The following is a 144,179-nucleotide window of genomic DNA, read 5'->3' on the forward strand; positions in this document are numbered from 1 at the left end:
CCAATAGGTCTCGCCTTTGCTACCTTATAAGTGTTCAGCCAGAGCTATTGGCTTTGCCGATGTTTTTAAGTCATGTTGTAGAGTAGTGTGTTACGTGAGAAGTATGTTGAAAAGTTATAATATAAAAGTGTTATAAGCATTTTTGTTACCTTAAATATAACCAAGAAGACATTATGTACAAATGAAAGATCCTATTAAAGAAATAATATAAAAATGTCTTCTTGTTTTTTGTCCTTGCAGTGTTGGCAACCTCTTCTTGCCTGTTCCAATACTCGTTATAGTTTTTTGTTTTTTTAAAGGGGTGGGTTGGAGGTTGGGAAATAGTACCTGAATTACAACACAAGCAGCAGATGGACACTAGGGGAGAATCAACAGATGCAAGATTCCAATGGCAGACTGAGGTGGTGCTGAGGTGGTTGTGTGCTGGTGTGGAGGTGATGCACTGGAGTAGAGTGGAGTAGTGTTATAGAACAGAGTGGAGTAAAGTCGCATAGAGGGAGTTGCATAGAGCGTTGTAGAGTGGAGTAATGTCCTAGAGTGGCAGAGTGTTGTGGAGTGGCATAGAGTAGAGTGGCAAAGAGTAATGGAGGACAGCATTATAAAGTGAAGTATTGTAGAGTGTTAGAGTGGACTAGAGTGAAATCGAGTAAAGTACACTGGTGTAGAGTAGATTGGCGAAGAGTGCAGTGGTTTTGAGTGAAGTGGTGTAGTCATTGGCACAGAGTGCAGTAAAGTTGAGTAGAGTGGTGCAGAGTAGATTGCAGTGCAGTAAAGTGCAATGGCATAGAGTGGAGTGTTTCAAAGTGGAGTAGAGTGTAGTAGAGTGAAGTGGCATAGAGTACATTGCTTCAGAGTAGAGTGAACTTGCGAAGAGTGGAGTGGGGCACAGTAGAGTTGATTGGTGCAGGGTAGAGTGGCGTAGAGTTGTTGAACGCAGTGGTGAGGAGTGCAGTGGTGCAGAATAGATTAGAGTGGCGTGATGCAGAGTAGAGTGCATTGGTGTAGAGTTGAGTGGTGCAAAGTAGAGTGCAGTGGTATAGAGTGCAGTGGCATAGAGTAGAGTGGCGTTGAGGAGGGCAGCATGTGTGAGCAAGCAGTCCAGAGAGGAGACAGGGAGTGTGAGGGAGGGATGGGGGCAGTGGGAATGTGAGGACGAGATGAGGGGGCAGTGTGGGTGCGATGAGAGGGCTGGAAGTGCAAGATAGATTGATAAATAGACTTTCTTGGTTGAACTGAGAGAGCATCACAAAAAGACAATTAAGCGTACTTAAAATGATATCAACTAGGAAAAAGTCTCAATGAATTAAATGCCCACTGCTAAGTCCTCTGCTATGGTCCGCTACGCCACATTGCAAGAGCAAAATGAACCCAACTTTCATCCTTTGCGGGTCACAGAAAGTACCGTTAAATTGGGTAACAGTCAGCTGTTTATTAAAAGATTTTTGGACTAGCAAATGTCCGGTATAGGTGCTTTATAAAAAAAAAAGTCACAGTAATTAGGCACTTGGATAGGTCAGATACCATTGGGTACCTTTTTGAATCATCCATCAGGCCCCCTGGATGAAGTCCTTAGTAACTAGTTAATTAGAACACTTGTAGGTACCTCCATTACTTAAAAGTAAAATAAACATGGGTGAAACCCCTAGCTCGCCATATCAATAAATAAAATATGGACGCAGGTAGGTAATCTTACCTAAGATATGTGCTTATATCGTTTGCCCCGACTGTTCCACAGCGTTTGCATGAATCAAGTGGTGTTCAGGGCTCGCTGCGGCACAGAGGCTCTCTGAGACCTTGTCCTTGCAAACAAAACAAAGTGGGCTGCTGCAACATCTACAAAAGGACATGCCGTTTTTTTAATGGAACAGAAGTAGCAATGCACAGCCCTGGGTCTCGGCAGTGCACAAATGGAATGGAGCCCACGCTTCTACGTGTACAAAACTTTTGTGTAAGGGCTGGTCAGCGCGTGCTTCCCTTGAGCCTGTTGTCCTGCTCGCTGCTGGCTGCCATTGTTGGTGGTTGGGTGCAGTATCGCAGGGATGCTTAAAAATGTTGGGGCAAATAAAAAATTAGAGTTGGGCGTGCCGTGCGACCGCCATTGTGCTGCTACACATTGACAAAGGTAATAGCTCCCAAGGCGTAGGCGAGACCTATTAGCTTTGTTAATGCTTGTCAGAAAATGCCAGGATCTCGAGTGTACAGAACTGTATTCTTGGTAGATGCTGAGTCACCTGAACAAGGGAATTTGTTGGCGACCCCCATGGTAAAATGCAAGAGTTGAACAGAAGCTGCCATAGTCCTATTTTTTTTTTGTTGCAGTTTTATGGGCACCGGGAGATTAAGTGATTTGTCCAGAATCACAGGATCTTGAACCCAGAACCGAATCCGATTCCTCCGTTCCAAGGCCTTCATGCCATGTCCTCTCCCCCTTCCTCCCCATGTCATCCACCATGCACATGTGCATACCCGATGCAAGCCACGCGCATGATAGGGTGCGTGATGTCACTTCTAATGCCCATGTGACACTTGTTTGGGGCACACGTGTACAGTGGAAGCTTGCACTGCTGGCGCTTGACATATGTTGTGGTCAAAACTACTGTGCAAACACAACTGACAAAGCAAAATTCCTTCTGTCATCACTTGTGTATCACCTTACATTCTGTGCTCTCGCTATGCCCTGTGCACAAGCACACTGTATATTTGTGCCTCTGGGCGAGCATGCTTCCCTGTTCGTTATGTGTCTGTTGTGCAGTCAGAAACTCAACCAGGCCGCCATTGGCCGTAATGCAAGCAATCAATATGCCCCAATGTTCCCATGTCTGGTAAATAAACCCTATAATTGTAGTGCAGTTGCTGTGGTGAGGGTGAGGGGGGTGTGCTGTTCGGTGTAAACTATGTGGCTTTATTGAGGAGCTGTGCACATGAGGCGTCGGTGTTCTGCCTAAAGCACTCTGTTTGTGAAAGTCCAGTTATAGGCGCTACTGTAACGGCACAGGGTGGACATTGGCGGGTCTCAGGTGCTGCTTATTGGCCCAGGATAGCCGGTTCTGGCACATCGGCTGTGTCTTTGGTGCTTGAAGTAAGATATTGATCCATGTGGGGGTATGTCAAGGGGGCTGTCGGTTATGTCCTGGGTTTCTGATCACCTGCCCGCCTCCTGCAGCTCTGACGGCAGGTGTGATTCAGAGGGCATCATGAACAGAGGGGGCTGCCATTGGGACCCCTGGTCCCTGAGCACTATCGCGCCTGTGGGGCAGCCCAGCCTCGGAATCAGACATGCAGGTGAGAAGTCCTTCCCCTGGCTCTGAGCCTCCAGTCGGCCTCTGCTCTCCAGTCCGGTGATGGGCGGTGGGGCCCCGGCCCTGCTCTCTTCTCTCGCTACAGGGTTGAAGCATAGCCCCTCGGCTGGGCCCGGTGACCGGCCCCTCCCTTCAGCTTCAGAGCTCGTTGTTATTTTTTGCTGAGTTCATTTCTGTCTCTTTGTCCGAGGGAGGCATTAATGAAACTGTTGACTGCTGAGCCGAAAAAGTGCTTGTCTGTATATTTTTTTTTATCTCTCGCAGACTGTTCTGGCGCTGGAGGGGGGCTCGGAGTTGACCCGAGTCCCTTTATGGGACTGCGGTGCTAGGCGCCGCAATGCCTCATTTGGCGCACATCTTCGGAAAGCGCCTCGCTTGATCCCGAGAACGGTCTGCAGTGCCTTGAGGGGAACGTTTGCTTTAGAGTCGGGCCCCTCGAGTGAAACAAGGTCACAAAAAACACTAATCCATGTGTGGACGTGAAGGCCGGTCAACTAACACGAGCTGACTAACGAGCTGCTCCTCAGCTCCCTCAAGTGGCTTTAGCAGAGTGAGCGGCGCGCCAATAATTAACAAGCGCTGAAAGACAAGCACGGCCCCTCGTGCATTTACGGCGTTTACCTTACGGGAGCGAGCAGCGGCGGGCACAATAATTGCAAACAGATGGCCCCGCTGCTCGCTCCCACAAGGTAAATGGCGTACATCCACGAGGACTCATAGGAAACAGTGCAGTACATGCACGATTTCTAAAAAAGTACTGAGTGATTCCAAAAGGTCACTCCAAAGCAACGCTTGCGCACTGCGTAGGCGAGACCTAAAAATTGATGGGAGAGTGTGCTGTCCATAAGATGTATTCGGTAACATTTTTACTTATTATAACCTTGAATATTGCTTCAGCAATTGGGCTATACATGTTTGGATTCGGCCTCCACAGTGCTTTCTTTTTTCATAATGTAGGTTCAATGGATTAGTGGTTTACAGGAGTCAGATAGCCAAACTCCCAATTTTGGGAAATTTTACCATCAATTTATTGTTTTGGTTGTATTTATTAAGGGGCTCATTACGATCGCGGGCGGATTTGATCCGCCCGCCACAGTAGCGGTGAAATTGTCCGACTGCCATGCGTGCGGTGGTCCCTCCTATCCAATTATGATGGGACTGCCACCACTGCGGTCAGATCCTGCACCTTTAACATTGCGGCGGTGGCTGCTGACAGCAGCACCGCATCGATGTTGAAAGGAGCATGTTGTGCATTTCACTGAACTACGTGGCAGGCACTACACTGTGCCTGCCACTTGGTGCAGTGAAATGTAGGGGGGTACCATGGGTACCCCCCCAGTGTACCCACACCTCCACCCAACACAAGGGGAGCCCGCAACGGGCCCCAGAAGACATTCTCCGCCAGCCTTTTTAATGGCGGTTCAACCGCCACAAAAAGGCTGGCTACCGCCGGCATCATAATTGTGACGCCAGATCTTGCTAGGCTCCGCCGCCATTGTGAGCATGCTGATGCTCCGCCGGGCAATCGTGACGATTACTACTGGTGGAAAAGCGGCGGCTGCACTTTCCCTCCGCCACGGTACCCACCGCCATCTTAATGTGGCGGGGTAAATCTCATAACGATGGCGGAACGATCGATCCACCCGCCATCCTAATCAACCCCTAAGGTCTTCACTGCTCACTGCAAGCCCACTTCTGTTTGATTTAGTATGACTACATTGTCAGATGTAATTTACATTTTGGGGGCCAATCCTTTGGTGAAAAGTCCTGACTCTAGTCAGAGCCTCAACAATGTTAAAGGTATGCAACTTTGTCTAAGACCTCTATATGAGTCTATTTAATTATAATTTTATTATGCATAATTAAAATGGTACAAAACAATTTACATTGTTAAATCACTGCATACAGTACCAATTCAACACAAAATAGTATAGGAATTAAACACATCAAGCATACAATAGAATAAGCTTATGCCTTCTGGCTGTGTATGGGAGCTGTTACTGGCACACACTGCCTAAAGACATGCGTTCCAATACTTTTTTGCTTTTTTCGACCTTCATCCTGACCTGCATCTTAGTGTAAAGGGTAAAAGCACATTCCCCATTTAATTAGTTTAGTCCATAAGATCCGGGGGTCAAACCCATCAAATGATGCTAAATCATCTATATAACAAGCTAACACCGGGCATCCCTAAAGAAGTGTGGAACTGTATGTCCTATTGTTAAAAAATGATTAATCGTGGAGCAATTTTGTCCAAAACCTATCTGATAAAAAGGAATTATTATTTTTTCCTCAGCCATTCTTCCAGTTCCCTTAGATTCTTGTGTATGCGTTTGCCCTATGTCCAAAAGTACCATAAGTCAGTAATGGGCAGGGTACGATATTATAAATGGGGTGCAATAGGGACTCTCACCATGTATGGGGGACATGTTTGAATGAGGCACTGTATAAAGGAAGCATCCAGCAGATCAAATACAGGAGCATAACGGAGGCCCCTGCGGTGCTGGGGCCCCCCATACCATCAAAAGGAGCCCCCTTGGGCTGGACAGCTGCAATCAAATAAACCACTCAAAAGCAGCAAGCACTTAGAGAATGGGTAATGGGGACCCCCTCACCTTAACTTGCAAGGGGGCCCCCAGAGGTGTTGTTACGCCACTGATCTAATAATCAGTATTGTTTCAAAACAAAGAGCCAGGGATACAATTTAGGTCTGGAGCACCATTGCTCCTTTTTAGATTTAACATCCTTTTAGGGTGAGTCAGTGTAATCGGTTTGTATGGGCTCTTTAAGATCACAGACTTATCGTCAATCTGACATGCCATTGCTTGCGGGACTGGATCCATCATTTTATGAAGTGTTATATATTTTACCCATTTCAAATGGGGTACCCCATGTTCGCTATTACCCCTTGTGAGGGATCAGGACTGACAGAGCAAGTAGAGGGTGACTTACCAGACATTCCCATGTGGGCAACGCCCTCATAGCACCTAAACAAGCAGGTCTAGCCTATACAAGAGCTATAGGCTAGTGGGTCTAGACTAGAAACTATACAAGAGCTATTGGCTAGTGGGTCTAGAGACTATACAAGAGCTATTGGCTATTGGGTCTAGAGACTATACAAGAGCTATTGGCTATTGGGTCTAGAGACTATACAAGAGCTATTGGCTAGTGGGTCTAGAGACTATACAAGAGCTATTGGCTAGTGGGTCTAGAGACTATACAAGAGCTATTGGCTATTGGGTCTAGAGACTATACAAGAGCTATTGGCCTGGGCAATGTGGTTTGCTGTGTTCTACACCAGTGTGGTTGCTGTTCAGCATGGCTAAAAGTTAGGGGCGTGGAGTGTCCTAGAGTGGAGTGAAGTGTCGCAGACTGGACTTGTCGGAATTCCGTAAAGAAAGTGGTTTACCTCGGGATACCCCTAGAACCCTATTCTTTAAAATGAAGAATGCCGCCGAGTGTTGGCTTAAACACCAGAAAGCAACCAAGGAGAAGATAATGTCTAAAATTGGCCTGGAACAATACCTGGAAGCCTGCAGATAACATAACATTGAAATGGGTACCACCTTTTCTCAGGCTCAGTCACACAAGAGCTTACCAGAATACGTACAGCACTTCTGTTGATCTGTGAGTGGGTGTGTAAGTGGCTATGCAGGTCTGTGAGTGGGTGTTTGAGTGGGTGTGTGGGAGCGTAGTGGGTGGGTGAGTGAGTGTGTGAATGGATGGGTCAGACAGGCATGGTGGTCCGATGGGGTCAGCAGGCTACCATGTCTGACTGCTTTTTCATAAAGCAATCTTTTATTTTTTCAGCCAGTTTTCCTAAATTTAAAAAAGAAAAATGAAATGTTTTAGAAACATGTTTTATTAGTAAGAAGTGATCCAGTGAACCACTGCCTACTCCTACAAAATATATCTTTTTTTAAACATTTACAAAGCGGAAGGGTCCCTTTGGACACTTTCCCATTTGTGGATGGGTTACTCCCTTCTTCAAATTGGTAATGGCATACTAATGTTTTGCTATATGATTTCGGTATTTGGAAGGGACACCCTTCACATTCTTCTTCCAAATACAGGTTTGCGATGGTTTCCCAAACTCATATAACAAATTGGAAATATTTTTTAAAATCGTTAAATTAGCTTTGGACATTTTATAAAGGGTTTTAGCACTCACCACCTCTTTGAGTTACCGAACCAGAGGGCTTGCAAATGCTACAACCGCCAGTACATGAGGCCCGTGGGGCTGATATAATGCATTGATAATAGGGGCGCAATTTGAGCAACAAATTTTAACCAAATGCATATAATGTATTAATAGGTCGGTTCAAAAAAATTCAACATCATTGTGGGCTGCAATTCGACCTACCTCATAGCTATTAATGATTGGTTACAGTCACAGGAAAGGTGGCATGCTCAGTTCAGCAGACTACCAAATCTGTGATTGCTTTTGAATAAAGCAATTGTTTTTTTTCTAAATGCAGTCTATTTTCCTTTTAGGAAAACAGGATGCATTTAAAAAAAAACTGAAAATGTTTACAAACTTATTTTTAAGATTAGATGATGGTCCATGGGACCAATGCCTATTTAAAAAAAATGTTGTCACCAATCACAAAGGGGAAAGGGTTCCCTTATAGACACCCTTCTCATTTGTGAATGGGTTACCAGCTCATTTGAATTGGTATTAAATTGTTAATGTTTTGCAACCAGATTTCGGTTTCCAAACACATTTATACATACCTTAAGAAATTGGTATTTGGATGGAGCCCCTTTAAATCACCCCTTTCTAATAGCAATTCCTTAATGTTTCCTAAACCCATTCAATGATTTGGAAAACCTTTTCCGAATGGTTAAATGAGTTCTGGGCCGGCTTTAGTGCTGGTGGCGGCCAGTGCGACAATCGCGTTTGACGCCCCCCACGCCCCATGACTGACTCCTTAGACTCTCTCACTACCACCGGGCAAAAGTGCACCTTATCTCTATAATCATAAGATATTGCAAAACATAGGCCCCCTGAGGTCAGCGCCCCCCTCCACAGGTCTGCGCCCAGTGCGGCCGCACCGGTCGCACTTCCCTAAAGCCGGCCCGAATGAGTTCAGTAAATTATTTTTAAAGTGTTTTAGCGGTTGCATACCCTCAGATAGAACAAATCTGAGGGTTTGCAACATTAAAACACTTTATACATCAGGCTCTTAGTCCTTATTTTTGATGAGCAGATTGAATTCTCCTCGAAGGTGCGAATTCCGCTTTCTTTTTCACCTCCAGAGGGGCTGCGACAAGAGTATGGTCTGTCGATTCACTTGGTTTGTGTCAACTAAATGTGGCACTGGCGCAGGTGTTAAGACCTAAACTAAAGTATCCCAGAAAAGGGAGAGGGCATTTAGAGCCCAAAAGCTATTTTTTAATATCTGGAAATTTACATAAGATCGTCTGATATCAAGAATTTAAATACAGTGACTTTGATATGAAAGAATCTGTCCATTCAGTTACATTCAGAAGATTCAGTGACCAAATTACTGGGCGTTGGAGACTGAAAAGAACAGTCTTTCCAAAGATTGCCTGACGGAAGTCACCCTAACACAAAGGTTGAATTTCTAGGGCTATCAATTTTCGGTTCTGATTCGACTCAAAAAAAGACAAGATGCCACTACAAAATGCTTCAGACGTCAATGGTCCTTTTCAGGTTAATTTAAAGATGGTTTCATGACACTCTTTGGTGAGGCAGGTTCTCTGCACACTATTCCAAAAATAAAGTGATGTCTGCTGGATTCTTTCTGTGTGCCTCAGGCTCATCCGCGGTCCCTCCATCTCTAGTTTCCAATATCCTGGAGGACTCAGGGTGGCTCTCAGGATGGCTAACCACAGTCAGGGGGTACTGCACTGATTGTGTCATAGTCAAAGGAGAGGTGTCATCAATCCTGTCTCTCCTGGCCTTTGCTGCATTGATGGATGGGCAGGCCGACCTTCCTGTGCAGTGCCGTTCACTGCCCTAACTTTCATATATGAGAGGAAGGTTTCACTCATCTAGCGGTTGACTAAAGGTAAGATTTGCGTCTCCATCAGGGAAGTAGATGCTGGGCCTTTCTATATATATATATTAGAGGCCTATTTTTGCTGATTGCCAACAGAGGCAGGAACCTCTTCCACATGAATGGACGATTTTAGATGCTCAGATGTCAAGCCTTTTCGATACTACGTGATTTGCAGGCTGAATTGGAAATGTGAATGTCATTTGTTGATTTCAGATTTATTCGATTACTTGCCCCCCTTCACCTGTTGTAATCCGCACTTGGCAACTCTGTAACACCAATTGTTTAATTTCCTTTGCCTAGATCTGGGACCATGATCCCCCCTGCTTTGTTACAGACATGGTGGACTAAATGTACTTAACTTAAACATGAATAAAAAGATTAAAATGAATTAAAATAAACAGGCTGAATTGGAAAAGCCACTAATTTCTGCTATAGCATTTGTGGACTCGCTAAAGATGAGTGTTAGAGCACAGGAGTTTATACTTTTAAATTTAGCAGCATCCTGGGAAAGTGGTTCTGTTAGCAGTAAGAAGGTTGGGAAGGAGTGCGCCTCCCTAGCTCAGTGTACTCCTGTAAGGATTACACTTCCTAGCGTGATCTGGGCCTTCTGCACATGCTCTATCGGAGACCCTTGTCTTTGAGAAGCGGACTGTGCTTTACAGTCATTTCCTTTGCCCTGACAACAGCTTCACAAGTCCCTGCTGTTTTCAGTGTATCATGGCTGTTCCATTCATTGGGTGAGGGATGCTTGAACTGAGCCAGCATGGAAGGACACTCCCTGTCACCATGGTCCAATCCTGGCTTTAATTTAACAACCCACTGCATTCTGAGTTGTAGTTATGGTTCGCTCAATTTAACCAACTGGACTGACATTGCAGTTTTCAGTAGGTTGTAGAAGGAATACCTGGACTAGAATGTGGTGTCCCCAATGGCATGAAGCTATTTGGGAACCTCAGCATTGAAGTAGGGGTTAGGAAAGCTGAGCGTGTTCCTACCAGGATTTTGATTTAGCCTTATTTGACTATGCAGGCTCTCTGATATAGGACCATCGTGGACCGAGGAACATGTAAGCGATAATGTGTTCTCTGCGTGGCATGTCTAGAGGTGTGGTTATAGGTCTTTCCACCACTGTAAGATAATTTTGCATGGCCACTGGGCATATATGTTATTTATTGGAGATATGTCTGTTTTTTGTGTTTGTGTTTTTTTGTTGGTGCTTGGGCTGTGTCCTCCTGTTACTTGTGTTTTCCTACCACCTCTATGGAGAGGCATGTTGTTCTGGTTTCAATCTTATTTATGTGGTGACTTTTTCTGACCGGTTTCCACACGCGGGATTAGTGGTATAGAGACCTGTCCTGTGTTTTAGTTTTGCATTATGATCTCCTATAGAGTGTTTGCTTATTTATTTATCAATATATATATATTTTTGACCTAGCTATTATTCCTTGTAGGACCAGTCCGTAGTTTCTCTTCTCCTCCCCCACTGAAGTGGAGAATATTAGACTTTAGCGCCCTGAAGAAGGTGTTACCGATATTGGGGTGGTCAGCGAAACGCGCGTCTGCGCCAATTACAGCAGGAACACTTGGAGACTGTGATTAGATTAATGGAAGTATTGCAATGATAGATAATGTTGGAAAGCAAGATATACTGACAGTTATCTATTAACCTTGTATTATCTATTGAATTGATTGTTATGTTATTTCTCTTTTTTTTTATGTATGTATGTGAAGAATCTGTCTTCTTGATCATAGAACATATGCATTCTTGCATACAATTTTCAGATGTTTGAATTTTAGGTGATCATTTTCTCTGTTCCTGCAGGGTAGTTTGTTTATACTTTATTTTGACTGCTTTCTGTTATAGCATTTGTGGACTCGCTAAAGATGAGTGTTAATGCACAGGGCTTTATAATTTGACATTCAGCAGCCTGGGAAAGTGGTTCTGTTAGCAGTAAGAAGGTTGGAAAGGAGTGCGCCTCCCTAGCTCAGTGTACTCCTGTAAGGATTACACTTCCTAGCATGATTTGGGCCTTCTGCACATGCTCTATCGGAGACCCATGTCTTTGAGAAACGGACTGTGCTTTACAGTCATTTCAGTTGCCCTGACAACAGCTTCACAAGTCTCTGCTGTTTTCAGGGTATCATGGCTGTTCCATTGATTGGCTGAGTGCTGTGTACACTAGGAGGGACAAGGGATGCTTGAACTGAGCCAGCATGGGAGGACACTCCCTGTCACCAGGGTCACCATGGTCCAATCCTGGCTTTAATTTAACAACCCACTGCATTCTGAGTTGTAGTTATGGTTCGCTCAATTTAACCAACTGGACTGACATTGCAGTTTTCAGTAGGTTGTAGAAGGAATACCTGGACTAGCATTTGGTGTCCCCAATGGCATGGAGCTATATGGGAACCCTAGCGTTGAAGTAGGGGTTGGGAAAGCATGAAGACTACTCGACAGACCTTCCAAAGGCCATCAGGACTGTGCCAAAATGAGTCACATACAAGCTGGATGTTGGAGGCCTGTCTGCAATTCGATCAGTTTCCCTACAGGCTGGTCTACTTCTGGGTTCTTTAAACTATCTGGATCTGGTAGAATATGTTATGATTTTAAAGTGGTCATGCAGGAAATAATGTTGCTTTAGCTCTCAAAACTCAATCAGACATCACCTAACAAAGAGACTTCCTTTTTTAAAAAATAAATCTTTTTATTAACATACATCAGCTTATTGATTGCAATACAGAGGAAGTAATAAATCGGGCATCATGGAGACAATAGGTAAAATCAGTTAATGCAATATATCACTTGGAAGATCTAGGGGGAAGGGGGGGGTCATCACAACGGACAGTGAGGGGCGGTTGACGATAGGAATTCCACAAACTCCATATGCGGGTCCACTTCTTAGGGCAACCCCGAGCCACATACAATGTCTTCTCTCTAAACATGGACCAATCCAGGTCTTTCTTCCAGTTTCCCACTGTAGGAGGATGTGACGCTTCCCATAACTGTGCAAGGTTTCTCTTAGTGAGCATAAGCCCCAGAGTGACCCACTGTGTCAGGTAAACATTCAAAGCTTCAGGGCCGAGTTGGGTGGAGAGAACTGTGTTGATGGTGTTCTGTATCTTACGCCAGTAGGGCAAAGAGACATCCTTGTCATTGGGCGCGCTTAGGTTTGGGCACTATACTTATACTTTGATCACCATTTTAAGCTGTACTGCTTTTTTGGACATCTTTGAGTCTGTTCTTACGGGCATTTTCAGAGCCGACAGATATTTTAAAATTGTATGTTTTGCTTTTGCACTTTCAATTTTAACTTCAAGTGTGTTCCGTTTTTTAACTCACCTGCTGTATTTTGCTCCCGTGCCTTCTTCCGCATCTCTCCTCGGTCCACCATGGGTTTTCCCGATTGAGTGGAAGGAGATTGCGTGAAGAAGGAAGTCGCTCTCTGCACTTTCGGGGGAACGGCGCGGAGGTCAGCGTTCTAGCATCTGACCTCCCCTATTTCAGTGGCATGCCAGGCACGATGCGCAGCGGGTGCGCCGATAGCACGTAAGAGGCAAGCCCGTCCGCGCCCTGTCATCGCCAGGAGCCAGCACCCCAGCATGTTTCAGGTCAAAATCTGACACTTATTCTAACAGTATTTGCATATACACTACCTAGAAACTACTAGAGATTAGACAAGCTTATTTATACGAAGGCCTTCACCTGGCCAAGGCCGCCCCCTGTACCCCAATGATATTGGAAGGGCCCTTGGCATGCAGCTCCGGTAGATTCAAGAGCATGCACTCTACACAGCCCCCCGATAATACCGCATCTGATATTAACAAAAAACAGCCCTATCCTCAAGCATTGACAGGCTCTTTTTCTCAGCATTTTGTGGGGAGGCAAGACTGTAACTGCTTGCTTGGGAATATAAGATCACTGCCTAAACACGCTGTAGAAATATGGGACCTCCTATCCTCCAAACTTCCCGACATCGGCTTCCTAACCGAAACGTGGCTAAAACCAAGCTCCACCCCTGCAATAGCACTACCAGAGGGATATCGCATCCTAAGGCTGACTAGACCTACTAAAGGGGGTATAGCTATAGTATATAAGGACTCCATTAAAATTACTATATTGGAGCAACTAAGTAAGGAGAGCATGGAAGTGCTAGTTTTTAGAATTAACTTACATCCGCAATACTCTTGGAAAGATGCCCTGGTGTACCGCTCTCCCGGGCCCCTCCGAAGTTTTGCTCTCCAACTACTGGAACTCATTTTCACGCATGCCAACTCTACAAAAAACGTCATTTTATTGGGTGATTTTAATGTGCACAGTGAAGACATCCTGAATCAGGAAGCCTCATCACTTTTAACAGATCTACTTTCACTAGATTTAAACAAGATCAACATGGGCCTCACACACCAAGCGTGACATACGCTAAGTCATCAAATGCGCGATGTGGAGCTACTAGCCCCCTCACATGGACAGACCACTCACTGATCGAGTTCAAACTCGGGGGTCCTATGGCACTTAGCGCACAGTCCTCAACTTATAGGAGCTGGCACAGGCAGTGGCACAAAATCATTCTTGATAACTTTCAGGATCTAACTCCTAAGTCATGGAAGCTCGACACACAGAACATAGAGATTGGCCTAGCCCAATATAAGTCTATAATAACAACGGCCATTGATCACTTAGCCCCTCTAAGGCAGTGCACAAGTTCAGGCAGGCGCACTCAGTCAGCCTGGTTCTCCTCCAGTCTCAAAACAGAACAGAGTCTCTGCAGGAAATTGGAGCAGCGCTGGCGTCTCTCCCATAATGCACTAGATAAAGCTGATTTATAGTGTGCTTTATCTAAATATCATAAACATATAAGAAATGCCCGCAAAGCTCATATTATATTACAGTTGGAGCAGGCTGGGAATGCCCCAAAACCCTCTATACGATACTCAAAACCTTAACTCACTCAGAGGCATGTAATAATGAGCAGGCACCCTCGCAAGCCTTATGCGACAAAATAGCTACGCACTTCACAAAGAAAAAAGATCTGATTTACGACACTATTAGCCGAGATGGAAGGTTCCAACTCGACTTATCTGCCGATCTCTCACCCACTCGAGCTACCATGTAGAAGTTGGAATACTTCCCCTTGATCACGCCCGATGCAGTAGAATACTTACTCGCTACTGTTAAATCAGGCTCACCCCTTGATATAATCCCAGCAAGGACCACCTCACTACTATCCAAACAGCTCACCATCCCCATCTGCTCCATTCTTAACCTTTCACTAAATAAAGGTCAACTCCCTACTGAGTGGAAGGCAGCACAAATATTCCCTATACAGAAGAACCTTAAGACCCCTATGGATGACTTGACCAATTATCGTCCTACCTCACTGTTACCTCTCCTGAGCAAGTTGTTAGGAAAACATATTAACAAACAACTTTCGGACTTGGTCGAGGAATCCGGCTGTCTTGATCCATCTCAATCTGGTTTTAGACCCAGACATAGTACAGAGTCAGCCTTGATTGCCGTCATGGATAACATCAGACGGGCTATGGACAATGGACAGGCAGTTCTACTTGTGCTGCTTGACTTGTCGGCGGCTTTCGACACTGTCTCACACCAAATCCTGCTCAGGAGACTCAGTGAGATTGGGATACAAGGAATAGCCTTACAAAGGATGTTGAGTTTCCTCTCGCACAGAACTCAGACCATCAACCTAGGCCCCTTCCGTTCTGAGACCACGGAACTGACCAAAGGAGTACCCCAGGGATCCTGTCTCAGCCCCACTTTATTTAACATCTATGTTGCTCCTTTGGCAGGTTTACTTAGGCAGTTAGGTTTTATACCCATCTCCTGTGCTGATGATACTCAGCTCCCGCTATCCTTTGATAAACATGACCCCAATGCTCAGTCCATCTTCTCAGAAGGTATGAAAGCCATTGCCAGCTGGATGAGGCAAACTTTTCTCCAGCTCAATGCGGGAAAAATGGAAAATATGCTGTTTGGTGATGCTCCTTTGAGATGGTCTCTGAGCTGGTGGCTAACGGAATTGGGACCCGCACCGGAGCCCAGGACTGTGGTAAAAAATGTAGGTGTCCGCCTGGAGCAGAAATTAATTATGACGGATCAGGCTCCTACCACCATTGGCGCCTGTTTCCATGCTCTAGGTCTCTTGCGAAGAGTATTTCCCTTTCTCCCCTTGTCCACTCGGAAAACCCTGATCCAGGCACTAGTACTAGACTACTGCAATGTGTTGCTGATCTCAGCCAGTGAAGCATCTCTGAACAAATTGCAGGTGGTCCAAAACACCGCTGCCCAACTGGTCTCCAATGCTCCTTCCATTACTCCCTCCCTACCCTCTTGCAGGGACTGCATTGGCTGCCAGTGCGGAAGCGGATCCGCTTTAAGATCGGCTGCATTGTGCATAAAGCTCTAAATGCCAAAGGCCCAAGTTATTTGGCATAGAAATTTAAAAAATACCAGCCTCCCAGGACACTACGCTCAGGGATCAACTCTCTACTTGTGGTCCCACGCTGCAAAAAAACCCGGCTAGGTGGGAAAGCTTTCTTCCACTTAGCCCCTACCTTCTGGAACCAATTACCAATCCATTTGCGGGAGTGCTCTGATCACCTGCAGTTCCGTAGGCTTCTGAAGACTACATGGTTTTAATCTATTCCTCTTTCTCTGACCGACTAAGCAGTTCGCCAGCGTGGTGACACCCCTTGAGGGGTGATTCAGGCACTTTATAAATCCTAAATAAAAAAAACAAAAAAATTAAAAAACAGGTAACGATAACCTATTAGTTGAAAAGAGCCTGTCCACTTCATTTCACTTCTTTGCCCCTTTAAGGATGCACCAATATTACGGCTGAAATTGCAGGCAGCCCCCTCTGTAGAGGTCATGGAAGGCTTATTTAGGTAGATTCATGTAGCAAGATACTGAATAGTGTGTGATTTAGAAAAAGATGATTAATATCCCCCATAATGCCTTAATTGTCTGTGCCCACTGCTCAATGGTGGCATGAAGCTGGTACAACCCTGGCACTTTTGAAACACTGGTGTACAAGGACTTACACCTCTGAGGATGCCTGCCAAGGATTCTCAAATCTACTGCCATTTGCAGAACTTCTTAAAAGGTTACAGCCTAGTTAAAATATCTTACATTTCCTGGTGACATTTATTCTGTAAGTATTTTTCCCGTCCTTAACCCGTCCAAAAGCTTTTGACCATGGCCACTGGGATTATTTGTGGATTATAACTTGAAATTACCTTTCTCATTCATCCCACCAATCCAGGAGCTGTACCAAGAAACAAGGGGTAGGATTATGGAATAAAGAGAGTTACTATATGTAGGGATGTCTTGCTACTGGTAGTTGTTCCTCTGCTAACTAACTACAACTGTGATGGATACTTTTAAGTTTGGAACGCTTCTCAGGGAACAACCTAAATATAACTAAAGCAGAAATTATGTAGTGGCATGTAGCTATAGACATTATTAGAAGTTTAATACTAGCTGCTAAAATTACTGATCAGTTTAGATAGTTGAGGCCCCATTAGAAGGTCGCCAGATGTGGAGTGTTACTAGTTAGTGCACACCCAATGGAATGATACCAGTGTCCCATTAACACTGGTGGTGCAGAATTAACAGGGGTTCCAGTTTTAAACTTGTGAATCCCATGCGTACAGCGGTATTGTTTTGGAAATCTGTAATTTCAAGTCTGATTTCTCAGCAATTCCTCACACTTCCTAGCATTTTCCCTGGAGGCTTCAGCTGCTGTGGCCAGCTAAAATGTTCAGGGGTAACATGAGAGTTCAATGGTAATTCTGCAGCCTTCAGAATTCACAAACAAGCCAATAGCTGGGTTACTGGCCCCATCATAATTGACAGGTCTTTTGTAATCTGTGTCATAGTTGCAAGCAAATCAAGGTTACATACTAACCAAATTATATTAATTAATGGGCAGAATTCAGGAAAATGCTAGTTCATAATTTAAGAAATTACACATTTCCCTCATTGGAAGAATTAATGTTGTTAAAATGGTGATCCTGCCTAAATTGGGCTTTTTCATTTCAACATCTGGCTGGATTTATCCACTCTCACTTTTTCACAAGTTGGAATCACCCTTGGAAATTTTCAGCTGGCACATGAAGTTAACAGGAAAAAAATGAACTCATAAACTTAAGGGGGGGGGGCAGCTTTAACTCGTTTCCAGATTAATATATTATTGGGGAGAACAGCTCCAAGCATTACGATTTTTATTAGCACTTCGGCTATATCATACAAGTCAGTGTGATTCTCTCACAGCACGAATACACCCAGTCTCTTTGCATTGCATTGGGATTTACAGGTTGTCTTGGGTCACAGCAATGAATTTAACACCTGTAAAGAAATAAGGTCAGAATCACTATAACTGACATAAAACAGTAAATAGGTAACCGATAAACCACGAAAAGAGGTTCACTTACCAGCTTTGCACAGGAAGGATGCCCCCATGACCCTCAATGGAGCTTGCAGCAAAGAAGACGCTGGAGCACTACAGGGAAACAGTAATGTGCCCTGATCCTTCATTCTGCAACACAGGACTGAAAACAAGGCTCCTATTAGACACAGTTGTGTATCTCTTGAATTCCACCACAAGAGAACGCCACAGTCTTCAAATACTGCCACGAATTAAAATAACTATTTTTCAAATAAATGAGTAAGACAAATATATATGTCACTTTAGCACATACAAATGCTATCTTAGTTAATGAATGAAGCTGAAAAACTGTCAATAACGGAGGCCCACAAAGGTCAAGCAAAATTAAGCTAACAGATGCCACTGATGTCTCCTGGATGTACCCAATATGTCAAAAATGTCAAGATTTTGTTTTGTAGTTTTATGTGGCGCAAAGTCGACCTGAAGGTATTGGAGCGCTATACATGAACACCAGCTACATGACACAAGGACACGTTCATGTTTTTTCAGACTTTTGTGGCAATATGGATAGCTTTTTTTTTTTTTTACAGTATCTTTTTATTTAGCTGAGACAGTAAAATGAAAGCATTCCACCACAAAGCAGGATATTGGAACAGTACAGTAAAATTTCCCATCATTGCACCAATCCATGTCTCTTTTCCAGTCCCGCAGGGTTGGTGTATTCTCCGCCCCCCAGCACCGTGCTATGTGGCGCTTTGCCAGCATCAGGCCTAGAGTGACCCAGCTCTGATCCACTCGTCCCAGATCCGTGGCTTCCCAGACATTAAGAAGGCACCAAGAACAATATATTTCCATCATATATCTCTGTCATACTTGATATCACAGCTTCCCAATAAACCTATATTTTTGGACATGCCCATATAATGTGGTAAAAAAAGACCCCTCCTCGCCCCATCATCTGAGACAAAGCGCATTCGCTATCCTTCCCATTTTAACAGGAGTGTTACAGGAGATGTAGCCTCTCTGTAGTATTTTAAGCTGTATTTGTCTAAAGCGCGCCTTGATGGCTATTTCCCTAGGGGAGGCCAGGGCTTCTGGACAGTCCTCTTCGTGGAGGCCAGGAATGTCCCTTTCCCAGCACTCTCAAAGGCGTGCAAAGTGTATCGGGGTAGTTGTTAATGCGCTTTTGATATGTCAATGAGACCGCCTTGCCCGGCAAATGTTCCTCAAGTAGTCTGGATTCTAGTGGTGACACCCCAGGCAAGGTTCCCCTCGAGGCACCGCCGCCTGTAGGGCATGCCGGATCTCTAAGTACCTAAAGGCCTCAGTGGGGGCCAAGGCATGGGATACCTGGAACTCTGAGAATGCTAATATCCTCGTCCCAGAGTACACATCCCCAACTCTGGATAGTCCAATTAGGTCCCATTTATCAAATTCCTTTCTTGTGCCCATAGCACCTAATTGTTCTGCTTCCCACAGGAGCGTAGCTTGCATGATTTTACCTTTCCACCCTAGTTTTGCAAGAGTCTTGTGCCATTGTTTTGAACGTTACGGTTGTAGGGCCCTCCAGGGAAAGACATCAAGGGTTGGCATATAGGGCCCCAAGGTACACCTTTGGTTGGAGGACTAGCCTGTCCATTCGTTCAGCCGGTTCGGTCTGTGGTTGATGAACCCCTTGGTTAATTATTGCTATCTGCGCTGCTCTATAATATGATTTGATGTCTGGCAGGGCTATTTCCCTGTTGTACCACCCACGTGTTAGTTTACTCATCGCAATTCACAGAGGGCCTCAAACCCATGGGAGGGACCTTACCTCTACTTCTAAATTTTAAAAAAATGGCTCTGGTATCGGAAAAGGAGTATTTTGCATGACATAGAGGATCCTTGGTAGTGCCATCATCTTGAATAGTGCCACTCTTCCTAGCAATGATAGGAAGAGCGAGCGCCAATGTCGGACATTACTCTTGAGTCGAGTCAGGGGGCCCTGTAGGTTGTGTATATGGAAGAGCGTTGGGTCAGTGGTGACATAGATTCGTAAATAGCAGAAGCCCTCCTTTACTATTCGTGCCTCATGCTCTATGGGCAAGCGAGGTTCTTGGCCATGAAGAACGAATACCTTTAATTTAGACCAATTAATCTTATAGCCTGAGTATTTGCTATATGTTGCAAAAATATTCAATATTCTGGGGATTGAGGTTCTGGGCGCTGCTACATAGAGTAGTATGTCATCTGCATATAGTGATCTTTTGTCTTCTCAGTCCTCCATCCAGCGAAGGCCTCTGATCAACTGGTCCCCTCTAATCCATGTCGCCAGCGGTTCATGCATCAGGGCAAATATGAGGGGTGATAAGGGACAGCCCTGCCTCGTCTCTCGCTGTAGGGTAAAAACTCAGGATATAACTCCATTAACCACTACCTGCGCTAAAGGGTAAGCATATAGGAGATGTATTCAGGACAAGAAATGAGGGCCGCAGCCTATTCTTCTCAGCACCGCGAAGAGATATGGCAATTCAATAGTATTAAAGTCCATGCGTGCATCATGTGAGAGAACCGGTGCTTCCTCCTAGATTCAGTGTGTGCGCCCTAAAACTCCTTGGAGATGTCTCAGATTAAGGGTGGTACTGCGCCCTGGCATGAAACCAGATTGGTCTGGATGAACCAACCCGGAAAGGAGGGGGAGAAGCCGAAGAGCCAAAAGTTTGGGGCCGATTACAATGTTGGTCAAAAAGGCTCCGAAAGGCATTCAGTTTGTCCAAATCCGATTTGGAACCAGAGTTTCCAACCAACTGGGAAACATTTCCGACTGACCAATTACGATGTTAGGTAACCGTTCGGTCCTTCTGACTCGATTCCAACCCTGTATTGGGAGAAACCGAGTTGGTCGGAGACAACTTGTTCGGCTCTATGGACCGTGTTTCGGACCAACGTATTACAATCTCAGATTCAGGCAGCCATTCCGAATCGGTTTGTCTGACACTGATCGGCTGTCGGAATCTGACTTTAGGGGCCTGTAGCAGCCCCCCTTCACTCAGAGGCCTACGGTTGGGGTTTGTGGGGGTACCCATGGGTCCCCTCTTTCCAACCATGCACAGTGTGGCAGGGATGGTGGGGTGCCTGCGACAGGTTGAAAGGTTTTCTGCAACCACCCCTTTCTTCAATGGGAGCCTGTGTTGTCAGTTGGAACACAGGCTCCCATTGAAGTCAATGCGAGTCCGACCGAACGGTGTTCAGAAACATCGTAATCGGTCAGTCGGACTCCCCAAAACCGATTCGGTCGGACATTCTGAACAACATCGTAATTAGGCCCTTGGTAATGAAATGGGGTGGTAGAAAGCACAGTGTTCAGCAGGCTTTCCTTCTTTATGGATGACTACTATGGTTGCTAGTCTCCGATCTCTGGGAAGTTTGCCCGGTGCCTACTCTCTTCGAACATCTTGAGTAAATGCCTTGCCATCGAGGAGACCGCGAGTTTATATAATTCTATGGGAATACCGTTTGGTCCCACCGCCCTCCCTGAATTAATGGCCCTTATTGCCTGTGTCACTTCCTCTTTGGTGGGGTCCTCTTCTAATAGTTGGGTCTCTGAATCAAGAGATGGGAGTGGAATATCTGCCAGACACGCCGCAGCGTCTTGCTCCTTCATTTTGGAGCTTGCGGTGTAGATTTGGGAATAATAGCCCACAAATGGATTGGCGATCGCTTGGGGTTCTTGGATTGTCTACCCTTCCAATATTTCAATGGCCGCTAGCCAACGTCTTGCTCTCTCATGTTCATCAAGCCAGCCCAGCAGTTTTCCAATCTTATCACTGAGCTCATACAACCTATGTTGTGTCTCCCTTATTTTATCCTGGGTCTCTTCCGTTACCCAGTCTCTATATTCTTGTGGTTTAAGATTTAGCACGTGTCGTATGTCCACATTTTCTTTTCCCACTAACTGGGCTTTAAGGTCTAGTATGTCCTGTTCAATTTATGTCACTCTTGCTCTTCTGTGCCGTTTGTGTCCTGCTATCAATGACCGGGCTTGCCCCCTTCCCACCGCCTTGAAGGCCTTCCATAGTATTACTGACGACTTGACCGAGTGTTCATTTTCTCGGAAATAGTGTTTGTGGTCTCCACCAGACCCTTCCTGATCTGAGGCATTGTAATATACCAGGGGTTAATAGCAATAGGTCCAGTGGAATACCCACGCCCCACCATATATCTCGCCCATATTGGGGAGTGATCGGAAATATCTCTCACTAGGTGTCTGACATCTCCAAAGTGTGGTATCTGTGTCGCTAAGGCTATTAGGAAATCAATTCTTAAGGGGCTTCCGTGTGCTCCTGAGTGGAAGGTGTATTCTTTTGTGTTGGGATTAAGGGATATCCAGATATCTACATGCCTCAAAGTGGAGAGAAATTCCATCAAGAGAATATGGCAGGGGTGTGTCTTCCTTGGGGGCTGTCGGTCAAAACACTTGCATCCTGCCATGTTAAAATCACCCCCCAGTAGGAGTTGTCCAGTCGGGAGTTCGAGCAGAAGGATCCCCAAGTCCGACAGAGTCGAGTCCCTCAAAGTCAGGGGGGGGGGGGCATATACTAACAGTATAATGAGCATTTTCCCCTCCCTTTTCCCCGATAGTGCCACAAACCTGCTCAGTTTATTGGACCAAGTCCTGTCAATTATGAAGGGAAACCGTTTTTTGAAGATACCCGTATCTCTGGACCCAGATGTGTAGCCAGCATGCACTTCCATTTCGTATTCCCCCCAGTCTAGGGCTTTGCAGTTGTTGCTCATAAGATACGTTTCCTGTAATAGGAGAATGTCGGGGGAATGTTTTTTAACAAATTGGAGTACTATTCCACGTTTAATCTTATCTCCTAGACCGTTGACATTCCAGGACATCAATTGGAATTCTTTGCTGGCTTGTCCCACCATAGGTTGTGTAGCCATTGATCTAATACGTCATCGGGCATCAGACCCTTGGGGAGATCAAACAGGGTGACCCCAGTAAAGCGTGGTGCACTGTTCATGAAAAGTGGTGTGTAATGATGCCAGTCTTGTGAAGTACATGAAGTTAAGGAAAACAAAACAAAACAAAAACTTTAACACCCCCTAAACCTTTACCCCTCTCTTCCCCTTTAGAATTACCCCCCCTCCCCGCATCCCTGCCCGATGGACTTACAACTACCCGCCCCCTGAACTCAGCAGAGCGCCTTTCAACCTCTCCCAACATTTCTAACATAGGGTAACATGAACTTTCCTCACAACTCCACCCCGACCCCTTCATTATCATCATCCAAACCCGTTTATCTAACATGTCTGTAACCCATCAAAGCTAGTTGAGACCTTTTTTAATCTCCAACCTCTGTGCAGTCTGAGTGGGTTGGCGGCTGAGCCCACTTCCCCTCGAAGACTTGGGTTCCCCTCCCAGATAGATCTGGCCACAGAGCAGCCAGGACATTTTAAGTCGTATCAACAAGGGAAATTCCCCCCCAACTCACCTCCCCAGAACCCAAGCAGTACGTTTCATGTGTCTTTATTAAAATTCAGATTCTCTTGGCATTTTATTTGGAGAATCGCTATTCTGGGCCCAAATACACAGGGAAAGATGTAGTCGCCAGGAAGGTGTCCCCAAAGGAATATCGCTCTGGGCGACTTGTAACAGTGCCCAATGTATTTGTAATGTTATTTTTTCCTTTAATTGCCTGTAAAGGTGGTATTGCCATTCTAGGTCATAATTAGGGCTTCCAGTTTTCCGTTGTTACTGATTTTTACAGATAAACACAGACGAAAACTATTTATTTTCCTGTCTGTATTTATTTTAAAATACAGAAAAATATGGAAAATAGGCCTTCTTTCAATGATTTTTTTCTACTGTCAGTCACGAGTGCCAGGTCAGTAGGTGTTCAGATTGAGAGGTAGAGAGATGAAAAAAGACAATAGATTTCCTAATTAAGTTTAATTAAGTTCTACAGTTATTTATGATATTCTGCAATGCAAGTGTTTTCAGATAATACTATTGCACCGTATACTGCTAAAACCTTTTGGACAATCAAATGTGAGTATACATTTATCAGTTAAATAAATTGTGGAAAAATACACATTGCAGCTTCATGTATAAATAAAAAACAAAATAAAAATGGATAAATACAGAAAGACTGAGCAAAAAATATAAATATGGAAATACGGAAATGTTGAAAAAATAAATACCATGAAACCGGGAGCCCTAGTCATAATTCAGCAAAAGCTATAGTCCTGTCTCAGGTGGGTGATGTTGAAGGTTGATGGATATTTCTAGATTGATAATACTCGCCTCATGAGTAACTCTCCTTTTGGAAGAACATTAAATTAAAAATTCACACTTTGATGAATGATATTCCTATTATTGTCGGTGATTTAGTCAGGTCTCATTGACCTGTTTTTTGAGAGAGGCAGTTTAAGTATGAAAATACTGCAGATAAAACCCAAAAAGCTGTGGTGAGGTTGTTTATACTTTATATAATTACTTCTATTGCATTACATCTTGCTATTGTTTCTATACGAACGTTCTAACTGATGCCCTGCACCTCTCCCTTGCCCTCCATGATTATATTTCTCCATGTTATTGCTGCTTCAGTCTGGCGACAAGTGTCCTCTACAGGTCCAGGTGGAGTCTTGTTCCTCGCACAACAGCGAGGAAGGACTTCGTCTGGGTAATGGACGCTACTCTTCTCTTCCCATCAGTACCCCTTCCTTACATAATGGTCACCTTTGGTGCCAGAAAATATGCCTGTTCCTTACCCACTACCAAACTAGGAAATTCCCTTCAGGCGCTTCATCCTTCCTATCTGCCCTGTCGCACAGTGCACTCAATGCGTTCCTAATCAAACAGCGCCATCTAGCAGCCACTTCATGCAACAAAGTACACTTCATGGATTTATTCTGCTTTGGAAAGCGAGTTGCTAACCACTTGGGCTTGACCACAGTGCTATGCTGTCTTGAAGAAGCCAGAAGAAGGTGCTGTTAAACAAGTATAACTTTTGAGCAAAAAGCTCGCCGTGTACATACATTACCTACCGCTTTCACAAAGGTTTTTTTGTTAAATTGCCACTTCAAGCTAAATATCTGTTGAATATATACAACTTTCAACGGCAAATTTCAACATAATTCCCACCGTTTATACAAAGTCTTGCTGTCACGGTGCCATTAGTCTAAGCTTGTTTTTTGACGAACTTGTTTTTAAATCCGGTTGGACATAATATCCTTTACCTTTCCTTCTACTACACCACCTTCCTTTTATAATTTATGCCATGTACCAATGTGGAAATCTATTACCACATTTACAAAATCCAGGGTAGCAAGAAATAAGATAGAACAAGTTTTTTGTTGTTGTTTATAAATGATATGACTATAATTGATGGGAATTCTTCCACACCTGCAAGAAAAAAAGGTCTAATATATTTATTTAGGACTGAACCTCAAGAACTTTTTTTTTATTATTGACCCACAATTAATCCACAACAAGGTTCACAGACTGCTAATTTTGATGAGTACAACAGGCTTTACCAAGACTTAAAGTACATTTCATTAAGGAGCCTCATAGCGTTATAGAGAGATTTTTTTTTTTCTGATGTCAACCTGCAGGCGAGCCCACTGAAAGCCATGTTGCTGTTTACATGTTTCAGTGCTTAGCTGCAAATACGGTAAAACACAACACCAATACATTTGTGATCAAATCATTATGCTCTGCTTTAATTTAAAGATACTGGAACAGCTTCCAAGCCATAAGAACTCAATTCTGGCTGAAGCTACTGATCTGACAAAAGGAACTGAATAGTCAACTGGTTATTTAATGTCTTACAAAGAGGTGCCAAATAAAACAGCCTTTTTAAAAACATGGAACAGAAGAAAAGTACCACAGTGTTTATTTCAATAACCTACTGCTGTTTTTAGGTCTCGCCTGAGCCAGCGCATGCGCTGCTCTGGCGAGACATTTAGTGGGCTTTAAAAAGTCCGACCACATGCTTTTGCTTGTGGCCTAGAGCTTGTGGTTACGCGCACGGTTACGCGCACAGCCGCCATCTGGCTTTCCTTTCGCCCAGGCGCCATCTGGCTTTCCTCTCTTGTGCGCGCCTCTCTCCTCGCCGGCAAGTAGCGCGAGCAGCAGCGTGGCCGGGTGTCAGCTGCATACCTTGCATTCCTTTCGCGGCCACGCTTGTTCTTTATTTGGGCTTTTGCTGCCAAAGTTCTTGTCTGTGCCTTGCTGCGGACTTCCGACAAAAGAGGCTTTATCGGAGAAAGGGCTCCGAATGAAAGTTGGAGGAAAACTGCCTTCAGGCGCATCTGAGGCGCTGCTATGAGGCTCACTCTGCTCCTCCGCGCCACCGTCAGCCTTCAAGGGCAGTCAATGGGCAGAGCTGCTGCCTGAGGACCCGGGGAACCCGCTTCCAGTCTCGGCGTCGGCTCAACATCCTGTGATCCTGGGCAAATCACTTAATATCTCGGTGCCTAAAAAAAACGAATGAATTTGTCCTTCTGTAATGTAACATCCTTGCGGCGTTACACTCTTTTCTTTATTACTTGGTGTAGGCATTTTTTTCATTTAAGTGAAGCTGCTTTCACGTTGCTGTGCATTTTTGTGTTGTGTTCATTCCTGGCCAAGGAAGCGCACACTGATCACCTATTGCTCGGAGAATAAGCCATGGACAGATTAGTACCTTTGGAGCAATACGCTGCGTGTCCACTGGAATTGGGCAAGCCATAAGATAAAGAGGGAGCTACAAGCGCACAGGGAGACGGAGCAAAACAAGCATTGGCATAGCCAATAGGTCTCGCCTTTGGGACCTTATAAGTGTTTAGCCATGCAACAGTTAATGTTGTTGCAGTAAGGATATTGTGCTGCATAACTAAATACTTATAAGGTCCCAAAGGCGAGACCTATTGGCTATGCCAATGCTTGTTTCTATGGGAGGGTGTTGCAGCACCAGTGGTTGGCCTTATGTGGGGCTAGCCTTACTCCAGGCTCTGAACTGGAGTAATGTATTTCTGTTTTCGGTCCCTTTTTGTCTGTAGTAACTTTAGAAGTGCCGCCTGTGAATAGCAATGGACGTAAACAAAATTTCAATGGGTGCATATCCCTCCCTAAACCCCTCCTACTACTTCCAAACCCCTCCCATTTAGTAGTAAATATTTCCATTTTTTAGCCACTCCCACGTTCCCTCTCACATTTACTACTAATTAGTGAACTTGCATATGTGAGGAGATCCCCACAGAAATGATAGGAGAGGTGGGGATTTACACTAGTAGGGGTACAAATAGCATTTTGTAGTACTTTAGTAGTACTGTTGTAGTAACACTAAAGTTCTACAAAATGCAGATTCTGAATAGGGCCCCAGTTTATTAATAGTAATTAGCAATCAGGTGTTGCCCTCGTGGTTAATAATTTCAACCCAGAGGGTGGATATATGAGTTGAAAATATTGTGACTTAACGGGGAGCACTGAGGAACACCCTGCCGCAAAGCCTTACACATAGAACAAAATGGAAGGAGATGAGCAGCCTGCCCGCTGATCTCCAAACAGGACTAAATGTACTAAAGAGCTGAGTCCAGAAAGCCTGCCACAGCCAACCTTAAAAGCAGTCTTTCATGCAACATGTATCAAAAGTGGCAGACAGATCAAGCAACCCCTAGGCCACTCCAACTGCCCATTGTCTGCTTAAACCGAAGGTCGTCTAGGATAGACACCAACGCAGTTTTAGTCCCATGCGCAGGTCAAAAGCCTGATTTTATGAGTCTAACATGTTATGCTGTTCCACAAACTGCGAAATATGCCTATTTATTAACTTCTCCAAACTTTTTACAGGAAAAGACAGTAGCAACATAGGGCATAGATTGTTGACAGTGGCAGTGTCAGCGTTGTCCTTTTTCAACTGCGGCATTACCACGGCCTTTTTCCACTCGTCCATCATTGTTGCATTCGAGCAGGGACATCTCCTCCATTTGAGCGGAGGAGCGTAGCGCCACAAGCCCCAGAGCTGAAAAATAAAACGGTAATAAAGTTAATTTATTACCGTTCTATTTTTCAGCAACCGGTCCTAAACTAAGTGTTAGGACGAGGAGAGGATAGCGCTGCCGGGTGGCAGCAGCAGAGAGCTATGCACTTTAAAATACGCATATATCTTTGGCCGGCCAGCCAGACATGCGTATTTTAAAGTTCTCTAACACAGTGGTCTTAGACAGCTGGGTTAGAGAACGTGCAGGAAACAGTGCTCTTAGAAGCGCTGGGAGAGCCCGCTCTATCCAATCCTGGCACTGCTTTCATGCTGTGAAAGCAGCAGCAGGATTGGGTAGTGCAGTTTCCTGCGTTGGAGCTTACTGTGAAGACGCCCAAAGAAGGAGGATGTCGCACTGTAACTCACCAAGGTACGTCTATATTACGTTTTTTTTTGTGCCTCCCCCCCACCCCCACCCTCGGTACAAGCTGGCTGCCACTGCATTCAAGATTGATTCTTAACAGATGTACAAGAGAGGAATTACCAAACAGGGAGGTACCACTCTCTAAACCGCTGACAGAATCTAGCCCAGAGGTGATCCGGATATGACTGAATTAACTAAATACACAAATACCTGATGGGTTAACTGTTCAAACCCGGAACGTATAGGCCTCTCTGCTTCATCAGATGGACACTACATCAGAGTCAGTCGTACTGACTGCACTAAAGGAGCTAATAGGCAGGGCCACCAGACTCTCAGAGATCTTACAAATTCTAGGCTTAGGGACCCAACACTCAAATCCTCCTGCCTGCTCAATGACTACTAATATGGGGAACTTCCAGCAGAAGTAGGTTACTGGATTGAAGGTTCCTTATGGGAGAATCAGGTCTGTAAGAAATGTGGGACCTGTCTTATAGTACGTCATACACACCAGACAAGCTACTTTAAGACCAACCCTCTTGCCTGCTTTAAATTATCCTAGCCTCTCTCTGGCTGCTGACGTGTGGTCGTATTTTTTAAAATTATGCCAGATTTCTGAGCACCATATTTTGAAGTTGCTGAATTCTGCTAAGGCACTGTTGGACAAAATATATAGATGGCATTCCGTAATCAGTATGAGAATGGACACATGCAGCAACGTTGTGGCAACATTTTCTTCACTTTTAAACACTTGAATAACCTTTTGGGTTTGGGAAAGGAAGGTCAGGCTTCGCTCACTCGTGACTCTCAAGTTCTTTACCTTCATAACCGTTAGGGGTAAATATCATAAGGGATATGGCGAGCAGACCCATGGGTGCAAAGCCGGGATGGCTAGATAAAGCCTGTAGGTTGGCTGGCAATCATTTGCAAGAGGCTCTCAACACTAAACCCCGTAATCAGGACATTATTAAGGATGCCAGTAGGGTGTTCAAAGCAGCCTTAGGGAAGCGAAAGGTTAAACTCAAGGAAGCATCTTGGGATCGGCTGGTGTCCACCTGCTCCTCTAGAGACTCTAAGGGCTTTTGGGTGGTCGTTAATGGAAGGCAGCCCAATGTGGCTGTGCAAGATGATATAGGTTCTTCTATATCTCCAGCCCTTTGGGATGCCCATTACGCTCTGGGCAAAGAACTCCCCATTCTTCAGGATGATGCTGATAAATTGTACCCACTAGAGATCTGGTTTGAGTATGAGGAGGTCTATGAGGCCATCATGGGTAGCCCGTCTAACAAAGCCCCTGGTCCAGATGGGATACCGATGGATCTATATAAGGCTGAACCACATCTCTGGGCCACAGTTCTGACCAATGTTCTTAATGGCGTGACCCAGCTAGGCCTACAGCTGACTTGGAAATCTGCTACCATAGTCCCAGTGTTCAAGAAGGGGAATAGGCAGGACCCTGCCTGCTATAGACCAATGTCCCAGTTAAGTTCAGTGGTAAAGGTGGCTGGGCGTATTGTCTTTCAGCGAGTGGAAGCTTGGGCCCAGGCAAACACTATTATCTGCCCTGTCCAATATGGATTCAGGGAAGGGATGGGCACACTGGAACAGTGACTAAACCTACATCTTATCATAGGGAAGTATGTTGTGGCGAAGCATGGGTCTATTTTTCTTGCCTTTATGGACCTAAGTAGTGCCTTTGACCGATTAGATCCAAGCTCTGAGATATCCTTGGGGGAATGGGACTGTCAGCCCAGGTGATCGCTTTTCTTAGAGCTTTACACGCGGACGTAAATGCCTGCATTAGATACGCCACAGAGGGGGAGACAACTGAATATTTTAGTCTCCCACATGGGGGGGGGGGGGGGGGGGGGGTTTAGGCAGGGATGTGTGTTGGCTCCAATATTGTTTTTATTATATTTTAATAGCCTGAATAACTACTTGAGTGAAAATGGGGTTGACATGCCTAGGGTAAAGTCTGTCAGGGTGCCTACCCTGCTATACACCGACAATGCTGTACTGATGGCCCGAATGGCAGACGGGTTAAAACTTCTGATTGATAAGTTTGTGAAGTTCATGGATGATATGGACCTAGATATAAACATCTCAAAGACCCATTATATGGTCTGTGGGAGGAAGAATGCTAGAACACGACCTACTGATATCAAAGGGCAAACAATTTCTAGGGTTTCCACCTTTCCCTACCTGGGGGTATCATTTGACCATCAGAACAACTGGCTTTCTTGCATTTCCAGTCGCTGCTCCAAGTTCACACAAGCCTGCTGTGCCTTGTTTAGAATTTTACTGTCGGTGGGTCATAAACCCATCTTGCCCTGTTGTAAATATACAGAATGAAATGTCTCCCAGTCCTGACATAGGGTGCAGCCATTTGGGGGTACCGTAGGGGTAGGACGATCTATCTTGAAGAGGACCGATTCTGTAGAAAACTTCAGGGGCTGGCCTCAAACAGCTCCTCGTTTGCAGACCATGAGAAACTGGGTTTGAATTATGTGGAGGATCAGGTTTAATTGGTCCCACTGTTACTCTGGATATCTGTTTGGGTAGATGAGAGACTGGGGTTCAAAAGGAGCGCGAGTGAGGATTGCATGGAATGCACGTATGGCCATAAGATACCATGGATTCATTATATAAAATCCGCTGCCTGTTCTCTAGACTGAATGGACATTTTTGACCAGCCATGTCTACTTAAAAAGGGTGACTGTGGTCTCTTTAAGGAACACATTTTAAATAAGCTTAAAGATGACTGGGAAGCCTGGGCGCTGGAGAAAAACTCCAATAGATCCTATTTACTGCTGGAATCCGTTTTTGGTGTTGAACCCTATCTCACAGCAGTTAAACATCCCAGGGACAGAGCCCTGCTTACTAAATTTCATCTGGGTTCTATACGTACAATGATCTGTTTCCCGCCAGGCCAGTTCGATCCCCATGCTGTTTTAACCTGCCCTTTTGATGACAGTTCACCCCAGACCTTGATGCATCTGGTTTTATTCTGTAAATATTATGAATTTTTACATAGAAGGTATTTATTACCACTTTTAAAAGTGAAGGGTTTTACTAAGTTTTGCCCTGCCTTTTTATATTTACAGCTATTATCGGATCAGGAGGTGTTGTTGGCGGTCCCTAGTTATTTAAAAGGTGCCTTACACTGGAACAAAATAATGTGTGGTAGTTGACTAGGTCAGGCTGGGTTGCAAAATTTTATAACATTTTTATAACGTTCTTAAATGCTTACACATTGTTTTTTGGAATGAATTGCACTGTATCATGTTCAATAAGGTTTCTTAAGGTTTTAATGAGGTTTTTATGTATATGTTTTTATCTTTTATGATTATGATATATATAATCGAATAAAGATGAATTGAATTGAATTGTAAGGGGTAATCACCTAATTGGTCAGGCCAGAAATCCGCGATCCAATGATTTTCATCTCCACCTACAATCAACACCTCTGTATTCTCTACATTTAATTTAAAAAAGTTCATACTCATCCAAATTTGAATTCCTTGGAGACATTCTTTTACCCCACCAATAGAATTAGAGAACCTCAGATCGAATTTTAACTGAAGTTAAATGTCAACAGCATATGAGTAGCATCTTAAGCTACAACATCTTATGACGCTACAAAGGGGTTGTACATATACATGTTAAATAGAATTAGCCACAGTACAGAGCCCTGAGGAACCATACAGAAGACCAAACATTATTGCAAGCGATAGGTAAACAGAAACAGACTGTGGTCTATCTTTGGTTCATCTGTGATCTATCTGCCAAAAAAGGAAGAGAATCATGACAGTCCTTCCCTTTGAATCTAGCTGAATGCAATCTACTCTTTAGCAGGTGATGGTTAAGCTTGTCGAAGGTAACCGCCTTAAACATCCATGGGAGTAATGTAATAGGCCTATAGGTTTTGTAACTCTTTCATAGTAAGACGCTGCTTCTTTGTGATGGCCCTTACCACCCCATGTTTGAACTGTTCTCCTACAGCTGCAAATCTTGATGATTTGTTAATCGCCTCCAAAAGGTGATCTTGCATCACAGGAAATAGTTTTTTAAAGACTCTTACCAGTTAAGGGTCAGCTGGAGATCCAGAATTGAGAAACAAAAAAAACAAACAAAAAAAAATAAAATTATATATCAACATCCACAACAAAAGGTAGCCCTTAAGTAAGGAAGCCACAGGCAGGTGAGTATTTTCAAAACTTTATGGAGTCAACTTGCCAACAGGATACAGCGTGGACTGAAACATCAAGGTTCAAAGACGCCAGACGCATTTCGGGAACCGCGGTTCCCTTCTTCAATGGTTTGCAATCTGTAAAATGTCAGACGGCGTTCCCCGCACATTATAGCTTCCAGGGCCCGGCCCATGAGGGAGTGGGCTGCAAGGCCTTTTGGTTCCTGTAGTATGGGGGAAAAATATTCTCAAGTGAGTCCATCTGACAAAACAGAAAAATTTTCAAGTAAAACCTATGTGGGTCGATGTGAGCCCAGCCGCATTTGGAAGCCCGTCGCAGCGGACCTGCACTGGTGCCACGCTGGTGCTGATGCACACGGGAGTCAGTTTCAAATGGACACAACTACAAAAGCAAGGCAGAGTGCATAACGGGACTTGTCACATCGACCCACATGGGAGTTACTTTAAAAAAATTCTGTTTTGTCAAACATGAAATCAAAACCCCCCCTGTAAATGACCAGATTCACAAGGACTGCCCTGCTGACTGAGGAAGGAAGGATAGACCTGCTTACCTTGAACCCAGGATCCAAAACGGGACTCCAAGGGTCAGTTGGCTAACTTCCTGTTTGAGCTGCAGGGACACAAAAAGCGTCCAGAGGTTGGTCCTGCTTTCTAGCTGACCAATACCAACTGGAACTGACCTAGTCCCCTCTGCTGGGCTCAGTTGGCGTCCTGACCCCCGAGTGCTGTCCTCAAGGTCCTGGACCCTTGGCTTGAGTCAGAGTGCACTTCTCTCTGCCTAACTGAAGGTTCCAGCAGACCTGATGCAAAGCGAAGCAGGACCCCTGAAAGCAGCACAACTCTGAACCGAAGGCTTCTCCATAACTGACGCAGATCTCCACAAAGAAGCACAACTCCTATCCGAAGGCTTTGTGTGATCCAACACTGAGCGACGTGAAGCCCCAAAACCCCTTGCTGCACAGCTGAAAGCATCACTCGATCAGACGCTGAGCTCTGCAAAGCCACAAGGACAGAAGGTACAACTCTCCCAGCAGGCCAATCTCAGTCTTGTATCCAGCCCGCTTTCCATCGCGGTTGGCCTGAACCTATGACTTTGTCCCGGTCCAGCATGACCTCTAATTGCTATTTCTACCTTAAAAATTAAAAGCTCACAATGCTGGTTCTACTGAATCGATTTTTGTTGTTTTGGTGTCATGAAATTTACTCTATTTTTCTAATTTGGTTAGGGGTTGTTCTTGTGTTGGGTTGTCAAGTTTAAGTTTCAAGTTACAGTTTTATTTATTTATGATCTTGGAACTCCGAAGAGATCCACATACACTAAAAGGCCAACAACATATAAGTAAGACATTTTGTATAGCAAGGTTTCTACAATCATTAGCGAAACATCAGATAAAACCAAAGTTGATAATTATATCCTTCATTTAAATGTCTTTTAGTACATATTTAAAAAACACTTTAAATAGTTAAAAATCCTATGACAAAACATTTCATTTGGTGGTTCATAAATAGAATCTGTTAGTGTAGAGGCCGAAAGGATAGATAATTGTAGACAAATTGGTCTAATCCATTTACGCTGATACAATAATAGAGCGGGGCAAATAAATAGCACATGATTAAAGTCCTGGATAGAATTATTACACAGATTACAAATCGGAGAAGAACCATACCATTTAGATAGTATTTTGTTTAAAGGGAGCATACCATGCCTCAATAATAGTAGCCAAAAGCGGCGCACTCCATGGGGCTGGTTCCAAGAGATATAAGCCTGTACTATATTTATCACACAGGAGTCTATAGCCGGGTGGGTACCTCTCTTTAAAATACGAGCTTCCCTATCCCTGGTGAAACTTAATTTCCAAGTGGCCTGCTTCAAAGTGGCCCTTAATTGATATGGCAATAGGGTGAAAAGTAGAGATTCATCCAGTTGTAGCAAGTTAACCGCAATTCTAAAATTTTTAACAATTAATGACTGCTCCTTTAAACTTTCTAATATTTCTTTCTGGATTAAAAATCTTAGTGTTCCAGGACCACCCTTTACCAGGCTTGTAACCCATCGCACTATCCCTGCAAGACCCTGTACCAAACTACTTCTTAAACCAAATTCAAACCTTAGTGCAGCCACGGGGCAAGCAGAGTTGACTCAAGCTAGGCTCCTTAAGATTTTGCCTTCTGTTGTATTTACAAAAAAAACATTTTTCTATATCAAGTAATTCAATACCATACAACAGGGAAGCAGGAATTTTTGCACAAAATACCACTAATAAAAGTGCAAAGTGTCTTTTTCCAGTAGATCTATAGAGGGAGCCCAAGCTTTTCCCCTGTGTAGTAGCTTTATCGATGTTATTTTCTATATGGGTTTTGTCACTTAGGTTGCCACACACTGTTTTTCCCAAGAAAACGTAAGATTTTACAAGTGCCAGTTTTTGGCCACCTACAGACCTAACAAAATTCCCATACTGCAGTTTTTTTCTTCCGTGCGTGCACATTATTTTACTTTTAGATACATTAATCTTTAAATAGTGGGCCTCTGCAAATTTATGTAGTGCCTGCAGACGACTATTTAATCCCTTAGATCCAATATTAATATGTCGTCAGCATAAAGTAAACAAACAATCGGTTTCTCCCCCAGTAATGGGGCGATGCCAAAGCATGAGGAAGGTCAGATATATATAGGGAGAAAAGTAGAGGAGCCAATAAACATCCTTGTTTTAGGACATTTGCAGTAGGGATGGTTTGGGAGAGACCTCTTTCCCCTCCCATTAAAACTGTACACCAAGTGTCTGTATGAAGAGCATGAACTAACTTCAAGAGGATGGCCGGCATACCCAGGTTCAACAGTTTTCTCCACAGCACGAGACGATCTACTTTATCGAATGCTGTGGAGAAGTCTGTAAAGGCTGTGTACACTCTTCCAACCCGAACTGTAACATATTTTTCGTTTATTACCTGTAGTGCAGTTAGATTATAAATAGTTCCTTGCTTTGTCCTAAACCTGGTTTGTTCAAATAGTAACATTTTACCCGCATCCACCCAATCATTAATTTGGATAAAGAGGCATTTAGCAAAAACTTTACCCACTGCGTCAAGAAGTGCAATTTGACGGTAGTTGTTTGGGGCATCTCGATCTCCTTTCTTAAACAGGGGAACTAATATACTCTCCTTCCAAGAGGGGTGAACCATTTTATTTGCATAGCAATAATTAAACACCATATAAAGAATTTTACTCCAAAGTGTACTATTTTGTTATAAAACTGTGATTGGTAATTCATCGGGGTCAATTGCTCCGGAGGATCGCATCCCCTTGATCGCCATTTCAATTTCTTTTTCAGATGGCAATCCATAAAATGAGGGGTCTTCCTTTAGTGCGATATAATTAATTGCCATTGCATTATCTGCATACAAGTCCTGAATAAAGCGAACCCATTTATGTTCCTCAATGGCAACGGGGAGTGGTCGAGATCTAGCTCCACATCCCTCTCCAATAAGAGACCAAAACGTTCTTACTTGGCCTTTAAACGCTGCTTCTCTCAGTTTAATCCAGATGTTATCTTCCCTCTCTTTTCTTAACTTAACCTTTACCCTAGTCCTCCTCCTTTTTAATAGATATATATGCTATGATATCTTTCTGAGGAGTAATTGTTCCCTAATTAGTTTACTTATTTCAAGATTAAAAGGCAGGAGGGGTCTGGGGACTACTTTAGTACTTTTTCTTTGATTCGACTTCTTCGCAATTTCTATCGCTTTAATCATAAATGCATTAAAACTGGCACTTTCTGTTCCATTCCAACTAGACAGGTTCTCTACAGTGGCCTCTAAAACACTGTCCAGGCCCAAGATGGCTTTGTCATCCCAATGACATCTCCCTGTTTTCTTAGCAAAACTAACAGATTCACCGTTTAGTGCCCATGGATCGTTCCAAAATAAATTTAAATATACGATAAGAGTTAGTACTTTGTGGTCACTGTAGGGAGAATTAGAGACCTTTAGATCTTTCAATAAGAAGGAGGAGGTACTTCCCACTACCACATAGTCTAAAATAGATTCTCCACTATAAGTTTTACAAGTAAAGGTAGCCGGTGTATCTGAAGGCAATCTTCCATTTACTATAATGCCATCAACCTTCATTAATTCATCAATAAGCATTTTCCCTCTCTTATTTGTTCTAATATTTTGTGGAAAGAGCGCTTGTGGGATCCGCAGAGATTCTTCTTTTTCTTTATTTCGGAATATGTCCAAAGTAGAGTTAGAGATTTTACAATTCAGATCCCCTACCAGAACTATGGGCCATATGTAGGTAAGACGTGTTTTGCGATTCTCAAATTGCGATTTTTAGGGAATCGCAATTAGAGAATCGCAAAACGCAATGTAGGTAGGATTAGCAAAATATTTTGCGATTCCCACCTATTCCTTATTTGCGAATCGCAAATTGAGATTCGCAAATAAGGAATACCTTGCCATTCATTCCAATGGGCTAGAAGGCCCATAGGAATGAATAGGAAGACATTCTCAATTTGCGATTCTCAATTAGAGAATCGCAAATTGAGAATGCAATTTCAAGGTTGCAAGGGTGTCAATAGGACACCCTTTTGCACCCCTGAAATAAACATGTGTGCACATGTGGTGCACATGCATGCGCTAAGGGCATGTATGTGTGCCACATGGCACTTTGAAAAATGCAAAAAAATGCATTTTTCAAAGAAATCGCAAATTACCACCAACCTGAAGTTGGTGGTAATTTGCGATTCCTTAAGCCAAAATCGCACAACTTGGGTGCTTCCTACATTGCATTTAAGGAATCGCAATTTGGGATTCCTTAAATGCATTTCCAAAATAAGGAATCGCAAATTTTGCGATTCCTTATTTTGCGTGTGGGTTTTTGTGTGCTACATAGCACACTGCCCAAATTGCGATCGCAAACGCTGAAATTCTGTGAATTTCAGCAGTTGCGATTGCAATTTGGCTTCCTACATATGGCCCCATATGAGGGAAGTTCTACATCATTAACTTTTTTAATGTAGGAAAAAAACGTCTTTAAGAGTACATCGTGAGAGGCAGCTGGTGGAATATAAGCATTTATCAACATCAGTGGTGGGCGTTTTACATTATTATCAGGATTATACAATGTTATTAATAAAAAAAGATTACTAGGATCTTTATAGTAATCATAATTACATTTTATCTTATTTGACAGTAAGCAAGCCACCCCTCCCTTTGCATGTCCTCACCTGGACGGGGTTGCTTTGAAATCTACAGTAAAATAATCTTACATAGCAGTTCCTCTGTACACCAGGTCTCCTGAAGAAAAATCACGTTTGCATCTAATGCGCATAAGTATTGTAACTTCTCCCTACTTTACCTTCTTTATTCCTGCAGCATTCCAAGATATTATTTTTAATTCATTGCTAGAAGGATGGCTGTTGTGGATGTTTATTATTGGATCTGCTCGATAGAACACCAGGTAACCAGTTCCATTTTGGACTCTCTTCTTTGGAGTTCCATTTAAAGGAAAAGGGGGTGCAATCTTTGAGTTTCACTTGTCTGCCATTTTTTGTAATACAGATTCCTAATTCCTCTGTTTCATACGAGCAATCTCTACTGTCTGAAAGTAAGTGCGTTGACAAAGACCTATTGTCGACGGCTCTATTTCACGGTTTCTCAGAGAATGGAATGACATCAATCCCCCTACTTTGTAGGCCTTCTGACCATTGTAATATAAGATTTGCAATAATTTTGGAATTGAATCTTACCCTCGACGTATAACCTACTTGTGTTTTTAAGATGGAGACTAAACTTATAGCACTACTTTGTATAAGTTTCAAACTTTCAATCTCCAGGAGACATTTAAGAAGCAAAGTCCTATTTAATATTAAATCCGTCTCAAAGAGAGGAATGAAATCTAACTGGAGTGTGTCCATACTTTCCCAGATGCATTCAACATCAGTTATCTCTGGTTTACCTCTCATTTTTACAAAGTCCGAGAAGGTGACAGCCAAGGGATTAAGTACTGATGGGAGAGGGTTAACAGGCCTCGACTGCTCCACTGTTCTAAGTAATGGAGACCCCTCTGTTACAATATTATCAGAATCTCTTTTGGGGTATGCAATATTCGAGGGGGAGGCATCTTAGGCCATCATTGACTCTGCTGTTAGATCTTTATTCTCTGGGTTCACAAGATCAACTTCATCTTTCTGCTTCATATCTTGTGATGTATTTTGCGGAGTCTGGGAGGAAGTTTCCTTACTAACTGAGGCCTCGATGTTTTCTTTAAAGCGAATTCTCCTTTGCTTCTTTTTTGAGAATCTTCGTATTGATTTCATCTTTGTCCCCTCTATTCTTTTTCTTTTTCCCGTTTCTCCCATTTTTTTTCCATGTCTAAGGATCCTAAGACATTTTCTTTCTCATCACTTAACTGGGTTTTGATAATAGGGAATACTTCCTTGTCTATCCTTTTCGCTGATCCCACCAAGCCTTTTACTTCTTGAGCTGAATCATAGATAACCTGTATGGGTTCAGTTAAAGGATCAGGGGTCTTCTCTAACATCGCTGCTTTATTCATTTGCTTATCAATTTGGGGATTGCCATCATGAGTAGTATAGGTTGGGTGACTACTAGCATTCTCATGTATATTCTCCAGAACCTCTTCTATCTTTACTTCTTCTTCTACTTGTTTAGTATCTATTCTTGAACTAACCTCCCTCTCCTGATTACTTTTTACCAATACCTTTAATATTTGAGTTACAGTTTCCAACAAACAGTCTGAACCTCCTACAAATTGTTCGTGTAGCGTTAGGATAGAGGATAATAGATGTTCTAAGGATACTAGTGAATCCGAGACTATTATATCCTTCCTTATAATTTGACTGGGTTGGGTATCACTGATATTTAGATCAGGGGTCAGAAAGGTGAGTGAATGCAAGAGAATAATTTGATTTATTTGATGGGGTACTACTGAATAATTTTAGTGCTATAAGAACTGTTATTGCTGGAGTATTTGCAAGTTCTGTAATCTTGCTAGTATCATGAGAAATATACCTCCTGCAGAGCTCTAAATCCAGATCGGGGAGAGTAAGATCTTTATTTTGGACATCCTCTACTGTATAGGGACCAAGGGGCTCGTCGATGATTCCGTGAGGTATGTGTGGTGTTATGTGTGGAATTACATCTGTTGTTTTAAGAGATGGTATAGTAGGTCCAAAGGATACCTGGAGGGCTGGAGAACCAGTTAGGTCCCCAGGGCACCGTACTAGATGCCTCTGGGATTCTAGGGATTCTCCTCGTCCATGCTTACTACCAGTAGTTTGTGATTCTACGACCTCAACCATATCACGGACATTATTAACAGTATTTACCATTTCACCATCATTCCCATTCCCAATCACATTTTCTCCCCCATTGCCAATAGTTGCGGTATTTCATTCAACTTGGAGATTTTTTCCTTTCCCCTTTCCCATATTGACAGCAGCATGCCAGAAACATCCTTGTTACGTAAAGGATTTGATTTCGTTTTTGCACAGGTCCTAGCCACAAGCAATCGTCCTGACCCAAGTTTTTTTGCCGTCATTTTATTTAAGGCCTGTACAAAAGATGCACTGTGTAATCTATCTATTATAATGATGATATATTGTTGCAGACTTATTCTTGTATACTCTTATAGATTTGTCACAGACTTAGTTACAGTCCCTCGATTTTTAGCCCAGAACAAAAATCGCTCTCTCTACTACAATTGGAGCTGAAACTGTCCTTTCTTTGCTTTCTTTTTTAGCAATAGGGGGTCCAAGGGCAAAGGACAGAGGTATCAAAGGGATCAAATAGATCAAGGGACAAAGGATAGGGCGTTACACCATAAGTAACCATAAGTAGCTATAAATATAAAAAACAGATAAAACAAATAACGATAAAATAAGGCAGTTCACAGATAAAGTTCCAGAGTCATCAAGTCACCAAACCATACGACAGAGGGACAGGGGGACAAAAGGCAAAGGCAAAAGGCACTGCTGTAGTCTGCGTGGAAGCAAATTTTCTTTTCAATAGTGTACCCACAAAAAATGCTAGCTGCTACTGATCACTGCCCACTACTGCTATTGACTTTTTCTGGGCACGAATTGCAGGGTCATAAATATTGTGGGGTAAACATAAGATGCATACAGTGGCATAAGGTGGAAAAAACGTCCAGCAGCTTTGGCCTCAGATCTCTAGGCCTTAAGTCAGCCTCTGTTCTGATAAGAATTTTTCACCGGTGACGCAAGATGCAGCCCAGGACCAGGCCCGCTCAACCTTTAGAAACTTCCAATATTACGCCAATTGTATGGCTCCTGCAGTCACAGTTTCTGCCTCTGTCTCTGTGAGTAATATAAATGTTATAAACCCACAATGCCCAGGTGCTCTCCCGGGACCCCCCATACATGAAAGAGGAGGGTAAGAGCGACGAAAAAGAATGACATAGAACAGCACTCCGAGCTCTGTGCCTCCTCAGTGCTAGCCTTCCTTTCAACTCCTTCACTCTTTGCCCTGCGAGGCTCTCAGCACAGTCCTTCTTAAGAAACAACCTGCTAAGGTGAAGGGTGGGAAAAGGAGCGGGAGACTGCACCTAATTTACTGCGCCTAAATTACATATATTGCTCCTCACTCCCCCGCTCCTCACACCTCCGCTCCACCGGTTCCCTACTATGTCTCGGCTCACCTCGCTCGCTCAGGCGCAGGCTGCAGTTTGCCACACCGACCAGGCAGCTCAGGGGGTTGAGCCCAGCAAAACCCAGCAAACCCAACAAACTGGTGGCAAAGGCCAGCAGGAACCGGCATCCACAGAGCAAGGTTGTTTGCCGCTGTTTCTGCTGCTGCTGCAGCGGCTCCTTGTGACTAGAAAGCGGCAACCGGTGGCTCACAGTGCGGCTCCTTGCTCCCTGCAGCTTGCGGCTCCTTGCAGCTCCGCCTTTGCCTCTGCAACCGCAGGTGCCAAAAACCACAGCACAAGCCTCCGGGGCCAAACCCTTAAAAGCACAGCCTCAGCTCAGCACAGCACACGGCCGCGCTCCGCCCGCACCCCCGCCCTCAACAAAGCTCCTGAGCTTGGCTGGGCTGGGCTGGGAAGGAGAAGTAGGGACGAAACCCGGAGCCGAGGCGGGCTTTTGTGGGGAACAGGAACGGGGACCAACGACTGCGGTGTTCTTGGCTTGTGTTGGGTTTTCACTTCGTTACTGTTTGAGTGCTGCATAAATTCTTTACACATTGCCTATGAATTAAGTATCAGTGCTTTGGTGCCAAACTACAAGAGGGTAAGCATAGGTTTATTTAGTGACTTTTGAGGTTCACCCTGACAAGGTTTGTGATTCTTTCTTACTTTGGTGTTCAATGGTGGGATTCAGTACTTGTATGTTTGCAGCGCCACTCAGTGATTTGTAGAAAACCAAAAAGCCCCTATTCTAATCTGACTCCAATATCACTTTTTTTCAAATTTTCCTTGATTATCAATTAAACATGGTTTTTCTTTTTCCCAAATTTATTCCTGCCTCATACTTTGCACCTGTGATTTCTTGGGGCAAAAATGGAAGGAGATCTCAGCAACGTTGAAGGCTTCACTGTCACACTATTTGAAAAAACGACAAAACCCTTCAGATAAATAACTTTTATACTGAGGATGAGAAGTATAGTTAACCTACTCATCATAACCAGCCATGAGGCGACCACGCCTGGAATTTCAAGAAGTGGAACAGGTAAGATCAATAGGCACAGTAACAAAAGGGCTGGAAGCCACAGGGTCCCCGGGGGTAGGCCTAAGGCCGGAGCCCCTCCGAGGCCTCTCATCGCCCGGATTTTCAATTTTCGGGACAGGGACGCTATCCTGCAGACTTCCAGGCTACAAGGGCCGGTCAGACTTGATAATATGGATATAAATTTCTATCCTGACTTTACTCCGGCGGTCCAAAAGCAGAGACTGAGCTTTCTCGGTGTCAAACGTCGCCTACGGGACCTGAATCTCAAATATGCGATGCTTTTTCCGGCTAAGCTGAGGGTGGAGGTGGATGGCCGCACGCACTTTTTTGATCGTCCCGAAGCGGCCGGGGACTGGCTGGACACTTTGCCCGGAGATCGGGGCCGGGGGGGTGGGGGGGGAGCGGTTGGTGGGGAGGGCCCGCAGGATCAGGACTGAGGGACTAATGGTAGGCCTTGCTCGGGACTGTGTTATTGTCACCATTGACTGTTAGGGTAAGTTCCCCTCCTGTGGAGGTCGTGTGGGGTCTCTTGGGGGATCTCCCTCCTCCTCTGGGGGACTAGTTAGTTTTCTTTCTATGGGGCGACAGGCACACTGCACTTTGGGGGGGCTGTTCGGGCTCATGCAGGGGTGCAGGGTGGGGGGAGTTCTGTTGGGATGGGTGGGTTGGGGTGGGGTGTGGTTCGTTTCTACCGCAAGGCAAACCCTTCATTGTATTGATGTTTTTGAGATGCTCTCCGGGGGACAAATGATGGCTTCTGTATGTGATGGGGGGTAGGGACTTGACTTTGTTGTCCTGGAACGTTAACGGACTGGGTGATAGGATTAAGCGGGGTGTGGTCCTGCAATATCTGAAACGGATTTCGCCTGATGTGGTCTTTTTGCAGGAGACGCACCTCATTGGTAACACCTTTTGTGCCATGAATCGGCGTGGCTATCGTTTGGTGGCCCACTCGGGCTTCACATCTGGCTCACGAGGGGTGGGCATTATGGTCAAGACCTCGCTCCCGCTAGAAATAGACGAGGTGCGCCATGATGAGAGGGGACGCTACACTGTCTTGGTGGGGAGAATGGAGGGCAAAGTAGTCGTCTTTGTCTCAGTGTACGTCCCACCGGGGTAACAGTCCACCACCTTTGCGGACCTGGGACGCCTCCTGCTTGACCTTCCGGGGGGGCTTCTGGTGGTTGGGGGGGACTTCAATGCGGTGGCCTCTGGGACTATGGATCGCTATCCCCCTAGGGACCTCCCCCGGGCACAAGCGTGGCTGTCTGGCCTTTTGGACACACTGGGATTGGTGGACTGTTGGCGTCTAAAGCATCCCACTCAGCTGCAATACACCTTCCATTCGGGGGCCCATGGTAGCCTTTCGCGGCTTGATCATGTCCTTGTCCCTGCGGCCTATGCCGGGAGAGTGGGGGAGGTGCGCCATTTGGCGCGGGGTATTTCAGATCATTCCCCACTCCTGTTGCACTTTGATGTCTTCCCGAGGGGGGAGGGCAGGGTAGCTCCAATCAATGCCTGGTACCTGCGCGACCCCACTATTCGTGCGGACTTGATTAAATCCTTGCAACGGTATTTTAAGGAGAATGTGGGGTCTGTCTCGTCGGCCATCTTCCTGTGGGAGGCTTTCAAGACAGTGCTTAGAGGGGAGGCCCTCTCCTTTATTTCCCATGCCCGGAGGCGCGCACAGGAGGAGGTGACCCGGGTGGAGGCCGAAATTACTGAACTGGAGGGTGATCTGGGGAGTGGGGTGACTGACGCTGCGCTGCACGTTCTACACCTGAAGCAGGCGGCATATAGGTCCCTCGTCACGGAGGCGGCCAGGGGCCTCAGCAGAGAGCAACAGGGGCGATTGTATGATGTGGGTGATAAGGCTGGCAAGTTGATTGCGTGGTTGGATAAGAAGGAGAGAGCTAGTCGTGTGGTCCCGCTGATTGAGAGAATGGATGGTGTACGTGTTACTGAGCCGGAAGGCATTGTCTCTTGCTTCGCAGATTATTTCCGTGAGGTATATTCCCCGATTTCTCCCTGCCCGGAAGAGGATTCCCATGCCCTGCTGCGTGACATCGCGCTGCCCTCCCTCTCAATGGAAGACAGGGAGTTGATGGATGCCGCCCCCACCTCGGACGAAATTGCCCTCGCCATCCGCTCGGTCGCTTCTGGCAAGGCCATGGGCCCGAACGGTATTCCTATCGAGTTGTACAAACTGCGACCGGATGTACTTGCACCCCATCTCCGCGCAATGTTCCTGGCGGCCCACTCGCGGGGCTCCCTCCCGCCGGACCAGCGTCTGGCTACCATCGTGGTTATCCACAAGGAGGGGAGACCGCGAGACCGGGTCACATCCTACCGGCCTATCTCGCTCTTGAACGCGGAGCCTAAAATCCTCGCCAAGGTGCTCGCCAACCGGCTGGTCGGCGTGGTGGGCGATTTGGTCCACCAAGACCAGTCCGGCTTTATTCCCCATCGCAACACGGCCCTTAATCTGCGGCGCTTGCACGGGGTGCTCGCGCGTGTTCCGTTCGTACGGGAGCCGGCCATCTTGGCGTCCTTAGACGCCACCATGGCGTTCGACACGCTCGAATGGCCCTACATCTGGGCGATGCTGGCGAAATTTGGATTTGGCCCGGGATTCATCAGTTGGGTCAAATTGTTGTACTCGGACCCATTGGCACAGGTGGTGGTGAATGGTCGAGTCTCGGCCCCATTCGGGCTGGGATGGGGCACGCGACAGGGTTGTCCCCTGTCGCCGCTCCTTTTTGCACTGGCCTTGGAACCCCTGGCGGAGTGGCTGCGGTGGCACCCTTCTATCCGTGGTCTCCGTTGGACCCCCGAGTATGAGGACCGCGTGTCCCTCTACGCTGACGATATCCTTCTGTACTTAGCCTCCCCGCGCAAGTCACTGATTGTCCTGGTCGATGTTTTGCGTTCTTTCGGCCGTAATTCGGGCCTTGTCATCAACTGGGCTAAATCCTGTGTCTATGTGCTTTCCGGGGAGGCTCCTGTCCTCCCTCGGGGTTGTCCGATCCAGATTGCCTCGCAGGGATTTCGATACCTGGGGGTCTATATTACGCTGGACCCGGTGGCCCGCTATGAGCGAAATTTGCTTCCCCCCCTCCAGCGCTTGAAGGAGGACGTCACGCGCTGGCGGCGCTTGCCGCTCTCGCCGCTCGGCCGGGCGGCATTGTTCAAGATGATGTCATTGCCGCGCTTTCTGTACGCTCTTCAGAACACTATGGACTTGGTCCCGGCGCGCTACTTCCGTGAGGTGGAAAGCTTGCAGCGCCGTCTGTTTTGGGACGGGAGGCCGCGTATAGCTCTGGCAAAATTGACGCTCCCGTGGTACGACGGAGGGATTGCCCTCCCGGATATTAAGCGGTATTACTGGGCCTCCCAGTTAGCTGCAATTAATCACGGTTTCTATGGGCCCGCCCTAAACCCGGCATTTGAAATGGACAAAATGCTCCTGCCCGGTGGCGACTACAATCGAGCGCTCTACACTAGCGTGCCCGATTCCCGCTTGACGGGACCCACGCGTGTCATGGTGCGAGTATGGCACGCGGCTAATGCAGCTATGGGATGGAAGGACCGTTTGACCCGAGCGTCACCGTTGTATGCGTCGGAGAGGCTGGGCTCTTTGTGGACCTCGAAGGGCTTCGAGAGGTGGGACATGATAGGCATCAGTACAGTGGGAGATCTCTGGACGAGGGGAGGATTCAAAACATTCGAGACGCTGCAGGCGGAGTTTCAGCTGCAGGGCAGTGAATACTTTCGCTACCTGCAGGTCCGTCACGCACTGGGTTCCGTCTTCCCAGACGTGGCCTCCATCCCGGAGTCCTCCCCCCTGGAGGATAGAGTGCTAGATGGCCACGTTCCGGACAGTACGATCTCCCTCATTTACAAGAAATTGATAAATGACCGCTCGGGCTTACTGACTGGCCTCCGCGAGGCTTGGGTTGCCGATGGGCTGGAGTTGGACGACGAGGACTGGATTTCCGCGGTGGCCTCTCCGAAGGAGGTGGCCATCCCGGCTCGCCTTCGCTTCGTCCAGCTTAGGATACTCCACCGGGTGTATATGACGGGGCCAAGGCTTCTGCGTATGGGCTATGCCGAGGATGGATTGTGTAAGCGTGGGTGTGGTGCTTTGGCGACTTTTTTGCACATTCTGTGGGAATGTCCGAGGGTGGAGCGATTCTGGCGTGGTGTGCATGAGGTCCTGCGAGCGGTTACGCATGTCGCGCTGTTGCCTGAAGCGAGGAGATGCTTGCTGTATGTGTGGGAACCGACCGATTACTCGGTTCCGCAGACGCGATGGGTGACTCTGGGATATATGATAGCTAAACGTGACATTGCTTAACTGTGGGGATCCCAGAGGCCCCCGGCGGTGTCAGCCTGGAAAGAACACATGGATTGGTGCATGTTCCGAGAAAAGGTGGTGTATGTGGCGCGGGGTAAGCCTGGGGCATGGGTGAAGATATGGGGCCCCTGGAACGCCTACCGCGGGGGCATTTGCGAGCCGCCGTCGTTGCCTCCCACTTCACCAGCTCCATCCCCCTAGTTGACCCCCTCCCTCAGCCCCGGGCACATTGTTCTCCCAGTCCCGGATCTGTTTCCCTCCCCCTCTCTGGATTTCTTTGGATGGTTGGGGTCCCCCACTGGAGGAGCACGTGTCGTCATTTTCGATCGCGGGTTGCCTTGCGGGTGTGGTTTTATGTTGTTGTGTTGTATAAAACGAAACCGTATTGTGGGCTCAGAGTCATGTGGCCTACGTTGTTGATACCTCCTCTTTATCGTCTCTGCAAAGTCAGGTGCCTTATTGTATGTATGTCATTTGCTTCTGTCACTTTAGCGGCCGGCCGGAAGGTTGTAGGCCCATACTTGTATATACTTGAGATTGCAATAAACGGTTTCAACAAAAAAAAAAAAAGGGCTGGAAGCAGGAATTTTGAGAAGCACATGGAGCACTGAGCAAGACGTTGAAGATCGTGGATTATCTCCTATGAAAAGCCAGTCACAGTGGGGAGAGAAGGAGGGTGAGGGAGGAGTGCGAGAACACAGCGAAAGAGGAGAAAAAGCCGGTGCAAAATCCTGGAATGTGAAAACAAACCCACCAACAGCACAACCTGCTAGGCACAGCCTTCAGTAAGTCCCCTAGGTATTGATACAGCTTTGGGAGAGGACGGGTGAGGATACACAAAAATACTTTTGAACCGGGATTCAACTAAGCCGGTCCAGCAGTTGGAAATGGCCCTGTACAGAGAGAAAGTACATGAGAGACAGAGATAAAAAAAAGAAAAGGAAACCAAAAGAGGACTGGTGCTCACAGGAAGGGTGAACAGAGACGAACACTAAAACAGGAAGAGTAAGGGGATCGAGGTAGGACAGGAGGAAAAGGATACGCGCAGTGAGAAAGTGGAGGAAAAACATGGAATTCACTGGTGAAAGTGAGGAAGATGGCCAAGAGGATGACAGCGAGAATTGAGAATCGGACATCGAGAGAGACTATGAAACCTATTGTTAGATATGGCCAGGGAAACGTGGGAAAATGTGTCTGATGAAACTAAACCCCTTTTGGAGTATGTGGGTCATTTGAAGACTCTGTTGGGGAAAATTTGAAACATTGTGAAACAAAATCTAGAGAAACAGCAACACGTGGAAAAAAGAAATATGATAAAACAGCGAAGTTGAGAGTGCTTCAACCTGGTGACTTTGTGTTACTTTTGCTTCCATCTTCAGAGAACAAGCTGTTGAGTGAGTGGCAGGGACCCTTTAAGATAGTAGAGAAGATGAGTCCAACCACATATAAACTAGAAGTTAACAAGGCCAACATAGAAACCCAGGTATATCATGCGAACCTTTTAAAAAAGTGGGAAGGTTTCTTGCCTGTATTAATAACACAATCTCATATTAATTAATACAGGGACAAGAGTCTTTTAACAATGTCTTAGACGTGGAAAAACAACAATTGCTGAGGGAAGACTCAACCTCATGCCTTGGAGTATTATTCTACACACCTGAGCGGACCCAAGAGATACACCATAGAATAAATACAGAAGCGGGTAAGACAGTGAAACTAAAGCCATACCGAATCCCAGAAGCTATGTGGAAAGCAATTGATGATGAGGTATAAGCCATGCTCGATTTGGGAGTGATAGAACCTACTGTAAGTGAATATAAAAGTTCTTTACTTAGGCTATTCGCTGGATAGATGAAATGGTAAAACAGTTGGGTCAAGCAAAGTTTATTAGTACTCACCACTTATGTAAAGGCTATTGGCAGATCCCCTTAAATCTCCCAGATGAAAAGAAAACAAACTTCTCCATTCCCAGTGGTTTGTTTCAATTTACAGTGCTACCTTTCGGGCTACTTGCCACCTTCCAAAGAATGATGAATATGTTATTGTTGCCCCATAGTAAGTTTGCTGCTGCCTATATTGATGACACTGTGATTCATAGTGATACCTGGAAAGAACATTTGGATTATGTAGTGGTGGTATTAAAGACATTCAATAAAGCAGGGTTAAAGGTTAACCCAAAGAAAAGCCATTTAGCCTGTGAACAAGTCAAATATGGGGGTGGCTGATCGGAAAGAGAGTGATCCATCCACAAGAGAAGAAAGTAAACTCCTTTAGGCAAGTTCCATTTCCGAAAACCTGTAGGGATCTATCGATATGTTTGGGACTTATAAGATATTATAGATGGTTCATTCCCCAGGACTCAAATTGGGCCCCTCCTTTCACAAATCTCTTAAAGAAAACAAAAGAATCTGAGAAAGAGTTCAGAGATCCATCGCCAACGGTCATGACTTCTTAAGTTGAAAGAGTTCATATCCTCTGATCTAGTTCTCTAATCCTCAGATTTCTCAAAGACATTTATACTAAAAACAGATGCTTCTTGGGTAGCCATCGAAGTGGTGTTATCACAAAGAGATCCAGACGGATCCGTAGGAAACTCTTTCCCTGAGAACGTAACTATTTCATATTTGAGAGAGAATGCCTGGCGATAAAACGGGCCATGAAATGTCTTAGATATTACCTAGTTGGCAGAGTTTAAGTTATACACCGACCATGCTCTCAATGAGTGGATGGCCCAACAAAAAGCGAATAATAGTTACATTTTAAGGGCGTTTTTTGCATTGCAACCCTTTGTAATTTACCACCAAATAAGGGATACACCAAACAAACCGGACTTACTATTCAGATATCCTCAAGATAAAGTAAGAGACGGGAGATGTGAGAGGACGGATGAGGATACACAAAAATATTTACTGTGTAGCAAGAAACAGGATCCCACGACTTGGGTCTGTGAGGTTGAAAATGCCCAGGAGAGAGAGAAGGGACATGAGAGGCAGTAGGGTTAGGAACGGGGTTGAAACAGAGAAGAAAAAAGAAGAAAACCTAAAGAAGACTGGTGCTAACAGGAAGTGGTGGCAAATATAGATATAAAAACAGGAAGAGGAAGGGGATCGGAGAGGAGACGAAAGAGACGCTCAGCGAGAAGTTGGAGGAAAATGAGGAATTCATTGGAGAAAGAATACAAGATGGCCAAAAGAAGGACAGTGGGGATTGTGGAGAGGACCTTGAGAGATGTGGGAAAATAAGCAATGAGGACACCTGGGCAGAAGATTAGTGGACACCGACGACTAACGTCTTTTACTATGCCCCAGCTCAGGAGGGTTGCGGCTACCCGGGTGAGTCCAAAAAGCAGAAACATTTGATTTGCACACAAAGAGAGGAAACAAAAGTCATGTTATCACCTTTTCATATGGTGTAGTTTTATGTGGTAGTGGAACTGAAAATATTGCACATCCTTACTGTCTGACAATCACACAACCCGGGAAAGCATGCACAGTTGAATTGTGAAACCTTGGCCAAATTGAGTGACAGAAAAGAGAAGGGATACTCGCCAGTCTTAGAAAAGTAGACCATCATGAATGGAGAGATCTACATAGTCGAAGGGAGGAGTGAATATAGAGCGATTACGGCGTTATGGATTTTTCTTTCAATGGGTTATCTTTCTTTTCTACCTGGTAAGGGAATTCTTTAGAACAAAAGCTGATGCTCAAAGGTGCATGATCTCAGAATATAGGGTCTACCCTGACTCACCCTTCTCCAACCAGTCAATACTACTATCACGTATAGGAGGATAGAAAGAAAAAGAATGAGAACCACCTACACCAGTAACAGAGCAAAGAAAGAAGTGAGCAATTTGAGCTAAAACAACTATACTTACCTAGGTTCATTTTTTTTTCCTGAACAAAATTGGTGGCTCCACACAAACTCCTGTAAAAGAAGGGGACAGAATTACTGAACTATACGAACCAGAACATGTAGCGACTCTTAGAGATAAATCTTCTTGTTTTTCTTTCATTCGTGATTTAATAATACAACACTATTTGAAGACACACAGACAGAAAACCTCCGAAGCCTTATTCCTGCCTATCCCTCCATGAGATTATTGTCACCCTAAAGATTAATGCATTGCAACCCGTTCTCATCTTTGAATGGGCTGGTGCTTACTTTGGAAACTTCCAGTGCCCACCATTTGAATAGGGATGGATGGTGACATGGCCACATACTTAGGTGCTTCAGCCCTCTGTGGCACCATCATCTCCAACCATCACCTTTTTTTGCTGACAGTGCAAATCGATTGGAGACCCACAGAAACCCTACGTGTCCCACAAAGAAACCTGAGGGTCTGTCAGTCGTTGTTTGTCCACACTTTTCCCTTTGTGTTAAGTGGTTGGTCTTCTCAGTACAGCCCAAAAAACACCCCAGGCTTAGAATGAAACTAATGGTGGAAACATCGAACCAGACGTGGAATGTGCACAAAGGAAGCGTGCTCTCATGAATGGTCAGGTAGACCCTAACCTTCCCAAGCAACAGGATACTGCAGCTGACCTAGGGGCAACACAAGTCTAAAATAACCTTTACTTCATACCCAAGTGCATCTACCACTATGACAAGAGGAAGAGGAGGAGCACAGTAAGGCAATGGAGATGAGGATTTCAGAAGAGAGACAAGAAAACATGGTGGCTTTCCAGTGTGAGCTGAGAGTTAACTGAACAGACGCATAATTAATTATGCTGATATACCAAGGGCCAAGAAACTGTGGGTTACATTTTGGGTGGACATGAGGCAGGTGCAAAACAGTGTGTGGTGGCTCATCAGACATCACCCTCTACAGTATATAGAGGGGGACGTTGTTCATAACAGTCTGCAAGTTTCTTATAACTTTGTTGATCAACATTTAGATGCACAGTGGATTGGCCATGAATATTGTGTGTATCATGTATCAAGGGCCTGGTACAAGGAATCAAATTCTGAGGGCGAATGAGTGGTACCATATACAGGTGAGATCCATGAGTACAATGGGAGGGGGGAGACGTAACAAAATAGCGAAAAGCATTATAGACAAACTCAGCCAGTGAAATTAATTGTACAAATTCTTCCTGATATTGTGTCAAAACAACTCAATAGTAGTTGTTAGCTTGATTCACCCACTCAGTTTATCGATTGGAGGAGACAACTGCAAGATTTGTGAAAAGTTAGTCTAAATAATTAAATTTTTACGAGGTAAACTGTGTACGTTGATCATAAATGATTATCAAACGCAGTCCATGTAGGCAATACATTTCTTGAAAGAAGTATTTTGCTAACCGATATAAATATAGGGGCTTATTCACAAGAAACTGACGCATCGTTGCGTTAAAGCAGCAATGCGCTAGTTTCCTTGCGCCTGCGAGAGAAACCCATGCGCCACCATGAATGTGCCGTATTTACAATACGGCGCACCATGGCGCAAGGATTGACAGATGCATCAGAAATTCTGATGTATCTGTTGGCGCAAAACCCACAAATTGCTGGAGTTCTGTCGTAAGCCTGACGCAACTCCAGCAATGCATACGGGAGGCCTATTTTCATTGCACTGCGTCACTCCTTATGCCTGTTCCAAGGAGGCGTAAGGCTTTGACACAGAGGCATCATAGAAGTGGGGCAGTAAAATCTTGTAGATTTCACTGCGTCACTTCTACAAGGCTTCTTGGCGTGGGAATGCCCACCCTGCATACATTATACCTGGCGCATGGGTTTGCAAGGTGACACATCTGCCTAGATGCATCACTCTGTAAATAGGGCGCAACCTGGCGCGTTGTTTACGCCGCCGCATCACAAAAAGTATCGCAATGGTAGCACAAAAGTGACTAAAGGGGCTTGTAAATAAGCCGCATAGTATGTAAACAGAAGCGGTTACCTTCCTGGGACCTCCGCCTCTTAGTAAAGGCTATAAGTTTAGTTATGTCTGAGTTTCCCTAATAGTGGGAGCAACCCATATCAGGGCCAGTTTTAGCGTTGGTGGTGCATGGTGCGACAATCATTTTTGGCGCCTCTACAGCCAATGAACGCCTCCTCAGATTCTTGGCAAAAGTGCCCCTCATCTCTCCAATCCTAAATTATTAAAAAACATAGTGCCCCCTCACTCCCTTATGTCAGCGCTCTACTCCACAGGTCTGCGCCCACTGCGGCCGTACCGGTCGCACTGCCCTAAAGCCGGCCCTGACACCTTTACCACGTGGACATAATCATCATGGAAGATTAAAGGGAGATCAGTTTCAAAATAAAATAGTTTTTTGAGATCCAAAATTATTCAAGAATGTTGCAGATATAGTATTTTCTTAAAGATTATTTAATTCCTTAACGTTTCATGATTCAATATATATCTGGTATACAGTATGAAAGGGCCAGCCAACATGTTTCACACCTTAGCTGGTACGCAGGCCTGAGGCTTCCTCAAGTCAAAGGTTGCCTGTGTAACATACTGTGGAGGGTATTAATGCATGAAATGTTCCGTCCAAGGGCGATTAGGCGGTCCCAGCATGTGAATGGATGTAAACCCACCTCTAGATTATTTATCTGCTAGGCAATACGCAGCTGTGGAGGAGTCATACTGCAAGTGCTAAGGTACTGTGCATGTAAAAAGAGCAATGGTCGTATTTCTGCGTGTGTCATCAAGGAGCTGTGACAGTCTCTGCGGTCCAGTAAAACGCGAATCAATAGTCAGTCACCGTAGGTCCAGTGAGAAGTATTGCATGAAGGCTGATGAAGACTGTAGGAGTCCCCTGTGTTTTCCATGCATTCTCTTGGCTTTTAAGTAGACAGTAAAAGTTGATATGAAATCCTCTATGACACTACGAAGGTGAGGCCACCAAAATGAATGGGATTTCACCCCTTCTGAGAATGATGCCTGTGTGCCCTGCTAGAGGTCGGTCATGGAACTGATCCAGCGAAAAAGGGCAAATTTACATATCCTCCCTGCATCATAGACCCGTCACCACGCTTATCCATTCATACACTCATTCATTGGTGGGGCCCATAACACCAACACACATATGTCTCACTCCGAATCTGGACACAGGAGGACAGAAGCGGTGGACACGTGGGGGTACCTTCTTACCTATAGAAGAAAACGTATTTACATTATAATACAAATATCCTTAGTATGAATAGACTCCTAACCTTAACATCAAGGCACTCCACCACTTGGTCGATGGACCAATTAGTTGGACTGGTTGATGGTGATTTAGAACCAGCTAAAACACATCTAAAGCTTCGGAACCTTAATCAATACCTTATTAAAAAATCACAAACCCAGTTTCCGTTAATAAATGTTTAGTTTATCTAATTAAATTCACCTTCATTGGCATAATCAATATTATAATCAATCAGAATTTTCAATAAGCATTGGCACAGATCAACATGACAATTATAGTTACCTAATTTATGATACTGGCAACCATTTCCCCAAAACCTGTCAGCCCTGCATAAATCAAATCCCTTCTGATAGGACTATCCAGTCGAATGCAAGCCACGACCCAAATAAGTCCGGAGAAAAGTTCTTGGCGTTCGACACAACACAGTCCCAAAGATATCCAAAGACTAGACAACCGTGCAAGCAAATCAATCAACGGAGATTCAGGCCACACTTCTGAACCGCACTAGCCTCCACCCTCTGCTACTAACCCCCTTTTATAATAAATTCTGGGTAACATGCAACATTTGCTGAATTGCCAATGACTGTGATTGGCTAAGCCACCAATTTTTACAATATCAGCCGTGATTCACAGAGTTCCTTGATTCTCATGGGACCGAAGATGTCATCCCATGGTTTGGACAGTTCTAATGCGAAAGGGTCCGACGTATCAATATGCAGGCCTCTAAGGACAGGTTTCCTTTGTCTTCTCTGTCATTCACACTAGTTGAGTTCTGGCAGCCCTCCACTTTCCTATCCTTGACGAGGAACACTGTGCCCTGGTCGGAGGACGCCTGAAGATCTTCAGAGGCATCCGAGTCTGCGCAGTAGACATTGCGCTCACACGACGGTGGCCACTTCCGAACTCCATTTTGAATATCATGGCCTAGTAGGCCCGAATGCCAACTTAAGCGAAACAAACATAAAGAGTAATTAATATATGAAAATGAAGATTCTATTGTTTAAACCCACACTAATCCCATTAATTTTAGTATTTTCCTAGCTATAGCAACACTTAAAGCAACAATACTCACCATTCCGCCATAACAGGAATGCAAACCATTACAAAAGCAATATAAATCATGCAATTTCTAGCATAACACATTCTATCATTAATAGGCGTACCACAATTAGTCACTAGAAATATTTGCCATGCCATTTGCATTTAGTCCCGCGTGTAATTCGTGTTTATTAAGGTGTAATGTTAGTTAGTTATACCACTGCAAACAATGAATACAGTTTAATATGTAAATTGATTACGTAATTAGTATTTTTCATGCAACTAGAGAAGGTATACCATTTTTTTCGTTTTACCTGCTCCACCAGAACCAATGAAGAACTTGTTCTCTAATGGGTGGAGTGGCTATAAACATGGTTTCCTGTTTACAGAGTAGCCCCTCTACAAAGGTTCCCGTAAAAACATCTTCAATGCAATTCTCTGTGTCAATGTCAATATGAGCTTTTTTAGCTGTTCCATAAATTCCTCTATTGTGATGGTGTTATGCACTACAAAAAAGATATGTGGTGGGGAATAAACTACATTATCAAAATCTCTCTGGCAGGGGCAATCAGCCTTACCATGCCTGTTGCTTTGAAGATACTTGATATGAAACTGGAATAGAGAGAAGAACAGCATCCACTTAATACGGATTTCAGAAATCCCAAGTTCTCCTGATTCGTCCAGGCCTCCAATTCATGGCTAGCTCCATCTAGATAATACTGTAACTGTCCAAAAGCATATCTAGTGTCTTTTTGCTTCTGAAAATATATAATTATAAAAGTTCAGAGACCTGAGTTCTTCGGTCTCTTAATCTTGTTGCGAAAATATAGCTCCTACTGCAATTGCTGATGCTTCAGTTTCTATGATAAACAGTTGATTGGCACTCATGTCTAAGAATAGGTACCAAGGTAAATGCCTTTTTTAAGCTCAAAAAGCTTTACCCTGGTCCTGTCTCCAACAGGGATAGGCATTCTTCTGGATGAGGAATGTGAATAAAGCAATGAGAGAAAGGAAAGGACTGTATGAACTTTGTGTACTAGTGAGTGGCAAATTCACTTAATCCTTCTACCTTCTTAGCTGTTTTTGGTTTTGGCCACTTCAGCACAGGCTTGACTTTCTACTCATCCATGTTAGTTTCATTGGATAAAATGCACTATTCCCAAGAAGGAATAGGAATTTGAGTTAATTACTCATTTAGGCAATGTATCATATAGATCAAGGTTTCAAAATCTCTGTAATACTTAACAAACATACACTCTATCTTCTGGAAATGTACACAAGGCAATAATGTAATCTAAATAGACCACACAAAACAATTCAGTAGATCACACAAGATGTAATCAATGATACTACGGAGTATAGCAGTTGAATTTCACAAGCCGAAAGGCATCACTAAATATTTGTAGCGGTTATACTTTGTATTAAAGGCAATCTTCCACTCATCTCTAATATGTATCCTGAGCAAATTAAAGGCACTATGTAGCTCATATTTTGTGAATGTACTTGCGTTCTTCAACTGGTCAATAAACATAGAAATGAAACGTAGAGGATGGTTTCTCGGCCACTGCATTTAATTATTTATAATCAACGCAGGGCCTCATCCTGTCTTGGAGTTTTGAAACAAGAAATATTGGCTAGATATGTGACATGGCGATAAAGCCCTTGGAAAAGATTTATTGTATATACTTCTGCCGTTCTTTTTCATACTACTGATTTAAGGTATAAATATTTTCATGAGGAATCTTAGACCGGGGAGGGGTGGGGGTCAGATCTCTTACACAGTCATAATGTCTGCCGGTTAGCAACTGATTGGCTCCCTTTAAAATGTCTTTATACTTTTGGTATTTGGATGGTAAGTCAACATTATAGAAAGGCTAAACAAGTTCTGACTTACGGCCTTATTTAGAGTTTGGTGGGGGTGGGCACACCATCAAAATGAGGCAGATATCCCATTTGCCATAATACAAAAGCCATTGGCTATAACACATTTGCAATACGGCAGACAGGACAGTTGCCTAATTTGTGACAGAGTTTCTCGCAATAACACTCTCAGGACCAATTTTTGCGATTACCTATTTTGCGAATGCATTTAGAGAATCGCAATTTGCGATTCTCTAAATGCAACGCAGGAAGTGCTTTTTAAATTGCGACCCTGCTTTAAGGAATCACAATTTACCACCAACTTCATGTGCTCGTAGGGCATGTATGTGCGCCACATGTGCACACATGCATATTTCAGGGGTGCAACAGGGTGTCCTTTTGGCTCCCTTGAAAGTGCATGCGCAATTTACGAGTACCTATTGGGTACTCGCAAATTGCGCATGCAATTTACATTAATTCCTATGGGCCTCTAGACCCATAGAAATGAATGGGAAGCCATTCTATTTATGAATGCATAGGAATCGCAATTTTGTTTTGCAAAACCTACATACATTGCATTTTGCGAGTCCATAATAGCGAATTGGTAAAATTCGCTATTAAGGACTCGCAAAATACAATGTTGATACATCTGGCCCTTAGTCCCTGTTGTGACTGCTACAGGCAACACTACTGTTAACGAAGAAAGAGAATAGTTTCTTGTACCAAATCTATTTTGGGATGTGGTCTGTGAATTCAGGTCTACCCTACAATAACAGAAAAGCTGGGAGCATCTATGATGCTGAATGTTAAGCCTTTCACAAGTCTTGTGAGGGGGGCTAATAGAATCATCACAAGGTTAAAGGTGGACAATCTACTGCTCGGATGATTTAAGCTTTCTTTTTCCACATTAATGCAGCATTATGAGTTTGGGGAAAACTTTTATCCCTTAAGGTACTCAAGGTCCTTGAATTCAGTAACCACCACAGAGTGGTGGACCCCTGTGATACTGAGAGAATCATCTAAATAAATTAGTGGTCTTTGTCATCAGCTCAACTCTTTGCTAAAGGACTCGTTCCAGACTTTTTGCTCATGGCCGACTCACTGCATTTACAGAGACGAGGGGGGATTGATGTATGAAACGGCCAGCTGGGCCACAATAAAGGCATAACTTCTCTATCTGTATACATCTCCATTCTACTTCTATCATATTTTAAAGAACAGATGCAACCTGCATGGATTGTGTTCCAGTTGGAGAAGTTGAAGGCGAAGGAGGCCTTCGTGTATAAGGTGAGTTTGCAAATTTGAGTTTTTTTTCTCTTTCCTGCTGCTGCTCACAAGATAAGTACTTGTACTTTATTTGTGCTTGATCTTTGTTTATTTGAATGTGTTACTGATTGATGTGGGTGGTTGCCGACTGGACGAGTGTACCTCCTTTTCCTCCCCCACCCTCTGCGCAACACTGAATTTGTTTATTCATCTTATTTATATTAATTTCTGATTTCTATGTTCTGCTTGTAGCTTAGTTCTACTTATAGCTTAGTTTCACACTGTCCCTCATCTTGGGCGCTTCCCCTCCTCTGCTGGGACTCACGATCATTGTTTCCCTATTCCGAGCTTTCGGGGATTACTTTTGAATTTCCCTCGCACTCGAGCTCTCTCCCTATCGACGGAGACCTTCACTCTCCACCTCGTGGTGTTTCTCCCCCTCAGGGAGCCAAGCGGAGGCATTCTTACCTCCGTCCGCCCCCTTTTCGTGGCTTTCCTCGGCTCACTCAGGCCGGGGAAGGATCTTCTCACACGGGACCGGCGTCTTTCAAACGCCGATCCCATGTTGAGCGACGCGCTACGATTTTCGTCTCTATGGAAACCCTGCGGCCTCACCCGAAGCTCGGGGAGGCCGTGCAGGGTTATCACGGAGACAAGAGACGAGAAAAATCTCCGTTTGAAGTCACGGAGACTCGTTTTTAAACTACCGTTTTTTGTGGGGTTTTTCCCACAAATAAAACAAAAGAAAGGAAATTAAACAAGCCTCACTTACCAGCTCCCCTCACTGATTAACTCCTGGACTGCACTATTAATAAAAAATAAAAAAAGAGACAAGAAAGGCAATAGAAAGAGGACTACAAGACTATCAACAGACAAAGCTTCCAAAGCCCATTGTAACTAAAGAAGGACTACTACACTGAGCCCTCAATTTTTAGATTAAAGGAAAGACCCTTAACAAAGCTCTCATATAGACTCAAAATGCAGAATTTTTTAGAAGAAAGAACCCTAGCAGGTACAAACATCCATTTTGAGAGCCCAAACAGCCATTTTATACCCATTATATTTTCAAACCGACGTGACAGTTAACTACCACCACTCATTTCCTAGACTTGTGCTCCTTCTCATTCTACCCATGTCATCAGATCCCTCATCCAGCGCAATGGAAGACAAAATAGAGGGACTAATCAACAAAGCCCTAGATAAGGTAATAGGGTCACTGGACGACACCATTAATAAAAAAAATTGAGAGCCTATCCAATAGGAGCTGGGCACCCACAACCTCTCAGGGTGACCCGAAAGGCATGGCACAAAGAGAAAGGCCAATTACTGACAACCCTCCCAAGGGTAGCAAGGGTAACAAGAAAGCTAAACGCTTAAACCCTGCAATTCTGAGCTCACGCGCTGGCGGTGACAATGACAGTGCCTCTGGCACAATAGATGGGAAGAGTAAACGCCCGAAGTTACCCATCCCCATTGATAGTGACGAAGAGGTGGATGAGATCGACCTTTCCTACTCCTCAGACTTTGACTCTGAGGAGGAAGGCGAAATTGTGGATACACCAGGAGAGGCATCTAAGGCCTCAGGTCTACCATGGGAATCCTTGACCCCTTTGGAGAATACATGTTCGACCCACTTCTTACTAAGCACCCCCTCTCCCCCGAATGGGTCCCCTCCCAACACATAGGGGAATACCTTTCATTTTGGCTCCGTAAGGAGATCCCCAAAGAAGTAAGATCACAACTTAGATCTGAATGCCCTCGCCCCTCCCTCCCTGACAAGGTAGCTATGACCCCCGACCTAGATAGTAAGGTGGTGGCATTCATTGCCAAGACAGGAAGAGACCCGAGAAAAGGTCTTGACAAGGGACTTAAATCTTGTCAAGATAGACTGCTAGACATTACGGGTCCCCTGACTAAGATATGCGAACTGGCAGAAACAGCCTACGTCAATAACAGTCCCATAAACCCTAAAGAGCTGCGCCAATGGGCGCAAAGAGCAATCTGCCTGTTAGGCAACGCAAACACCGCGCTCTCTAATGAGAGACGGAAAAGTGTGCTCCTAAAGATTGACCCAAAGCTTGTCGAGCTGGCTAACAAAGAAGGGGGACCGTCCTCCCAAGGGCTTCTCTTTGAAGAATTTATCAAAGAAATGGCCAAATACGTTGGAGTATTCAACTCTATCCAAAAATCTCAAAAGGACATTAAAAAAGTCTTTAATAGCAGAGTTTTTACCAGGGCCGGGAGAATGCGGGGTCGACTCCCCGACCGAGGAAACTTTTCATCAAGACCCTTCATGGGACGGGGAGGAAGATTTCCCCATTCTAGCTTGGCGGCCTAGTCCTCATTTTATCCCCAGAGACAGATTCCGCTCAAGAGGCTTCAGGGGTGAAAGAAAACAAAGAGGATTTTCAGCGGGTAAGTCTAACCAAAGACCATTTAGATACCCCTATAAAGGTGGGAGGGAGACTAGCCCTATTTTGTGGGAACTGGAATATGGTGACTCAAGACCCATGGGTGTTAGATACTGTCAAGGGCTACAAAATAGAATTCATAGATTCACCCATTCAGGAAAGAATCCCCAGGGAAATTCGTTTTTCAAAAAAAGACTCCGCTCTAGTCTCTCAAGAGGTAAAGGACCTTTTCACAAAAGGTGCGATTCGAGAAGGGAAAGAGATCGGCTTCATCAGCAATGTCTTTCTAGTGGCAAAGAAGGACAAAAAGATGAGACCTGTGATAAATCTAAAAGAACTAAATCAATGGGTGGTCTATCGCCACTTCAAAATGGAGGGGATCTACCTCCTCAGTGACATCCTAAGGAAAGGAGATTGGCTCACTCGTCTAGACCTAAAGGACGCTTACCTAACCATCCCCATATGGCCCGCGCACCAAAAATTCCTCCAATTTCTATGGGAAGGAAAGCTATGGCAGTTTTCAAGCCTCCTCTTCGGTCTATCCTCAGCCCCTTGGTGCTTTACCAAGATCCTCCGTCCAGTAGCGGCCTGGCTAAGAAACAAAGGAATAAGACTAATTTTATATCTGGACGACATTTTATTAATGGCACAGTCCAAAGAAGTAGCCTCTCAACACACAGTTCTGACTATAAAACTTTTAGAACACTTGGGTTTCGTGATAAACAGCGAAAAATCTTCAACAACCCCAACCCAAGTCACACAGTTCCTTGGTTTTACGGTAGATACAGTTCAGACAAAATTAAAACTCCCCGGGGAGAAACTCAGAAAACTCAGGAAAGAGTTAAGAAAAATTCTAAGGAAACAATCCTTTCCCCTAAGATCCTTAGCCAGAGCACTGGGCCTCCTGTCCTCGACTATCCAGGCCATATATCCGGGCCCCCTATATTACCGGGCCCTTCAGAGACTCAAGGCAAAAGCCCTGAGAAGCAATCCTTCCTACTCTCAGATCGTGTACCTGGACTCAGACTCCAGGAAAGAGATACTCTGGTGGTTGAGGAATGCAGAAGCCTGGAATTGCAGAACCATCTTTGGCGAGGAACCGGACCTGATAATAGATTCCGATGCGAGCCTAGAAGGATGGGGTGCCACGTGCGGCGACTCGTCAACAGGGGGCCTTTGGACTTCTCGAGAAAGAATTTCATATCAACTGCCTAGAACTACTGGCAGGATCCTTTGCAATCCGGAGCTTTACCAAGGATATAATCAAGTGCTCAGTCATGCTCCTCATGGACAACGTTTCCGCTGTGAGATACGTGAACAAAATGGGGGGTCCTCACTCCAAGGGTCTTTCGGACCTGGCCAAGAATTTTTGGGCCTATTGTCTCAACAAAGGCATCTCAGTGGTTGCAGAACACATTCCAGGCCTGAACAATGGGGTAGCAGACTGGTTCTCCATGAATTTCAAAGATTCCAGCAATTGGAAACTGGACAGACAAGTTTTCCTGTCCATTCAATCCTTATGGGGTCCCTTTGGAATAGATCTGTTTGCAGACAGACTCAACACTCAACTTCCGAATTTCTTCAGCTGGAGACCAGACCCTCAGGCCTTAGCGGTAGATGCCTTCCTTCAGAACTGGCTTGGTCTGAACCCTTATGCCTTCCCTCCTTTTGCCATGCTCCCACATTTTCTTATTCAAGTTCGGAGAAACAAGGATCCAGTGGTAGTAGTAACCCCCCTTTGGAGATCACAAGCTTGGTTTCCAATTCTGATGGAAATGAGCATAGACTTTACAATACTCATTCCTACCTTCGGGGCGATAATCACAGGTCCTCACGGAGAACGCCACCCCCTTGTGACTCAGGGCCTCCTGTCATTGATGGCTTGGAGGATTTCAGGAGACAATAGCGCCTCCCAGGGATTTCAGAGTATGCTTTCAGACTCATATCAGAGTCCTAGGCACCTGGGACAAGGAAAGCTTATAGACTGGCTTGGCGTAAATGGGTTTGTTGGTTCGTTCGACGGAATTACGATCCCATTTCAGTCGGTCTAATTCAAGTTATTAATTTCTTGTCTGAAATCTTCGCTTCAGGCCTGGCTTATCGTACTGTTAACGTCTATAGATCGGCCATTGCAGCAGGTCACTGCCTAGTAGACGGTACTTCGGTAGGCCAGAACTTGCTAACCAAAAAGCTTATGCGTAGTATGCGTGTCTTAAATCCACCTTTACCCAAATATTCCGCCTTATGGGACGTCAGGGACGTTCTTAGACTAATTACAAGTTGGGGTGAGAATTCTTCGCTCTCTTTAAAAAGACTATCCTATAAACTCACTGTTTTATTGTGTCTTGTCTCCTTCAGGCGAACATCAGACGTCAAAGTCTTAGACATCTCTAGTAGAGCTTTTCAACCTGAGGGAGTTTGTTTCTTCCTTTAAAAAAGGACTAAAACGATGTCAACTTCGGTCTTCTACCCCTCTTTCCCACAGAACGAAAGCTTGTGTGTTGTCAAGTGTTTATTAGAATAGGAAAAAAGAACATTAGGGTTGAGAAGTTCTGTTGATCAATTAATAATATCTCACAGATCCCCTCATAGAGCGGTTTCTTCCCCCACCTTAACTAGATGGGTTAAGGATGTTATGAAAGAAGCTGGAATTGATACCTCCATTTTTGGTGCTCATTCTCTTAGAGGTGCTTCAGCTTCAAAAGCTTTTGTTTTGGGTGGTGGCCTTCAAGATATCCTTAGGGCCGCAGACTGGTCAAATGAATGGATTTTCAAAAGTTGTTATTTTAAACCTGTACCAAATGTTATCGATAATGTGTTGAATGCACTTTGAACTTGCATAATGTTGGCCTCCATGTCATGCCATCAAATTTAGATTTTTCACAGCCTGGTGGGCAGAAAATCTGGATTTTATTAAGGACACGGAGGCCAAGATTATCCCTCCACATTTGAACCCACCCTTGTAATATAATTCTGTTCTCTTTTCTTTCAGATTAAATGGTTTCAGAGACCTTTCAGATGTCTTCTCTAAGAAAGTTATTTGAAAAGAATTTTAAAGTTATCTTGTTTGCTGCACAAAGAAGGGAGATGACTACGTGCACTTGGACTTTATACTATGTTGGAATGTTTATGAAGTTCTAGATCTCTTTATTGTTGCTGCTGTGAGCTGCGCAATAAAGGAGATTTGCATAATCTTGGTGTGGACGTGTGGGAAGGGCGGACCGGAATAACAGGCAGGGAGGCCGAATATAGTGAGCAATGTCTGGGCTATTTATTCAACAGATGAACAGATGTACAGAGTCAGAATGCAGGAAGGGACGGTTGACTTGGCTGGTGACCCGGGTCGGCGAGGTGGAGTCTGGATCGAGTCTTGCTTCCCCTTTTCAGCTGTTGTCCCCTCGGTATGGTACTGGGGCTCCACGGAGGCTTGGGAAAAGGAGAGAAGCGTAAGGGCTTTTAGTCCGAGCCACACCGTCTGAATACTTCCACCGACACCCGAGAGTGAGGGTTTACGAAAGAGTGAAGTGAGGGCGGGACGGACAGGGGAGGTGGAAGAGGCAAATAAGAGAGGGGAGGGGATAGAGGTGCCAGGTGCTGGGCAGTGATCGGGATTTATACAGTGCTCGTGAGAAAGGGGATAAGTATACCGTGTCTTAGTGCGCGTGTCTCCTATGCTATTTACAGTTCTATATTTACAACTCTAGGTACAAGAGGGGCACTGAGAAGGGTGACGGGTACTCACGTGCCCCGCCGCAACTCTCGTCCGAGTTGCGGCCGCTCTCCAGCCTCCTCCTGAGGATGCCACCAGTCCTCCGTCCAGACGTCCTCGTCCTCTTCCTTGCTTCGGTCTAGCCGTGCTGCGCCGCTCTCTGTCGGGGGTTCGTCGCTCTCCGTTGCCTCCTGCCACGAGTCGGTTGCTCCGAACGACTCTCCGTCGTCCTCGGGGCTTTTTCTATCTTCCGGCTTGTTGTCTGGCCGCCCACTTCCGGGGTCAGGGCCGGGTGCTTCCGGTTCGATCGAGGTCGTCCAGTTTCTGCTTCCGGGATGGCTGGCGAGTGTTTCCGGTTCACCAAATCCAGGAGCCGGTACCTGCAGGGGACGAGAAAGAGAGGGTGTCCTGTGTGACCGGGACGTTAACCGACCGAGCGCGGGGGACAGGATCCCCGCGCCTGGACACCGCTGTAATGAGGTAGTTGTCGCCTCCGTTCCACACTTGGCCTCTGTGTCCTTAATAAAATCCAGATTTTCTGCCCACCAGGCTGTGAAAAATCTAAATTGTCTTCCTTCACACATCATGAAAATCTGCTCCTTCATCTGGCCATTAAACTTTAGTTTACATACTGTGAAAAGTAATAACACGTTTTACAATATCCTGGGTTCTTATCTAAATGGTAATAACCCATATGTGCCTCTTGTGTGGGCTGACAAAGCTCAAATACTGCATATAGTTCAGCTATGAATATATCGAGGTTACTTAAACATAGGTCTTGCTTCAATATTAATGAAGTCCACACAGCACATCATTAGTTCGTTTAGGAGAGGATAAAAGAGACATTAGTAATATCACTTGAAAATTGCTGCTGTCTAGTGAGGAGATATAGTGCCCTGGGCTCCAAGGATGCAGACAAATGTTTTAGATCCTGAGGGAACTTCTCCGGTGGGATCACACTAACGCATGTCATTCCTGGGAGCGGGAATGTGGTTCTGGATACCCTTGCTATATTAAGTGAAAACTCTGCAGCCTTAGGATTAAAGGGATTACCAGGGGGTGGATAAGGGAATGTAGCTTTCTATTTTGTAGTACATTTAATTGCTTTTATATTATGCCATGTTCTGCTCAGGCAGTATGAAATTCTATCTGAATTTCTGCAACAGCTTGTGGCAAGGAAGTCTGGGAACAGTCTCCTGAACCATCATGAGGCCTGGTAAACTTTCTGGATTCAAAGGTATGATGAATCCATCTGACTGGTAACTGCCTCCTTATCACCTGCTAGTAAGGTACAGCTATCTTCAGTCTGGCCATTAAGGGGAAATGGGGAATATGGTAAGAGAGGGAGAAACATAGGATTCTGTTTTGCCCTTGGACCAAAGTCTTGTCTGCTTGCGATATGATAGATTGTTATCCACTTCTGGAGCTATAGGGTGCAATTATAGGTTAGCACATATTCAGGATTCTTCAGAAACCATAGGGAACAACAAATACATCTAAGAATGTAGAACTGGATTACCTCTCACGAAAAGACACATAGTGAGAAATATGGAACGCAAGGGAGAAGAACACAACAAACGTTTTGCAGAGTGGAGGGAAGGGCTGGATGAAAACTCGGGGAAAGTGGAAACAAACCACCGACAGCACAAGTTACCAAGCAAAGCTTTAAGTTGTGCATGCCCCTACATACTGACCCAGAAGGTTTATGAAATGTGGCCCACTGCCATCATGTACAGGATTGGTGATTATTATTTTAGAATTTTGCGACTGCTATTTCTAATAGATTATCATTTACACCTGACAATGTAAGTATAATTTCTGATGCTAGTGGTCTTCTAGCTCTGAAGCACATTTATTAATATGCATTTTGAGTGTAAAGTTGGTAATATTTATAACAAAACTGTATGGTGCCAGATAAATTTCATTATTGGTTTTATTGCAGCTCCTCCCTCTAGTCCTATATTTATAATGCCCATTGATTAGTTACAAACATTAGATCCACTTATATCTGCGGCTCTTCAACTCAAAAGATCTTGCTGGAAATACTATTCTAAATTATTGTATTTTTATTTGTGGAATTAAATCGGTACTAACCATGGAAAGGATAACTTTCATACTTATACTTCTCATACTGTAAGGAAAACAGATATATTATGGGTGCCTTCAACTTCGTTTTTACCGTATTGTCCTCTGAATAGTATAACTCATGTATCACTCAAAATAAACATTTATATTCTACATTTAAACCATTATTTACTAGGATATATTTTATGTTTTGCTGTACTTTCTGATTCATAATCATTGCTCTTTAAAAAAATGGTATTGCATTTCATTTTTTCTCCTCTATATTTTTCTCTTTCATTCGGTAAGTGTTCATTTTTTTTCTAATGTTGTTTATCGAGCACTTATATTTGACGTATCTTAAGAGCCATTTTTAAGATCATAAAAGCTGTACTTTTTCATCTTATTGGTTATTCATAATTCAAAGTATAAGGTTTATATTACTATCAAAACATATCTATCCTGCATGATTGTCCATATTTTTATATCTTATGGTTATCACTCCATCTCTAATGTCATCTTAAGTTATTTATTTTATTATGTTTTCTTTTTATGTGTTGTACGTTATGGTTTATGTTTCCGCTTAAAGCATAAACATCGATTTAACTAAAGAAGTAAATCCCTTCACAGTAAACCTAGCCGAGATGATTTTCCTAATCACTATAACCAGAAACATTTGATTTTATTAAAGCCACAAATCCTCCTATTATCCTGTCTAAAAGCGATCCACTGAGAGAGGGCTTTCCTAGGAGTGTGGAGAGACAAAAGTTAGTTGCATTAGTAGCACAAGTTTTATTTCTTTTAAACTTTTGTAATGTTCTCAGGCCTACAAATGGATACTTTTGAGAGCAGCTTGAGCAAAGACTATAAGGAGTATAAAGATACCACAGACAATCCAAATACTTTACAAAAGAGGTAGATCATAAAATGTTAACAGAATGTTCTGACATCCATCTTGAAGTGATGATTCAAAGTAAGTTAAATCCACAGGAAGGAGCCTTGAGTGTACCAAGGCCTTCTAATACTGTTTGCACATGATCTCTTGTATGGGTTAACTGTGCAGGAAAACATACGGGATATATGCAAATGACTTTGCAAGGCTAGCAGGGTGAGTTCGTTGATAGATGTAGAAGAGGACCAAGAAGTCATTTTAACACAAAAATAATGTGTATCATCATATTGTTGCTATTATACAAAGTCCAAAAATTGTTTAGTGAATAACATTTAGGATTTATGTGGAACTAATGCAAAGTGAAAAAAAAATTAAGGCACAGTACATAGACATTAATGACACATAACTGATGCATTGTGTAAAGATAATTACATTTATAAACTAGATGGAGGTGAGAATGTAAAGGCGATAATAAATCGGTTGTGGTTTATTCCAGTTGGAGGAAGGTGCGAAATCACTGCTGTTTTGTAGGTAGGCAAATAGGAGATGGAATAAAGAGTAGGAAGAGAGCTGGTTCCAAAAATGTAGACCAAGTAGACAAAAGAGCAGAACCTTGGTGTGGCACAATGAGGTTTAGGAGTCACAAGGAGATTGAAGTTTGCCTCCAATGCTGTTATCCAGTCTAGGATTGATTTTGGCAATTCCACATACCTTCACCACCCAATGAAAAGCACACACTGCCTTAAAAAGATTTAGAATGTTCTAGCCAGATGTGTATTCAATTTGAAATATCTGGCTCAGTCTCTGATTATTTGCAACAACTGCATTGGTTACCCATATTTACGAGCAACAACATTTTAAAGCATCCTGTACATTGTACAACATTTTTCATAACATGAGCCAAGATTCCTGGTCAAGAAATTTCATAAATGTTCTCATCTGCAACTTGAGATCTTGGCACAAAGTCAACTTCGAAATCCCATCTATCAATTACTCTAAATCAGTTCCAATTTCTTTCTTTTTTAAATTTCCTGGTGTCCCCGTTTCCCAGTTTCAAGAAAGCACATAAAACCTGGCTCTATCCACGTAATCCAGTTCCTCAGTCAATGGTTGACCACCAGACAGCCAATCTTATAGCCCCAAAAGACTCTAATGGTCTGAAGATTTGAGCTTTACAAATAATAACAATAGATCCATTACATCACCCTAATCACTATATCACAGAAGTAAGTATAGGAACGTAGATGTGGAGGTAAGAACAGTAAGTATATACTTATCATGACTGTACAGATTGGTGATGTATTTGATGTCAAACTATTGTAGGTCAATTGCATTGACTTCAATATACTGTCATACAACCTTAAGTTGGGTTAGGGAAAGTATCTTTTTGGGACACAGGCACTGCGCGTTGGGAGATATATAGTTGGAGGAGAGACTGTTAAAGTGTGAATACATGGATTTATAATTTCTCTTTCTAAAGACATAGTATAGAAAGGAAATGGAGTGGGCCCGGTAATTAATCTTTAGGGACTCTGAAAGACGGAGTGACAGGGTGAGACAGTAAAGGATATGAGGAGAACCATCTGACGCCTGGATTGGTAAAGTCCAAAGTGGTAGGAAAAGGAGTATAGAGAGGTCAACAGTATCGAATACCAGCAAGAGGTCTTGGAGTATTACTACTGATGACAGTTTATTGTTGTGAGCAGATGTAATGATTTAAAAAAATTAGCTAGACAGCAGAGTGTGATTCCAGTAGGAAGAAGAGCGTGAAAGCCAGATTGAAATGGGCTATTTGAAATTAATATAATCATGGAAATGGAATATTTTAGAGAAAGGAAATCGGGAGACAGTTCTTTAATTACAGAATCACGTGGGCTAGCAGAGAGGTTATGGGCTAAATGAATAACTACTGGAGATTTAAAGCATTGAGGACAGATAGTGAAAAGGAGAGCGACGTTAAAGAGTAATGTCAGACAGGAAAGAGTCAAAGCAAAATGGTTTGAAGGATGAAATGAGGAGCAAAGCACCATAAGCTTTCAATCATGGAGCAGTAATTAAAATATATAAATTCAATAACAGCCAGGTCCCTTTAATAACTAGGATACTTAAATATGTCCATATATTCCTCATCCCTTGAAACTGGATCATTTGTTTCTCCGTACCTACAAAACTTTTTTTAAAGATGCTCTCCACACCAAATAAACAACATAAATTCATAAACAGGCTGGTGGAAAGAGCCACTGTATTCGATAGCATTTGCAACTCTTTCGAGTGAGCATATCCATGTTTGTGCCTTAGATTATGACTATCTGTATGCTAAAGAGATGGGTAGTTAATGGAGACCATGCCCAAACGACGGACCCCCAATTAAGTAAAGGCCTAATGAATATAAAGTGGAAAGGGCCGAGCTGACAATACCATTAAAGGCAGCCTATGCTACCATGCTTATTGGACCAGTAATTTGGGGAAATTGTTACTGCTTTTTAGCTAAATTGAAGGACATCTTTAGAGTAAATATTTTTTGACAAAGTTAAGTGACCATCTCAAAAGTCATCCATGGCCAACTTTGAGACAGTTAAAAAAGCGTTGCCAATATGCTGCAGCCATCGGCAATCACCAAAGAAAAGCATACAATGGAGTCCATATTGTTTCCCGTTTTCTTTGATGAAAGGTCATTTCTTGTAATTGTAGGTTAAAATAAGTTTAGGAAATCTCTCTTAAATTCTTAGCTGCCAAGTGGCTCGGTGCCATGTGTAACAATTTTGGACAGTCGTATCTTTTAGCCAATACTACTGTGCATGTTGAGATTATTGAACCCATACCTGTAATATTAAAAGGGAAAATACAGGTACCGGAATGCAGTGTACTGTTGACTGAAATTGCAATATCCGTCTGAATGACACAGTGTGGAATTTGGTAGCTACGCATATTGCTGTAAATTTTGCTTACTGAAATTCTCAATTCTAGACTGATATACTTTATGACGGCAAAAGGCGACTTTGAAAGTCTCCAAATAAAGTAAATGGGCGCGAGAGTAGAGGAAGGTCGGGGTTTTCTCCGAGTATTAACGGGAGTGGCAAGCCTTAGTTCCTCTGATAGGGTTCTGTTAAAAGTTCGTCCAGTCCGTACAGGTGTCCAGTCATGTTATGCATTCATTCTTCGCCATCAAGCGCTGCTGAAATCAGTGGCGTAGCTAGGGCTTCTGGCGCCCGGGGCTATCCCTCAGATTGCCGCCCATGGCACGTAGCGGGGGTGGGGGGATGTGCTGGGGAAAAAGGCCGCTAGCACATGAAAGAGGTCCGAGAGACACGTGGCCTCAATCATGCAAGTTACAGGCACATACATGGCACGGTCCAAGGCTACACAGTTGAATACACCGGCAGTTTAAAGGAGAACACATAGATTGCACGTGCTGCAAGAAAGTCCATAACTTCAAGGCATTCCATTTTAGGAAGGAATAATTGTACCCAAAAACAAAACCTGCTTTGCCGATTTTTTCCAAAACTTCCCTACTTGGAGCATCTGTCCCTGGGCCGGTGACAATGGCGACTGTTTCCATTATGCGTCAGAGCCTAGAGAGGCGAGCCATCTTGTACCAGGAAAGTCAGGCCTGACTGGCAGGCATTAAATTACCAAACAAGCACACATGAGGCCACAAGCCTGCTACTGAAAAGCAACAAATCAGGAAGATGTCTGGAGATTAATAAATAGGTCTTTCACCGCAATACTCGCACTACCTAAATCTACGGGTCCAGAACAGCTCTGCCCAGTATTGTGCGCATTCTTACTCGCACAAGAAACACATCATCCTATAATACGATAGGAGAGACAACTGGAGTTAAAACTGTAGATGAGAAGAGAACAAAGAAAAAGCAATTAGAGGAGTGAAGGGGTAATAAGGGGACGAGAGGGTGTCTAGAAAACAACAAATGTGAGAAAATAAAAAGGTGGAAGCAAGAGGAAAATAGGAATGTGATAGAATGCAACTTCTAGTTGCACTTGAGAGGTATAAAAATGCTTATAATATAAAATAACACAACTCATACACAGAGAACAAGGAGTGTAGGAGGCTGTGCTGAGACTAAAGGTCATGCTTGGGCGGAAATGCAATGGTCCATTCTGCTGAATTCTTGTACTTTTCACATCAAGTCAGAACGTTTACAGAAAGTTCTGGGGAGTATACGATCTGTTTCCCCTGTGTGCTAAAAGTATCCACAATGTAGAGCTGTAGACTTGTAGGGTATTTCATCACGCTTCTAGGCGCATCCTTTCCCAGAGCCTGCTGTGATGTTTGAACATATTCTCCCAGACAGGTTCGGCAGATGCATAGGCCAGACCCAGCAGATGAAATGGGGATACAGAGGGTCGCATTAAATCAAAAGGGACTGATAGAGACGTAGAATGCATGGCACTTGCAGAGACAGGGTTCATAGCATTGAGACAGACTGAGGCATAGTAATGGGACAGACAGGGGAAGCTTTGTACTGAAACAGACGGAGAAACACAGTAGGGACACTATCAGGGAGACATTATATTGAAACAAAAGATTCATAGTACTGAGAACAACAGGGAGACATTATACTGAAACTGGTCAGTCATGCTACTGAGAAAAACAGAGAGACCGTACTGAGACAGGGCAGTCATAGTACCAAGAACAACAAAGAGCCAAAATACTGAAACTTGGGAGTTATAGTACTGAGAAAAAAAAGGGAGACAGAGTACAGTGACACAGATGAGTGGGAAAAATAACACTGAGACCAACAGGGAGATATAGTAAAGAGAGACTGGGAAGCGGGGAGACATAGCACTAAAACCAACAGGAAGGTGTAATAAACAGACCAACAGGGAGACAGAACACAGAAACAGGCGAGTCATGGTACGGAGACCAACATGTTGTAAATAGTGCAGATAGGCAGGTGGGAAGTCAGAGACTTTGCACTGATACCAACAGACTGAAGCCCAATGGAGACAACAGTGTAGCTTTGCTCTATCGCGCCAAAAAACAGAGTCCAGCGGATTATTGATATATAGAAGTTCATTTCCTACAAGGCCTAGTGACTTAGAGAAATCCCACACTGCTTTTGTGCTCTGACATTCTTGGCATGCTTATTTCACACAATAGGTTACTTGTGCTGTGTACAGTTTAGAAACACTTGTCTGGAGTACTGTCTCAGTTTCACTTGTGCTTTGCAAAGTTTGGAATCACTGCCTTCTGCACTGTTTCTACTCTAGAGGTCCCATGTGTGTGCGATTCTGGAATCATTGTCTTCAGTATTGTCTTTGTTCTAAGGTCACTGAAGCTGTGTGCAGTTTGGAATCATTGTCTTCAGTATTGTCTTTGTTCTAAGGTCACTGAAGCTGTGTGCAGTTTGGAATCATTGTCTTCAGTTTTTTCTTTGTTCTAAGGTCACTGAAGCTGTGTGCAGTTTGGAATCATTGTCTTCGGTGCTGTTTCTGTTCTGGGATCACTTGTGCTGTGTGCAGTTTGTCTTCAGTACTGTCTCTTATTTTGTTTATAGTTTGGAATCATTGCTGGTCAGTCTTGGAGGCCATACTTGTTTCTATGTGCAGTATTATATCCCTTTGAGGTAGGGCTTTTGTTGTAAACCTCTCCCCACTCTGACCTATTTGCTCCAGACTGACCACCGCTCCCTCCCACCCCTTGCAGCCCAATTGGATCATTCAGGTGCAGAAATGGCCATCACTATGTCCAGAATCCTGGTCAGATTGTACTTTTCTAGATAGAGCTCATGTGCGTTGCACCACATGCGCCTATTTCAGATATATTAAATAAGGGGTGCCACATCACATGAGTGCAGATTTACATCTAGTGACCCCAGAGGGCTGTGACATCTATTATTCTTTCAGAAGACAGCGCCCTGGAGAGCACGAGGTGAAAAGGTTCCCTTCTTGCTTCTTTTGATCTCTCTCAGTTAGACAGACATCTGTGCCATCATGCAATCAACATAATCATTTGATTTGAATATGAAGAAAAAACATGCGGGGGAAATAGAGCATCACCCCTTACCTCTCCTGTAGGTTCCACAGTGGTGGCAGGGCCGAGGGCCCCTACCGAAGCGGTTCTGCAAATTTCCCTTTAACACGCACGCTCTCTCTGTCACCTAATTCAATTCTCACGGTGTTCCGAGGAAGCTATTTTCTTTGCAGATTCCAAAGGACAGGTGGACCGGCTCCAGACCATGCACAGTTCATGCCAGGAGGTTGCCCCAACCGCAGGTCCTATGCTAATCTGAGCCGTATCGGGCACTTCAATTAGTCATATAGTTGCTTGCTCCCCGGCAGTGGAAAAATCTCCCTTTTACACATCTAACTACAAAAAAATGCAGTTTAGTTAGAATAGCTCCCATTCATGCTTATGCAGAACCTTTATTTTGTATCATGCTACTTTCATTTGTTTTAAAAACTACCTTCCTTACTTCCTCATTTTACTCCTGCTGACATATTTGTCATCTTTTTTACCAGTTGTCTTTTCTTCTAGTGCCATACCAATACTGATGTCTGAAATGGGTATGATATTTTTAGATTGTAGAGTTAGTGTTCTGTCTTCCCCATTCGCGCAGTTTTCTATGCAAATAAATCGTGTTGTTGGCACAACCGCAAGGGATACCCTTTAACTAGGAAAGATATAAAAACCTCATAGAACAGCTCTGTACAGTTTATAATTTTTTTCTTTGTGAGCCCCAGTGCCAAGAGCATTCATTTTAAAAGCACTTCCTCGGAAAGCTAAGCCAGGTGTGACGAAGTAGGTGCTGGTGGACACTACAGTATTCATCAACAGTGCTAAAAGAATGTAATGTACAGACTATGACGTGGCTTACTTACAAGAGTATCATGGCCCAGGACAAAGCGGATGGGTTACTGTTTACTACAGACGGTGAGCAAAATAAAAGTGGTTAGTCAAGATAGCACACAAACGTGCTGTTATATAGTTATGCACTCCAAGTGTTCGCAAAGGAATATTGATAATAGGAGAGACTTTATGTTTAGCATCAGCAGCTGAAGGCACCTCAAAACAATGTAATTGCATTCACACTTTTAAGACTCGTATCTACCTTAATTAAGTCTTTCAGGGACTGCAAGCTCATATTTCCCACAAGAAATAGCCTGACCCATGTTAAGAGAGATGCTGCCTGCGAGATCCGACCCCATTCGGCATTGTTTGCAAGATAATGCTGAGTAATGCAGCAGAACCGAGACATAACGTTGTCAAAGAGAGTTGTCTTTAATTTCACAGTGTTGTTTAGTGCAAATACCTGCCAGATTTGGTGCCCTCGCGGCTGAACGAATATGCAGCTAACCAGCACTCCCTGAGACTCTCTCCACTGAGTCAATCACGTGGTGGTGGCGTGCGTCACAGGAGCACAGCGCGGGGGATGGCAAAAAATGACGGCCAGGGCGTCATTGGTAGCGCTTTCGCACGCTACAAGATTGACGGCCCTGGGACCCACTAACACAGTACGGCGCGCACTGGACCACCACCACTATGCTAGGTGGTGCGTGCGTCAGTGCGTGGCATGTACTGCAGGATTTGTAAACAGGTGCGCTTTCACAGCTCAATTACATAATGGCACGCAACGTGCGCACTGTGCCGCCGCCCCCAAATTAGTGCCGCCTGGGGCGGACCGCCCCCACCGCCCCCACCGCCCCCCCTAGCTACGCCGGTGGCTGAAATACGATTTTGGAGAAAAAAAGATTAGGGCAGATAATGTCGACGTTCGCCATGTCCGTTCACATGTCTAGGCATGTTATGCACTCATTCTTCGCTATCAAGCGCTGATGAAATGCGATTTTTTTTTTAAAATGTGGGCATACATTTTAAAATGGTATAAAGTCGTAACACTAGTAATAAGAGAAGCCAACAGCCTCGTTTTAGTAACGCTCGTGTACACCGTAAACATTTACGCCGTATCCCACTGACAGCCATCTGCGTGGGCGAGTTCCCTTTTTATTTTGGGGTCGTAAAACTAAAGAAGTTCAATGAAAGGAAGGAATGAATATTCAGCCGATGACTGAAAGAGCCGCAGCCTCGCGCCTCTCGCATTCGCTCGAGACGTCTCGCGCTCATTTACAGGCATTGGACGGTTCCCGCGTTTTTCACACCGGAAGCGCCTCTCCAGAGGAGCGTGAGGGAAAACCGGAGGGCTGTTAAAACGAGGTAAAGTGAGATGTCTGTCAGCCAGTTAACTCTCGAATGAGGGTGAGACCAGATGCTTAAGTGGGTGATCTCATTAAAGCGAAGAGAGTCAAAAAATACACTTTTGGAGAGCAGTAAGAACCTGCCCACAGCGTGACCTATAGAAAGTCTATGAAGACATTTCTACCTGTAAGGATTGTTTAGGTTATTGAAAAGAAGTTGAGAGGTATGAGGCAGTGAGAAGGCTGGGGCAAGTAGTTCTAGCCCAGTGGTTCTTAAGCAGTGATCTGATGAACCCTGGGAGTCCACGAGCCCACTCAAGGGGTCCACAACTACTTACAAAATGTAATAATATTGACACATTTTTTAAGTGTACATAGATAACACACAATAGAACATTTTAAAACTTTCTGTTAATATGAAGAAATGTGACAATGGACACTAAATATTAAATTTGTATCCGATTGATTAATGGGAGCGGTGCAAGTGCACCAAACTGAATATATTATGGACGATGAATGGCCTCAACTGAATTTAGAAAAGCTCTAAACGACCTATTAAAATAGAAATTTTTATTTTTAAAAAATATTTATCTGGGAATTAAATAAAATGTTTAATTTGTGTATTTGATGAATCCTTGTTTCTTGAGGTTTGCTGGGGATTCTGGGTAGGGAAATGTTGGGGGACCCTCGCAAGCCATACCTTGCTGGACTCCCAGGGTGTTTAATTTTCAGAAATGTGTGGATTTGGTAGGTTTCCCTAGATGGCTGCCGAGCCTGGGCCAAAAACTCAGGTGACCCCCCTTGCAAAACCAGGTCTTTTGATGTCTCCTCAATACGTTTTGGGCCCTTACCTGTCGCGGGTACTTGACCCACCCACACAAGTGAGGTACCATTTTTATCAGGAGACCTGAGGAAATGCTGTGTAGAAGGAAGTTTGTGGATCCACACAGATTCCAGAGCTTTCTCACACAGAAATTTGAGAAAAAAGTCTTTTTTTTCAGCTAAATTTGATGTTTGCAGAGGATTCTGGGTGGGGAAATGTTGAGGCACCCACGCAAGCAATATCTTGCTGGACTTCCCCGGGTGTCTAGTTTTCAGAAATGTGTGGGTTTTGTAGGTTTCCCTAGATGGCCGCCGACCCCGGGGCCAAAAACTCATGGGACCCCCCTGGCAAAAACCAGGTTGTTTTGTGATAGGTAATTTTAACGTCGCCTCAATAGGTTTTGGGCCCTTGCCTGTCGCGGGTACTTGACCCACCCACACAAGTGAGGTACCACTTTTCTTGATAGACGTTGGGGAATGCGGGGTGGGAGGGATTTTGTGGATCCACACACATTCCAGAACTTTTCACCACCGAAATGTGAGGAAAATGTGTTTTTTGGACACATTTTTAGGTTTGCAGGGGATTCTGGGTAACAGAACCTGGTGAGAGCCAGACAAGTCACCCCATCCTGGATTCCCCTGGGTGTCTAGTTTTCAGAAATGTATAGGTTTGCTAGGTTTCCCTAGGTGCCAGCAGAGCTAGGGTTCAAAATCTACAGCTAGGAACTTTACAAAAAAAAAGGGTCAGTTTTAACTGTGAAAATGTGGCGTGTCCACGTTGCGTTTTGGGCCGTTTCCTGTCGCAAGCACTAGGCCTACCCACACAAGTGAGGAACCATTTTTCTCGTAAGACACTTTGGGGAACGCAGGGTAGGTAGAATTTTTGGATCCACACAGATTCCAGAACTTTCCACCACAGAAATGTGAGGAAAATGTGTTTTTTGGACAACTGTTTAGGTTTGCAAGGGATTCTGGGTAACAGAACCTGGTGAGAGCCAGGCAAGTCACCCCATCCTGGATTCCCCTGGGTGTCTAGTTTTCAAAAACGTATAGGTTTGCTAGGTTTCCCTAGGTGCCGGCAGAGCTAGGGTTCAAAATCTAGAGCTAGGCACTTTGCAAAAAAAGGGTCCGTTTTCACTGTGAAAATGTGGTGTGTCCACGTTGCGTTTTGGGCCGTTTCCTGTCGCGGGCACTAGGCCTACCACACAAGAGAGGTACCATTTTTATCGGAAGACTTTGGGGAACGCGAGGTGGATGGAATTTTGTGGATCCACTCCGATTCGAGAACTTTCCACTACAGAAATGTGAGTAAAATGTTTTTTAAATTTTATTTTTACACATTTTCAAGTTTGCAAGGGATTCTGGGTGATAGAACGTGGTGGGAGCCAGTCAAGTCACCCCATCCTTGATTCCCCTGGGTGTCTAGTTTTCAAAAATGTAGAAGGTTTGCTAGGTTTCCCGGTGCCGGCAGAGCTAGGGTTCAAAATCTACAGCTAGGCACTTTGCAAAAAAGGGTCAGTTGTCACTGTAAAAATAAAGTGTGTCCATATTGCGTTTTGAGCCGTTTCCTGTCGCGGGCACTAGGACTACCCACACAAGTGAGGTACCATTTTTATCGGGAGACTTGGGTAACACAGAATTGTAGAGCAACTGTTATTACCTATTGTCTTTTGATGCATTTCTGCCTTCCAAATAAAAGACAATGTGTAAAAAAGAAGTCATTTTGAAAAATGACCTATAATTCTCATGCTAGTATGGGTACTCACAATTTCGGAAATATGCATATATCTACTGTTTCTAAAGTCTATATTTTGTTCTAAATTCAGAAATACATAGGTGTCTCTCATACCAATTTTTCCATGTATGTATTTTCCCAAATTAATTGCTATATACCCGGTACATAATAAAAAACCATTGCAAGACTCTGCTCAGTTATTGGCTCTGGGGGCCGTCGGGTTCTTGGTGAACCTACAAGTCCTATATACCCCCACAACCAGAAAGGTCCAGCGGATGTAACGGTGTATTGCTTTCAAACAGCTGTCATAATCAGAAGAGGTTACAGGGGAAAACGTTGACACAAATGGCTGTTTTTTTCAATTAATTTTCTATTTTTCCTATATTCAACGGTTTGTTTCTATAAAGAAACCTTGAAGGATCTACACAAGTGACCCCTTGGTGAATTCAGAATTTTGTCTACTGTTCGAAAATGTATAGCTTTCCAGGATCCATTATTGCTTTTATACCCATTTCTACCATTAACTGGAAGGAGGTTGAAAGCACAAAAAATAGACTATGTCCCAGAACAATGCCAAAACTGTGTAAAAAAATTAGGTTTTCTGACAAAAGTCTGCTTGTCTCTGAAAGCTGGTGATTTCAGCACCACAACCCCTTTTTTGATACCATTTGCAGGGAAAAAACAGACGCTTTCATCTGTAGCCCTTTTTCCCCATTTAAAAAAACAAAAACAAATCTAGCTGTATTTTGGCTAATTTCTGGATCCCCTCCAGGGGAATCCACAAACCCTGGGTACCTTTAGAATCCCCATGGTGTTGGAAGAAAAGGACGCAAATTTGGCGTGGATACCTTATGTGGTCAAAACGTTAAAGGGACCTGAAGCGAACTACCCCAAATAGCCAAAAAAAGGCTTAGCACAGGGGGGGGAAAGGCCTAGCAGCGAAGGGGTTAAGTAGGGGTCCACAGAAGTCAAAAGGTTAAGAACCACTGTTCTATCTAGCCTGTGTGAGTCGGTTAACAAACATGCCAACAGGCCAGACGGAAGACTCACAGTTTTTAAAGCCAAAAATTGCTTTAATTTAGCTTTCACCCATTTAATATTGTCAATGTTTCACACACATGTCAACAGACCCGGTTCAGGAGGGAGCTATATAGCTTTTTTTTTAGCAGTCTCCTGCCTGAACTTGCCTTTTATTCAATGTACATCAATTAAGTTCCCCCGATTTTTTAAAATTTTCCTAAAATCTACCTCTTTTCTAGTTTCAAACTGTTGGTATATTTGATTCCAATACAAGTCAATGGGCAAAATATATCCTGTTTACTATTTATTTTCATTTCTCTATTTCTCCTTTCCAAATGTTAGCATGTATGGGTTAATGACATTGATAAAAGTTTTTACGTATAATAATACTAACCCAACATAAAATACCATGGATGTGAAGGTGACTGAAGTTAGTTTAACGTTGGTTAATGAAGGCCTCAATGTCAAAATGGTTGCTGCTGTCTACAAACGTCTTTTTAGTATGTAATCCTTTCTGTCCCAGTCTCAATCTGCACACAGACTATGGGTGCATGCATAACTTTGTAAACACTGTTTGTGATGTAATGTCACTTTCTAAGGTACAGATTGGTGTTTCCTTTCTTTGGAGTTCTGTAGCACACTTTCATTAAAAGTGAATGTTCCAAAGGCTGCACCTATTGAACCAGGGTGGTTTCTCATGGGAACCTGACCTTGTATAAATTCCAACATCTGGTGTCTGAAGGGCACCAGGAATGGGAACTATATTATATAAATCTGGGATAGAGCTAATGTGATTCAGAAACTATTGTTTATTCTTAAACCTGATTGATTTAAACTGCATGATTCTTGTACAATTGTATTCATGTATGGCTCTCATTGCATTTAGACTTATAAAAGAAGCCGATTCCTGAGGATGGTGGGCTCACTCTCGCATGACCTTTAGGAGGCACTCTGTTGATCTGACTTCTGATTTATGACTTACTTTATTGGAGATGAACTGTACCTTTTGCTGATATTTTATTATTTGCATTTTTTTCCCGAGCTTCATGCCATCATTGGATTAAATGACTAATTGACTGACGGCTAACCCATTATTTTGTTTTCAAATCTTCATGGTTTGACTATAATATTTGTCAGTCTTCATTGTAAAGACTAGTATGCTTCACATTTCATTTTGAAATGCTAATGAATTTCAAATTTAATTTTTGATTAGGTCTAGTTAAGGAGCAACAAAATCCTTAGAGGATTAACACCACTCCCGGTTCATCAGCTACTCATTCATTCAAAATACGCAGAAATAGCGCCTTCAGTTCTTGTAGCAGAGGGTGGTTTCAACTGGATATGGATAGGTTTAATTCAATTTTGATGATTATGACTGCATCTTTATTGTTCAGCAAAGCCTATCCTGATAAAAGATTGCCCCCAGATTAATTTTATAGTCCTGAATTCCAGTGGCTCCACGTAGAATAATGGCAGTGTACCACCATTCCTGAAGCAGTTCGGGAACCCAGGAGAATGAGTGTGAGTAGGGCGAAGTAGTATGGTTAGCTGTGATAGAGAATGAACGTGATGTGATTTTTCTGAGGGAGTGCACCATCAAGAAATATTTTGGATGTGAGCGATCCATTTACGTGGTGTTATGTGGTCACATTAGGCCTGGGCTAATACACCACCATTTTACATGTTCACATTTAAAGTTGACATCTTTTTTTGAAGGATGACATTTTGCACACATTTGCTTGTGTGCTTGTATGGATACTATTCCAGGAAATTACTTTGCTTACATTTACACATCTTTGTAGGCATATTATCGGAGCCTTGAACATTTTGTACGAAAGCGAAAGTTCACTGCACAAAACTTATGATGTTTATTATTGTACGCTCTGTGACAGCTTTGTCACGATAGAATCAATAATGAAAAACTGACTGGGACTTCGGCATGGCAACATGGGTGAAGTTTATTATATAAATTACAACACTGCTTTGCCTAGACAGAGGAACATATCGCTGACACGTTTGAGGTTGTCTTATGCCAGAATTCCAGCCCAAGTGAATACTGTTCATCTCCTGAGAAGGATTGTGCCCAGCTCTACACCAAGATGAAATATACCCACAGATAACTGGGGAGTTAGATCACCCTTCATGGATTCTGGCGGATTCACCCTCCCTAGGTACACTAGGAGAGGGAGAACTAGGTAGGAGCACAAATATAACTGTACCTAAATTCAAGCATATACTCTATGTAACAGCACAAAGGTTGAATTGTTCATTTTCTTTACCATTCTTGTAATGCTGGTTACATTGTGTTTCGTTCTATTGATTATTGCAGCACACGTATTTTACACAAGAATATTATTGCTTCAATAAATATTTGAAATGCCAATTCAAGTATTTCTTGTGTCTTCTTATGGCATGCATGAGTTACCAAAAGAAAGTGTTCTAGATCTGTTTCCACAATTTCCTTGGGGAGTCGGCGTTGTCATGCTCTGAGGTTGCACATACAACCTGTTACCTTGCTAGGTTGGGGGTACAGATGGTGCACTATGAGCTAGCCGGAACTAAGGCCAACATATTCTGAAGGTGTGCATGGACTCAGTCTCCTGCAGTTTTGATGTTTATGTTGTCCAACAAAAGCACAGTTTTACTTAGAAAGTATGAACCGTACAACAGGGGCTTTCATTCTCATTATTAGTGTGTTGCTTGTTTTCAATTGTGTTATTAAATTGTTTTATTATATGTGCTTATGTTGTGAAGTAGTAAGGAGTTCCAGTAGACGTGGTTAGGTTACAGATGAATGAGTTTATTGTTCTTAGATGTTAAGTAGGTTTTCCAGTAAATATGTAAATAAGGCCCCACCAGGAGAAGCCTCTCTGCTGCTCAGCCCAGGATCCAACTGGCCCTCTGCCTCACAGCAATCCACACAATTCAGTGACATCACCATCCACATCAACATTCTACTCTCTCTGGCTGAGCAGCAGAGGCAGAGAAACAGGGAAGATGTAAGGTAAAAACCTTAGATATAACACACCTTCTCCCTTTATAAAATGCACAAAGCAAAAGCGAAAATAAGTAGAAACATCAGAGTAATACCAAAGAAACTTGCAGGAAGAAGAATAGTAATAGCACAGTAATTATGCAAAAATATGCTAAAATACAAAAAATGTAAACAGCATTGCAATAAGTAAAAGACTAAATTAGAGTAGAAGAATGCGTAAACTAGAAAAGACACGCATCTCCTTCCTTAGCAGAGCAAAAATTAAAACAAGGAAGGAAACTGTCCAAAAACTTTTAGTTGCAATTTAATATTAGCATCTGTTTCATCAAAAGTTTAGAATTCCTAGATCAATCAATTTCAAATCGCAAGACATTATATTTACCTATTCTGGATTTTCTCTATTTCTCTTGGTTCTGCATAATCGAATTAGCCGTTAAATTGTCCAAATAAAGCAGACCAAAGCTCAAAGTCCAAAAGTTCTTTGCTCAGCACGTTACAGTCCCAAAGATCACCAAAGGACCAGAAGTCGTGCAAGCATCAGTCATCGCCTGTGGGGTCAAAAGGGTGTGCAGTCATAGTAACTGCCCAATGCCAGCCCCTCCCTATTCTACTACTCTTTTATAATAGATTTCGGGATAACATGAAACATTTTTAGGCGGAGAAAGTCTGTGTTTGGCTGTTCGAAAACGTCCGATTTTAGTCAGTCAGGTTTCACATGGTTGCTGGTTCATTTCCGAAGATGACATAGTCCTTATGTTACAAAATTTTGTTTTTTACTTGTATGATTAAACCAGTTTTTACTGTCCTGGGTTTGGCAGTCCACCAAGATCCTATCCTTGACCGGGGACAGTGTGGAATAAGTTATGTGGAGGTTCACAGAGCCATCCGAGTCTGCGCAGTAGAGATTGCACTCACGAGACGGTGGCCACTTCTGAACTCCATGTCGGGTGCCGTTTTCTAGGTAGACCCAAATGCCAACTTAAGCGAAACAAACACAAAAGAATAATTAATACAAAGAAATGAAGATTCTAATGTTATACCCTCACTAATCCCTTTATATATTAGTATTTTCCTAGCATATAGCGACATTTAAAGCAATTATATTTACCTTTACGGTCCTCCACGATGATGCAAACGTCACAAAAGCAACATATATCATGCGATTGCTATTGCCACATGTACTATTATTAATATGCGTACAGATTTTAGTTATCAGAGTTATTTCGCCATGCAAATAGCTGTTTCCCACGTGTAATTGGTGTATGTAAATGGTTGAATTAGTCTCACACTGCATTCCATTAGTAAATTACAATCAGTAGGTTACAGAATTAATTTTCACATGCAAAATAGAGGAGGTATACAAAATTTTGCTTTACCTGCTCCATCAATCCCCCCTTTGGTGATTTTTTAACATCACCACACTACCTAAATTTTTGTACATTTTGTAAAAGAAATGAATTTAGTTCTCTTAATATTTTGTTAGCTCACATTACTGTTTCACCTGTCTCTTCTTCTCTGGTCTTGTTGTACATATTATCTTTCCACTCTTCTAATTCTACCTCTTCAATTTCTCTCTCTCCCTTTTCTTTACAGCTTCTCTTTTTATGTTTTCTCGTAGTTTTCTTTTCTTGTTACATAAGCATCCTAATCTTAGAATGAATGCTAAAAATATCACACACGTTAGTGGAAATAAGATCTTACCTATAAAGGTACTACCTAAATTTTGTAGAAAGTCTCTAATAGTAGCAACCTTTTTCCCAATCTTCTCCCAAATACCTTCAACCTCCAGTGCAGCAATCTCCTAATGCAAATCAGTCATATTCTTAATATAAGTCTTCAAATCTTGACTTTCGTCAGGAATATAAGTACAACAATGTCGAACTTTCAGCATTCCACAGACTCCACCCTCTTTTGCCAAGATTATATCAAGGGCAAGTCGATTTTGCATTACCATGGCTCGCATAGCAACCATTTCAGTATTTACCAATAAAAATCCTCCAGCAGTGCTTGTTGACAAGCGATCCACTACTGTTGATAATTTTCTAATTTTATGTACATTCAGAGATATTCCAACTGCTGGTATCAGTGCTCCAAAGATGTCTCCTACAATTTCTGACTAAGATTCTCTTCTTCTACGTGTTAGTTGACTACCTAACTCATGTGCACCATCTTTCCCTCTTCCCACATGAAATATCTTCGGGAAAACCAGGCCTAGTAACATGTGCCATACCAGTGGTCTGGCAATCGATAATATGCTTTGTTCCCACAGATAAAATATAATCCAGGAAAAACTGGATCATTTCCTCCTTTAAATCCCCATCCACCCATGATTCTATAAATATCATGGCAATCACTGTTACCTACAAAATAGTTATCATATACAGTTTGATTTCTTCTAATACACAACTTTCCCTTCTGATGCCAATCTAGAGCCATTGTTGGACTAGCTTCTCCTTTCAAATGTTTTTCTCTTTCAACATCCCAGACTGTCTTTTCTTCCTTTCCCTCAGGTACTTTCTTTTGCATTTTCAATCTCCTTTCTTCTACCATATCTCAAAAAGTTTTCTCCTCCTTCTTTAAACTACATGTTAGACTGTTTCTAAATATTGACTCTAATGTTAATTCTTTAGTTTCTAAGAAAAATTCACCTAACACTTTAGCAGGTTTTACTTTATTCCGTTTATTTACTACAGGTACTTGTGAAAATATGTTATCTATATATGAAAAATAATATTCTAATTTCCCTATTTTGTAAAACAAACTTGCTAATACACTACATGTTATACCATATGTCACTAGGAGGTGATAGTATGTCACTCCCTCAGACACAGATGCGGGCAACTGCATGCAGATGTAACAATCCCTCACGTCCATCGTCTTCACATACTCATATAATAATTTTGAAAAAACATGGTTAGAAAAATCAGTTATAGACCTATCTTTATGTAAATAATTTCTATCTATTTTAGTCGGATATATCTTCTGAATCTTTTCTACATTAGTCTTATTTTCGGTATGTCCTTCTATTGTTTCTAATGTAACCTTAAATGAGACCATTATAGCTAACACACTCCACAGAAGCATTAGTAATCCTGTACAACAACAACACATTTTGAACCATCTCCTAAGGAATACACATTTAGATTTTCTACTTTCTGTGTTTGCCATTTCGAAAAATGATCAGTGTCTTTTGACTTAGCCTCTTCTACTTCACAACTAGTTTTTACTAACCCAAGGCTCTAAGCACCTACTTGGTTCTTTTCTAGCTATGTCTTTTTCGGTAATTTTCAAATTTCTCCGTCTGGTGCACTTTTGTCTCTTCAATTTGGCATTTGATCGTCTTTCACTTTTTTTTCACAATCTTGATTCAGAATTTCCTGAACATCCGTCTCTACCCCGATGTCGGACAAGATAACTCTCAGGATTTCTGATTCTTCGTCTTCCTCAACCACTTCTGGTACAGTCACCTTTAGATCTCCTTGGCTATCTGCCTCTTCTCGTATTTCAGGTAGTGCCACATACGACTATTCCGGCGACTTATACTTCTGGTTGAGCTTTCTAGTCCTTTTGCTTTCCTCTGAGGGTGTCTGCTCAACGTCTTTTGGTTTCTCATGGCTAGACACCTCATTCACTTGTTCAGCTCTGGATGAATTCACTCGTGTCAATCTGTATCTTAATCTTTTTATCTTGTTTGGCCAAATTTCATCTCTTGCTGGCCTTTTTAACTTACTTCCCTTTTCATTTCTCTCAGTTCTCCATGCTCTCTTTCTCAGGACTCGACCTTCTGGTACTTCTTCATCACTGTCCTCTGATTCAGACCCAACTTGACTTTTACTTTCTGTAGTCTTTCTTTCCAGCACCTTCTTTTTCTTATCTACTTCTGTCCCTCCTCGTGGTTCTTCCACACAATCTTCCTGCTGACTAACTGTCCCTTCTTCTACCTGGATGTGTGGCTTCCCTACAACTCCTCGGGGGTCTTTCGCGACAATCTTTCCCTCGCTCTCTGTATTTGGTACCTTACCATCTATCTCAGTGATTTCAGGTGGAATTTCTCTTGACAGTCTCTTCACAGTTTTTATTTTTGCTCTTATATGTTTGTACTGGTTTGGTGTCTGATTCTGAGCTGGTGTCAGAAATCTGCAACTTTCTTCTTAACGGAAGATTCTCTGGTGCAATAACTGGATTTGGTTCTGGCTCCCCCTTTCAGGAGTTTGTCCTATTCTTATTTCTTCAGTGTCTGATTCAGAACTTGTATCCGATTCTTCAAAGTATTCTCCTTTCTTGTTATCCACAGGATTTGGAATTCACAAGGTGTGACTAGCATGAATCCAGTTCTTTACTCCTGCACATTTTACAGCTGTCGTCGTGGTCAGAATCACCTGACGTGGTTTTCCCTAACGTGGGACCAAACAGTTTCTTCTTCTGTGCACTTTTATTCTCACCCAGTCTCCTGGCCTCAAATCATGAGCTGGCTTCTTTTCAAGAGGGGTGGCATCCGATCCAACCTGATGGAACACAGAATGAATGGAATCAGCCAACCCCTTGCAATAATCCAACACCAAGTCATCAGATATAGGCATTAGCTTGTTGACTGGTATGAAAACATGTCACATGATTCTCCCCATCACTATTTCGTGGGGACTCAAGCATGTGTTCCTATCTGGAATAGATCGTATAGTTATGAGTACCAGAGGCAAGACATCAGGCCATTTCAAACCTGTGACTAAACACATTTTTCCCAGTCTGTTTTTAATGGTGCCATTCACTTGCTCCACCACACCAGAAGCTTCTGGGCGATAGGCACAATGTAGTTTTTGTTGTACGTTCAATGCTTCACAAATTAATTTCATGATTTCATTGTGAAAATGTTTTCCTCTGTCTGACTCAATCGTGACTGGAAAACCAAATCTAGGAAAGAACTCTCTCAACATTAGCTTGGCTACTGTAATTCCATAGCTTCTTCTAGTTGGGTATGCTTCTACCCATAGAGAAAACAAGCAACCCATCACTAGGACATATCTCAACCTGTTACAAGGGGGCATTTCAATGAAGTCAATCTGCATTCTGGTGAAAGGCCCTCCTTCTCGTCCTATCGTTCCCAGACTTACCACTGTTTTCCATCCAGGATTGAATTGCTGACATATAAGGCATCTCTGACAAAGGCTTTCAGCTACAAGTCTGAATTTTGCATTATATCATGTTTGTTTAAAAAGTCTAATCATGGCATCTCTCCCTACATGTGCTTGTCCATGATACATCCGCGGCATGGCAGAGACAATGCTATCAGGCATGACTTGTCATCCATCCCGATAAACCCAAACATGATCTGTTTCCCGTGGTGCACATCCTGCTTTTACCCACTGTCTCATTTCCTCATCTCCTGCAAATGCCTCACTTCTTCCCATGTATTCACAGTATTAGTAAACAACAAGGGACATGAATTCATTTCTCTTTCTCTTCCCCGATTTACAGAATTCGGATTACGTGCGCAATATTGGGCCATATCGTTGGCAAACTGATTGCCAGACGAAATGTAATCATTTGACTTCGAGTGAGCTGCACATTTTACAACAGCTAACTGCTTGGGCAGCTGTATTGCCTCAAGCAATTTTCCAACTACTTCAGCATTCCTTATAGGAGTTCCACCTTATGTCAAAAACCCTCTTTGGGACCAAATTTGCCCAAAGTCATGCACTACACTGAAGCCATATTGACTATCGGTTATCGCAGTCACTCTCACATTCTTTCCCAATTTACATGCTCTAGTTAATGCAAAGAGTTCAGCAACCTGGGCTGATTTCACTCCCTTTAGGCAAGATGCTTCCAATACAGCTGCTACCGTGAATACTGCATACGCTGTACTCAGAATTCCCTCATCTGTTCTCAAGCATGATCCATCCATGAACATCACGTAGTCACTTTCTGTCAAGGGTACATCTTTTATATCAGGACGTGGTTTGGTACAAAAATCAAGCACTTCCAAACAGTCATGATCCACATCGTCTCTGACTTCCACATTCTCAGCATCAGGCAATAACGTTGAAGGATTTACATTCAGACATCTCACAAGACTCACATTCGTTGCACCTAGAATGACTTTCTCATATTTAGTCAGACGACTATGCGTCATGAACTGAGTGCGGCTCCTTGTTAAAAGGATTGCCACATCATGAGGTACAAACACAGGATATCCCATCACAATTCCTTCACTCTGTTCCAAGCTCTTACAAGTAGCTGCTACAGCCTTTAGACAACCAGGCTGAGAAATATGCAATCGGTCTTCGCAATTTTCCATGTTTCTGTATTAACACAGAAAGTGCACATCCATTTCTTTCGCTGCAATAGAGTTCAAATTCTTTTTCATAGTCAGGCATGCCAAGTGCTGGTGCTTCACACAAACTGTCTCTCAATTGTTTAAAAGCTGTCAACTCCTCTTTATTTAATTCAATGGGATCTTTTATATCAATTCTTGTCAAGCGTACCAAAGGTTTTGCAATCAGGGAAAAGTTACTTATCCACTGACGACAATATCCAACCATTCCAAGGAACATTCTCACTTCTCTTTGCGTCATTGGGGCTCTCATTCCTTTTATTATCTTGATTCTATCTGCAGTTACTTTTCTCAGTCCCTTTTCAATTTTGTGGCCTAAATATTGTACTTCCTTCTGACAGAATTGCAATTTCGATGGGAATATCTAAGTCCTCCATCTGCCAAATGATTCAGCAATGCTATGGTATCTACTACACAAGCTTCTCGAGTTCTTGACGCCACAAGTAGGTCGTCAATATATTGAACCAGTACTGAACTTTCAGGCATTTTTAAACTTCTAAGGGCTTTTTCAATATCTGGTTAAATATCGAGGGGCTTTCTGTATATCCCTGTGGGATTCGGCACCATGCTAAAATACGTTCGCCAAACCGGAACACAAAAATCTGTTGGCTGCCAGGGTGCAGTGGAATGGAAAAGAAAGCATGACACAAATCAATCACTGTGTACCATTCTGCGTCATGAGGAATCTGATACAAAATTACAGATGGATTTGGTACAATGGGACAACATGATACAACTATTTTGTTTATTTTTTCTCAGATCTTGTACTATTCTAAATGTTCCATTAGGCTTTTTTAGACCTATAATTGGTGAATTACATGGACTACTCATTAGTTCTCTCAAAATACCTTGCTTAATCATTTTCTCTATTATAGGAGTAACTCCTGCAATTATTTAAGGTGTCAATTTATACTTTGGAATATTTGGGTAACTTAATCCTTCTTTCACAGCAATTTTTACGGGATCTACATTTTTCATAAATCCCACATCATCTTCTGTGAAATCCCATACCTCTGTTTTTACTGTCTTTTTCAATTCTTGAGGTAATTCCTCAGGGTCAAATACAGCAAATGCCTCAGTAACTTTAGATTCTATATTAGCTATTGTCATTTTGTACAATACATCCTCATCAGGAGTCTCAAAGGCTATTCCATCAGGAGTACATATTATTGTGCAATTCATTTTGCACAGCAAATCTCTCCCTAACAAATTTACAGGGCTTGAATCGCACACGACAATGCGGTGCAATTCAGGAAATTTCCCTATGTTAACTTTGACTGGTTCAGTGAGATACGTTTTTATCTGTCTGTTGGATACGCCAACTACTTGGATTGTCTCATCCGAGAGAGGAAGATTTTTAACATCAGCTGACCTAACAGTTGAACGAGTAGCACCAGTATCTACCAGGAAAGTAATGTTCTCGTCATTTACCTTTCCATCCACAAATGGGCCTGTCTGGTCTACTTCTAGAGTTGCGCCAAGTACGCACTCTTCTTCCTCCCCTTGGCACCATCAATAGCTTTCGTCTAATTCACTCTCATCGCGTTGTAGCCAATACTGCGAAACAGCACTAGCGCGCGGCCGCTTAGTTACCTCTTCTTCATTGTAGAATCCTGTCTCATTACTGTATTTCTGATGATTTACGCTCTGTGGAAAAGGTGGTTTTGGCACCTGACTCTGTTGGGCAACAACTTGCTGCTGTCGTTGCGGTGGACAACTGACCTCATTCTGCACCTGTGGATTCAATGACGCATTATCACCATTAGCACTTGGGGGAAATTTACACTCGGTTTTCCAATGCCCTATTCTTCCGCAATTATAGCTTCATCTATATTAAATTGTCCTTTTCCTTTTCCAAAATTGGGTTTTTGTCTCATGCTCGTTCCATTTGCTTGTTCCATTAATTGAGCTTCTTGTCTCTCTGCCACTTTTACTTGAGCCCACATGGCTTTTTCTTTTAATTTACGCTGCTTTGCTTCAATTTCATCACTAAAATATTTTGCATGTCTCAGTACTTCATCTATCTTTTTATTCTGCCAGTCCACTGTATGCTGTTTAATAAATTCACTTACTTCAGGTCGCAGCCCATACACAAATCGATATACAAAATGACTCAAATCTTTTTCACTCAAATTTTCATCACCACTAAACTGCTTAAAGGCAAGAATCAACATTTCATAATATGCATGTACAGATTCCTTTGCTTCCTGATGAGTTCTATCAATGTTTACGCAATCAGTTTCTTTAGGAGGTACTTTATTTTTCAGAAAGGTAATTACTTGTTCATATTTTCTCATTACTTTTGGATCAGGGGCACCTGTTTTTGGATCTCTAGGGTATTCTTGCATAGGTCAACTTATTGTTATTTTACATTCTGCCCATAAATCTGCTGGTACAATTATATCGAATAGACTATTCAAATCAATCCATAATACTTTTGATAATTTTACAAACCGGTCTACCTGCTGGTACCACTCGACCTGCTTCTCGTGCAAGCGAGGGAAGTCATTGGTAAATGATAAAATGTCTTGCCTAGTCCAGGGGACATGCACATAGCCTCCGCCTGGAATCTCCCTCATGGGACATTCAGTTATCACCTTTTCCTTTTCTCTTACCGGAAAGGCTGCAAACGTTTTGACTGTTGTATCATCTCGTTTCGGAAACCACCTACTTTTCCATTTATCTACATCTCCCCATTTTCTTAGTAAAATGATTAAATCTTTAATCTGAGTTGTTCGTCCTGTAGTATTCAGATTTTCAATATCCTTTTCAGAAAAGTATACTCAGTATGGTGTTTGTAAAGACTTTACCTTTTCAAAGTCGATACCCATTTCATTTGCCATTTCTTCTAGTCTTTTATGTAAATTTCTTGCTCTCCATGTTATACTTTTGCATAGAAACAATAACTCTTCATCCTGATATGCTTTAAATTTTTCCGTGGGGATAGTCCCTACTATTAATTCTTCCAAGACAATTTTCAACTTAGCCACATCTAAAGGTTGGGGTTCTGCATCTTTCTGCTGTAAACTCCTCAACCACTCACTTAGTTCTTCTGAAGTAGGACATACGGGATTTGGTTCATTTCCTGTTTGTTCTAAACTTTTTGGTGACCCTGGTACTGATTCTGTCGTCATTATTATTCTATCCACTAGACTTTGATTTACTGTCAAATCTTTAGGCGTACTTTGTTCAGAAATACCTACTGTTTGTCTCCATGAATTCTTGTTTGAACCTTTTCCTTGCAATTCGGTTTGTTTATTACTATTATAAGGAATTGTCAGACAATGCTCACTATTCTTTTGTTTATCAAAGATAGGCATTACAGATTTTAGGTTACAGGAACAGTTACAGCTTCCAAGTTTTTAGTTAATTCCCTAATATTCTCTGTCAATTCTAAAGTTGCCTTTGTTAATTCAGCTGAATTTTCATTAGCCATTTTACCAGGTTGTGTTTTTTCTGTTTCTCTAAAGGGATTATTTCTTCCTACCTCATGTGGTATTGATTCAAACTTTATATTTTGTGGTGTTTCTTTTACTGGGGCACTTGGTGTCAACATTGTGGAGTCCGATTGATACGGGGGTGGATTTTTATAAAACATTTCATCAAGAACATCATCCTCTGACTCATGCACACCGTACCCTCCTGATTCTGTATTATTTCTTTTTTCCGTACATTTTCTACTACTAATCTCTTCAGCATTTCTCATAGGGAACAACCCATCAGTCATATTTGCACTTAGCCATCTCTTCATTCTATTGTCATGATTTTCCTGTCCATACGATCTACCAAACATATATTTGTACCTTCCGCCACTCCTTTGCCGTTCTCTGTCCTACATTTCATCTTCCCATTCTATCAATGCTTCAAACTGTGTAGGTCTTGGTTCTAGTTTCATCATTCTTTCGCTCAAATTTCTCAAAACCGCTAAATTAAATGAACCATGTTCAGGAAATGCTAAAACTCCATCATCTTTTGTATACTTTGCCCAATTGTCTAACCAAATACATGTATGATAACCATATTTCGCAACCATAAAGGATGCAGGTGATTTCGCCGGAGGAAGCAACTGTCCCTCTCTAGTCACAATCGGTTTGTCCTTTTTAAATAAGTTCTCGATTTTACCGAATCAGGTCTTTTTCTCATTTTCTGGCGTATCGTAATACATCATTTTCCTTATTTTGTGTCGCTAGCTTTCTTCTACGACTATTCTATTTTCTTATCCAATCGTAGCTCGACTCTCACTAACAAACCAATCCGAAGCGTCTATGTCACTGTTGTAATTCTCCAATCCCAGCGCGACTCTCACTAACGCACCAATCCGGAGCATCTACGTCACCCTGTAATTCTCCACTCCTAGCGCGGCGCACACTAACGCACCAATCAGGAGCGTCTATGTTTCTTATTGAGTCTCCAATCCAAACGCAGTCTTTCTGACGTCTGCTTTTCTCGCTACTCCTGCTTCTGCTGACCCCTCCTTTACAAAATTTATCGGCAAACCTTTTACATTCACTTTTTACTAAAATTCTGTTAGTAACGACATAAAAACACCACCATTGTCTGCTTCGCCAACAAAGAGATAGTCTTGACCTTTCTCACAAGAATTCCGTCTTTCTCGAGAGCAGCGAACAGTCTGCCCTACTACGGAATCATTACATTTGTCGATAAAGTAGCACTTCCCTCTACCTTACCCTTCTAGCAAGCATTAGCTAACTGTTTCTCTAGAATTTAAACACCTGTTGGAGACCCAATGCTCCTGAGAATTAAGACCAGAGTTTCACAATTAACCTGAATGCTATTTCATTTACACACATTCATACGGAAAATGTAGTTTATTCACACAGAATCCTGTCTTTCCTGAGAGCAGCGGACAATCTGCCCTACTACAGAATTATTACACTCTTTAATAAAGTAGCACTTCCCTCTACTTTATCCTTCTAATAAGCTTAGGGAACACCTATTACCTTTCCAGTGATAAGCGTAATCAGAGTGCCTTTTGGACTCCTGGTACTTAAGACCACAATTTCACAGGTGGCCTTCGCTACCCACACACTTCTTTTACACAGAAAATATCCCAAACGATAACACAAGGCGATGTTACCAAATCGAACCTAGACAATGCGTCGTGCAACTTCAACCGTTACACGTTTTCCCCGTGTACCTACAGCGCACAATAATTCCGTCTTTCCCGAGAGCAGCGAAAAATCTGCCCTACTACGGAATCATTACAAACTTCCGACTCCCTACATCCCAGAAGTCGTCAAGACAACATGGAACGCAACGCGACTTAACATAGAGTGTGAATACATAAACCAATACTTATACAACCTTCACAATCAATAATCAATATTCTAAAATAGAGAAATCAATAAGCAATAATCAAATCTATAAGCAATAATCACCAAACCAATGCAATAAAAGCATCATTCTGCTACCAGAAAAACCGATCCAGCGCGAGACCGGGGAAAGGAATAAAATATACAAATGGTCTCCTGCGTCGCAGTCCCGACGTCACACTAACTCATTTATACATGCAATCATTGGTGGGGCCCATATCACCAACACTCACACGTCACCATTCATGAATCTGCACAAAGGAGGGATGAATGATTTCAAGCGCTGGACATGTGGGGGGGGGGGTTACCTTATTACCTATAAGGAGGAAAAGTTATGTTACAATATATACATTAGCATCCACCACCTATAGATTCCTAATCCTAAACATCAAGGCACTCCACCACTTTTTTTTTTTTTTTAAACATTTTTTATTGTTTTCCAACACAACAAGACAACAATCAGCTCTCAATCCCCACCCGTCCAGGAAATACCACACATGTAATAGCATCCTCGACTCTCCCGAAGACGGCTCAACCTTCCCACCCGGACCCTTACCCCCCCTCTCCCTCCCTCTGTCAGTGTGCCCCCATCTCCTATCCCGGTCCCACTTTCGATGCGTCCCCTCTCCCTGGTCAATAAAATACAGGAGCCCAACCTCTCCCTAAACCAACAGGATCTTCCAGCTTGCCCAGCCAAGTGTGTAGGCGGTCAGGGCCCGCCGTCTCGCCTCTTCTACTCCCCGCTCCCCACTACCTCCTCCCCTTCCGACCCACTCTCCTCAGCCCCCGTCTCGGACATCAACCCCTGAAGTTCTACCACCAACGCTTCCCAAGCCCGGGCCGTCGCCAGCGCCTTTTCGTCCTCTCGTCGGAGGGCCAGTTGCACCCGGAGCGTGCCCTCAGCCCCTGCCCAACGCGCCAATGCCGATCTCCAGCGCAGGAAGTTAGGTCCCCCCCGGGATTTCCAGTGCAGAGTCAATTCCCTCTTGGCCATTATCAGCCCTAGATCATAAAATTTGCTAGTGACCTTCGTGCGGCGAGTGTGGGGGAACCAAAGCAGCAGGCAGGTCCCCATCTCCGGGGCAATGGAGCGATCCGTGATCTGGTTCAAGCAATCCACCACTGCTTCCCAGTAGTCACCCAACTGCATACAGGACCAAAACATGTGTAGAAAGTCCGCACCGTCCACCCCGCACCGCGGACACTGCGAGTGCGCTCCCCCGAAATATCGCAGTATCTTGGCCGGTGTCAGGTATGCTCTATGTAGCGTAAAAAACTGGACTAACTGGAACCTGGCATTCCTCGTTCCCTTCCAGGCCCTCCGCACCAGCGTGGACCACGTGGACTCAGGGATCTCTTTCCCTAGGTCCGCTTCCCACTTTTCCCTCAGGGCGCCCAGGGGGAGAAGGCTCTCCGTCGACAGCCGGCGATAGAGGCATGTGATGGCCTTAGCCGTCCCCGCCGCCATCACCACATATTGGCAACCCGCGGCGGTCGGCGGCTCCGACAGTCCCACGTTCCAATGCCTCTGGAGGCTCGCCACCAGGGCCGCATGAAGCAGGAAGTCTCCCCGCGGGAGCCCATAAGAGTCCTGTAAGTCCTGAAAAGGTAGCAGTACTCCTTCTCTAAATAAGTCCCCCACCATCTGTACCCCCAGTTCCTCCCAGACCGCTAATCCCGACCAATCTCCTCCATGCGGGAACGCCGTACACATCCCCAGGGGGATCTCCGGGGCATAGGGGTGAACTATGGCGGCCCGTCTCTGGCATCTGTTCCAGCATAACCGGAGGGTACGTTCCTCCAAGGTGAGCTGGGCGAGGTCCAACCTCTGGTGGAGGACTATAAAGGCCAGCACATGGCGCGGAATTAGTCTGCCCTGAGGGCCCTCCGGGCCCCTGTACTCCCTGGCCACCGCCTGCGTGAGCCACTGGAGCTGGGCCGCCAGATAGTACCACTCAAAGTCCGGTGCCGCCAAGCCCCCCTCCGCCCGTGGCCGCCGCAAGGTGGTCAGCGCCACTCGACGCCTTCCCGAACCCCAAATGAAGCTCGTGGTTAACACCCGCAGCGTCGCAAAGAACGACGCCGGGATCCATATAGGGAGGGTGCGAAAGTAGTAAAGGAGCCGTGGCAGCGCCACCATTTTCAGCAGCGCCACCCTCCCAGCACACGAGAGCGGGAGCGTAGTCCAGAACCCCATGCTACCCCGTAGGCCTCGAAGCGCTCTACCCACATTCCCCTCCAGCAAATCAGTCTGGGTATGGTAAATGTTAACCCCCAGATATCGGAGACAGCTGCTTTCCCAGCGGATACGGCCCGACGCCTGCGGGGGCCGTCCCCCCTGCAACAACGGGAACAAACACGTTTTACGCCAGTTGACCTTAAGCCCCGACAGCCGACCAAACTCCTCCAAGAGGGCAACTGCTCCCTCCAGCGCTCCCGCCCCATCCGCCAAGAACATCAGCAGATCGTCTGCATAGAGGGAGATATAATGCGTATCCTCCCGCAGGGAAACTCCTACATACGCACCCCCTCGTCGGGCATGAGCTGCCAATGGTTCAATGGCCAGCGCGAACAGCAGGGGGGAGAGGGAACACCCCTGCCTTGTCCCCCTCCGGACATGGTAGGAGGCCGATATGGTGACCCCCGTCTTCACCCGGGCCGTAGCCTCGCTATACAGCAACGTGGTCCAGCGCACAAAGTCCTCCCCTAAGCCGAACTCCAGCAACACTCGGTATAAATAAGGCCATTCCACACTATCGAAGGCCTTTTCTATGTCGACCGACAGCGTGCAGGCCTCCGGGAAGACTTCCCGGTCCAGTTCCATCACTCGCAACAACCGTCGCACTGAAGTGGCCGTGCTCCGTCGAGGAATAAAGCCCGCTTGATCCGGGTGAATCAAGGCGGTCATATGACCCAGAAGGCGCGACGCCAGTATCTTACTCAATATTTTGTAGTCCACCGTCAACATGGAGAGCGGCCGATACGCCGTGCGCGCGTCGGCCTCCCCTCCGGGCTTTAATAAAGGTATCACAATCGCCTCCCGAGCAGAGGCGGGTAAGCACCCACGCCGCCAGGCTTCGCTGTAGAGGACCTGCAGCTGCGGGGCTAACAGATCCGGAAACGCCGCAAAGAACTCGACAGGCAACCCATCTGCCCCCGGGGTTTTCCGACGGGCCATGTGTCTAATCGCCGCACGAATCTCGCCCAGCGATATGGCACCGCCAAGTTCTTTCCCAATCTCCGGGTCCAGTCGCGGAAGGCGGGCCTCCAGCAAGAAGTCCGCCAGGCCCTCAGGCTCCCCCTCCATGGTGCTATCGAATAGCCCAGCGTAATATCCGGCAAACTGCTGATTTATCCCCTTCTGGGAATAAACCGGGGCACCCCCCGCTTCGACCAGGGAAAGTATCGGTTCCCCCCGGGCCGCCGGGTTCGCCAGCCACGCCAAAAGGGATCCCACCTTATCGCGTTCCGCGTGCGCTCGCATTAAGTAGCTTTTATGGTCAAAGCAGCGGAGCTTCTCCACCTGCACCGCCACACCCTCACGCGCCTCAGCAACCGCAGCCAACTCACCGCTCCCCGTCTGATGCGCCCGTTCTGCCGCCCGCAGCAGAGCCTCCGCCCCATCTACCTCCTTCAATAACGTCTTCCGTACTCCGGCTGTGGATGATATACAAACCCCCCGAACAACCGCCTTAAACGCGTCCCATTCCGTCGCCCGGCTTGCCGTCGTACCCGAGTTGCGCTCGAAATATTGTGTTATGCAGTCACTAACCTCAGCCCGGAAGACCGGGTCCTCCAGAAGCAGGGGGTTAAGACGCCATGTGGGAATAACTTGCCGCTGCCTGGACCACTGCAGCACCCCCATACAGGGGTTATGGTCCGAGAGAGTTTTAGCTAAATATTCACTATGACGCATCAGCGATTGGACGTCCGGAGAACACAGTATACCATCCAATCGGACATACAGCTCATGAGGGGCAGAATAGAAGGAGTAGTCCCTGTCCAGCGGGTGATGAGTACGCCAAGTGTCTACCAGACCCCAAGTAGCCTGCCAGTTACGTCGACTATTGGCCACCCGACGCACCGCCGACTGTGCCAGGGGAGGGTGGGACCTATCCAGCTCCACATCTGTCACCGAATTAAAATCCCCCCCCCCAGCACAACCGGCCCCGTCAAGTACGCCGCCAACTGCCCCGACAGCCTGGAGAAAAACGCAGCCTGGTCCATATTAGGGGCATACACACTACACATGCTCAAGTCCCTCCCGTCCAGCCGCCCCTGCACTGCCACGAACCTGCCCTCTGGGTCTACCAATGTCATCAGGGGTTGGAAAGGGACACCGGCTCTCACCCAGATCAGAGCCCCCCGGGCAAACCTTGAAAAGGTGGTGTAATACAATTGACCCCGCCAGCGCCTCTGCAATGCCTTCCCCTCCTCTCTGTCTAAGTGGGTCTCTTGAAGGAAGGCTACCTGAACCCCTCTCCGCACCAAGTAGGCATGGATTTTATGTCTCTTCACCATAGAGGTGAGCCCCCTCACATTCCAAGTCACAATTCTCAATTCAGGGGGGGTCCCCATCCCATCGCCGAACCACCCATCCCTTCCCACCCCTCCAAGGCACACTGACAACCCCCTGGAACCCTAAAACACCCCAACTCCCCGATTCCCCACCCTTCCCCAGAACAGGCTCTAAACCACAGTCACCCATCCAAATGCTCCCCCAAACAGAAACCAAACACTCTGGTAGCCACCAGAGTCTCACTATGTCCGTGAGGTTGAGGTGGTGGCTCTACGCCTGACGGGTTTGACGGCAGTCCTCCCCAGAGCATCCACGCCCAGACTCCGTCAATCCCCCCCCAGCGGTCCACTCCCTGCAGGCTCCCCCGCCCCCACCCCCAGGGCCCCCAATAATCTCCAGAATCTCCAGCCACGGACCCCACCTGGTGCCGGTCCCTCCCCGAGCCCCATCAAGCCCGGGCCAGCCTCCCTCTCCCCATGTACCCAGTCCTCCCTGCCCATGTCCCTCAGTTCATGGCCCGAGCACTCCCCAAACCTTCAAGCGTCTAACAGTCCATCCGCCGTCCCCGGGGTGACATCTGGCAGCACCTCCGCTTCGTCGATAGCACCGTCCGAGTGGGAGTCCTCTGTGCCCTTCCTAGAGCCCGAATCCTCGCTGGGCTGGGAGGCTGTGGCCCCGGAAATCACAGAGACTGCCCGCAGCGCAGCCTGCCTCTCCAGAGCCGTCTGGGACGCACCCGGTGATCGGGCTCCCGCTGTCCTCACCCTGTTGCGTCTGTTGCGACGGGCCTTCGTCGGGGTACCCTGCGGCCCCTCCCCATCAGCATGCGCCGCCGCTCGCGTCCGGGCCGACTCCAGCCAACTCCAGGCTGCCGCAGGGTCAGTGAAGAAGGAAGCCGCCCCATCCATCACAACTCGGAGGCGGGCCGGGAACAACAAAGAGTATTGCAGCCCCTCTTCCCGCAGTGCCCTCTTCACCGCCAGGAATGAGGTACGTCTGCGCTGGACCTCCATGGGGTAATCCGGGTAAATAGAAACCCGAGCGTTCTCCACCTGGTAGGGTCCCGAAGTTCTGGCCCTCTGGAGGATGATATCCCGGTCCTTATAATGCAGCAGGCGGGCCACCACCGGCCGGGGCGGTCGGCCCGGGTCCGGGGGACGGGCCGGAACCCTATGCGCCCTCTCCAAGGTGAAGAACCGCGTAAGTCCCTCGGGCGCCACCACCTCTTGCAGCCAGGTCTCCAGGTAGGTTAGCATATCTCCCCCTTCGATCTTTTCCGGCAGCCCGACTACGCGAATGTTGTTGCGGCGGTTGCGCCCTTCAGCGTCCTCAGCCCTCTTTTCCAGAGTCACCACCCGCCGTAGGAGATCCGCTGTCTGGCCCTCCAATACCTTCTGCGCTGGCTCTACCAGGTCCATCCTGTCTTCCGTGGTCTTGACCCTGTCCACCAGCTTCCTGTGGTCCGCCCGGAGCAGCCCCAGGTCCGAGGATACCTGAGCGATATCATTTTGCAGCGCCGTTTTTGTGTCCGCTATGGCCTGTAGGATTTGGTCGAGCTGTCGCTGCTGTAGGCCCGCTGCAGAGTCGGCGCTGGTGCCGCCCTTGCAGCCACCGGCAGAATCTCCCGCCGACTCCACTGGATTCCCCCCCGGCTTGAGTCGCGGCTTGCCCATTCTTCCGGCCAGGCGGTTCGTCAGGGGGGCCCTCCCCAAGCGGCCTCCAGGCCCGCTCACCAGATCTGCGGGAAGTGCGCCTCCTCACCGGCCTCAGGGACCTGCACCACCTCGCCTTCGGTCCACAAGGAACCAGCGCCCTCCTGCCTCTCACCGGGCGCCCCGACGGGAGCGGCCCCCAGCCTTCTCCAATGCTGCAGTGGCCGGGAGCACCGTCCAACCCCCACCGCTGTCCTCCGAGGAACGCTGGGACTGTCGCACCAAGGTGGGCACCATCCAAAAGCCAGGCCCTCAAGTCCGCCACCTGTAGCCAGCCAAGCCGCCACCTCCGAGGTGTTCGCTGCGCCGGTCACCCACCTCGCTGGTCCACTAAGCACGTGGCGTCCCACTGCGGGCTCTCCAGCTCCAGGCCCTCCGCTACCGGCACTAGCCCAGTGCCTTCCGCTGTGTCGCCGCTTCACCGCAGCGCAGATACCGCAGCTAGGTCACGGCGTTGCGGGCATCCCAGCCCCGGGCTCCGCATGGCAGGCGAACTCTGCAGCTTTCCTCCGATCGGCAGGGCCAGGCCGGCACTTCCGGTGCCCGCAGCCGACGCAGCCTCACTTCCGGCCAGCTCCTCCGGCACTGTGGGCTGCTGCCACCCGTCCCCTCATAGGCCGCCCAACATGGCCGACGGCCGCCCGCCTCCGCTGCTTCTCCGGCTCCGCGCCAGCCCTCTGCGCCGCACTTCACCCCGCCCGGCTGCTCCAGGGGTCCCGAGTTGGCAGGGGGAGCCCTCCGGGAGCTTCAAACCGCCGGGGGGACACTCGTAGCAGGATTAATTGCTGGGCTGGATGCGGAGCTCGTCGCTCACGCGTCCATGCCCGTCGGCTGCCAAGCCACGCCCCCCCCAAGGCACTCCACCACTTGGTCGACGGACCAATTAGTTGGATTGGTTGATGGTGATTTAGAACCCGCTAAAACACATTTAAGACTCAGAATCCTTTACCTTCTTCATTGAATAACCACAAACTAGCAATTCTGTCAATCAATAATTGTTATCTAACTTTTTAGTTGCAATTTAATATTAGCATTTGTTTCATCAAAAGTTTAGAATTCCTAGATCAATCAATTTCAAACCGCAGGACATTATATTTACCTATTCTGGATTTTCTCTATTTCTCTTGGTTCTGCATAATCAAATTAGCCGTTAAATTGTCCAAATAAAGCAGACCAAAGCTCAAATTCCAAAAGTTCTTTGCTCAGCACGTTACAGTCCCAAAGATCACCAAAGGACCAGAAGTCGTGCAAGCATCAGTCATCGCCTGTGGGGTCAAAAGGGTGTGCAGTCATAGTAACCGCCGAATGCCAGCCCCTCCCTATTCTACTACTATTTTATAATAAATTTCGGGATAACATGAAACATTTGTAGGCGGAGAAAGTCTGTGATTGGCGGATCGAAAACGTCCGATTTTAGTCAGTCAGGTTTCACATGGACTTTGCTGGTTAATTTCCGGAGATTACATAGTCCTTATGTTACAAAATTTTGGTTTTTACTTGTATGATCCAATTGTTCATTTAAACCAGTTTTTACTGTCCGAGCTTTGGCAGTCCACCAAGATCCTATCCTTGACCAGGGACAGTGTGGACTAGGTTATGTGGAGGTTCACGGAGCCACCCGAGTCTGCGCAATAGAGATCGCGCTCACGAGACGGTGGCCACTTCTGAACTCCATGTCGGGTGCCATTTTCTAGGTAGGCCCGAAGGCCAACTTAAGCGAAACAAACACAAAAGAATAATTAATACAAAGAAATGAAGATTCTAATGTTATACCCTCACTAATCCCTTTATACATTAGTATTTTCCTAGAATATAGTGACATTTAAAGCAATTATATTTACCTTTACGGTCCTCCACGATGATGCAAACGTCACAAAAGCAACCTATATCATGCGATTGCTATTGCCACATGTACTATTATTAATATGCGTACAGATTTTAGTTATCAGAGTTATTTCGCCATGCAAATAGCGGTTTCCCACGTGTAACTGGTGTATGTAAATGGTTGAATTAGTCTCACACTGCATTCCATTAGTAAATTACAATCAGTAGGTTACATAATTAATTTTCACATGCAAAATAGAGGAGGTATACAAAATTTTGCTTAACCTGCTCCATCAGGTGCACATGAGTAAACACATTGATCAGGGTAGGTTACAGCTGGCTGATCACCTGGTTCCTGTGTTTGTGAGATATTTTCTTTTAGAAGAGATTTGAATATCCCCTTTTGTGTTGGGTTAAGCAGACAAGAATTGTTGAATTGTTTTAAATGTGTCGAACGAAGATCTCACATCACAGCGAGTCGTGACATGATTGGTTGGTTACTGTGGGGTAACGTATAACCAGGTATTGTGGTTGGTTAATCTTTGAATCAGATGCACTGTAATTGGTTCAGGGTATTGTGAGTCGTACTGTGATTGGCTGATTATATCACTGAGTGCAGCGCTATGATTGGCTAGTTGATGTCGAGAGTTCCACTGGGTTTAGTTAGTTATCAGAGTTGCTGTTGTGAGATTGGTGGAATGTTGTTGTTTAATACACACAACTTAGTAAATAAAGTTTCAGTGGGGAAAAATAGGAGTTTTATTTAGGAAACCTTCCGTGTCCATTTGTAAGAAAGAGAAATGAATGCTGAAAGGCACACCTGCCCGTGACATGGTGCTCAACAAAGGTTTACATACTTGTCTGTGCATTAAAGATTGGAAAAAGATAGCTTTTGATGGCAAGTACATAAAATTTCCCCTCGGTGGTACCCTTAAAGAAAGAAAGCTTGAACCTTTGAGAGAAGTGGTGTATGAAATTAAATTCCAACCCAGATCTGCTAAAATTGAGGAATGCTTGAAAGGGGTGTTGTGTCAACTGTCAAGATTTTTAAAATACATGAAGGCGGCTGTAACAACCTTGAATACAAGGGTAAAATAACACAAATATTTTCATCAACTCTATATGCTGAAGTTTATATCTGGCTTCACACACCTGCACCTTAAGGAATCATCGTGAACAGGATTGAGGATGCATTACTGCACTTGCACTTTTACTAGATAACATGCTTTATCGCTTTTATGGACGATTATAATGACGAGATTAAATGATGGGTTATCAAGTCGCTGAAGACTAGCTAGTTTTTAACGTGCACTATCTAATTCACCATTGAAACAGTACTTCGACAGACAGTATTGTTCCTCCCCTGACTCAGCTCAGGCTGAGATCTACATTACTATGCAAGACCTTTTTTAATTGTAACCGATTGCCATCAGATGAACTTGAGGAGAACAGGTTCTGCATGTACTCTAATGGCTCTTTTGGTGTGGGTGTTTTATCCACCCACAATCTATTTGATTACCAAAAGACTGTGAATTTATTTTTTATTCATGATGAGAATGGGTTGTCTGACATTTACACCCACTGCATCCTAAAGGATTTAGAAATAGGAACTTTGTATTTTCTTTACTGTGTTGTAACTTAATTTAGATTCAACAGCGTGTGAAAATGTTTTGCCTTCTCTGCTGCTTTGCATTCTTTTAGTGAAGTATGATTAATCGCCTGCACAATTACCAGATAATTGGCTTAACGCCGTGCAGTTTGTTATCCTGACATGTATACTATTGGTTGTTAATGGCTACTGATATCAGATTATGTGCTCATTTTATAAATCTTCTGTTTTTACTAATTCTATTCGATGTTTTGCAATGATTTTGTTTAACCGTACAAAAATAAAAGAACTTTGATGTATAAAATTAAACCCCAACCTAGACCTGCTCAATTCCACGCATTAAATGCATGGAAGCATGTTCCACATGAGAAGGAATGCAAGGAAATGAAGGCTCATATTAGATATCCTGTTAGAAATTGGTTGTATGCACAAAGGAATTTGAGACAGCGAGCATGTTGTGAAAGTATGATTGAAGGTCTAGGTGTTTTCCCTGCAGACGTGAGAGAGAATTGGAAGGAGGCAACAGACAAGAAGGAGAGTCAGACTAAAGATCAACTCACTGACAGCGACCTAGGGCGGATGGTGATAAGGAGGGGAATTGGTTTATAGTTGATTTATTGAATTCAAGACCGTCTCCATATTGAGTTGTACCCTGTCCTAAAGGTTCCCAACCCTGGGGGCAGGGGAGGAACAACTGTGAGCCACTGCTAATGCAAGTTCAAGTGTATCCATTGTACCAAGTGTGCTAGGAAAGGAAATACCATATGTTATCCCAGGTATCTTCGCAGATTCACCTAGTATACCTACTGTTAACACTGTTGTAGTCGCTGAAACACAAACACATTTGGCAGGACCAGTGTCTAAAGAAAATAATATGTTGCAATTAAAGACAGAATTAGAAAAGCTGTTTAGAGGTACAATTGGCTTTGGGAAACTGAATACCTATGTCGAGACTAAAGGAGCTGCTGGGCATGCTCGCGAGGCACAAGTGAAATTGGAAAGATTGGCTGAGGAGTGTAATATTGATTTGAATGAGAAGACAAATTTATGGACGATTTTCAGAATGGAAATGGGAGATTTTTGAGATGTGGTTGCCAAGCTTGAAAGTGCACACTAAGGAATTAGTAAATAGCACAAGAGAATGGAGACAACTAAAGAAATTTAAGAATAGAGGGGTAAAGAAAGAAGGGGCCATGGTGAAGAAGAAAAAGGTATCAAGTTGTGCTGAAGGGGGTGCAAGTGAGCCTGAGACGAGAATGACCACCAAATTTCCTACGAGGGAACTGCATATATGTGAACGTACCTTGGAGTCAATCTGATCTTTCATTTTCAAATAATTTTCCAAAGCTATAGGAAGAGTCGATAAATAGTACAGAGAAATAGAAAAACGTGTAACAGTTTTGAAGGTACTGTGGACAGATTTGAATACGTTGTTTGAGACTGTGAATCCAAAAGACATATGGATGGAATATAAAGGGGGTGTGAACAGGCAAACAAAATAACCGGCATGGGTTGTTCAAAAAATTAGCCCCGTCTACAGAAGTGATGAACAAATACAAGCAGTTATTGATCATTTGAAATTGAAGGTTCTGCTGAAAGAGATGAATGGGCTTAAAATTATGAAAACAACACAAGAGCCGTGCATGCGGATTTTAAGAGGCTAATGCAGATTTATAGACTGTACAGTAGAGTTGAAGACCCAGCTTGCAAAAGCCTTACTGGATTTGTTTCAGTGTTTGTGCTTGGTTTGCGTCTGGAACTGAGTTCTCAACAACAGCAGACTGTGATGTGTTGGCAGACAAAGGCCCTTGAGGAGATGTTCAAGTATGTGAAGTACGGCAGTGACACATATGAATCAAAGCAAAAAAAACTATCCAAGAGAATCACATATAGGCAGAAATGAAAATCTCTCAGAGAAGTGCGTAGAGACGCTATTTTGTGTCATATTCAAGTTCTAATTCTCTTTCTGGGTCAAGTGTGAACATGGGAGTACAAAGAGTTGGTGTTTAAGTAGGTGGTCAGCATGCTTAAACGGGAAATGTGTTTCCTCAAAGAGGTAGAAGTTTTGTTGAAAATTCAAATGTGAATGTGAGCATTAACGCCTTGAAAAAGAAGACATCATGTCATGATTGTAACAAGATTGGACATTAGAAATGAGAGTGTAGACTGAATCCTAACAGAGTACTGATGATGTTCAGGTAAATTGTCACTTACAGAACATGAATGTGATGCCTCAGAATGGGCGATGCAGTCAGCAGCCCCAGTATGACACAAAAATCCCTGTACAGACTGGCGTTATTGAAAACCCCCACAAATTCGTAATATGCACCACATATCCTATTAATATATTGGGACAGATCTTTTGTGCAAGGTGAATTACACAATTTTCTGTATACCAGATGGAGTAGCAATTCAGACCCAAAACGAAGATGCTGATTTTAAAATAAAATCACAAGTCAGATGTCTGTTCATTCCGTTTTTTTGACAAAAGAAGATTTACCTCCTGAATTAAAATTATAATAAAGGAGGACATTTGGGATTTTACAGACACGGACATTGGACATATAATAGATGTTGAGGCAATGAAAATGAAACCAGATGCAGTTTATCCTTGAAACCCCCAATATAGTCTTACTGCAGAGGCAGTGTCAGGAATGACACCAGTGATTGAACAGTTCATCTTAAAGGAAGTATTTGGCAGTCCCTGTAACTTTCCAGTAATGGGACTTCAAAAGGCAAATAAGAAATAGAGAATAGTACAGGATCTGAGAAAAGTTAATCCCGCTGTAATCCTTTTCCAAATTCCATCACACATGGAATGGTTCATAGTCATAGACTTATGCTATGTTCTTCAAATATTTACAGGAAGCCCTAAAATCTTTAAATCAGATATCAAAGAAAAATCTGAAGACCTTCAATTTGGCCTGAGATTGACTTTTGGTTCAATACATTGACGACCTAATCTCTACAAAGGAGAGCTGCAGATTAGACACAATTGCATTGTTAATCATCTCACAGAGAATGGGCACAAGGTATCCCCTAGTACTGTCAGAAATATGTCATTTATTTGGGACACCACATTTAGAAGGGAGTGAGAAAGGTGTCCAAAGAGCACATCTCCATAATTCTGAGACTGCACCAAGTCACAACACAAAGGGAGGTGATAATATGTTTGGGAATGGTTTGCTATTATCTCCACTGGATCCCTAACTTTTCCCTAGTGTCAAAGCCTCTTCAGAGGCTTACTCACAATGATATAAGTGATCCTGTACCCTATGATGATGAATGCAGGTGCCTTTGTAGCGACTTCCTAGAGGCAAATTCTGTAGCACAGCAGCAACACTAGGAATGCCAGACTGCGATAAGGATTTTTTTCCTCTTCTGTCACAAACTTGAAGGCTGTGCATTGTTTGGGTTGGCATAGACCCACAGAGAAATGAAGCAGCCAGTCGTCTACATTTCGGCCACGCTGAATCCTGTGGCCGTGGCACTTCCCAGTTACTTGAAATTGGTTGCAGCGGTCTGTTTGGGTATCCAACAGAGTGAGGAAATTATGATGGGTTACAGTCTTATTGTGGTGGTTCCTCACTCATTTTAGATCTTGCTGACTTGTAATCGGACTCAGCATAGGAAAAACAGCCGTTTGACAAAGTACAAAGAATCCTAGTGGCTGAAAACATTTCCATTAGAAGGTGTAATGTTCTGAATCCTGCAACAATTCCAGATCATGATGCTGAGGAAGGATGTTTTGACCATAATTGCGTGGATGTCTCAAAATAATGCACCATGTCAAGGTCAGGCATATTGGATATGCCACTTAAATTGATCGATTTTAAATTATTTATTGATGGATTTTGCTTGACAGGTCCTTATGGAACATTGAGGGCAGTATATGCAGTCTACACCACATCTGATATTGCAGAAGCCTCCAACATGAGCAATGTAATCTCAGCATAAGTCAGCAAAATGGATTACCGTATTAAGGGCATGTTCTGAGGCCGATGATTTGAGTGTTACTCTCTATACTGACAGCCATTGCGTTTTTGGCGTGTCCAATGATTTTGGCCAGTTATGGTTGCAAAGTGGTTTTCTGACTTCCGAACCCACTTCGAGTTTCGCCGTGACTTCAGTGTCAACTTCAGTTTTGGACACATGACCTGTGCCTCTTCCTCTCGCATAGACCCCGGTGACTATGATGCTGAAGGAAGAAGCACAGCCCATCGAACTCTCTGGTTCTGTGATCCGTAACGGGATACACATTCTAAACCGTTGAGTCACTAGAGACATTTCAGTGGTAAAATGCAGCTTGATTTTTCGTAAATGACCGTTTTGTAATGGGATGACGTATATTCTAGTAGTAATATACCTCTTTACTTGATAGGTTGAGGCATACCCAACAAGGAGTTGCCATACTGTACCCAAACCACTATTGAGGGAGTTGATCCCTATATCTGGCATGCCAGTTTCTTTAGATTCGGACCATTGCACCCACTTTAAGAATAATACCAAGCAGCTACTCTATACAGCTCAACCAGAGATTCCACTGTAGTTACAGACCAGAGGCATCAATAGTTGTTGAGCATGTCAACGGTACGGTAAAATCCTGGATTGCAAAGGTGTGCACCTCCACCTCCCTCAGTTAGCCCGATACACTCCTACTTGTCTTGATAAGCCAGAGATGTACATCAAATAGAATAATGGGACTCTCCCGCCAAGAACTGCTGATGGGGACAGCCATGAGCATTCCTTTTGTTCCTGCAGACGCACTGGTCAACAACACAGATTACATTGTTTGTGAGTATTGCAAAGAATTAACTGATAAGGTATGTTCTATCTTTCGTCAGGTCGACTCAGCAACACCACCAGCAGGGCAGGGGCAGTGCCACAATCTTAACCCTGGAGACTGGGTTCTGTTGAAAAAGCATGTTTGCAAGACCTGTTTGGTGTCTCGCTGGAAGGGGCGACATCATGTGATCTTTGTGACCAACACTGCTGTAAAATGTACCAGGTTGCCAGAGTGGATTCATCCATCACACGCGAAGAGGGCGAGACAAGCAAATGAAGAAGCATGACAACAGCCACTGATTTACCAACTCAGACACAAGCCTGGTGTGTGGATTCTGAAGGAGAAGAATCTCCAGTTGAGTCTCTGCAGGGTAAGAGTCAACAGGTCCTGTCTGATCTAGCCCTACAGCTGCAAAGGCAATATCAAAGAGAAGATACTCAAAACCATAGACCTCAACCTGTGGCAAGTGAAGTAAGGGTATCCTCAGTAGTCGAAAACAGAAAGTATGCATCTCCTGATTGGTCATATTTAGTCCATGCCCAACAAGCTGATCAGTCAGATGAAGAAGTCATCAATTTAACAGACTATCCAATCTTTTTCATAAAACCTCCATGAGTACGAACTAATCAAAGTTGAGGCAATCATCTCTGAACAATTTCCTGATGGAATATTAAACTGAGATTTCTGAAATCTCGACTTAGAATCTGTTTTGTTTTGTAACTTAGGTATCCTGACAAAGATAATAGGGATTCCTTTTTGAAGAGACATTTAACGCATTAACTAACTGCAGTGTTGTTGATTTTGCACTGTACAATTTAGTAGTTAGAGTTTGATTATATTTTTCATAAAATTTTCCTTAGAAGAAACATGGCTGACAGCAAGAAGAATTGCTGCAAATGTTTACCATTAATCATTGTGATATTAGTATTTATAGCTGACTTACTAGTGAGATGTAAGACTTCAATAGGGCATGCCTCACCTAAAATTAAAATTGACCAGACCGTAAAAGATAAAAGAAGAAAACTAGGTAACAAATTGTTATATAGAAATAATTCTTAGGTAGTTTTAGGGAAAATGTATACTTTAGGTTGTTAGATAAATATTCAAAACTTATAGAGGTACATGATTGTTACACCTGCACTGTTTTACATGCATCTGCTGCTCCACCTTCCCCTCACCTACCCTTTATCATGCACTATGTCTATATATTTATTCTATCAACAGGTTTTTCTTGAACTACATTTTTCAAATTATGTTTCGTTGGAGAAGGCCCCTATAGTTAAAGAGCCTTGCATTCATATTGTGGCATTAAAAAGCTTGGGGACTATGTCTAGCTATGTCGCATACATTACGCAAATTAACCAACCTATCAAAGATATTAATCAATTCAGATATAAGCTAAATAAAGATGAGAAGGAGTCCGTGAATGAGCTAAGTGAATGGACACCGATATTCAGTGTGGAGGTGGAGAAGGAGAGACAGGTTAAGTTAGAAAGGGAAGAAGAGAAGGTCAAAAATGGAATAGTGCACCCAAGACTTAATCTTGACCAGGCACAAAAGTGGCAAATTCATGTGGGATGAGAAGAAACAGGAAGAAGTGTCATGTTCACGGCGCCTGCCGTTTTCCCCGCTTCCCCGCTAACACACACAGAAACGGCCGAGAGACTCACTTCCGGCTGGAAGATGAGTCACGGTCTAGTCCTTGGACAGGCGTAGCGGTTCACGGAAGCACTTCCGGGGGAAACGCTTAAACACCGCGTTTCCCGCCGGCTCCGTGCTTCGGATTTCGCTAGATGTGCAGAACGACACCAGACGCTGTTCCTGCTGTAACGGAAGACTTCAGAATCGGGCTGTGCCTTCCGGACTGGAGCCCCGCTGTTGGTCTTCGTAGTCTCTCTGGGAAACAGTTAAGGTACATTCGTTCTAATTCCTGTGGAGTCACCGTAACGCGGCTGCGTTATGGGTGGTCAGGAGTAACTATCCGCGCTGAAGCGCTTTATGATGATTTTGTTAGATCCGCGCAGGAGCGCTTAGAGTTTGTTGATTTTGACCGCGCAGGAGCGCTTTATGGTTCATTTTGCATTTTGTCCGCGCTGAAGCGCTTTATGATGATTTTGTTAGATCCGCGCAGGAGCGCTTAGGGTTATTTTGATCTTGTTCGTTCTCCTTGGTTTTCCAACATTTGCTTTCCTGGGATGCCAGTATTTTGTTAGGTCCAGACTCGTGAAACATACGCGCAGGAGCGCTATCCTTTGAGTTCTTTGTGAGCCTAACGCTGCCACCTCGTCTCAGCTGAACTTTACTTGAAGCTGTATTCAGGGTTCTATGGTTTCCAGCCACTGGTGAGTTTCCAGGTTGGGAACAGGGCTTTTTCTGTGTGTGTTTGGCGTATCTTGCATTACGCAGGAGTTTGGGTCCTTCACTGATCTGGGTCTATTTGTCTTCCAGTTGGCTCCGAGACACCCTTCACCTCAACCCCCTGCTTTCGTTCTGGCTCCCTTCCCTGCGTCCATCTCATCCCTGCTGGGTTCTACTGTCCACACGGGTCAGGTGGGTACAGGGGCGGGCGCTCCTGTCGTCTCTGCGGACTTGCTCCACAGGCAGAGGTAAGCATTGTGGGGCACCTGACAGAATCCGAAGCCCACGTTTATCAGTCCACCTAGACGACATGGGCGACCCGGAGGTTACTTTACAAGATATCGCAGTCATGCTGGCTGCCATGCAGGCAGAGAACCACAGTCTGCGCCATGACATAACCGCCCTACAGGGCCAGATGTCAGCTGGGGTCACCAGTCCTTGGGGAACCAACCCGAGCCCCAGGGTCAGTCAGGAGGGTCTTTTGAGACAACCTATTTTTACCTTTGGGGGGTCCTCCGCTGCCACCACTCCGAATACAGCCATCCAAGTCATCGCCCCTCATTCAGTCCAGTTGGCACCACCTGAACGCTTCTATGGGGACAGTACCAAGTATGGTATTTTCATTCACCAATGCCACCTGCATTTCATGGCCAGAAACACGGCTTTTCCCGACGACGCAGCCAAGGTGGCTTACATCCTGTCATACATGGGCGGAGACGCCGCCCAGTGGTCTATTGCGTTGGTGGAAAACGACGATCCCATGCTACACCACTTGCCCACCTTTCAGGAGTCCATGCGGCGTATGTTCGCTCGTCACACCTTTGTGCAAGCGGCGGACAACGAGCTGCTCAACCTCAAGCAAGGCAGCCAGGACCTCCTTCACTATATCACCACGTTCAGCAGGCTTGTTATCGAATCCCATTGGCCTGAAGACAAAAAGGTATCTGTGTTCTATCGAGGATTGTGCGATGATCTGAAGGATCTCATTGCGCAATTACCCAACCCACCGGATGAGATAGGTCCTTTCATAGATCTAGTGGTGAAAATGAATTTCCGATTACAGGAACGAAGGACCGAGAAAGGGAAATGCAGTGATAACCGTTTCTTATCCTTTGGGGACAAAAGTATAGAAAAAGTCAGAGAGGACCCTGCTTCCACTTCCCAAGGCGAGACAACCGAACCAATGCAGATCGGGGGCATAAGAGGGCCCTTAACAAGTCAAGAAAGGGAAAGGCGAAGGAGGCAGAATCAATGCCTGTACTGCGGGAAAAGCGGCCACTTCGTTAGAGAATGTCCGGTGAAGCCAACGAAACCCCGGGGCAGAAGACCTTTCGCATTGCCCATCACCAAGACGGACAAGGCGGGAAACGAAAACACCCAGTAGACAAGGGGATCCGTCCTCTGGGTTCTTCGACTTGCACCTTGGCGATCCCTGCGGTATTTGACGGCAGTCACCACGTAGGAATGGAAGTGTCCTTACGGAACCAGGCGGGCAGGACCTGGCAGGTGACGGCTATGTTAGACTCCGGTGCTACAGGCAGTTTTATCGATACTGCTTTTTCCTGTGCCCTGGGCATTGCTACAGTGCCAAAAGACCAACCTGAAACCGTCAAGGCTGTTGATGGTACGGATCTCACCTCCGGTCCTATCCGGCATCAAACAGAGAGCCTGACAATGTCCTTTGCTAATCACCACGCCGAATCCATTAGCTTTGACGTTATCGATGCCCCTCAATTCAAGGTGATTTTGGGATTACCATGGTTGGTGAAACACAATCCCCACATCAACTGGGTGTCGAGAATAGTACACCTGAATTCGGAATACTGTAGTGAAACCTGTTATGCGAAGGACGATCTCCTGGGGAGTCGCGCCATACAAGCACGATCGCTTCCTCTCCGAGGAATGGGGATAGTTTCCCAGGCAACTACACCAGCCATACCAGAGGAATACCAGGACCTAGCCGAGGTGTTCGACAAGAAGGGGGCTAACACCTTGCCACCGCATCGGTCGTTCGACTGCCGTATAGACCTCGTTCCAGGCTCCACCTTGCCTTGTAGCAGAATTTATTCGCTCACGGAGAAGGAGAACATCCACCTTCGCTCCTATTTGGATGAGTATCTGGACAACGGCTTTATACGTCATTCCAGGTCTCCGGTTTCCTCTCCTCTTTTCTTCGTGTCTAAGAAGGAAGGTGATCTGAGGACCTGCATAGACTTTCGAGCTATGAACGCCATCACCGTAAAAAACCGTTACCCCCTGCCGTTAATCACCAACCTTCTGGATCAGGTAAAGAACGCCTCCGTGTACACCAAGCTCGACCTCCGTGGGGCTTACCATCTAGTCAGAGTCCGAAAGGGTGACGAATGGAAGACCGCCTTTCGGACGAAATTCGGTCTGTTCGAATACCAGGTCATGCCTTTCGGACTCTGTAACGCCCCCGCGGCGTTTCAGTTCTTTATAGACGAGGTGTTACGGGACTACCTAGACGTCTTCTGTATCGTCTACATAGACGACATCTTGATATATTCGCAATCCATCACCGAACACGTGCAGCATGTGCGTTCCATCCTTCGACAGCTGAGTAAACATCGCTTGTACGTGAAACTGGAAAAGAGCGTTTTTCACGTTACCTCGGTGGAGTTTCTGGGTCACATCATCACTCCAGCAGGCATACAAATGGACAGCAAGAAGGTGGACGCCATTCTGTCCTGGCCTCCTCCGGAGTCCGTAAAAGAGGTCCAACGGTTCCTGGGGTTTGCCAACTACTACCGTAGATTCATCACCGGATTCTCCGAGATGGTAGCTCCTATCACCCGCTTGTTGCGCAAAGGAGTACGGTTTGAGTGGAATCAGACAGCAGACGACGCTTTTCAGGAACTGAAGAGGCGTTTTACCATAGCCCCGGTCCTGGTGCACCCGGACACAGAGCAGCCCTTCATTGTAGAGGCAGACGCATCTGAACATGCCATTGGAGGGGTGTTATCTCAAAGGAGTACTAGCACAGGACAGCTGCATCCGGTGGCCTTCTACTCCAAGAAACTGCAACCAGCGGAACGCAACTACACCGTGTCTGACAGAGAACTCCTCGCTATCAAGACCGCATTCGAGGAATGGCGCCACTTCCTGAAAGACGCGAAGCACACGGTTACCATCTACACGGACCACAGGAATCTCCAATTCCTGAGGTCAGCCCGTGCCCTTACCGCCCGACAGCTTAGATGGACTCTATTCTTTAATGAATACAATTTCGTGATCACGTTTCGTCCTGGGAAGGACAACGCCAAGGCCGATGCCCTATCACGGCTAGGAGAATCCGACGAGGAGGCAGAAAACACCGAGCCTGTCCCCATCATCGCTGAGACACGCTTCCAGGGCGTTGTAGCATCCTCAGACTTCATGCTTCAGGTACAAAAGGATACGAAGCAGTCCGACCTGGAGGTTCTGGCGGACGGACAAGGAGGGGTAACGTGCGTAGATGGGTTGCTGTTCCATGGACAACAATTGTACCTACCTGGGTTGACCAGTCAGCAAAAGGCAGTCTGTCTGTGCCATGATCATGTTCTATCCGGCCATCCGGGGTACCACAAAACGCTTGAGCTCGTACAAAGACATTTTTGGTGGCCATCGCTGGTGACGGATACCCAGAACCATGTGGCTAGCTGCACCATCTGTCTCTTAGGTAAGAACAAATCAGAGCCTCCTATGGGTCTTCTACGTCCCATCCCGGTGCCACCGTATCCGTGGCACACCATTTCCATGGACTTCGTGGTGGAACTCCCTCTCACCAAGACGGGGCACACCACGATTCTCACCATAGTGGATCACCTCTCCAAGATGGCTCATTTTGTGCCTTTGGTGAAACTACCCACGGCTGCGGAACTGGCTTTGATCTTTGTACACGAGGTGGTTCGCCTCCATGGAATTCCATCGGTGGTGATCACGGACCGGGGATCGCAATTCATCTCCCGCTTCTGGAAGGAAGTATGCAGGATCCTCGAAATGGACGTACGCCTGTCCTCGGCGTACCACCCTCAGACCGACGGTCAGGCCGAAAGAACCAACCACACCATGGAGCAGTTCCTCCGTTGTTTACTGCTTATGGTTGAAAAGGAATGGTCCGAGGTGTTATGGATGGCGGAATACGCCTATAACAACAGTAAACATTCGGCCATCGGAATATCTCCTTTCTTTTGTCTTCATGGCCGTCATCCTCGCACCTCCGCATGGGAAGGTCCCCGGGACAGCAGGTTACCCACAGTCCGGTCATATCACGAGTCCTTGCGCCGCATCTGGCAACAAGCCCGTTTTGAGTTGGCCAAAGCTAAGGACACCTACAAAGCACAGGCCGATGCACACAGACAGAAGGAGCCCAAGTACGGCGTGGGTGATCGGGTGTGGCTGTCCATTCGGCACCTCAATGTGCACGGTCCCAAGAAACTGTTGCCCCGTTTTGTGGGCCCGTTTGATGTCGAGCGGGTGGTTAACCCCGTGGCTGTGAAACTCTCACTCCCTACACACATGAAGATTCACCCGGTCTTCCATGTCTCGCTTCTGCAACCGGTCCGTTCTGGTGACTCTCTTCCCTCTCCTCCTTCTCCGGTGGTGGTGGAGGACCATGTCGAGTATGAGGTCAAGGCCATCTTGGGTTCTCGTCGTACTAAAGGTAAACTCTTCTACCTGGTTGACTGGAAGGGGTACGGGCCGGACGAGCGTTCTTGGGAGCCGTTGTCCCATGTTCACCATGCTCCCGTTCTGGTTCGTGCCTTTCATCTGAGCCATCCGCGCAGTCCTCGTCCTGCATCCCCCATTTGAGGTTCTGGCGGGGTTGGGGGGGGACCTGTTTTGGGGGGGGGTACTGTCATGTTCACGGCGCCTGCCGTTTTCCCCGCTTCCCCGCTAACACACACAGAAACGGCCGAGAGACTCACTTCCGGCTGGAAGATGAGTCACGGTCTAGTCCTTGGACAGGCGTAGCGGTTCACGGAAGCACTTCCGGGGGAAACGCTTAAACACCGCGTTTCCCGCCGGCTCCGTGCTTCGGATTTCGCTAGATGTGCAGAACGACACCAGACGCTGTTCCTGCTGTAACGGAAGACTTCAGAATCGGGCTGTGCCTTCCGGACTGGAGCCCCGCTGTTGGTCTTCGTAGTCTCTCTGGGAAACAGTTAAGGTACATTCGTTCTAATTCCTGTGGAGTCACCGTAACGCGGCTGCGTTATGGGTGGTCAGGAGTAACTATCCGCGCTGAAGCGCTTTATGATGATTTTGTTAGATCCGCGCAGGAGCGCTTAGAGTTTGTTGATTTTGACCGCGCAGGAGCGCTTTATGGTTCATTTTGCATTTTGTCCGCGCTGAAGCGCTTTAAAATGGTCTGCAACTGCGATCCAGTTGAATGCTCTAACGCTGGAGTTCGACTTGAGAGCTGCCAATGGCCGCACACGCTCAGATCCTATGGGTGCGGCCACATTTAATAGACCGAACTGCACCTCAAGGATCGACTATATCATGCTAGATTTCTTTCTCTGGGGTTTTGTCCAGGATATGGTCGTTTTGTCTACAGTTGAAAGCGACCATAATTCGCTTTCCTTGTCCCTTAGGAATCCCTGGCCCAACGATAGGATTAAAACATCTCCTAAGGTAGCTAACAAAATCTCTATCTCCTCTTGTGGGAGACGTTTGAAGTGGAGTTTGGTCTCCAAGGATGAAACCAAACTCAACACTATACACACACTGCTTATTGCCTCACAAATGGAGTTGGACAACAGTGACCCGGCCTTCTCGACCCCTGGCCGGGTCACTTCCATCTTTGTGGAAACCCTTAGGTCTATTGGGAATGTGTTTTCTAAAGAGGAGCATCTGGCCAAGAACAAGGTAACTAGGAACCCTAGGGGGAAACATGACTGGTATACATCTGCCTGTAGACATGCAAAATCACTCTTGATTAAGGCCATCAAAAGTAAAAATCAAGGAGCAATTCAGGGAGCTAGGACATTATATAAGAAAACCCTCGCAAACGCTAGAAAGGAGTGGGAGCTTGAATACTGGTGCTCCTTAAAAGAGGCCAGCTTGGGGAAAGATCCAAGGCGTTTTTGGGATGCAATTAGAGCTAAAACACGACCCGACAGCGAACTTATCACATGCAATATCACAAGTCAAGCATGGGTCGATCACTTTACTAAATTGTATGCTAGTCACACTGGGGATATTCTTGAAACTTCCCCCATAGCCACCTCTAATGATGATCTGGTGCGGGGGGTGGCGTCAGCAACTCCCGACCTCCCAATAAGAAGCGTAGACTATGAAATCGATACGTTAGGCACAATCACGATACTCAATGACTGGGGGGTAGGTTCGGCAGATTCTGCTTTTTCGATCAAAGAAGTCGAGTATGCAATTGGTAACATTAGGCCCCAAAAAGCAGCCGGCTTAGATGGTATCCCCGGGGATCTGCTACGTTCGGATATTTCGAATTGGGGCAAATTTATTTGCTGTTTGATCAATGCAATTAGTAGGGGAGCTCCTATTCCGGCATCGTGGAAAGGGGCGGAGGTCGTCCCTATTTTCAAAAAGGGGGCCAGGGACGACCCGTCTAACTATAGACCTATAAGCCTGCTGGATATAACCCAAAAGGTAGTCGGGAAGGTGTTGTTGGTCAGATTATCACAATGGATCGACGAAACCAATATCCTTTCCGACTACCAGGCAGGATTTAGAACAGGCACTGGTACCATTGAACAGACATTTAGATTGTTACTAGTGTATTGGAAGGTGGTGGTCCTAGGCAAAGGCAGTCTTTATCTCGCATTTATCGACTTAAAGACTGCCTTTGATTTGGTACCCAGGGAGACCCTCTGGAGAGTCCTTGCTGACATGGGGGTACCCCACTACTTACTTTTGTTAATTGCAAGGTTGCATGAAAACAACTTTGCCCAGATTAGATGGGGCAGGGATGGAGAGAGAACTAGTAGAATCCCGGTAGAGAGAGGGGTTCGCCAGGGATGTGTTCTAGCCCCCACCCTTTTTTCCTTATATGTGAACGGTGTGGTTGAGCATCTGCTGAACGATCCTTCAGATGAACCATCCCTGGCAGGGGAACGTATCCCTACCCTCCTCTTCGCGGACGACACCCTTTTACTCTCCAAATCCCCTATGGGCCTCCAAAAATTATTAAATAACTTCCAACTCTTTTGCGCTAAACGGGGCCTGGTAATTAACACTGACAAAACGAAATATCTTGTGATGAACCCCCCCAAAAAACTTGTGCGCCCTTTGAAATTAAATGACGTACCTTTGGGGAGGGTGGATGTGTTTGATTACCTAGGGATCCGCTTATCTCATAATATGCAATGGGCCCCCCACTTATGCAAGATGTTGCTAGCCCACAAGAGAGTATCAGGGGCCCTACTGAAGGAACAGCGCTCCTGTGCTATTAGACCCATAGCCCCTGTTATGGAAATTTATGCAGCAAGGGCAGTCAGCTCTGCTCTTTACGGGGCTGAGCTGTGGGGTTCATGCAATATTAGTGAGTTGTCAAGAGCTGAGAGAAAGTTTTGTAGGGCAATCATGTCACTCCCTCAAGGTACTCCAACGACCCCACTGATGCTCGAACTAGGTTGTCGTCCTATTGATGACCTGGCGAAACTTCGCCCTCTACTGCTATGGGCTCGACTATGGCGTGTCCCGGAACTAGCTAAATATGCCAAAGGCCTCTCCGAAGTTATGTCACTCCCGGGATGGCACAAGATAAAGTGGCTGAGCGACATGAAAATCCTCCTGTGCAATCTGGGGCTAAGCGCAGCATGGGAAAACAGGTCTTCCCCACCGAAAGCTACGCTTAAGTCTCTATACTGGAATTGGATTGCGACTCAAAGAAAATTGAACTGTACATTGGGTAGACTCACGGAGGACTTTTTGGAATTCAAGGATCAGCCGATCCGGGAATTGTATCTCGACATTATTGAGAGACCTTTTGATAGATCTCTTTATTTCAAATTTAGGACCGGGACTCTCCCACTTTATGTTTTTACTTCTCGGTGGAATCCCCCTGCCCAGACCACTGAATTTTGTCCTTTTTGTCTATCTAGACAAGAGTCTGTGGCCCATTTTTTATTCGAATGCCCACAGTATGCATACCCAAGAAGAAGATGGCTTAAGCAATTGTGCCGTTCCTTAGGCACTAGGCACTACATTGAGGCGTTACGTATTTTAATGTCTGACTCCCGCCCTCTGTATGCTTGCGCCCTATCAAAATTCCTATCTTGGGCATGGCGCATCAGAAGCAAAAGGCTTAAAGAAATTGTTTAATACGTTCTTAACATTTATTTATGATATGTCTTTCTCTTAATGTGATATTTGGATTTTAACTTAAATGAATTTAAACTCTTTTTTAATTGTAAAGCTTTTATGATATGTTTTTATCGAAATAAAGCCTTTTTGACTTGACTTGACTTGATGATTTTGTTAGATCCGCGCAGGAGCGCTTAGGGTTATTTTGATCTTGTTCGTTCTCCTTGGTTTTCCAACATTTGCTTTCCTGGGATGCCAGTATTTTGTTAGGTCCAGACTCGTGAAACATACGCGCAGGAGCGCTATCCTTTGAGTTCTTTGTGAGCCTAACGCTGCCACCTCGTCTCAGCTGAACTTTCCTTGAAGCTGTATTCAGGGTTCTATGGTTTGCAGCCACTGGTGAGTTTCCAGGTTGGGAACAGGGCTTTTTCTGTGTGTGTTTGGCGTATCTTGCATTACGCAGGAGTTTGGGTCCTTCACTGATCTGGGTCTATTTGTCTTCCAGTTGGCTCCGAGACACCCTTGACCTCAACCCCCTGCTTTCGTTCTGGCTCCCTTCCCTGCGTCCATCTCATCCCTGCTGGGTTCTACTGTCCACACGGGTCAGGTGGGTACAGGGGCGGGCGCTCCTGTCGTCTCTGCGGACTTGCTCCACAGGCAGAGGTAAGCATTGTGGGGCACCTGACAGAAGTGGCGGAAGCAGTAGGTTGGAGCAAGTGTGGAAAAAAGTTATGTGGCAAATAATGATTTTGACCTGGGCACAGCCCTTTATTAAATGAGATTTATTATGTGTGCGATAGAACAGCCTATTTTAAACTCCCTCGAAATTGGGGGGGGGGGGGGGGAACCTGCTACTTAGGCTTAGTTTTTCCCATGTTTATCACATGGATGAATTTGGAGAATGGGAGCATACAATTGAGATGAGAACAAAACGTAGCTTTGATCAAGTGTTAGGAGACATAGTTGGTGCTATGATTCCATCTGTTGGAATAGCTTTGAATGACGTGAAGATCAGAAAGTTATCTGCCTCAGTGGATCGGTTGGATACTAATGCTGCTGCTATCTTAAAAATTGTCAATTAGAAGCTAATGGCCATGCGAGCTATGGTTATGCAAAACAGGCTAGTTTGAGATAGATTAGTAAAGGAAGGCGGAGCCTGCTGCATGTTGAGGGTGCAAGTATGTGCCTGAAAACAGTAACCAAATAAACAGTTAATTTTTTTTTATGTTTGAAAAGCTTTATTGGCATTTAATAAAAAGAAACAACCAGCAATATATATAGCAAACAACAAGGGATGCAATAAGTGTATAAGCTGGATATCATGAAAGAAGCATAAAAGCATTTTTGGGAGTTTACATAGGAGGGAAGGAAAAGAAAAGAAGGGGGAAGGGGGAAGGGAAAGAATAGAAGAGGGGAGGGTGAAAGTAGGAAGGTAAAGATGAGTACACTATTTGCAAGTCATAGAAAGCCATAAAACAACTTGTGAAATGCATCGACATGTATAACAATGCAATAGGATAAAAAATAATAAATATTTAAAATAAAAAGAAAGCATATATATAAATATAAATGTAAGTATAAGTATAAGGAGACAGAGATAATCATTGAAAGGAGGTTTAAAATTATCAGATGACAAGTATGAGAATTTCTGTAGGACAATTCGGTCCAAATATTTGGTAAGAGGCAACCAGAATAGATCCTTATTATATGCTGGTACACATGAGGAGGCGAAAGCAACATCTAGTCTATGGTATTGACAGAGAGTATTCCACCAATGTTGTATGGATAGATTTGTGAGGGATTTCCAGTGAAAAGAAATGTGTTGAAAAGCCAGGGCAAGCATGAGGTTAAAAAGACCATGAGATGCTGGGGAAAGCACTAAAGATTCATAAAGACTGCCAGCAAAAAGGAGTGGGATAGAGTAAGGAATGGAAATAGAGAACAGACGGGAGATGTATGACCACACTTTCTCCCAGAAGGCAGAAACTGAAGGACAAAGAAATAAAAGATGAAGAAGGTCAGCATCTGAAGAACCACAAGCCCAACATTTAGAGTCAGTTGAAGAAGAGAAACGAGATAAAGAAAGAGGAGAAAGATAAAGTCTGTGGTAAAGGAAAAACATAGACTGAGTTAGAGAGGCAGAGCGGGAAATCTTTAAGGATCTGGTCCAAAGTTTATCCCAAAAGACTATAGACCACTCGCATCCTAGATCCGACTCCCAGGAGAGTTCTAGTTTAGATTTCATACGATTTGGATTGGGGGCTGAAAAGAATTTGTAGATAAGACAGGTTTTGGGTGAAGTACAAAGTATCGTAAGGAGAGAGTTGTGAGAATCCAAAGAGGGAGAGGAGGGAAGAGAATAATAAGTGTCAGTTATTATCGCCATAAGCGTAGTAAACTGTGAGAAAAAGGAACGAGAGCAATGGAAGAGGGACTGAAAATGGGGAAAGGAGCAAGGGGAGATACCGTCAAAAAGATGCTTGCCCTTTAATCTCCATGTTTTCCAGAAAATGGGCCTGTTATTTAAGAGGATAAGCGAATTATACCAGATAGGAGATTCTAAGAAGGATTCGCGAAAAATGACTGTAGGGCGAAACAGAGGTTTCAGTAAAGAGCAGGTATGTTTAAATAGGGGAAGAGAGACAAGGGAGGTTTTGGTGGAGAAACGGAGGACTTCATTGAAAGAATGGGGTAGTAACGCGATTTGTTCAATAAGAAGCCAAAGAGGAGTAAAGGGGGAAAGTTCCGAAATAAGCCATTTTGTAGCTTGGCGTAAAGAGAAGGAAAATTCACGCCACCATTAGACTTAGGTCTACGACGAGAGGATAAAGCAATTCTGGGTTTTTTATCCTTCCAAAGAAATCTCGATAAGCATGAATCAATACGTTTGAAAAAAAGAGCAGGAATGTGGTCAGGAAGCATGGATAGAATGTAAATTAGAATCGGGGCAATCATCATTTTAATCGAGTCTAAACGTCCCCACCAGGATAGAAAAAGAGGGTTCCAAGAAGATGTTAGTTTCTCAATACGTGATAATGCAGCGGACATGTTTAGCTTAATGGAAGACGTTATGGAGTTTGAAAACCATATGCCAAGGTATTTAATTTTGGAGCTGTTCCATGCAAATCCAGTGGAGGAGAAGGAATGTGAAAAACAGTATTTCGTAAGAAGAGGGATTTCAGTCTTATCAGAATTGATTTTATAACCGGAAACCTGTGAAAAAGAGACAAACTCAGACATTAAAGGAGAAATAGAGGTTTCGGGAGAGGAAATGAATAAAAGAATATCGTCTGCATACGCAGAGAGTTTCAATTGATGGTCCCCGTAAGGAAAGCCAGAGATGGAATCATTAGTACGGATAGAGGTCAAAAAGGGCTCGAGGGCTAGGACAAAAAGTAGAGGGGATAGAGGACAGCCCTGACGAACACCACGCCGAAGAGGAAAGTAGGAAGATATACGGCCATTGACTAAAACCGAGGCCTTCGGAGCTGAATAGAGTAAGGAAATGAGCGATATGAAATTAGGACCGAAACCATGCCAATGTAGTGATGCAAACAGAAAGGACCAATCAACTCTATCGAAAGCTTTCTCTGCGTCAACTGAGATAGCAGCCAGTGAAGAGGAGAGGGAGGGGGCTTTATTTAAGATATTGAGAAAAAGACGAGAGTTGTCAGAAGTTAGCCGGCCTTTAACAAAACCACACTGCTCTTTACCAATAAGATGGGGCATGAGGGGGTCTAAACGTAATGCAAGGAGCTTAGCAAATAATTTATAATCCACATTAACAAGGGAGATTGGGCGGTAATTTTTACAGAATTGAGAGTCGCGACCATCTTTAGGAATAAGGCAAATGGTGGCTTCCTGAAAGGTACCTTCTGTCTTACCAGTGGAATAAAATGAATGAAATAGCATCAATAGCTTGGGGAGCAACAGATCAGTAAAATGTAAATAAAATTCTACAGAAAAACCGTCTGGGCCAGGCGATTTGCCTTTAGTAAGAGTACTTAAAGCATTAGAGAGTTCCTGAAGTGAAAGATCTTTTTCAAGATCAAGAAAATTAAGATGAGAAGTAGAAGGAATGGGAAGTTTATCAAGATAAGCTTGGATGATAGTAGAAGAAGGGGGAGATTCCGGGGTATATAAATTTTGATAAAACAATTTAAATTCATCCAGAATATCCTGATCTTTGTAAAGAAGAGAGTTGGTAGAGGAATAAATAGAGTCAATCATTTTACGTTCCTTACGGGATTTGAGATAGTTTGCTAATAGTTTCTCTGCCTTGTTACGACCACCATAGTACCGGGCACTACTGCAAAGGAGTATTGATGACGCATTGTCAGTAGAAGATTTATTAAACTCAATCTTGGCGCGTATCAACTCAGGTGAAATCGAGTTGGTGGAGGATGTATAAAACTCATGTTCCAAGTGCTTAATATGTGCTAAGGCAGATTTCTGTTTCTGAAGAAAATGTTTCTTTTTCTTAGAGACAAAATCTATGATGAAACCTCTAGCTGTAGCTTTAAAAGAATCCAATATAATATGGGGAGAAGAATCGGAGTCACAATTAAACTCGAAGAATTCCTTAGCAAAAGAGCGAAATGAGGAGGAGAAAAGAGGATCCGTAAGTAGGGAATTATTAAAACGCCAACGAGAGGATTTTGGACGGGGAGGAAGTAAATCCAGGTCCGTAACAATTGGGCCATGATCAGAGATAACTATGGGTTCAATAGAAGAAGACAGTAAGTTTTGACACAAAGATTGAGAGAGAAAATATAGTCTAGGCGAGAAAGAGAAGCATGAGGAGGAGAGAAGAAAGAATAGTCAAGAGTGTCAGGGTGAGAAAGTCTCCAAGAGTCCATGACATGTGTCTGGGAGATGGTATCAAGAAATTGTTTGAGTCTTATGTGGAGTGAAGCGGACTGTGGATTTGCGGTCAAGATGCGGATCAACAATTTGGTTGCAGTCACCACCTAGAATGAAGAAATCATCTCGAGATTGAAAACATTTTTGCGTAATTGAAGGCCAAAAAGTCCAATCAGGTTGAGTAGGACCGTAAATATTACAAAACAGTTAAAGAAACAGAATTGATTAATAACTTTGCTAGAATCCATCGTACATCCTTATCATTCTCTTCAACTTTTTATGACATAGAATGATAACACCATTTTTTTTATTGGTAGACGGAGAGAATAGGACCGTGCCCACCCAGCTTCTTTTTAACTTAAGAGATTCCGTTTCTGTAAGATGTGTTTCCTGCAAAAGAACTATATCAGGGTTATACGAAGCTAGGTGGGAAAGGACTCTCTGTCGTTTAATAGGATTAATAAAACCTTTTACATTCCAGGAAATAACTCTGAACGGAGAAACATAAAAAATTTAAAATACTTATAAAAAACCAAGTATATAATAGTAGATAGAAAAGGAAGAAGACTCAATGAAGGGAAGAAAAGGAGAGATAGGATCAGTAGAAGAATAAAGAAAAAGGGGCAAATACCAGTAAGAAAAGAAAAGTAAAGAAACGGTAAAGTGGAGGGTGTTAGATGAGACAGCAGATAGGAAAGAAGTATGAATGCGATAGAGAAAGGGAAAGGAGGAAGGAGGGGAAGGAAAAAACAAACGAAGAGAAAGAAAAGACAGTACATATCCAAAAAGGATTACCGATACGACATACCTAAAGGGGTCAAGGGAAGAAATGTCAGGGCGGGGACGACACATGACAGGACGAATCACCTAAACCAAGGACATCCGGACCGCACCAGGACGGGGGGAGACAAAATAAGGACCTTACAGGCACTGGAGACAGATAACCCTATATGAAATAGAGAAGAAATAATTAGCAATAAAAGGCATGAAGAAGAAGAGAAATAAACACATACGTACTTAAACATGTAACTAAAGATATGGACATCAAATATCATGTAGCATAGCAACAATTCAAAGAAAGGAAACAGGCCGCTTAATAAACAAATCAAAGAGCATTAATAAGAAAAAGATGAAAACAAAACAAGCTCATGACTGTAGAATAGCTAATGAGCTAGAAGAAAAAAAAAGAATGGCAAAAAATCAACCATTGGAGGGATCAGCTGTATCCATAACAGAAGTAGTATGAGAATGGATGAATTTCTTAAGATCCGCTGGGTCATGAAAAGTTCGAGTCTGATTCTGATATGTCCCCTTAAAGATGCAGGGGTGGAAGAGGCCATAACGAGCACCAAGGGATCGCAGAGGAGGTCGGAGATTAAGGAATTCCTTTCTTCTTGATGCCGTTACATTGGATACATCTTGTGAAATAAACATCCTCTGTCCAAGCCAGGAAAGCTGACGTTTGGCTCTGGCTGCCGAGAGAACAGAAAGCAAGTCAGTGAACTTCAAAAAGAAAATGATGATTCCTCTTGGTTTCGTGAGAGCCACAGAGCTGGACAGACGAGGGCCCAGACGGTGTGCTCTCTGAATATTGAGAGAGGTAGAAGAAGGCATATCCAGGAGCTTCGGCAAGAAGGAAGAGAAGAAGGTAACAGGGTCCTCACCCTCAAGGGATTCATGAAGACCATAAATACGTAGGTTGTTCCTTCTGTTCCTATTTTTCAAATCCTCAGCTTGGGACCGAAGATCACAAACCTCTTGTTCCAAGGAAGAGAGCCTCTGAGACGTATCGTGCACCAAATGGAGCTGCTGCTCTACAGAGGACACTCTGGATTCCATCGTAGACCACTTCTCCTCCAAAAGTTGCATTTTACTGTTAGTTTCCTCTACAAATGGACGAAAGGCTCTAATTTCTTCAAGTAAAATCTCCAAAGATATAGGAGGAGCCGACGATTTATCAGGAGATGGAGGATCCTGCTTTAGGCGCTTGGATGATGATAGTGGCGTAGAAGGTTTAGTAACAGTCGATTGAGTTGAAGTGGAGCGGTTGGAAGAAACACCTGCCATCTCGCCTACGCTATGTGGTGAAACACTTGTTGAAGGGGAAATTGATGTTGGCAAAGTAGTGTGAAGTTTAGGTACAAACACAAACTTTGGCTTACGCAACTTTCCCATATATGAATGATACGGAGTAAACACAGTCAAAGCAGCACGTAGGATAAGAGGCAGGAATGCTCAAAAAAAATCACAAGAGGCAAAGAAAAAACAGGCACTTGAAAGGTAAAAAAGCTTCCAGTACAATCAAATGGAGTAAAGTCAAATGAAAATGCCTGAGAAATAGTGAAGCGGCTGAAGGGAAAATCCCTCAAGGAGCAGAGCTGCTGTCATCAAAATAGAGGAAGCATTACAATCCTGGCGGCAAATGATTGCGGAGGAATTCAGAAGAGGGCACCGCAAAAATGGAGCAGGGCAGATGCAAAAAGAGATTGTCCCAAATTGTACCTCAAAAATATAACTGGGTTAAACAGAGGAAGGAAGCAAGAAAATATATATATATATATATAAAAAATCTACAGCCATAATAAAAGCAGCAGGAAGTTGTAAGGAGCATCAAATTTACATTTTATGCAGGTAGAAATCCTCCAGTACTTGAATAGAACGCAGGAATTCACTACAGCATGCTTAGCACTTGAGAGGCATTAGCGCGAGGAAGCGCTTAAAAATGGGGGCCATACTGAGAAGAAACTGTCCGTGAAGTAAACACAGCCAATTTGGGCAAATTTCTGTGAAAGAGAACGCTCACCGGGTGCGCGTCATATTCCCCCAGCAGGAGGCAGCGAAGGTCCGTCGGAAAGACGCGAAAGCCAGCGCCCGCAGACAAACACATCCCGGTGCAGAGGAGGACCCGTGTTAGGCGGCCATCCTGTCGGCGCCGAAGCCACGCCCCGTTCAACAGTTAATTTTTTTAACATCATATAAGAGGTAAAGGTTCTTGAAGAACTAGGGGCCTTGGAGGAAGTTAGCTCAGTGTTTAATGTGATTGGGAAAGGGTTCTCAAAGACTGGTGAGTGGTTTGTCCAGATAGGAGGAAGCATTCTTAACGTTATAATAACCTCTATAATAATTGTTTTAATTTGTGTAGTAAGTGTAAAATGCCTTCCATCAAGGAAATGTTTAATTCGTGGGGGTATGATGAAGCAGTCAGCAACGAGCAGGAGAAAAAGAAAATGGGATGATCGTGAGCTGGAGGATATCCAAACTAAGGTGTATGATTACATGAAGGAGTTAGAGGAAGCCAGACACAAGAAGTTGATATCAGAAGACTGTTGTGTAAAAGGACTTAATTAATGAAGAAGTAATTGTAATGATTTAAAAAATCAGCAGGGGGGTAGTTGCTAAAAGTCTTGATGTATAATAGTATTGACACAATATTAAATAACTTGTATGTAAAGCTGACTGCATTAATTAACATTTGTTAATGTATGCCTTGATTTCTAAATGGTTGCTGCTGTCTGTAAAATCAAAAGGGACACTGTTCCATATGGAGGGTGCAAGGTGTCACCCTGTCAAAAAAGAAAAAAGAAAGAAGTAGAAAAGGAAAGATGAGAAGAGAAGGATGAAAAAGAGAGAGGCACAGAGGTTCGTCCCCAGTATCAAGGATCCAATCCCGAAGGGGATGGACAGATTTTGCCTCTTAGTTGCCCTCACACACCCCGAAGGATGTCATGCTTCATCATCGGGCTTTAGCTCCTCGTCGGGCCGAAGCTGCAATGCCCGACGGGCCCCCGAAGGGTCACTTTAACGGAGGTCTGTCTGTAACCATCTTTTCGGCATGTAATTCTTTCTGTCTCAACCTGAACACAGACTATTTGTACATAAATAACTTTATAAATACCGCTTAAGTTGTAATGACACTTTCCCAGGTATAGACTGATGTTTCTTTTCAATTTAGTTTTTAATTGGTTTTATTTGGTGGTCCGGTTCATGTAAAAAACTGAAAAATACAGTTATTGACACATCATATATAAAGATTACATTAATACAGCATGATACGTTCTTATACAGTGGTTTAGACACAGTCGCATTTATACATTTCCTGTGTTAGAAAGGTCTTACATCTTTGATGTTTCTTTTCTTTATAGTGCTGTAGCATACTGTTTCATTAAAAGTGAATATTCTAACGGCCTCACCTATAGGGGCCAAGGTGGTTTCTCATGAGAGACTGTGCTTGTTTTTGATGTATAATAAGTAGCGATATTTGGTGTCTGAGGGTCTCTAGTGATGATAACTGTATTATGTGTATCCGATGGACAGTGAGGAATAATTCAATTTCAGAAACTGTGTTCTTTTTTTAACATGATTGGTTCAAACTGTGTGATATTTGTATAATTGTATTCATGTATGGTTTCATTGTATTTTGTATTATAAAAAAAGCCCATTCCTGAGGGTGTGGGCTCACACTCCCCGGATAGCTAGGCTACGACACTTTGTTGGTCTTACCTATGATTTATAACTTACTTTACTAGAGCTGAACTATACTTTGTTCTGCTATTTTATTATTTGCATTTTATTCTGAGCTACATGTCATTTGATATAAATTACTAATTGACTAACCCCTAACCATTTAATTTGTTTTCTCTACTGTTTTAATCTTTTTGTAAACCTTCATTTAAGATTATATTATTTAATGTTCTTCATTATAAAGCCTAATGTGCTGTACATTTAATTTGTCAAATGTTACTAAATATTGACTTTAATTGTTGACTTGGTCCAGTTAGGGAGCAACAAACTCCTTAGAGGATTAACACTGCTCCTGGTTCATCAGCGGCACTTCAATTTAAAATACCTAGTAATGGCGCCTTCAAACATTTTGGAACTCACCATTGGGCCGGTTTGAAAATCACTAGGCTTTATGTGAGTGGGTCTGTGTGGGTTGCAGGCAGTGGGGTTGAGTGTTGGAGTTTTAAAGATATCATGGCTACGTAACAGACTTTAGCAATATGTGACATGCAGCTCAGTTTCACACACAACATTCTTTCTCTCTCTCTCTTCCTCCCTCCTTCTGCCCAGCATTTGTGGCACTTGGACCCAGACCATTGTGCCCAGCCTGTAGCACACAATAGTTTCCATGTCATGGGGGACACCGTTTTCCAACCATAAGCATTGGAATTGCAATCTCAATTATTGTAGAAGTTGGAGCCCTAGTTCACCACTATTGGATTAAAGTTCTAGATTACAGCACTTTGTTGATCATTGATAGGCTGGAATGGGGTGTCTGATGATATAAAGCGATCTGAAAATTCGTATTTTTCTTTATGCCCGAACCCCCCTTCCCCTCCCCACCTCCGTCCCTCCTGCTACTTAGGCTTAGTTTTTCCCATGTTTATCACATGGATGAATTTGGAGAATGGGAGCATACAATTGAGATGAGAACAAAACGTAGCTTTGATCAAGTGTTAGGAGACATAGTTGGTGCTATGATTCCATCTGTTGGAATAGCTTTGAATGACGTGAAGATCAGAAAGTTATCTGCCTCAGTGGATCGGTTGGATACTAATGCTGCTGCTATCTTAAAAATTGTCAATTAGAAGCTAATGGCCATGCGAGCTATGGTTATGCAAAACAGGCTAGTTTGAGATAGATTAGTAAAGGAAGGCGGAGCCTGCTGCATGTTGAGGGTGCAAGTATGTGCCTGAAAACAGTAACCAAATAAACAGTTAATTTTTTTTTATGTTTGAAAAGCTTTATTGGCATTTAATAAAAAGAAACAACCAGCAATATATATAGCAAACAACAAGGGATGCAATAAGTGTATAAGCTGGATATCATGAAAGAAGCATAAAAGCATTTTTGGGAGTTTACATAGGAGGGAAGGAAAAGAAAAGAAGGGGGAAGGGGGAAGGGAAAGAATAGAAGAGGGGAGGGTGAAAGTAGGAAGGTAAAGATGAGTACACTATTTGCAAGTCATAGAAAGCCATAAAACAACTTGTGAAATGCATCGACATGTATAACAATGCAATAGGATAAAAAATAATAAATATTTAAAATAAAAAGAAAGCATATATATAAATATAAATGTAAGTATAAGTATAAGGAGACAGAGATAATCATTGAAAGGAGGTTTAAAATTATCAGATGACAAGTATGAGAATTTCTGTAGGACAATTCGGTCCAAATATTTGGTAAGAGGCAACCAGAATAGATCCTTATTATATGCTGGTACACATGAGGAGGCGAAAGCAACATCTAGTCTATGGTATTGACAGAGAGTATTCCACCAATGTTGTATGGATAGATTTGTGAGGGATTTCCAGTGAAAAGAAATGTGTTGAAAAGCCAGGGCAAGCATGAGGTTAAAAAGACCATGAGATGCTGGGGAAAGCACTAAAGATTCATAAAGACTGCCAGCAAAAAGGAGTGGGATAGAGTAAGGAATGGAAATAGAGAACAGACGGGAGATGTATGACCACACTTTCTCCCAGAAGGCAGAAACTGAAGGACAAAGAAATAAAAGATGAAGAAGGTCAGCATCTGAAGAACCACAAGCCCAACATTTAGAGTCAGTTGAAGAAGAGAAACGAGATAAAGAAAGAGGAGAAAGATAAAGTCTGTGGTAAAGGAAAAACATAGACTGAGTTAGAGAGGCAGAGCGGGAAATCTTTAAGGATCTGGTCCAAAGTTTATCCCAAAAGACTATAGACCACTCGCATCCTAGATCCGACTCCCAGGAGAGTTCTAGTTTAGATTTCATACGATTTGGATTGGGGGCTGAAAAGAATTTGTAGATAAGACAGGTTTTGGGTGAAGTACAAAGTATCGTAAGGAGAGAGTTGTGAGAATCCAAAGAGGGAGAGGAGGGAAGAGAATAATAAGTGTCAGTTATTATCGCCATAAGCGTAGTAAACTGTGAGAAAAAGGAACGAGAGCAATGGAAGAGGGACTGAAAATGGGGAAAGGAGCAAGGGGAGATACCGTCAAAAAGATGCTTGCCCTTTAATCTCCATGTTTTCCAGAAAATGGGCCTGTTATTTAAGAGGATAAGCGAATTATACCAGATAGGAGATTCTAAGAAGGATTCGCGAAAAATGACTGTAGGGCGAAACAGAGGTTTCAGTAAAGAGCAGGTATGTTTAAATAGGGGAAGAGAGACAAGGGAGGTTTTGGTGGAGAAACGGAGGACTTCATTGAAAGAATGGGGTAGTAACGCAATTTGTTCAATAAGAAGCCAAAGAGGAGTAAAGGGGGAAAGTTCCGAAATAAGCCATTTTGTAGCTTGGCGTAAAGAGAAGGAAAATTCACGCCACCATTAGACTTAGGTCTACGACGAGAGGATAAAGCAATTCTGGGTTTTTTATCCTTCCAAAGAAATCTCGATAAGCATGAATCAATACGTTTGAAAAAAAGAGCAGGAATGTGGTCAGGAAGCATGGATAGAATGTAAATTAGAATCGGGGCAATCATCATTTTAATCGAGTCTAAACGTCCCCACCAGGATAGAAAAAGAGGGTTCCAAGAAGATGTTAGTTTCTCAATACGTGATAATGCAGCGGACATGTTTAGCTTAATGGAAGACGTTATGGAGTTTGAAAACCATATGCCAAGGTATTTAATTTTGGAGCTGTTCCATGCAAATCCAGTGGAGGAGAAGGAATGTGAAAAACAGTATTTCGTAAGAAGAGGGATTTCAGTCTTATCAGAATTGATTTTATAACCGGAAACCTGTGAAAAAGAGACAAACTCAGACATTAAAGGAGAAATAGAGGTTTCGGGAGAGGAAATGAATAAAAGAATATCGTCTGCATACGCAGAGAGTTTCAATTGATGGTCCCCGTAAGGAAAGCCAGAGATGGAATCATTAGTACGGATAGAGGTCAAAAAGGGCTCGAGGGCTAGGACAAAAAGTAGAGGGGATAGAGGACAGCCCTGACGAACACCACGCCGAAGAGGAAAGTAGGAAGATATACGGCCATTGACTAAAACCGAGGCCTTCGGAGCTGAATAGAGTAAGGAAATGAGCGATATGAAATTAGGACCGAAACCATGCCAATGTAGTGATGCAAACAGAAAGGACCAATCAACTCTATCGAAAGCTTTCTCTGCGTCAACTGAGATAGCAGCCAGTGAAGAGGAGAGGGAGGGGGCTTTATTTAAGATATTGAGAAAAAGACGAGAGTTGTCAGAAGTTAGCCGGCCTTTAACAAAACCACACTGCTCTTTACCAATAAGATGGGGCATGAGGGGGTCTAAACGTAATGCAAGGAGCTTAGCAAATAATTTATAATCCACATTAACAAGGGAGATTGGGCGGTAATTTTTACAGAATTGAGAGTCGCGACCATCTTTAGGAATAAGGCAAATGGTGGCTTCCTGAAAGGTACCTTCTGTCTTACCAGTGGAATAAAATGAATGAAATAGCATCAATAGCTTGGGGAGCAACAGATCAGTAAAATGTAAATAAAATTCTACAGAAAAACCGTCTGGGCCAGGCGATTTGCCTTTAGTAAGAGTACTTAAAGCATTAGAGAGTTCCTGAAGTGAAAGATCTTTTTCAAGATCAAGAAAATTAAGATGAGAAGTAGAAGGAATGGGAAGTTTATCAAGATAAGCTTGGATGATAGTAGAAGAAGGGGGAGATTCCGGGGTATATAAATTTTGATAAAACAATTTAAATTCATCCAGAATATCCTGATCTTTGTAAAGAAGAGAGTTGGTAGAGGAATAAATAGAGTCAATCATTTTACGTTCCTTACGGGATTTGAGATAGTTTGCTAATAGTTTCTCTGCCTTGTTACGACCACCATAGTACCGGGCACTACTGCAAAGGAGTATTGATGACGCATTGTCAGTAGAAGATTTATTAAACTCAATCTTGGCGCGTATCAACTCAGGTGAAATCGAGTTGGTGGAGGATGTATAAAACTCATGTTCCAAGTGCTTAATATGTGCTAAGGCAGATTTCTGTTTCTGAAGAAAATGTTTCTTTTTCTTAGAGACAAAATCTATGATGAAACCTCTAGCTGTAGCTTTAAAAGAATCCAATATAATATGGGGAGAAGAATCGGAGTCACAATTAAACTCGAAGAATTCCTTAGCAAAAGAGCGAAATGAGGAGGAGAAAAGAGGATCCGTAAGTAGGGAATTATTAAAACGCCAACGAGAGGATTTTGGACGGGGAGGAAGTAAATCCAGGTCCGTAACAATTGGGCCATGATCAGAGATAACTATGGGTTCAATAGAAGAAGACAGTAAGTTTTGACACAAAGATTGAGAGAGAAAATATAGTCTAGGCGAGAAAGAGAAGCATGAGGAGGAGAGAAGAAAGAATAGTCAAGAGTGTCAGGGTGAGAAAGTCTCCAAGAGTCCATGACATGTGTCTGGGAGATGGTATCAAGAAATTGTTTGAGTCTTATGTGGAGTGAAGCGGACTGTGGATTTGCGGTCAAGATGCGGATCAACAATTTGGTTGCAGTCACCACCTAGAATGAAGAAATCATCTCGAGATTGAAAACATTTTTGCGTAATTGAAGGCCAAAAAGTCCAATCAGGTTGAGTAGGACCGTAAATATTACAAAACAGTTAAAGAAACAGAATTGATTAATAACTTTGCTAGAATCCATCGTACATCCTTATCATTCTCTTCAACTTTTTATGACATAGAATGATAACACCATTTTTTTTATTGGTAGACGGAGAGAATAGGACCGTGCCCACCCAGCTTCTTTTTAACTTAAGAGATTCCGTTTCTGTAAGATGTGTTTCCTGCAAAAGAACTATATCAGGGTTATACGAAGCTAGGTGGGAAAGGACTCTCTGTCGTTTAATAGGATTAATAAAACCTTTTACATTCCAGGAAATAACTCTGAACGGAGAAACATAAAAAATTTAAAATACTTATAAAAAACCAAGTATATAATAGTAGATAGAAAAGGAAGAAGACTCAATGAAGGGAAGAAAAGGAGAGATAGGATCAGTAGAAGAATAAAGAAAAAGGGGCAAATACCAGTAAGAAAAGAAAAGTAAAGAAACGGTAAAGTGGAGGGTGTTAGATGAGACAGCAGATAGGAAAGAAGTATGAATGCGATAGAGAAAGGGAAAGGAGGAAGGAGGGGAAGGAAAAAACAAACGAAGAGAAAGAAAAGACAGTACATATCCAAAAAGGATTACCGATACGACATACCTAAAGGGGTCAAGGGAAGAAATGTCAGGGCGGGGACGACACATGACAGGACGAATCACCTAAACCAAGGACATCCGGACCGCACCAGGACGGGGGGAGACAAAATAAGGACCTTACAGGCACTGGAGACAGATAACCCTATATGAAATAGAGAAGAAATAATTAGCAATAAAAGGCATGAAGAAGAAGAGAAATAAACACATACGTACTTAAACATGTAACTAAAGATATGGACATCAAATATCATGTAGCATAGCAACAATTCAAAGAAAGGAAACAGGCCGCTTAATAAACAAATCAAAGAGCATTAATAAGAAAAAGATGAAAACAAAACAAGCTCATGACTGTAGAATAGCTAATGAGCTAGAAGAAAAAAAAAGAATGGCAAAAAATCAACCATTGGAGGGATCAGCTGTATCCATAACAGAAGTAGTATGAGAATGGATGAATTTCTTAAGATCCGCTGGGTCATGAAAAGTTCGAGTCTGATTCTGATATGTCCCCTTAAAGATGCAGGGGTGGAAGAGGCCATAACGAGCACCAAGGGATCGCAGAGGAGGTCGGAGATTAAGGAATTCCTTTCTTCTTGATGCCGTTACATTGGATACATCTTGTGAAATAAACATCCTCTGTCCAAGCCAGGAAAGCTGACGTTTGGCTCTGGCTGCCGAGAGAACAGAAAGCAAGTCAGTGAACTTCAAAAAGAAAATGATGATTCCTCTTGGTTTCGTGAGAGCCACAGAGCTGGACAGACGAGGGCCCAGACGGTGTGCTCTCTGAATATTGAGAGAGGTAGAAGAAGGCATATCCAGGAGCTTCGGCAAGAAGGAAGAGAAGAAGGTAACAGGGTCCTCACCCTCAAGGGATTCATGAAGACCATAAATACGTAGGTTGTTCCTTCTGTTCCTATTTTTCAAATCCTCAGCTTGGGACCGAAGATCACAAACCTCTTGTTCCAAGGAAGAGAGCCTCTGAGACGTATCGTGCACCAAATGGAGCTGCTGCTCTACAGAGGACACTCTGGATTCCATCGTAGACCACTTCTCCTCCAAAAGTTGCATTTTACTGTTAGTTTCCTCTACAAATGGACGAAAGGCTCTAATTTCTTCAAGTAAAATCTCCAAAGATATAGGAGGAGCCGACGATTTATCAGGAGATGGAGGATCCTGCTTTAGGCGCTTGGATGATGATAGTGGCGTAGAAGGTTTAGTAACAGTCGATTGAGTTGAAGTGGAGCGGTTGGAAGAAACACCTGCCATCTCGCCTACGCTATGTGGTGAAACACTTGTTGAAGGGGAAATTGATGTTGGCAAAGTAGTGTGAAGTTTAGGTACAAACACAAACTTTGGCTTACGCAACTTTCCCATATATGAATGATACGGAGTAAACACAGTCAAAGCAGCACGTAGGATAAGAGGCAGGAATGCTCAAAAAAAATCACAAGAGGCAAAGAAAAAACAGGCACTTGAAAGGTAAAAAAGCTTCCAGTACAATCAAATGGAGTAAAGTCAAATGAAAATGCCTGAGAAATAGTGAAGCGGCTGAAGGGAAAATCCCTCAAGGAGCAGAGCTGCTGTCATCAAAATAGAGGAAGCATTACAATCCTGGCGGCAAATGATTGCGGAGGAATTCAGAAGAGGGCACCGCAAAAATGGAGCAGGGCAGATGCAAAAAGAGATTGTCCCAAATTGTACCTCAAAAATATAACTGGGTTAAACAGAGGAAGGAAGCAAGAAAATATATATATATATATATAAAAAATCTACAGCCATAATAAAAGCAGCAGGAAGTTGTAAGGAGCATCAAATTTACATTTTATGCAGGTAGAAATCCTCCAGTACTTGAATAGAACGCAGGAATTCACTACAGCATGCTTAGCACTTGAGAGGCATTAGCGCGAGGAAGCGCTTAAAAATGGGGGCCATACTGAGAAGAAACTGTCCGTGAAGTAAACACAGCCAATTTGGGCAAATTTCTGTGAAAGAGAACGCTCACCGGGTGCGCGTCATATTCCCCCAGCAGGAGGCAGCGAAGGTCCGTCGGAAAGACGCGAAAGCCAGCGCCCGCAGACAAACACATCCCGGTGCAGAGGAGGACCCGTGTTAGGCGGCCATCCTGTCGGCGCCGAAGCCACGCCCCGTTCAACAGTTAATTTTTTTAACATCATATAAGAGGTAAAGGTTCTTGAAGAACTAGGGGCCTTGGAGGAAGTTAGCTCAGTGTTTAATGTGATTGGGAAAGGGTTCTCAAAGACTGGTGAGTGGTTTGTCCAGATAGGAGGAAGCATTCTTAACGTTATAATAACCTCTATAATAATTGTTTTAATTTGTGTAGTAAGTGTAAAATGCCTTCCATCAAGGAAATGTTTAATTCGTGGGGGTATGATGAAGCAGTCAGCAACGAGCAGGAGAAAAAGAAAATGGGATGATCGTGAGCTGGAGGATATCCAAACTAAGGTGTATGATTACATGAAGGAGTTAGAGGAAGCCAGACACAAGAAGTTGATATCAGAAGACTGTTGTGTAAAAGGACTTAATTAATGAAGAAGTAATTGTAATGATTTAAAAAATCAGCAGGGGGGTAGTTGCTAAAAGTCTTGATGTATAATAGTATTGACACAATATTAAATAACTTGTATGTAAAGCTGACTGCATTAATTAACATTTGTTAATGTATGCCTTGATTTCTAAATGGTTGCTGCTGTCTGTAAAATCAAAAGGGACACTGTTCCATATGGAGGGTGCAAGGTGTCACCCTGTCAAAAAAGAAAAAAGAAAGAAGTAGAAAAGGAAAGATGAGAAGAGAAGGATGAAAAAGAGAGAGGCACAGAGGTTCGTCCCCAGTATCAAGGATCCAATCCCGAAGGGGATGGACAGATTTTGCCTCTTAGTTGCCCTCACACACCCCGAAGGATGTCATGCTTCATCATCGGGCTTTAGCTCCTCGTCGGGCCGAAGCTGCAATGCCCGACGGGCCCCCGAAGGGTCACTTTAACGGAGGTCTGTCTGTAACCATCTTTTCGGCATGTAATTCTTTCTGTCTCAACCTGAACACAGACTATTTGTACATAAATAACTTTATAAATACCGCTTAAGTTGTAATGACACTTTCCCAGGTATAGACTGATGTTTCTTTTCAATTTAGTTTTTAATTGGTTTTATTTGGTGGTCCGGTTCATGTAAAAAACTGAAAAATACAGTTATTGACACATCATATATAAAGATTACATTAATACAGCATGATACGTTCTTATACAGTGGTTTAGACACAGTCGCATTTATACATTTCCTGTGTTAGAAAGGTCTTACATCTTTGATGTTTCTTTTCTTTATAGTGCTGTAGCATACTGTTTCATTAAAAGTGAATATTCTAACGGCCTCACCTATAGGGGCCAAGGTGGTTTCTCATGAGAGACTGTGCTTGTTTTTGATGTATAATAAGTAGCGATATTTGGTGTCTGAGGGTCTCTAGTGATGATAACTGTATTATGTGTATCCGATGGACAGTGAGGAATAATTCAATTTCAGAAACTGTGTTCTTTTTTTAACATGATTGGTTCAAACTGTGTGATATTTGTATAATTGTATTCATGTATGGTTTCATTGTATTTTGTATTATAAAAAAAGCCCATTCCTGAGGGTGTGGGCTCACACTCCCCGGATAGCTAGGCTACGACACTTTGTTGGTCTTACCTATGATTTATAACTTACTTTACTAGAGCTGAACTATACTTTGTTCTGCTATTTTATTATTTGCATTTTATTCTGAGCTACATGTCATTTGATATAAATTACTAATTGACTAACCCCTAACCATTTAATTTGTTTTCTCTACTGTTTTAATCTTTTTGTAAACCTTCATTTAAGATTATATTATTTAATGTTCTTCATTATAAAGCCTAATGTGCTGTACATTTAATTTGTCAAATGTTACTAAATATTGACTTTAATTGTTGACTTGGTCCAGTTAGGGAGCAACAAACTCCTTAGAGGATTAACACTGCTCCTGGTTCATCAGCGGCACTTCAATTTAAAATACCTAGTAATGGCGCCTTCAAACATTTTGGAACTCACCATTGGGCCGGTTTGAAAATCACTAGGCTTTATGTGAGTGGGTCTGTGTGGGTTGCAGGCAGTGGGGTTGAGTGTTGGAGTTTTAAAGATATCATGGCTACGTAACAGACTTTAGCAATATGTGACATGCAGCTCAGTTTCACACACAACATTCTTTCTCTCTCTCTCTTCCTCCCTCCTTCTGCCCAGCATTTGTGGCACTTGGACCCAGACCATTGTGCCCAGCCTGTAGCACACAATAGTTTCCATGTCATGGGGGACACCGTTTTCCAACCATAAGCATTGGAATTGCAATCTCAATTATTGTAGAAGTTGGAGCCCTAGTTCACCACTATTGGATTAAAGTTCTAGATTACAGCACTTTGTTGATCATTGATAGGCTGGAATGGGGTGTCTGATGATATAAAGCGATCTGAAAATTCGTATTTTTCTTTATGCCCGAACCCCCCTTCCCCTCCCCACCTCCGTCCCTCCTCTGGCCAGCCCACCACTTTGGCAGGGGACAGGCCGCTACTTTGAAGTGGTGCTTTAAAATAACAGCTGGAGTGTGGGTTGAGCTCTTACAACAAACTAAATGTCACACCTGATGAAAAGTTCTAGAACCACAAATGTACATGTTAATCTGTCTAGAGCTCTGTTGAGTGCAAAGGAGCACCACAAAGCTCCAGGAAACAACATAATCATAGGTGCCCTCCTAAAGGCCTCTCCATTTGAAAGGAGAGTCTGGTAACCACGTCACTCCATGTTTTCATTGATACTGTTTCTACTCCTGTGTATATAAATCATAATTCATTAGTATCAGGTGTGTCTGTCAGTCAAGCTGTAGTCCATTATACTGTAGCAAAATATACAAAAAAAGATAACATCATATTTAAAATTCGATAATATCAAAAATTGTGCTTTTATAATTCATCCAAAGCATTATTGTATCTTCAAAAATGTATAAAACCTGCTATTTAAAAGGAACGTTTTCCTTGCTACCAACTGTGGTAATTTTCCAACAGCACTTATAGCACCAAAGTTATGTATAGCAAATAGGAAGTTCAGTGCTTTCTGGCAAGAAGTTATACCATACTTAGGGCCTGATTACGAGTTTGGCGGTGTGGGAGCGGGCCGACACTCCATGCCCTGCTCCCACACCGCCAAACTTGACCGACGACGGCCCGCCAGATTAGGATTTTCTCCTGGTCTGGCAGGCGGTACTTTGGCAGTCCCAGGCGGTTACCCTTAGAAAGGCACCCCTGCATGCACCCCCAGTATATTTCTGCCCAAGACCGCCGCGCCACCGCCAATGGATCGCTGAGTCCCAGCGCTCCCATGGCAGTCCGACAGCCGAAGTTATAATACGAAGGTTGGACCGCAAGTGCGTCGGCAGCCTCCACGCCACCACAGGTTTGGCGGTCCTTAGGCCCTTAATCAAATTCATTTTTAAAATTCTACGTCTTTCTACTATATAAACGTAACAGTCCAATAAAATATGACAATTTGAACATTTCATATTTAAGGTACAATCACTATGTCCCTTCACTTTCCATCTCCTATTCGATAACACAGTACAAGCATACACAGAGTTAACCCGATCCTAAAGTTTTGAATTCTGAGTCGCAAAGTTTGATCTGTTAACACTGAAATGTATGAAAATGTCGTACAGTAGTTCCAAGAGTCTGTCATGTTGGAAACTGAGTTCTTCCCCTGTAGATATTGTAAATCATGATCCTGGGATGGACATACTTTCTAATGTCATATCTAAATCTGATCAGGATATTATAACAGGAGTACCTCTGGTGGAAGAGTCCAACGCGAGAGGTTTCAACTAATATTCTCATCTGCCCTCTTAAACTCACAACCCATCAGTGGTTACTATACAAAAGTTTTTTTTACAATAAAAAGCCATTTTATCTTCTTCAGATGGTAATAGTCTATTCTAAAAACTTTGCATCAATGTAATTGATTTAAAGTACCAGGAGACTAATCGTGTTGCCATTTTTATCATGAAAGAGTTGGGGAGATACAAGAGTGTTTTAGGACACAATCCCTCCAATTTGTTTCAGTTCTGAAACCTACTCATATATATTATTTCCATATCATATATGAGTTTTGTTTTTCACTATTGCCTTGAATGCACCTAATACTGGTACCAGTGAGGGTCCTCCATAGTCCCTACTAAACTTCTGTAACCCTGCTATGCTTGGTAAAGTCCGGGATTATACTGCTTCTACATGCATTTTCCAAATTGGTAGTAAAATGCATTCCAAGATATTTATAGGGCGTCATTTCCTCTACTCTTTGATCCCATTGATGCTTTTTATGAATATAGATCTTAATTTTGGTGCTTTCCATATTTATCTAGGCCTGCTGCTCCTGTTAGCCTAAGGGACATAATTACCTCTTTAATTGCATGCAAGATAAAATAGTTCAAAGGATTATTGATATGCTCATGTCTCACAAATGTGGGTTCATTGTACCCTTTACTACAAGTCTCTTCCAAGTGGCTTACCCACTGATCTTCTAGAACAATAGTTTATTTTATTTGTTTCACCCTCAATTTCGGATTGTACCAATCTCCAAAACTTCCTTTAAGCTTTTGCCTAAATTACTGACATTGGTTCTCAGTTATCCTTGAAATATTCTCTCTTCTTATGAGTACTCCAGGATTTATATTCTAAATTAATACAATGTATTCTTCTATATTGTTGTTACCTATTCTATTTCTCACTAACACCAGCTTCCTTAATTTAATTGTTAGTGCTTGACAATGATGGTCAAACCATCCAAGGATTCCCCTTTTCTTTTCCCATTCCCTATATGAATTCTGCTGCAACTCCCAAGTTCTACTGCAAAACAAGTCACATTATGTACAGTTTGATTATACCAATCGTTTAGGTGAACTGCAAGACCAACTCTATTAACAAAGTTACATTTCAATTGAAATTGGGTAACATGGCTTAGCTGTTCTTTTCCAAGATGAATAACAAGTCTACTTGAACATTCAACATGTAAAGGGACTATTTTACGGTTCATAACCCCTAAATCAAGTTGCAAACTTATTGGCAAATGATTGCTTTGCGCCTCTGTCAGTACACTAAATCCCTCTAAAAGTTAAAAATGCCAAAATGGAAGATACATATGATCAATTGGACATTGTTGTATTCCATATATTAGAAGTTTGGTTTGCTGGGATAGTTACAAAACAAACATTCAACCATACAAATCCTAAGTTATACAGCACTTTATTTAGGTCCCTGACAAATTTTGTCATTATGCAACTAGGGAAGTCGGCTTCAGGGATGTTATACACAAACATAATTTCTCTCAGACAAGTTTTCTTTTTCAGGGCATATTTTTAAAGTAAAATTACAAATGATCAAGACCAAGCTATTGGATAAATCAGGTGTGTTCATCTGGTAAGCTCACTGGAAGTAAATAAATACTACAATATCCTAAATGCATCAGGTTGTCAGACGAAAGCCCAGAAATTGAAACAGAAAGCGTTCTGATGACAAGGAATGAGGTGGACGCCCTGTAAGCGAAGCCCCTTTGGATACATGCAAGGGTTGCAGCAGTACATTTATCAGCTGTGAGTCTACCCTAGTTTCGTTTTGGTATTTTTTGTGTTTTAGTTTTATTGGTATTACATTTTTTAATCATTTGTCATTGATGACAATTCTTCATGTGGGCATCAATGTTAAAGTTTGTGTGACGTTACTTCCGGTGATGTCATCAGACATGCTAATTACTTCTCAATTTGAATTCTCAAAACCTGATAGCTCTGCACCTTTAAACAATGTAGACACACAGTTCTGTTGTCTGTTACACATAGCTCATGGGCCTATCATATCTAGGACGACACACATACATAGCCAGTAGACTGTTACAGAGAGCACCCTGCCATGACACAAAGCTGCAAGAACTGTTTTACATACAGACTCTCACAAACAAAGAGCAATAGCCACGCATGCATAACCCAAATATATTACAGACATCTAAAGAACATACTGAGTGCATTCCAGAGCCTCCTTCACATAGAAATAGACATCAGTGTCAGATAGAGTAGTACCATAGCTGACAAGTTTCCAAATAAATGTGTGATGCGCTGCTCCAGTCCAGGTTTTTTCCTTTGAGTTCTGGGACTCGTTATCCTGTTTCATAATGGAATATACAAGACTACAAGACCCAGAATTTTGAAAAACATGGACTGGAACAGCATACCATGTATGGACCTGGGAAACTTGGCAGGGCTGCTATAAAATGAGCTAAATATGTAGAGCCAGTCACCTTTTGTCTGTCACAGACCTGGAGCCTTACACACAAATCTTACATTTGTCACAAACATTAACAGAATCAGATGCATAAACTTTCATAGGCTGTCAACTCCACACACATCCTATAGGCTATCTCATGCACACCACCACCTCCATCATTATTCCAGAACATGCCACGAACATTCCAAAGACTATCAAATCATAGTTCCATAATCTCACACACAGCCTGAGTCCGTCACCCAAACCCTGAGTGTCATGGAAACCCTCTACCCTTACCAGAGTTTCAGATGCTGCCACACACAACTACAGCGCTGTTCATCCACAATACTGTCTAGGGTCTCTCACGCACAGCCCATACAGTATCCCAGTGCTTTGAAACAGACAGATAAAATGTGGGTACCCTATACCAGTGTACCTACTTGTCCTATGAAGTGCTTGTTCCCTCCAATTAAAAAATGAATACCTCTGCTAAGAAGTACAGGTACTCAGTACCCGATAGTATTAGCGCATTTAAAGCATTGCTGTTTACCAGGGACGCCACTAGACCCGAACTTAGGGGCAGGAGCTAAGACTCCCAGCCACGACCGGCTCCAGTACTGGTAGTGGCCGCTATGACAGTCTTTTTTGGCACTCTCCTACCCCATTTCCTCCTTCTCCATGAATTTCCACTACCACTCTCCAACAGAGCGCCTCATCCCTCCATAGCCTCTCTCTAACGTACATTTCATTTTTTTATAGTGCTACTCATAGTTTACTCACTCTTAGTTCTGTGATCTGCATTGTACAGGTTCTTTGCAGTAGGCACATTAACCCTTTGTGCTACTTAACGATGAGCCAAAACTGCAACGAGACAAAATTTCTGAACTCTTACTAGTAGGAACACTAATCAAGAGTTATCTTGAGATGGTTACTGTTCCATGAAAACTAACTAATGCACAAGGAAGTTCATGTGCTTTTAAATCAAAGATTATTTTTAAACAGTGCCTCTCACCAAAGTCAACGCCAGGTGCTGATGCACCAGTCGCACCGCCCTAAAGCCAGCCCTGCTCGCAGCAATGGGGCAGGACAAGCATTACCAGAAATGTGGCGAGAGCAAACCTCATACCCATTATATGAGGAAAAAGACCTATGTAAGTGGTGGGGTGTGATACTTCCCCCAAATTCCAGCAAGCTTCTTGTAGATGATTTAAGGGAGAGTAGACTTCTCCCCTGAGAATTTTTTTTAACTTTTGGGTTCAAATTCGCTAAAACGCCGCAGACCCTTATGGGCAGTCATGAAATATTCCAGTATTTTCATGGTGCACCAGAGAAGCCTGGCCTTTCCTAAGAGTAAATGTAGTTTTTTTTCAAATGTCAACTCAGAAATAACTTCCAGTGTACCAAGGTCATCACGGGTGAGCCCCTTATGCCAAGGAGTACATTCAATATGACAGTGCCAGAAATTTACCACGGATAGTTCAGCCACAGCTGAAATTCCCTCTGGTATACAAGGGTCGGCATTTTGCCATTGACACCCCTTATAAAAGGAGTAAAGAAAATCATATGGCAAGAGTTACCTCAAATATTAGTTCCAACATTTTGCAATGGGCCCACTCAATATGCTAAGAATTACATGCATCATGTCAGGGCCTTCAGCCAGGTGTGGTGGCACATGTGGGTATGACTGTGCTAACACTTTTTTCAGTTAGACAGTTTGAGTCCCCACAGCCAATGATGGAGTCTTAATAGAAGCATGCCACGGCTTGTAGTATTAGTGCCCTTGTCCAAAAGGCAAGAATAACCTCTAGTATGCCAGACCAACAGCACACTTGCACAAATATCACACACATTCTCACTATATCTCTCGCACATTTGTACTCTTTGACACACACACACTGCCACTCACACTTTCATTAGTCAATCTGTTTTTATTGGGTTAGAAAATCATGTCCTCCTGCTTTTGCTATACCTGCCTTTTACTTAAGCTTAATAAAAACAGATTCTCCATAAGCTATTCAAAAATAATATATATTGCCTTGTCAGTTAGAAGTATTATGTGAATGAAAAGTACACAGTATTGGAAAAGAACTAATACATCACTATCCCCTCAAGCCCTATGGCGGTTGCGTGCCTGCTGTATACACTCTCTCACACGTTCCAGGAAATTAACATACACACGTGGTATCCTGATCTTATCCCACCCGAATGCGTTGGGTAAAAACACACAGGACTAGCTGATGGCCATGTTATAATCTATCTCTAGGTGTAACGGACTGCGCTATTATTGTGTGAAAATCTACCTTTATGATGAGCACCTTCTAGGCTATGTAACAGATTCCCCCCTTTTCTTTCATGAGGAAGTAGCAAAGACAACCTGTGCTACACGCGCCTGATATGGATCATCTCTAGTGACAGACTCCCAGGGAACAAGGAAATGTTGCCCCGTGCAGACAAGCTACCGCTTGCGCAAGTGCAGCACAGCGCAGGGGTGGGGCTACGTCTGTAGAACGCAAAAGCTCCGAAGTGATAGAGTTTTGTGTCTAGAGTGTCGCGTTATTTGGGCCTGTGCGGGTTATGTGATACTTAA

At 43.9% G+C, this 144,179-nt stretch overlaps 1 protein-coding gene and 1 long non-coding RNA gene across 2 annotated transcripts in view; one reads left to right on the forward strand and one right to left on the reverse strand.

Annotated features, from left to right (window-relative positions):
* Positions 1 to 12,087: 12,087 nt before the first annotated feature.
* Positions 12,088 to 74,312, reverse strand: LOC146812543 (uncharacterized). The gene is made up of 4 exons (XR_014966871.1): positions 74,026 to 74,312; positions 50,259 to 50,308; positions 17,780 to 17,896; positions 12,088 to 17,693 (listed from the first exon to the last, which is right to left on the reverse strand). It is a non-coding gene; the product is annotated as an uncharacterized LOC146812543 (long non-coding RNA).
* Positions 74,313 to 144,149: 69,837 nt separating this feature from the next.
* Positions 144,150 to 144,179, forward strand: part of RAD21L1 (RAD21 cohesin complex component like 1) — a 1,288,752-nt gene continuing 1,288,722 nt past the window's right edge. Inside the window, exon 1 of the mRNA XM_085619570.1 lies at positions 144,150 to 144,179. This exon is cut by the window's right edge and continues 151 nt beyond it. The gene's annotated coding sequence lies outside the window, so the exon portion shown is untranslated.

The sequence above is a fragment of the Triturus cristatus genome, chromosome 7 (assembly GCF_964204655.1).
Source record: "Triturus cristatus chromosome 7, aTriCri1.1, whole genome shotgun sequence".
Classification (NCBI taxonomy): domain Eukaryota; kingdom Metazoa; phylum Chordata; class Amphibia; order Caudata; family Salamandridae; genus Triturus; species Triturus cristatus.